Source organism: Ovis canadensis, chromosome 12, assembly GCF_042477335.2.
Source record: "Ovis canadensis isolate MfBH-ARS-UI-01 breed Bighorn chromosome 12, ARS-UI_OviCan_v2, whole genome shotgun sequence".
Taxonomy (NCBI): Eukaryota; Metazoa; Chordata; class Mammalia; order Artiodactyla; family Bovidae; genus Ovis; species Ovis canadensis.
Window position 1 is genome coordinate 28,465,772 of NC_091256.1, and position 144,179 is coordinate 28,609,950.

Here is a 144,179-nt window from a genome sequence, read left to right on the forward strand (position 1 = left end):
TATCAAATCATTTTGGACCAATTGGGAGGGCTGCCCTGCTGTATCTATAGATCTTCATTATGTAAGTAATCAACTTTTTTTTTCTATTTTCTTGGTGCATGTGTATTTGTTGCAGGGAGTGGGTGGGATTAGAGAAGGGGCCATTAGCTTTGACAGCTGAACCAAATTTTGAGTGGAGGCCCATGTTCTATCTTAACAGCAGCCACAGTGGCTGGCATTGTGAGCAGGATTATCCAGACAACAGCAGTCAAGTCACCACCAGTGGTCTTTCTTTCTTTCCTTGTTGGCTCTGCTGTCTGCTGATGGCCAAGCACTGTGAGTTTGCTGCTTTGCACTGCATTTGCTGAGTTCCAGCAAGCCTCTGTTATCAAATTTAACTGGCTGAAGTTGGGATTTTTAATAATTCACATTTAGGGAAAGGAGTATAGGGTTGGGTTCTCCTTATTGTGGCTCTGGATCATGTATCTATCCCCAGACATATCTGTGTGTCTTAGGTTGAACCATGTATCTTGATTTCAACGTAAGTGGAGACTGACACTAGACTCAAAGGAAAGACCCTTCCTATGTGTTTTACCAGGCCTTGGCCACTGTTTCAGAGTGCTCTGTCCAATAAACAGACCCACTCTATAGTTGTTCCTCTGGAAGGAGAGAGCACTGTTTGAGGAGCAATCATGTGAAGATTTGAATTACCAAAGCCTGTGTTGCTAAAGGCTGATGTCTCATTAAGATTCTACAAACAGCCTTTGCTGCTACTGATGCTGATACCTCTAATTTCAGAAAACATCCTTGTCCTCAGTGTTTCAGGGAGAGACATCTATGGCAACTCTGGGGCACAACCAAAGGGTTAAATATTTCCATGGAGGAAACACTTAAACCTGATGATATTGATTTGAGACTCTCTGGAAGAAGGGATTTATAAATAATAGCAGGAGAAAAGGAATCTCCTCAAAGTTCATCCAGAAACCACCAAAGTAAAATAAAAAATGAGAGAAGGGGAGAGAAAAGAAATATAAACAGAAACCAGCATAAACAAAGGAAGAAATTTTAAAAACAAAACAAATGAAAAACTTGAAACAGAGATCCACAAATGGATTGAATCAGAAATCCAAAATTTGCTAACATAATTTCTACAACAAAAAATGAAAGGGCAATGACTGAATTGTGCACATCAACAAAATAGTTTCTGAATTAAGAGGTTAAATCTGCTGAAATACACCCACTAGATAAACTTCATGGCTTAATCACTACTGGGGCACAAATTACAGTTATACTGAGATTGCATTACATTTAAACTAGGTGCTACCTATAATCTTGCTGCTGCTGCTGCTGCTAAGTCACTTCAGTTGTGTCCAACTCTGTGCAACCCCATAGACAGCAGCCCACCAGGCTCCTCTGTCCCTGGGATTCTCCAGGCAAGAATACTGGAGTGCATTGCCATTTCCTTCTCCAATGCATGAAAGTGAAAAGTGAAAGTGAAGTCGCTCAGTCATGTCCAACTCTAAGCGACCCCATGGACTGCAGCCTACCAGGTTCCTCTGCCCATGGGATTTTCCAGGCAAGAGTACTGGAGTGGGTTGCCATTGTCTTCTCCATATAATCTTGAGGAGTTCCTAAATACAAAATAAAGGACAAATAATTATGCCTCACCATAACCACTGTAACCATGGTCTTGCCTAAATTCCATGATCATCACATCCATAGCCCTAAAATACTGCCTAGTAGATGTGGACACTGTGGTGAAATGAGTAATAAGTTTAAATCAAATTCAGTGTTTGGCAATTTATAAACTGACTAGACAAATCAGACTCCATGGACCTACTTACCCGATCGGTTTCCATTAAAAATAGTTAATACAATTCAAAATAAAGTAAAATAGTATTTGAAACCCATTATACAAGACCTTTTAAGGAAAGGGGTGATTATACTTACTAATTCTCCATTTAACGTACAAGTTTAGAAATTTAACTTGGAAAGAATAGTGACTCACAGTAGACAACTACAGCTGTAATGCTATGGCCCAACCTATTAAGGTCCCCATATGGTCAGAAGAAGCCACCACTCCTTAGCCCCTTGTATACCTGGATAGTCCCTTGGGATAAACTGGATGAGCAGAGATAAGAGTCCCGATACTCTAGGGATGATATCACCACCATGCTCACTGGAGAGCTGTTGCTTTATATATCTCATCCAGGATGACCCTGATAAAGGATAAGCACAAAGGTTAGCACAACTGACCAAATTTTAGGTAATCATCTTAGTACTACCTTCTGGCCAATAGGCAGCTTCAACTGCACATTTTTACTAACTCTTGGTCATTTGTCAATAATCTAGCTGCCTGGTCTGGCCAGTAGCATCAGGACAATCCCTTGCCCAAAGTTGCTCACTCTGAGGTGAAGAATTCTAGGAATTTCTTACCTTAGACATCTTCGAAACAGACATTAAAGCTACATATATGTCTGTACATATTAAGGCATGAAATAAGACCTCATCAAGACACTTTTTACACTATTTGGTGTTCCACATATTATCAATAGTGACTCACTTCACTTTCCAAAATCCACATTGCTGGGCTCTTGAACAGAACTTTCACCTCTCTTACTAGCCTCTGGCCATATGCTTGAAAAGCACAATAATGACCTACTTATACAAATTTCTACTCAATTAAATAAAACATGGTACATACCAATCATCAATCAAACATCAGGAGTGACTAATAATAGTGTGATTCCATTTTTGAAGTTTGAGTGTTGTCATCTTTGAAGCTTTATACCTCTGTCTTTCCCTTTTTCTGAACATCTTAGCAAGCAGATAAGAAATCTTGGCCTCTCCCTCTTTTAGTGACTGTGTTAATTTAAATTTATAAAAGTCCACGCCCGTGCAGGAACCCTCACTGAATCCTCACTCTCCAAACACCATCAAAACTCCAAGCCAATATTTTTTTTTTCCTGTTCTGTCAAGCCATGTTCAGACTAGTTTTAGAGGCTAGCCTTGTTCTTCTATGAAATCCTAGCCATATAAGTGATAAATCTTTCAATATCCTTTTGGTACACGTGTGGCATCATTAGTCTTGCCAACGAGATCAAATTTGGGGTCCAAGCATAGTCCATCCTTCTTCTGAGAGAACACAACAATCTTTTTATCTTATTTTTAGAGAGATAAGTTTGATACAATGAAATAACATTGACTTTGAAGTAAAAAAAAAAAAACACAAGGATTTTATTTCTGAGTCTGCTATATCTTAGCTAAGAAACCTTTGAGCAAGTTGTTTAATACATCTCAGGTTCAGCTTATAAGATATAAACAACTATTTCCAGGATCAAAGAGTTCAGAGCTGATGTGAAATGTACACTCATGTAAATAAGGAAGGATTCAAATAAGATTCTCCCATCTATGTGTTTTTCACATTCATCTGATGTTTATGTCCTATGTTAAATCCTTACATCTGTAAGCAAAGATGGTCAAATTCCCAATGCCAGGTTAAGAAAGAGATTCCACAGAGTTAATACTATTAATGTTACATGATCCCCAACCATGTGAAAAAGTTTTCTTTTTTCTTTTTTCTAGACTTCTTATTCAGTCGTTTCTGACTCTGTGACCTCATGGACTGCAGCACACCAGGCTTCCCTGTCCATCACTAACTCCTGGAGCTTGCTCAAACTCAAGACTTCTTATTACTTATCCGATTCTCTTTCCTTGTTGTTCAGTTCCATTCAGTTGCTCAGTCGTGTCCGACTCTTTGTGACCCCATGAATCGCAGCACGCATCCTTGTTGTTAGGGTTAGTTAATTTCTATGCTTTCTTTTTATTCCTCAAACTCAATAGACACCTTTGTTAACTTTTGTAACACTGTGGTTTTAAAAGAGTGTTTAACTCAGTGACCTATGAGGGTTCACTACAAGACAACTTATTGAGGATATCTATGATTTATGTAAGTTAATCTAGAGTAATACAAGTCTAGCAGTGATAAAAGAAACCTCTCCTGATGTATGAAGAATCAAGCCATGGGCACATCCTTTGGTACTATTCAAGAAGGAAGAACTTTTTGATTAAGAGATAAGACAGTATTTTAATCCTTGTATCTCTCCTTATTAGCTAAGATAGGGCAATTTACTTAACTCTTTTAAACCTACGTTTACTTTAAAATAAGATAAGGAATATGATAACACTTAGTTAAGGCTGATCTGAGAAGTTAAATAAAGCACCTAAAGTGTTCAGAATAATGACTGGCAGATAATAAGAAACTAAATATGTATCATTACTGCACAGTGCCAGAATAAAAGCTCCCCCTGAAGAGGTGTGTGTTTTCCTAGATATCCTGCTATGATACTGTACTTGAATAATGTGGTGGTTGGTTCTTTTATACACAAACATCTAATTTCATAAGAAATACAAAATTAAAGTTACTTTCCTTCTCTAGTTTGAATGATATGTAATTTTCCAGGTACAGGCTGAAGGTAAGATGTGATGTACTAGGGAAACAAGATGCCTCGGAATGGTCCACCTAGTAGCCTTTATAGATGATCACTGTGAGTATAACATACAGAATAGGTATGGTGGTTTTAAAGAGGCACCGTGCTGTGTGCTGCACTTACTTGCTCAGTTGTGTCTGACTCTTTGTGACCCCATGGACTGTAGCCTGCCAGGCTCCTCTGTCCATAGGTATTCTCCAGGAAAGGATACTGGAGTGGGTTGCCATGCCCTCCTTCAGGGAATCTTCCCAATCCAATGATTGAACCCAGGTCTCTTGCATTGCAGGCAGATTCTTTACTGTCAGAGCCACCTGGGAAGCCCAAGAATACTGGAGTGGGTAGCTGATCCCTTCTCCAGGGGAACTCCCCAACCCAGGAATCAAACTGGGGTCACCTGCATTGCAGGCAAATTCTGGATTCCCTACAGATGAGTTACCTGGGAAGCCCAAAGAGGTGCTGACAAACACAATAATATGCTTTGCTTCAAGAGATGAAAAATAAATTCCCTCCTCTTGAGTGAGGTCTGAATTAAGTGACGCATTTTAATGAATAGAATATAGTTGAAGTAACTATACGTCACTTCTGAGATTGACTTATGCAAACATTGCAGCGTCAAGTCGGAGTTCACTCTCTTTTTATTGGATCACTTATTCTAGGGAAGCCAGCAGTCATGACATGACAGGCAGTCTTTGGAGAGGTCTGTCAAAATTCTCCAAGTCAGGCTTCAACAGTACATGAACCGTGAAATTCCAGATGTTCAAGCTGGATTTAGAAAAAGCAGAGGAACCAGAGATCAAATTACCAACATCCGTTGAAACATCAAAAACGCAAGAGAATTCCAGAAAAACATCTACCTCTGCTTTATTGACTATGTCAAAGCATTTGACTCTGTGGATCACAACAAACTGTGGAAAATTCTGAAAGAGATTGGAATACCAGACCACCTGACCTGACTCTTGAGAAGTCTGTATGCAGATCAGGAAGCAACAGTTAAAACGACATGGGACAACAGACTGGCTCCAAATCGAGAAAGGAGTACATCAAGGCTGTGTATTGTCACCCTGCTTATTTAACTTATATGCAGAGTACATCACGAGAAATACTGGGCTGGATGAAGCACAAGCTGGAATCAAGATTGCTGGGAGAAATATCAATAACCTCAGATATGCAGATGACAGCACCCTTATGGCAAAGAGTGAAGAAGAACTAAAGAGCCTCTTGATGAAAGTGAAAGAGGAAAGTGAAAAAGTTGGCTTAAAACTCAACATTCAGAAAACTAAGATCATGGCATCTAGTCCCATCACTTCATGGCAAATAGATGGGGAAACAATGGAAACAGTGACAGACTTTATTTTGGGGGGCTCCAAAATCACTGCAGATGGTGACTGCATCCAGAAAATTAAAAGACACTTGCTCCTTGGAAGAAAAGTTATGACCAACTTAGACAGCATACTAAAAAGCAGAGACATCACTTTGCCAATAAAGGTCGATCTAGTCAAAGCTATAGTTTTATCAGTAGTCATGTACTGATGTGAGATTTGGAATGTAAAGAAAGCTGAGCATGGAAGAACTGATGATTTTGTACTGTGGTGTTGGAGAAGACTCTTGAAAATCCCTTGGTCTACAAGGTGATCCAACACTAGTCTGTCCTAAAGACAATCAGTTGAATATTCATTGGAAGGACTGATGCTGAAGCTGAAACTCCAATATTTTGGCCACCTGATGTGAAGAACTGACTCACTGGAAAAGACCTTGATGTTGGGAAAGATTGAAGGCAGGAGAAGGGGACCACAGAAGATGAGATTGTCAGATGGCATTACTGACTCTACGGACATGAGTTTGAGTAAGCTATGGGAGTGGGTGATGGACAAGGAGGCCTGGCATGCAGCAGTCCATGGGGTCGCAAAGAGTCAGACACACCTGAGCAATTGAACTGCACTGAACTGAACTCGTGTGAGAGGAACCAAAGTCACTCAAAAATAATCAAGAAAATACTGAGATCAAGAGAAGCACAATATGAGTGATGTTGAAAGGGAACCCTCCACCAGTTAAACCTTCCAATGGGATGACAGCCCGGGTTGTCATCTTTACTACAATCTCAGGAGACACCATGTGCCAAAGGCACTCAGTTTTGCAGCTCCCTGGTTCCCAACCCATGAAATAATACAATTTTATTGTTGTAATTTGCTAATATTTACAGATGATTTATTACATAGAATTAGATAGTTAATACAGCTGGAGTAAGATTGCTTAGTTATGAAAAAACTAGATATTTGCCCAAATAAAGGCAGTTAGAATGGATAGAAAATACTTCTTATGAAAGATTAGAAATAATCAGCATAAATTACATAATTATATAATGCATATTATATTCATTGCTAGAAAATATTATTCATAAACAAATTAAGTTTGGTGTCCAATAAGATCAGGTAGAGATATGGGTGCTAAAGTTTTGAACCAAGAAGAAATCACAATTATACAAATTGCTGACACAACGTGAATTTAACAAATCACAGCAGTTCACAATTTCACATTGTGCCAAATCAGTAGCTCCAATGATATGGGCAAGAACCTCAAAAAGTTGTGCTAAGAATAATATAGAGCAAATTAGAATCATGAATTTGTAAAAAAATATACCTCATATAATTATGACGTGTTTTGTTCACTCACAGGGGACATTTTCAAGGACTCACTAATTTGTATCTGCCTTTTTTAATGAAATGATAAGTCGTTGGTATTTAGCAAAGGTATTTCCATGTATGAAAGTTATAGAAAATTTGCAGGATAATGGCCATCGTGCAAATTCAGGTCCTATCTGAACATATATGGTAACTTGACACCATAAAACTATAAATTGAACCATAAAACTTTAAAAGGAGTAACTTCTAATGAGGAAAGAAATGATCAGTTCATAAATTTTATGGTTCTGCAATTAGGTTGTGGTTGATAGAGCAGGGTAAAGTTTAAAACTATGGGCTCATAACACTTGAAAATATGAGAAAGAACAACTAGTATTGTTAGATAATCCCCTAAAAATGCACAAACATGAAATGTCCACATTCAAATATGGGGTTCAGCATATTTTCATGTACTGTATTGTCCATAACCTAGAAAACTTGTTTCTAGACAGATGTTATTATAAAAGTCTGCTATATTCTTATAGTTTAATTTCTAACTAGAAATTTTAAGAACTCACATTCCTGGGGACTGGCAGCTTTTAGGAACAAAATTCTATGCACACATTGTTACAGATTTTGCCAAAGTAATCTTATGGTCCTAGACATAAATTAAATATATTGAAAAAATGAATTATTTATTGACACATAGTGGCACATCTTATTTCAACTCATTCTATAAAGCTATTTTCTTCATTATACAATTTTCAATGTGAATTTCATTTTATGAAATTTAATCTTTGTCAATAGTGCTTCCAGCTAGTATGTAATAAGATGGTTGTTATTTTTCAGCAAAGGTTGCTAATTTTTTCAAAGACTTTTAGGATTCCCATCGGAATCCCAAATGGGACTTGTTCATGATACAAATATGGAGACTTTTTATTGGGTTGGCAAAGAAGTTGGCACAGAAAAACCCAAACAAATTTTTGGCCAACCCAATATAACATTATAAGAAAAACTACCTATGGTTCCAGAAAACTTAAAATCACAATATGTATGTTCTCTTTAAAAAAAAAATCCAACCTTTTGTTTCTCAAGAAAAAATATAACAAAAATCTGTACCATGAAAAATACTTTTTACTTGTCTTCTTTGCCTTCTGGTACAACACTGAATCATAGATTCAGGGGGAAAAATGCCAAATGATATAAGGAATGGTGGCAGCTGCTAAACAAGAATAAAACAGGCACAATATGTAGCAAGAAAAAATAAAGGATCTATGGAAGGTTGAAGAATTTAGCTTTCTCTTTTTCAGGTCAGGATTTGAATTCTGGTTTCTCAGCTAAACCTTCATATAATATTGACTCTGATTTTAAGACATTATGAACTGCAATTTCTTCATCGGTAAAATGGGGCTATTAAGAGTACTCACCATGAAGAACTGTTGGAAATACTGTGAGAGACAGTATATTTCAAGGGCTTCCCAGGTGACTTAGTGGTAAAAAATGTGCCTGCCAAGTAGTAGACAGTCTCAATCTCTGGGTCAGGAAGACCCCCTGGAGAAGGAAACGGCAACCTACTCCAATGTTCTTGCCTGGGAAATCCCATGGAGAGAGGAGCCTCGTGGGCTATACAGTCAATGTGGTCATAAAAGAATCAGACACAACTTAGCAACTAAACAACAACAACAGTATATTTGAAATACTTAGCATAGAATCTAGCCATCAGCATACTGCCAGTCATAATTTATATATATACATTTTATATATTATAAAATAATATATTACCATATATATAATGTATTTACTATTTTATTACTCTCACCATTATTAATGACATAATTAATATGTTCATAGTCATCAATACTACAAGCAGATGTTATTATTTATTTTGAATTTATAAGGAAGCAAAAGGGGAGAGAATTTAAGTAATTTGCTTATATTTCCACAGTTAGGTAGTTTCGGAGCTACAATCCGACTTTAAGTTTTTGTGACACAAAACTCATGCTCTTTTAATGCACCATAACACTTCCATTTCTCCTTTTAGACCAGAATAGAATCGATCAATTCCTCAGTATAGTATAGCCTAGCTAGGTTGATGGTGAGGTGGTCAGAAAAGATACAAATTACTCAGATAGTTATCTTTTTAAGTAGATAGACTTTGAACCACCTTGAACAGTGACCATGAAATCAAGGTAGGATTGTGTACAGTATCTCTCTATATATTTTAAAGTCAGGTGAATGACAAGCATGATATGCCAATTGTGGCACTAACAAAATAGACAGTATTATGGCAGCTTAAAAAATCCAGAATATATATTTAAAATAGTCTTTTCACCATCTGTCTCACAAGTGTCAGACTTGCTTAAGTGACTGACATGCACATCTGGGGAGAGGCTCCTGCGATCCATCTGCATATATGCCACTTGCCAGTTGCTTGACTGGTGCTAATTTGAGAAGCCTATGCTCTAAAAATATTCATTTAATGGCTAGTAAGTATTCATTCACTGACATGTGCATGTGTGTTTTCAAAATGTCTCACATAAAACTATGCCATTAGGAGGATGAGAACAACTGGAATTTGAGTTTCATTCTTAGTCTTCGTAGCATATGGTTCTAACCAGTGTAAGCACTTCTTTTTTTCACTTGTAAAATAGTACTAATAAACTTCCCTGTGTGTTGGTGCATTCAGCAAAGTAAAACAAGTAATTCACTAAGTAGTATGCTTTGTACATAGTAAATACACACTAACTACGCTGCTTTTATTACTGTTCTAGTACTATTACTGCTACAGTTAGTACACAAAGCAAGAAAATGAATTACCTGTGATAGAAAAAGTACAGTCACTTGGAGACAAATTAAAGAGTTTAAGATACACAAAGTGGAACTAGAAGAAAACAAGGACCTTGTAGTCTAAATTGGGTGGCATTTTGAGTATTAAATAATAGGAAGAAATTACAAAAAAAAAGTCAGTAGAAATGTAGATATAAAAGAAAATTTCTGCCCAGGAAGAACTACTAAAATCTAGCCTACAAATGACAAATGTTTGAGAGGGTATGAAGAAATGGGAATCCTCCTACTCCTACACTATTGGTAAGACTATAAATTGGTACAACCACTATGGAGAACAGTATGAATTTTCCTTATAAAATGAAAAATAGAACTACCGTATAACCCAGCAATCCCACTGCTAGGCACATATCTGGAGAAAACCCTATTTCAAAAAGATAGATGCACTCCAGTGTTCATTGCAACACTATTTACAATAGCCAAGACAGGAAGCAACATAATGTGCATTGAGAGAGGAATGGATAAAGATGTGGTATATATATAGGACGGAGTATTCCTCAGCTATAAAAAGAACGAAATAATGCCATTTGCAGCAGCATGGAGGGACCTAGAGACCGTCATACTGAGTAAAGTAAGTTATACTGAGAAAGACACATATGCTATATGAAATCTGAAAAAAAAATGATACAAATGAACTTATTTGAAAACAGAAACAGACTCAAGAGATTTCAAAAACAAACTTATCATTACCAAAGGGGAAAGGTTGAGATGGGTAATGGATTAGGATCTTGGGATTAACATACACACACTTCTATATATGGAATAGATAATCAGCAAGGACCTACTGTATACCATAGGGAACTCTACTCAATATTCTGCAATGACCTATGTGGGTTAAAAAATCTGGAAAAGAATGAACACATGTATGTGTATATGTATATGTATATGTATATGTATATGTATATGTATAAATGAATCACTTAGCTCTACACTTGGAATTAATACAGCATTGTAAATCAACTATAAGGCAATAAATTTTTTTAATTACTAAAAGCTAAATAAAAGATATAAGACCTAGAAACCTACTTTATAAAAATAATTTGCAATGTTGAAAGAAATGATTAATACTTCTAATATGCAAAGATCTTTTCAACCAACAATGAAAACACTGAAACTTCCTTTTAAAAATAGCAACTCTACCTAAACAACATACCTAAATAGTAAAAATAATTGTTAAAAATAGGAAAAATGTTTATCCTCATTAATTGGAAAGGTAGTCAAATTAGTGCAATGATAAGAATTTATTTTCACTTAACACTCAGAAGCTATTGTCAAGTGTTGTTAATATTTTTTTAGAGTAAAATAGATCAGGTTGTTAATATCTACAGAGTGTAAGAAAAATATCTGATAATTTGTATCAAGAAATTTCTAAAATATTAACCTAGTAATTTAACGTGGTAATCTATCCTGATTTACTAGCATTCAGACAAATGCCTATGTTCAAAATATTGATTTTAGTATTCTTTTATTTCAAAAATTGAAAACAAGTTGAAAATCAAAAATGGAAAACAAATCCTTGAATAAGACACTTAATAAATATTTTCATGTAAATTTACATTATTATATCATATTATTATTATATTACTACATTACCAAATAAAATTGTTAACAGTCCTGAAAAATTATGTGACAAATTACCCTAATAGAAAATTGCTAGAAAGAATTTTAAGCTAACAGTAGAGTCAACTCTTTGTGTTTCTGCTTCTGGCAGGACCAACTTCCCTCATTCAGCTCATACTTAACCCTTCTGATTCAGTAGCCCTCTGTAGCAGGGCTGATGGTGGTAGTAAGGATTGAGGTCCTGGCCCTGGGGAGAAATACTCAGAGGTGTACTGTAGGACATGTGGAGGGCAGAGTTCAGGAGTCTGAGAACCCAGTTACCAAAACCTCCCTTTCCAGTGCCTGTCAACCCAGCCTCCATAAACTCCCCCTGCCTTCACTGGGTCTTGACCCTCCCTGCCTAGATCAGCTCCTGGGTCCACCATGTGGGCACTCTTGCCCACTGCTGCTCTCATTAATAGTGAATGAAAAATTACAGAGAGTGTTTACTTTTTTACTTTTCATTTATATATTTTAGACCTTTATATGGGTTACAAATCTGTTTTTATAATTAGATTATAATTAGAACAATACTACTTGAAATCCATGGAGGCTATGCAAACTTGGAGTGTTGTATAAACTCTGTACATTAAAAGTATTTTTAAAAAATAAAAAATAAAAAATAATTAAAAAAAAAAAAACAAAACTTGGTGTTGATGATTTCTTATTGTCCACGTTGTGTTCCCTCAATGAGTAACTCTCCAGCTCCAGTGGAATGAGCAGTCAGAAGGCAATCAAACAAGGACAGGTATACATGTCCTCACTTGTGTCCAGCGAGAGTCAAATCATCTCCAGCTTCACTGAAGAGCAATCATTGATTTCCTTACAAAGGTGGAAATGGAAGGAAACCTTTGACTATTTTTGTTTCTTTCCGAAAACCAACGTAATGAATCGTTTGAGTCTGCTATGCTGCAAGGCAATTATACAGTGACAAACTGTCTCTTGAGATAGGATCCAGGTGCTGTACTTGATGTGTAACACAGAAACTCAGAGAAAATGAACAGCTTTCATTGTTCATTATGGTTCTGTGAACCAATGATTAGAACATTTTAAATCTTTCTCTCTCTCTTGCTCTTCCTTCTCTCTCCTTCTCTTCAATTAAGGTAGTTTAGTCATGACATTTTCCTTTTTCCAAGAAGAAATGTGTATTGAACAACAACAAATGAAAACAATTTCAAAGATGCTGGTTTAAAACATGACATATTCTGTTTCAAAAAGAAAATAATTACTTTAGTTGGAGGAAAGTGGAAAGTTCTAAAAGTTTGTAGTAATTGAAAGCAAATCAGGCAAGCTGTGATCAAAAGGAACTAACTATATCAGCAACAGTCAGTGCCCACTTTGAAAAATATGATCAAATAAATAGGTAGGTACAGATATAGATATAGATAGATATATACACATTCACGCACAAATATATATATATATTGTATATAAAGTTATTTGTTGTTTAGTCTTTCAGCCATGTCCAAGTCTTTGCAACCTCTTGAACTGCAGCACACCAGGCTTCCCTGTCCTTTACTATCTCCTGGAGTTGGCTCAGACTCATGTCTATTGAGTTGATGATGCCATCCAAGCATCTCATCCTCTGTTGTCCCTTCTCCTCCAGCCCTAAATCTTTCCCAGCATCAGGATCTTTTCCAATAACATATTTCCCTGATATGGATATAAACATATAGATTATATTACATTATATCATATATGATATAATGTATCTTCCTTCATCAGTGTTAATAGTAAACATTTGGAAAACCATCTTAAACTCATCATTTTATAATCCCTAGAAAGGATAATTGTATAAAAGATATCTCAGTATATGTGCTTAGGGAGTTAAAAACATAATTATTTCTCTCATTTCACTGTGGCATTCACCTTTACCAAGTTGACAGTATGATAGTAAATATTGTTTGCAAACTAAGGGGACACTCTTGTTAGTAAAGATTAAGGAGTAAGCAACACTAAACTACTACTTTCATAATGAAACTTTCAATATGTTTCATAAAACATATATAAAACTTATTTATGTGTAGTGCAGTCAAAAGAGGAGGAGGGAAGAGAGAGGAAAGGGGTAGAAAGGAAATTTTCTTGTGTCTCTATTACCCTTTATACAGTCACTTTTATATTCTACAAATATTCATGGAGCTCCTAGTACAAACTGGGCACTCTTCCAAGCACTCTGGGACATGCCTGGGGAAATAAAGCACCCAGAAGCAACTGTTCCTATACTCTACTTCCTCTTCACAGATGGACAGAACTCATACAAAATTAAGACATGTTGATACTGAATTTTGTTGCCTTTGAAAATTCTTTTCATATTTAATTTATTCTAAAACAGGAAATGTGTTTTTTAAAATCTTTGTTCTACTCCATACTACTTAGCCACTTTAGTGTCAAAATACTCTATATGGATAATATCTGGCACAATGAAATTTTTTTTTGGTGGAAAAGGATTGATGATCCTTCATAAACACCTGAAATACTTTCCCTGGATATAAAATTTCAGCAATAAAACATTCAAGGAAATCTAAGTATTTTCCTCATGTTTCTTGATTTTTCTCTTCTTTCCTTATTAAAAATAAATCAAGTTGGTAGATAAAGGAAATGACCGACATGATTTAAAAAAATAAAACTTAAAATCCTTGAAGAAATAATTACTGTGAAATTCTAAGTACCCCAGTCATTTATATCTAGAATAGAAAGAACTCCACTAACAAACTTATATTGCTGTTGAAAAAGTTGTTCTTTTATTAAAAAGTAACAATATTTCAGTAAAACATTAGAAACAGGGCTCAAGATAAATGGGTCCCTTTTGTTCATTTTTACATTAATGTACAGGGCTTCCCAGGTGGTGCTACTGGTAAAGAACCTGTTTGCTAATGCAGGAGATGGAGATTTGATCTCTGGGTTGGGAAGATCATCTGGAGGAGGGCAAGACAATCCACTCCAGTACTCTTGCCTGGAGAATCTCTTGGACAGAGGAGCCTGGTGGGCTATAGTCTATGGGGTTGCAGAGCTGTACACGACTGAGCAACTGACACACATGCACACACATTTCCTTTAAGATTTACTGGTTTGATCTCCTTGCAGTTCAAGGGACTCTCAAGAGTCTTCTCCAAGACCACAGTTCAAAAGCATCAATTTTTTGGTGCTCAGCTTTTTTTATAGTCCAACTTTCACATCCATACATGACCACTGGAAAAACCACAGCTTTGACTAGATGGACCTTTGTTGACAAAGTTATGCCTCTGCTTTTTAATATGCTGTCTAGGTTTATCATAGCTTTTCCTCCAAAGAGCAAGTGTCTTTTGATATCATGGCTGTGGTCACCATCTGCAGTGATTTTGGAGCCCTCCCCAAAAATAAAGTCTGTCACTTTTTCCAGTGTTTCCCCTCTATTTGCCATAAAGCAATGGGACTGGATGTCATGATCTTAGTTTTATGAATATTGAGTTTTAAGCCAACTCTTTCACTCTCTTCTTTCACTTTCATCAAGAGGCTTTTTAGTTCCTCTTCACTTTCTGCCATAAGGGTGGTGCCATCTGCATATCTGAGGTTATTGATCTTTCTCCCAGCAATCTTGATTCCAGCTTGTGCTTCATCCAGCCTGGCATTTCACATGATGTACTCTACATAGAAGTTAAATAAGCTGGGTGACAATATACAGCCTTGACATACTCCTTTCCCGATTTGGAACCAGTCTGTTGTTCCATGCCCAGTTCTAACTGTTGCTTCTTGACCTGCATTCAGATTTCTCAGGAGGCAGGTAAGGTGGTCTGGTATTCCCATCTCTTTCAGAATTTTCCACAGTTTGTTGTGATCCACACAGTCAAAGGCTTTGGCATAGTCAATAAAGCAGAAGTAGATGTTTTTTCCAGAACTCTATTGCTTTTTCAATGATCCAGCGGATGTTGGCAATTTGATCTCTGGTTCCTCTGACTTTTCTGAATCCAGCTTGAACATCTGGATGGTCACAGTTCATGTACAGTTGAAGCCTGGCTTGGGGAATTTTGAGCATTACTTTGCTAACATGTGAGATGAGGGCAACTGTGCAATAGTTTGAACATTGTTTGCCATTGCCTTTCTTTGTGATTGGAATGAAAACGGACTTTTTCCAGTCCTGTGGTCAATGCTGAGTTTTCCAAATTTGCTGGTATGTTGAGTGCAGCACTTTCACAGCATCATCTTTTAGGATTTGAAATAGATCAACTGGAATTCCATCACATCCACCAGCTTTCTTTGTGGTGATGCTTCCTCAGACCCACTTGACTTCACATTCCAGAATCTCAGTCTCTGGTGAGTGATCACACCATTGTGGTTATCTGGGACATGAAGGTCTTTTTTGTATTGTTCCTCTGTGTATACTTGCCACTTCTTAATATCTTCTGCTTCTGTTAGATCCATATCATTTCTTTCCTTTACTGTGCCCATCTTTGTATGAAATATTCCCTTGGTATCTCTAATTTTCTCAAGATATGTCTAGTTTTTCCCATTCTGTTATTTTCCTCTATTTCTTTGCATTGATCACTGAAGAAGGCTTTCTTATCTCTTCTTGCTATTCTTTGGAACTCTGCATTCAGATGCTTATGTTTTTCCTTTTCTCCTTTGCCTTTCACTTCTTTTCTTTTCTCAGCTATTCTACTTGGGAAGAGACAAGCAATAAACAGTCTAATGCATAGCATTTTAAGTAGCAGTAAGTGTTGAAACAAGAATTTGCAAACAGGGGTTTGCTATTTATACAAGGGAATCAGAGAGATGGCCCCTCTAAGGGGATATTTGAGCAGAGTCCTAAAAGAAGTGAGAGACCATGTTGTGGTATTCTCTGAAAGAGTCCATGATGGGAGGAAGAACAAGGGCAAAGCCAGGAGTCAGGAAAGTTTTGATGTGTGTCAGATATAGCAGGGAGCCAGTGGGTGAAGTAGGAAAACAAGGATGAAATTATGGCTGATGAGATCAGAGAGATAAATATTTAGGACTGATGAAAGTGAAAGAAGAGAGTGAAAAAGTTGGCTTAAAGCTCAACATTCTGAAAACTAAGATCATGGCATCTGGTCTCATCACTTCATGTGTCAGACTTTATTTTTGGGGCTTCAAAATCACTGTAGATGGTGATTGCAGCCATGAAATTAAAAGATGCTTACTCCTTGGAAGGAGGGTTAAGACCAACCTAGATAGCATATTAAAAAAACAGAGACATTACTTTGCCAACAAAGGTCTGTCTAGTCAAGGCTATGGTTTTTCCAGTAGTCATGTATGGATGTGAGAGTTTAACTGTGAAGAAAGCTGAGCACCAAAGAATTGATGGTTTTGAACTGTGGTGTTGGAGAAGACTCCTGAAAGTCCCTTGGACTGCAAGGAGATCCACCCAGTCCATTCTAAAGGAGATCAACTCTGGGTGTTCTTTGGAAGGAATGATGCTAAAGCTGAAACTCCAGTACTTTGGCCACCTCATGCAAAGAGTTGACTCATTGGAAAAGACTCTGATGCTGGGAGGGATTGGGGGCAGGAGGAGAGGATGACAGAGGATGAGATGCTGGATGGCATCACTGACTCAATGGACGTGAATTTGAGTGAACTCCAGGAGGTGGTGATGGACAGGGAGGCCTGCCGTGCTGCAATTCATGTGGTTGCAAAGAGTCAGAAATGACTTGAGCGACTGAACTGAACTGAACAAATCATATAGAGTTTTTGACTTTGACCTTTTTAAAATTTATTTTTAACTGGAGGATAATTGCTTTACAATATTGTGTTTGTTTCTGTTGTATATCAACATAGGGCTTTGACTTTTACATTGAGTGAAATGGGGACTAACGAGTGTTTTGAACAACAAAGTGATATGATCAACCTGCTATATTGATGACTGTAACTTTGTAGTATGGTCTGAATTTGAAGTCTTCTGTGGTTTCATATGAATGTTAGTAAAAGTGTAAAATGTCATGGGTATTCCTGGGTTGTGTAGATCCCCTGGAGAAGAGATAAGCTACCCACTCTAGTATTCTTGGGCTTCCTTGGTGGCTCAGATAGTAAAGAATTCACCTGCAATGCAGGAGACCTGGGTTCAGTCCCTGGGTTGCAAAGATCCCCTGGAGGAGGACATGGCAACCCACTCCAATATTCTTTCCTGGAGAATACCCATGGACAGAGTAGCCTGGCGGGCTATAGTCAATGCAGTTGCAAAGAGTCAGGCTTAACTGAGCGAATAAGCACAGCAGATTCTGATAGCGATTGTATTGAATTTCTAGGTTACTTTGGGTAGTATGGCCATATTAACAACATCAATTTTTCCAATCCAAGAACATAAATTATCTTTCCATTTCTTTGTATCATTTTCAAATCACTTCATGAACATTTTATAGTTTTCAGGAATAGGTCCTTTACCTTCTTGGATAAACTTTTTCCTAAGTATTTTATCCTACTTGATATGACTGTTAACTGGATTATTTCCTTAATTTCTCTTTCTGAGAATTCATTCTCAGGATATAGGAAAGGAATGGACTTTTTTTGTGTTAATCTTGTATGTTACAACTTTATTGAATTTATTTATTAGTGCAAATATGTTTTTGTGGCAATTATAGGGTTTCTTATGCAAAAGAGTGAAAGTGTTAGTTGCTCAGTCATGTCCAGCTCTCTGCAACCTCATGGACTATAGCCCCAAGAATACTGGAGTGAGTAGCCACTTCCTTCTCCAGGGGATCGTCCCCACTCCAGGATCAAGCCCAGGTCTCCTGCATTGCAGTCAGATTCTTCAATGTCTGAGTCATGAATAATGCCATGTCATCTTCAAATAGTGACAGTTTTACTCTTTCCTTTCCAGTGTGGATGCCTTTTATTTATTTTTCTAGACTGATTGCTGGAAGCACATCTAATCTTTTTGTGTTGATTTTTGATTATGAAACATTCCTGAAATTTTAATTTTAATATTTTTAGAGTTTTCTACATATAAGTTGATGTCATCTATGCCCATCACCTAAACTTCCCAGGTGCCAACAGTAGTAGTAAAAAATCTGCCTGCCAATGCAAGAGATGCAAAAGAAGGGTTCAATCCTTGGGTCCAGAAGATCCCTTGGAGCAGGAAATGGCAACCCATGCCTGTATTCTTGCCTGGAATATATCATGGACAAAGTAGCCTGGAGGTATATAGTCCATGGGGCTGCAAAGAGTCAGACATGGTTAATCACACATACACACACATGCCCACCACATCCATGGCAAGACACCAAGCTGTTCTATTTCTGGAAAAAACTAAGAATGAAATTGAAGTGTGAGTTACTGCCCATCATAGGCCTTCAGTTCACTTCAGTCACTTAGTCATGTCCAACTCTTTGCGACCCCATGAACCGCAGCATGCCAGGTCTCCTTGCCCATCACCAATTCCTGGAGTCCACCCAAACCCATATAGAGCATTGATGACCAATATGCTCAAAGTGGCATTTTCAAGCATATTTGTATAAGTAAGCTATCAAAGGAGACAGAGATGTCTCCCATCCCAAAGGTTCTTTTTCTCTCCTGCCCCTAGTAGATTTTCTTCCGTTTCAGGATGATAAGAAGACCACCTCCCTCAAACCTTGCATATGTGCTTATTCAAAATACTACAGAGTGATAAAGATATTGTCTTTCTTTGGACAAAACAGTGAACAGATTTGCCAACAGCCTCCTTTATAAAATTGGGCCTTATTAGTATCCATGGATCAGAGGTAAAGAATCCACCACCCAATGCAGGAGCTGCAAGTTCAATCCCTGGGTCAGGAAGATCTCCTGGAGGAGAAAATGGCAACTCACCCCAATATTTTTGTTGGGATAATCCCACGGAGAGAGGAGCCTGGGGGGCTACAGTCCATGGGATCACCAAGAGTAGGACATGACTAAGCACTCAAAGATTAATTAAGTATCAGGATTCCTCCCCTGCCATACTGTCTGCTGTGCACATAGGCAGCAACAAGATCCCATCATTTCAGTCTTGGGGGATTAGGGGATGGGTTACCTGACACAACAGTGTTACTCTGGTTACTGCTGTTGCTGTGAGTAATAAAGTGTCTTTTGTCTCCTTACCCTGGACACTCACCTCTTCTGCCAAAATATATACTGGCAAGGGAATACCAAGGAGAGATAATAAAGTCTTCTTATATAAGCAACACAATGAAATAGAGGAAAATAATAGAATGGGAAAGACTAGAGATGTCCTCAAGAAAATTGCAGGATATCAAGGGAACATTTCATGCAAGGTTGCAAGATGATAAAGGATAGAAACAGTAAGAACCTAAGAGAAGCAGAAGATATTAAGAAGAGGTGGCAAAAGTACACAGAAGAACTATACAAACAAGTTCTATACAAACTACAAAAAGTGGAGGGGACACATGTATACCTGTGGCCGATTCATGTTGATTTTGGCAAAAATCATCACAATATTGTAAAGTAATTATCCTCCATTTAAAATAAAATAGTTAAATTTGAGAAAAGAGGTGGCAAGAATACACAGTAAAACTGTACAGAAAAGAACTTAATAACCCAGATAATCACAATGGCATGGTCACTCACCTTGAGCCACATATCCTGAAGTGTGAAGTCAAGTGGAGCTAAAGAAGAATTACTCTTAACAAAGATAGTGGAGTTGACAGAATTTCAGGTGAACTATTTAAAATCTTAAAAGATGATGCTGTGAAAGTACTGCACACAACATGCCAGAAAATTTGGAAAACTCCACAGGACCACAAAATTGGAAAATGTCAGTTTTCATTCCAATCCCAAAGAAAGGCAATGACAAATAATGTTCAAACTACTGCACAATTGCTAGCAAAGTAATGCTCAAAATTCCCCAAGCCAGGCTCCAACCATATGTGAAATGTGCACTTCCAAATGTTCAAGCTGGATTTAAAAAGCCAGAGGAACCAGAGATCAAATTTTCAACTTCCACTGAATCATTGAAAAAGCAAGAGAGTTCCAAAAAAAAATAAACCAAAACATCTATTTCTGCTTTATAGACTATGCCAAAGCCTTTGACATTTGTGGATCACAACAAACTGTGGAGAATTCTGAAAGAGATAGGAATACCAAACCACCTTACCTGCCTCCTGAGAAATCTGAATGCAGGTCAAGAAGCAACAGTTAGAACTGGACATGGAACAATAGACTGGTTACAAATTGGGAAAGGAGTACGTCAAAGCTGTATATTGTCACCCTGCTTATTTAACTTATATGCAGAGTACATCATGCAAAATGCCAGGCTGGATGAATCACAAGCTAGAATCAAGATTGCTGGGAGAAAGATCAATAACCTCAGATATGCAGATGGCACCACCCTTATGGCAGAAAATGAAGAGGAACTAAAGAGCCTCTTGATGAAAGTGAAAGAAGAGAGTGAAAAAGTTGAATTAAAATCAACATTCACAAAACTAAGATTGTGGTTCCAGTCCCATCACTTCATGGAAAATAGATGGGAAAGCAATGAAAACAGTGACAGACTTTATTTTTTTTTTGGGGGGGGGGGGTTCCAAAATCACTGCAGATGGTGACCACAGCCATGAAATTAAAAGGCACTTACTCCTTGGAGGACAAGCTTGATAAACCTAGACAGCATATTAAAAAGCAGAGACATTACTTTTCCAACAAAGTTCCATCTAGTCAAAGCTGTGGTTTTTCCAGTAGTCATGTATGAATGTGAAAGTTGGACTATAAAGAGAGCTGAGTACTGAAGAATTGATGCTTTTGAACTTTGGTGTTGGAGAAGACTCTTGAGAGTCTCTTGGACAGCAAGGAGATCAAAGCAGTGAATTCTAAAGGAAATCAGTCCTGGATACTCATTCGAAGGACTGATGCTGAAGCTGAAACTCCAATACTTTGGTCACCTGATGCGAAGAACTGACTCAATGGAAAAGAGCCAGATGCTGGGAAAGATTGAAGGCAGAGGAGAAGGGGAGGACAGAGGATGAGATGTTTGGATGGCATCACGAACTCTATGGACATGCATTTCAGCAAGCTCCAAGAGCTGGTAATGGACAGGGAGGCCTGGTGTGCTGCATTCCATGGTGTCGCAAAGACTTGGACATGACTGAGTGACTGAACTGAACTGATCTGAATAATTAAATTGCAAACAATAAAACACTCAGATCCTTTGCATGTTCTTGAAATATAAAGCAACATATGTTTTTACATTCACTTTAAGTTTCTTTGTATTGGTTACTTTAAAACGAAGATAATTTGAAATAGAGACTGAGAAAGAATAGCCAATAAAATAAGAGTTTTATTTACTGAAAGAGAGTTGGACTCTAGGGAGTCAAGTTAAATGAATTTTACTCCATGAAATGTTCCTGGCAATGGAGTGAAATACAGATGGCGCCCTGATCAGATTTAGTATGATAGAGTTTATTCGTGACTTGGGCATGAGTTTTCTCAACGGAATGATAGAAATGAAAGATTGGTAAGTATGGGTTCAAGAAGGAAGGGAGGAAGACAACGGACATAACAACTAGAGATATTCCAATAGAGCTGGGGGAATTGAGGGTCAGGACATTTAGAAAACGTTTACCCCTGACCAAAACTTTACTATTAAATAATGATATCAAGAGAATCTGATTCTGTCAGATTCTCTTTCAGGTACAGCATGCAGCCTACATGCAGAATGTTAGAGCTGTCAGGGTCTTAAATTTCTTGACAGATGAGAATTTAGAACTCATTTGTGAATTAACAGCACAATTCTGAATTATGATTGAGATGGTCCCTGTATTGGCTAGCTATAGTTTTAGATTAATGAAGATATATTAGATTTTAAAATGATTGCTAGGTGATTTACATTTCAATTGACTCTGGGAATTTAGGGTTTATTGCCTGGGGAAAACCCTAATCCTCATAAAGTATGATTGACTACTACTCCATTGTTAGGGGGTTATAATTTGATTTTAGCCAGGACTTACTATGCAATTTAGTTTTTTTTTTTCTCCTCCTTAAATTCTTTACTTTCTTATATATATACATTTTTATATATGCACATTATATGTACACATTTTTTAATATAGAGTAGCATCATTTTTGGTCCTTGCTTTTATTATGTGACAAAATGGCCATCTCAAACTTCACAGCTGCTCGCCAATTCCAGAGAGTTTTGGTTAATGCAGCATCTGCCTTATCTGTCTTGTGCTTGTCCATGTATTAATACCCAGCTTCTTGCAGCTCAAAGACTCTCTCAAGCATACAATAAATAAGTTTCAATGAATTAGAACCTTCTGCTTTAGCCGATATTAGAAGTTTTAGTTGTTCTTGTTGCTTTGATTTTCCTTTGGCTAGTTTAAATTTTCTCTCGTTTTATCAGAATGGCTCAAATAGTCAAGGATTAAAACATATTTTTAAAAGGTTAGAGTTTTTGTTGTTGTTGTTGTTGTTTTTATCCTAGGATACTTCAGCATTCCCTTTCAAGGAAAACCAACTCGTTTATAAATAATTTTAGAAGCTAGATATTATGAGATTTTTTTGTCACATAACTAAAAATGATTTCCATTTCATAGTGATATAGAATATACTATATTGAAGACATTCTAAAACTCAGGATTATAATTTTTGAATTTTATTATATTTTTATATGTATATATTTTACTACATACTTTAAGATAATTACAAAACAAAAGTATTTAATATGTGATTTTCCCCCTTAAAGAAGTTTCTTTTTTTTTTTTTTTTGAGAAAGTTGATTGCTTTTTATTTTTTTTTTTATTTTTTTTTATTTTTTTTAATTTTAGTTTTTTATTTTTTTAATTTTAAAATCTTTAATTCTTACATGCATTCCCAAACATGAACCCCCCTCCCACCTCCCTCCCCATAACAACTTTCTGGGTCATCCCCATGCACCAGCCCCAAGCATGCTGCATCCTGCGTCAGACATAGACTGGTGATTCAATTCACATGATAGTATACATGTTAGAATGTCATTCTCCCAAATCATCCCACCCTCTCCCTCTCCCTCGGAGTCCAAAAGTCCGTTATACACATCTGTGTCTCTTTCCCTGTCTTGCAAACAGGGTCGTCATTGCCATCTTCCTAAATTCCATATATATGTGTTAGTATACTGTATTGGTGTTTTTCTTTCTGGCTTACTTCACTCTGTATAATCGGCTCCAGTTTCATCCATCTCATCAGAACTGATTCAAATGAATTCTTTTTAACGGCTGAGTAATACTCCATTGTGTATATGTACCACAGCTTTCTTATCCATTCATCTGCTGATGGACATCTAGGTTGTTTCCATGTCCTGGCTATTATAAACAGTGCTGCGATGAACATTGGGGTACATGTGTTTCTTTCAATTCTGGTTTCCTCGGTGTGTATGCCCAGCAGTGGGATTGCTGGGTCATAAGGTAGTTTCTACCCAAAGAGAAACAAAGTAGAGAACAAGAAATATAATACTAACTTTCACCTTCTGTAAGATGTATTGCATGTGAGCATTACATTTTAAAAATCTATAGGAAAAATAAATAAAATATTACACCAGGATAATGAATGGATATACTACTTTCAACTTTCCTTATATCCTTTTTCCTTTTCCAAGAGTTCAGTTAAATACATGAAACTCCTCTGTAGAAAAGCTTTTTGCTAAATGCCAAAAGTCAGTTACTAACAATCTTTTCAAGGTGGCTTATTTATTCTGTATGCCTGATTAATTCTGTATGCATATGATATAGATGCTATTCTGTAGACTGTGTAGGTAATAATAATAAAATAATAATAACTATATTTATACTTTAGATGTCCAAGAATTTTAGATACCGTAATTCTTTTTATCCTCACAACCTGTTTACAAGATGTTTCCAACTTTCTGACAGTTCAGAGTGACACAGCTAGTATTGGAAAGCAGTTCTGAATGTACTTAGAGTCAATGTGCTAACCTTGACTGCTTGTACTGTCTCTCCTAATTCTATACTTCCCCTTTTGATTCGATTAAAGGTGCAAAATTAACAAAATCTGGGTATATTTTCTTTTTTCCTCACAATATTGATTTCCAATACACATTGTTCTTAACTGCATGAAGAAGTAAATGTAAAATGAAATGCCGTCTCTAGTTACATATATAAATTAATTTGATTTTAAATTATTTATAACATTTGTATTTATATTTAGCAAGGAAGGCAGTTTTTTTGATCATACTATATTTTATTAAAAATTTCCTTGACTTGAGGTTTTCATTCCCCAAAAGTTACTTTGTTACAATGTAGACTGTTGGTTTTTGGAGAATTCATTAGGATGGATTATGACAGCTTTCTCTCTAAAGCTGGAACCTACAATAAAGAAAAACATACAATTATGAATGCATTGAATTGTAATGTCACAACATAAAACTTCTTTAATATTTGATATTCTAACATGAAATTCAGGTTAAAATTAGAAGTTTGGCATTTCTGATTATAACAAATGCTAGAAATACATCTTAATTCTTAGTGGAGAAGTGTAGTTGAAGGAGAAAAGAAGAAAATATTGTTTTAAATAGGAAGGTTCCAAAGCAAGATAATGGTTATAAAAATAAAGTTCATGCCTTTGTGAGTATTGTCATCACTGGCAGAGTGAATGTGTTTTAATAATATTGGGTTGGCCAAAAAAGCTCATAAGATTTATGGGAAACCCAAAGGAACATTTTGGCCAATCCAGTATAAATCAGAACTACGAACTGATAGGTATAAATATACTTAGAGGTGATACAACATTTGAAATTAAGATTCTCTTATTTAAAATATTTAGTTGTTACAAATTTTGTTGCATTTGATTATCTGCCAAGATTTAATGAAAATATTACTTATATTCAGATCTTTTGAGATGGAGAAGGGAGCATTGAAATCTCTCAAACTACTTACTGTTTTAAGAGGTAAAATGTGTTTTAATTAATTTTGGGGGGTATATTTGTTTTATAATACTGTGTTAGTTTCTGCTGTCCAGTAAAGTGAATCAGCTATACATATACATATATCCCCTCTTTTTTGGATTTCCTTCCCATTTCAGTCTCCAGCGAGCATTGAGCAGAGCTCCCTGTGCTATTCACTAGGTTCTCATTAGTTATCTATTTCATAAGATCATGGCATCCAGTCCCATCACTTCATGGGAAATAGATGGGGAAACAGTGGAAACAGTGTCAGACTTTATTTTGGGGGGCTCCAAAATCACTGCAGATGGTGATTGCAGCCGTGAAATTAAAAGACGCTTACTCCTTGGAAGAAAAATTATGACCAACCTAGATAGCATATTCAAAAGCAGAGACATTACTTTGCCAACAAAGGTCCATCTAGTCAAGGCTATGGTTTTTCCAGTGGTCATGTATGGATGTGAGAGTTGGACTGTGAAGAAGGCTAAGCACCGAAGAATTGATGCTTTTGAACTGTCGTGTTGGAGAAGACTCTTGAGAGTCCCTTGGCCTGCAAGGAGATCCAACCAGTCTATTCTGAAGGAGATCAGCCCTGGGTGTTCTTTAGAAGGAATGATGCTAAAGCTGAAACTCCAGTACTTTGGCCACCTCACGTGAAGGGTTGACTCATTGGAAAAAACTCTGATGCTGGGAGGGATTGGAGGCAGGAGGAGAAGGGGATGACAGAGGATAAGATGGCTGGATGGCATCACTGACTCGATGGACATGAGTCTGAGTAAACTCTGGGAGTTGGTGATGGACAGGGAGGCCTGGCGTGCTGCGATTCATAGGGTCGCAAAGAGTCGGACATGACTGAGTGACTGAACTGAACTGAACTGGTTTATACAGCAATTCCAGTCTCCCAATTCATCCACCCCTTTTCCTGCCCTTGAAATCCATACATTTGTTCTCTACATTTGTGTCTCTATTTCTGCTTTGCAAATAAGTTCTTCTGTACTGTATCTCTCATTCCATATATAAGTAATATTATACTATATGTTTTTTCTCTTTCTGACTTATTTCACTCTATATGACAGCCTATAGATCCATCCACATCTTTGCAAATGGCACAATTTCTTTCCTTTTTATGACTAAATAACATCCCATTGTATATATATACCACTTCTTTATCCATTACTCTGTTTCCGGACATATAGGTTGCTTCCATGTCCTGCTATTGTAAGTAGTGTTGCAATGAACATTGGGGTGCATGTTTCTTTTTCAGTTTTGATTTTCACCTAGTTTGTGCCCAGGAGTGGGATTGCTGGGTCATGTGGTAGTTCTATTTTTAGATTTACAAGGAATCTCCACACTGTTCTCCATAGCCACTGTACCAATTTACATTCCCAGCAACAGTGTAGGAGGGTTCCCTTTTCTCCACATCCTCTCCAGCATTTACCTGTAGACTTTTTGATGATGGTCATTCTGACCAGTGCGGATGATACCATCATTGTACTTTTGATTTGCATTTATCTTATAATTAATGACGTTGAGCATCTTTTCATGTGCTTTTTGACCATCTGTATGTCTTCTTTGGAGAAATGATAGCTCATGCAGCTCGATTTTAAAAAAAATCAAAAAATGGGCAGAGGACCTAAAACACATTTTTTAACTTATGTTTTCTTCAGTCTTGGTAGTATCAGTTATATGTGATCATGAAAAACATGAATTCTAAACATACTTTTTTTGTTTTCAACAATTTTCCAGCTTGTGCTACTGCCTATTCAAATGAGGATCTCTCTGTCAATCTTGTAATGTATTTTCCTTTGCTGTGCCTCCCATAAAGGTCTGCTGTCACAGAATTATCCTTCTGTTAGAAATCAAAATAAAACAAGCAAGATACATTTATAGAAAGGAGATTCCACTTACATCCCCACTGAATGAAAAATATTATGCTAAAGTGTACTCTGAATATTTATAAAGTAAATAAGTAATTTATAAGTAAACAAAATCTTTCCAAGCTCTTTCCTGAGTGTCCACAAAGAAACTTAAATCATTCCATGAAGATGAATTTGTAGTTTTCATTCACATACTATTCCTAAAAATGGTCATAATTTTGTAAATTTTTTCCTCAGTTCCACTCTATGTAATTTAGGTATACGATGAAGATCTGTTAAATATTTCTGTGATTTAATCGAAAACATATGATTTGGGATCAAGTTAAGGTAACATCTGTAGTCCTATCTTTTTTTTTTTAACTGTTTCAAGCTCTATATTATGTTAGAATGTCAATTAGCCTTGAAGGAAGTTCCTCAATCCATTTCATTTATGAAAGTTACTCAGTATTGTACTGACTAGAACTGATCTCAGAAATAATATTTTAAAGGATATTTTCCAACATCCATATTAATAAATAATTGTAATTTATTTTTTAATTTAATTTAATTTTTTGGTTATGCCACACAGCCTGTGGGATCGTAGCTCCCCAACCAGAGACTTGGATCCAAGTCCCCTGCATTGCAAGCATGGAGTCTTAAGCACTGGACCACAAGGGAAGTCCCAGAAGTAATATTTTCATGTACTTTAGAAAGTGGTAATTCCATGAATAACAGGGTTCTACTTGTTCATTTCTGCCAGGCTCATGACTTAGGGATCAGATATTCTTCAATAAAGAGTAGCAGGGTTGGGTACATCAGCACCATTTAAATATTATGCAGGTTCCTCCAGCAGTATAGTGCATCGGTTTTTTCACCAACCAGGACTCTCAACAGTAGAGTTGTCCAGAGTTAGTGAAGGATGTTAGGAATAGTGGAAAGAGACTTATAGGTACCAAAAGATATGTGCAGAGCTAAATGAAGATAAAGGCTCAATAGACTTATTGCTTCATGCATTCATTGAATATATATTGATTGAATGTCTTTCAGTCTCAATGATAAACTCTGTAGCAGTGAGTGGGATAAAAAAAATGAATGAACCATAATCCCAGTCTCAAGATTCTTAGATACCATTAAGTAACTTGTACAATATTGGGAAAGGGGTACGTCAAGGCTGTTTATTGTCACCCTGCTTATTTAATTTCTATGCAGAGTACATCATGAGAAATGCCAGGTTAGATGAAACACAAGATAGAATCAAGATTGCCAGGAGAAATATCAACAACTTCAGATATGCAGATGTTACCACTCTAATGGCAAAAATAAAGAAGAACTAAAAAGTCTCTTGAGGAGAGTGAATGAGGAAAGTGAAAAAAAAAAAAACTGGCTTAGAGCTCATCATTCAAAAAATTAAGATCACGGCATCCAGTCCCATCACTTCATGGCAAATATATGGGAGAAACAATGGAAACAGTGACAGACTTTATTTTCTTGAGCTCCAAAATCACTGCAGATGGTAACTGCAGCCATGAAATTAAAAGACGCTTGCCCCTTGGGAACAAAAACATGACAAACCTAGACAGCACATTAAAAAGCAGAGACATTACTTCGCAGACAAAGGTCCATATAGTCAAAGCTATGGTTTTTTTCCAGTAATCATGTACGGATGTGAGAGTTGGACCATAAAGAAGGCTAAGCACTGAGGAACTGATGCTTTTGAATTATGATTTCGGACAAGACTTTTGAGAGCCCCCTGGACAGCAAGGAGATCAAACCAGTCAATCCTAAAGGAAATCAACCCTAAGTATTCATTGGAAGAACTGATGTTGAAGTTGAAGCTCCAGTAATTTGGCCACTTGATGCAAAGAGCTGACTCATTAGGTAAACCCCTGATGCTGGGAAAGACTGAAGGCAGATGGGGAAGGGGATGACAGTGAATGAAATGGCTGCATGGCATCACCAACCCAATGGATATGAGGCTGAGCAAGCTCACCTCATGGAAGGACATGGAAGCCTGGCATGCTACAGAACAACAACAACAACAACTGTATGTGTGTGTGTGTGTGTGTGTGGGTGTGTGTAACTGATTCATTTTGCTGTACAGAAGAAATTAACACAACATTGTCAATCAGCTATAATTTAAAAACTACAGAAGTCATCAATAAATTTTGGAAAAAATCTGAAACAGATTATAAAAAGAATTCCAGTGGATCAGATAGTAGTTCTTAGAAATTGCAGCAAGATATATGAAGGAGATTTAAACAAAAGCAGTTATTATTAAATAAATTCAGCAGAAATCAACAATGTACCCAGAACTATGGCAACTGGAAAACAAGGGTCAGGTGGTATTCAGAACTCCAAATAAGCAAGGAGATGTCTTTCATTAGAAAACATAGTCTTCTGTAAATAAAAAATTTGGTATCAGAGGAAGACTCAAACCCTTAGGCAATCAGATTGACTCAAACAAGACAAGGCTGAAGTCCTAAATATGATAAGACCCATGGTGGATTCTTGTAGATGTATGGCAAAACCAATACAATATTGTAAAGTAATTAGCCTCCAATTAAAATAAATAAATTTAAATTAAAAAAGAAATTATATACAATTTTCATCAGATATATTAAGATACAAGGGAATGAAAAATAAAATAGGGGAAGGAATTGGTAGTAAAAGAGATGCATCCCAATCACTTTAACTGTAGTTTCTAAATGGTTAGAAAAATTACACAAATGAAGATATTTAATGTTAAGCAAACTTGGTATAAAATGGAGCTAACTTGCTTCTCCTCTGGTATATGGTTAAGGATGGTATGGATCCCAGATCCTAGGATAAAGGTGAACTTCACCAAAAGAGTTGAACTCTTCAGCTGTAGGCAGTTGAAGAATGTGGAAGCCATGAAACAAGATGGTCCCAAAGAGAGAACTGCTCAAACAAAAGAAAACATGGATATTCATCGCCAGCACTTACTATCTAGTCCCCACCTCCATCGTTTCTCATTCCAACAGAATCCTGGATTTGATGCAAAGTCTACTCCCTCAGCTGTGTGAAAATGAAAGTCTTTGCAACCCCATGGAATATACAGCCCATGGAATTCTCCAGGCCAGAATATTGGAGTGGGTAGCCTTTCCCTTCTCCAGGGGATCTTTCCAACCTGGGGATCAAACTCAGGTCTCCCACACAGTGTGTGGATTCTTTACTGGCTGAGCCACAAGGGAAGCCCAATAATACTGGAGTGGGTAGCCTATCTCTTCTCCAGGAGATCTTCCTGACCCAGGAATTGAACTGGGAGTCTCCTGCATTGCAGGTGAATTCTTTACCAACTGAGCTATGAGGGAAGTCTGTGACTAGGGGAAGATGAACTCATTCTAGTTTCTAGGAAGATATCTGAATTAGTTGAAGGCAATCAATTGATGGTAATCTCCTGAAGGTTGCTATTAGTCCAATAGTGAGCAAATGACCTAAATCAACCCAGTCAATATATCCTTGAAGCATGTACTCTATGCCTAGAGGATTGATTTTTTCTTTTGTTCTGTGATCAACAAAGCATGCCATTATCACTGGCAGTTATCTGGCAGGGAGAACAAGCCTTGGGATTAATCAAATATGCAAAATAGGAAAATGCTAAGATGGAAAAAAAAAAAAAGATTGTTGCTTGTTAACATCATTAAATCATCATGCAGAAAGTCACCCAACCTCTAGACTACTAGACATAGGAGACAATAAATATCTTTATTGCTTAATCCAGTATGCTTTTAGTTTATACCCTTACTGTTCAATGTACTTCATGTTGGGCTTTTCTACTCTTGCAGTTAAAAGCAAGAGTAAAAGCTTCACTGGCTATTATGGTGCTCAATTGTAAATAGTAATATTTAAAATATTGATCTTCTTTTCCTGAATCTAAGATTCTGCTCCTCCCTGTAACATTATTATTACTCTCACTCTGGTCAGCTGGCCAGTTTTGAAAATTATTCTCTCCAGATTTTAGAGCAAATTTTTCTTCCTTTATTTAGGGATTCAAAACCGCAAATATTTTTGAGGGCTAAAAAGGTAATGAAAATGTCAACATTTGCCAAGGATAAGAGAGTAGGTCATATTTTTCAGACTTCAGTTTGATTTCAGTGGGCCACAGCCAGCCCTTTTAAATGAAAGAATACAATTGAGTAGGATAGGACAGGGTAGATAGACTAGACTAGACTAAAACCATCAGAATATATTCCACAGATGAAATGAGGATAAGTACCATTCTGTATTTGTCTGTGTACATGTTGGTACATGTGTGTGGAGGGGAGGGGAGGGAGTCTGTGCAACAATATAAAATATGTTTCTTATATTGCGCATAGCAGTCAAATTAATTTTTTTTTTTGGCAGCACCACATGACGTATGGGGTCTTAGTTCCCTGACCAGGGACCAGACCCCTGTTCCCTGCATTGGAAGCACAGAGTCGAAACACTGGACTGCCAGGGAAGCCTGAGTAGCTTTCAAATTTTGAAATGCATTGAAGTAGGTAACATACGCTTTATTTAAAAACATTCACACTTAAAAATAAATAAAACAATGCTCTAGCCAAAGAAAATACATATGCAGGTAGAAATCAGCCTAGGCACTATCAGCTGGTAACACCGTGTTGAATTCTTCATGTATAATACTAATTTATTTTCCCATTAAATATGATCAAGAATTAATATTTTGGAATCAAATTACTTACACTGAATTTATCAGTTCTCATTAAATTTCCAGTGCATCCTGATTAGATTCAGGTGAGTATAGCTCTGTTACCTGGTCATCTTCATCTAACCCACTCCAGTACTCTTGCCTGGAAAACCCCATAGACAGAGGAGCCTCGTAGGCTGCAGTCCATGGGGTCACTAGGCGTCGGACACAACTGAGCGACTTCACTTTCACTTTTCACATTCACGCATTGGAGAAGGAAATGGCAACCCACTCCAGTGTTTTTGCCTGGAGAATCCCAGGGACAGGGGAGGCTGGTGGGCTGCCGTCTGTGGGGTCACACAGAGTCGGACACGACTGAAGCGACCTAGCAGCAGCAGCATCTTCATCTGCTTGGCTTTGTTTCTCATTTCTCCTTTAGTTTTCAAAATCTTGTCACCAGGTAACAAATTGATAATGCCCTGTCAAAATGCTACCATGTGAGAATGAAACATCAGAATCTTTTAACTACTTTGAAAGCAAACTAATTATGAAAATGAGTGTTAAGATACGGTCAATGCAACTTTAATATCCAAACTTTCCAACCTCCAGAATTTTTTTCTCTTCAGTGATTACCTTGTTTTTCTTTTCCACTGGTAAACCTAAAAACAGATAACTTTCTTTTTCCTTAAATGAAAACAATATGCATTCAAAATATATATCTGAGATATTTTTCACAGCCCAAATTCTCAAACTAATCTTTTATAAGCATTGTAATTGGGAATTTTTATTAGAGATAGCCTTTTCAAGCAAATACTCAGGATATCTGATAACACAGAAAGCAACGCATAGTAGGAACTTTTTAAAAATGCAGTTTCTAAATCTGCTAGTTTCTAAAGGACAAGGTACTTGAAATATATAAAGGAAATATCCTACATCAGCTTCTATCTTACTATTAACTGTTAAAGCTTAGAAGAAATAAACTTGAGGAGCAAAACTGTAAACACAACGTATCAAACTATTTTTTCCTTCTCATGACAATGTAAATTTTTTGCCTCCTCCTTCACAGTCAATACTCTCAATTTAGTAATTTTCAAAATATATTACACACATACACACAGGCTTCCCTAGTGGCTCAGATGATAATCTGTCTGTAATACAGGACACCCGGGTTTGATCCCTGGTTCAGCAAGATCCCCTGGAAGAAGAAATGATAACTCACTCCAATATTCTTGCCTGGAGTATTCCATGGACATAGGAACCTGTCAGGGTACAATCCATGGAGTTGCAAAGAGTTGGACACGACTGAGCAACTAACACTTTCACTTCACTTTCATATATGTATATAGTCTTTTAACACTTTTAAACATAAATATCAAGTTCAGGAGACTAGAACAGGTAGACAAATTTAGAAGGTAAAAACACAGAGGAAAAGATCAGTTGCCACATTTTACGAATGATTGTCTGAACTCCTTTTCTGGTCGTTCATCTTGATAGACAGTATTCCAATACCCCTTCCCACTTGGGCCACAAGGTCTGAACCATTAAAACCACCGTATTGTCCAGAAGACGGATCCTGCCACCAGAACTCTGGCCTTCATGTGGGACCCATCCACAGCAGTCTGGGTCATCTTTGGATATTTGAAGGCAGTATTATTGGTGGAACTTTGCTTGGAGAGGAAGCTCTTTTTTCAACTCTTCTGTGTTTCTCACACTCATTCTTTCATGCTGGGGTAAATCTTTTAGTTATGGAGCTGTTTTGCAAATCTCTTGATACTAATTCTTCTGTTCCATCTGAGAGAGGCAAAGCTTATGCAAGTTGATAGGCAGCCCAAGGCCCTTAAAGGAGAAGGAGGCAAACATTATTTTATCCATTCTTTTGCCTTAGGACATGTTTCTTTTACACCCTGTGCTGATACTGCAACGTGTCTTGCTTGAAACCTCGCCTTTATTTAGGTTTGGAGCTAACCATTACACAGCACAATAATATATCTTACTCATGAGTAGGCTTTTCTTAGGCTTTATGTTAATAATTATAATTATAACAAATTTTGCCTGAGAACCTGTTTTCTCAGCAACAATATATCTTGCCCAGAGACACATTGACTAGAACTGGCTCCTTCTGGCTAACCTTGTACTAAAGTTATCTCAAGATGTATGCCTTGGGAAAGGGTCTGTTGGAACTTTTACAACCTTGAGCAGCCAGTTGCTTTTTATCTATTTTCAGCAGCCAGCTGAAAAGTACATAATGCCCTGCTCAAACTAGTTAGGGTGGATACTCTTTCTACCCCCTGCTGATGTCAGAAGCCTTCCCTATCCTTTCAGTTTAATAAAATCTCTCCTACACAAAGCTTTGAGTGACTGAGACTGTGTCTTTGGTCCAGAGTGAAATCTTCTCCTTTGGAGGCCATGAACCCACGATGACGACCATAAGCCATTACATCTTGCTGAGACGTATTTTTATGGTTTTTCCATTTCTCATCGTGTATAAAAACTGTGGGATGATTTGTTTCCTTAACTAGTTCTTCTGACTCTTAACTTATGTCATAGCCTATTTCTTCCATCCACCAGTACATGATCTGAGTCAATTTATTTTAATATTGAGTAGACAGATAAAGAATCATTGGCTAATGTCTAACTTTATAGTGAGAATACATTGTTTTATTACTTTGATCAGATTTAAACCCACACCAAAAGCAAAGTATAATTGTTTGAAATTGAAATCTCACTCTTAACTAGTATAAATTAATGTTTTATAAGTTTAATAGATGATATCTCAGTGGCTAGTAAGGAACTGTTAACTCTTTTGGTTGATATGGCTTTTTCTTAATTAATTATCTTATAATTAGTACTAATTTATAGTAATGAAATGTCTTACTAATGAAAAAATACTGAATAATGTATCAGCTAATAGCATATGTCAAATTAATGATTTAGTACAATTTGAGAGTAATAATTAAATTCAAGTTATTTTGACTCTGACATTTAAATATATCATGAACAAAAAAATCTGGTGTACATGGTATTTTTACAGGAAAATAATGGATTTATATTGCAAAAGCAGAGATAGGAATACTCCAAGTATACTGTGGAAAAAAATCTACTATTTTCTGATTTACTATGTGTTTGGGACACATGAATCTAACTAGGTAAATATTTCAACCATTCAACCCAGTTAATGTCATTAAGTGTTATACAACTTAAAAATATATTCTGTATTTGAAAAGTTAACATTAATGATCATCATCGTCACCATCCTGATCGCTAATCACAACTGAGGACATGGATGTAAGGCTGATCAGAAAATTTAACCCTAGATTTATTTTAGTGTTGGTGACAGAAATAGGTTTCCTTTACCAGATCCTATCATTTCAATCTAGGGATTTAAGAACTTGGCACTTTCATACATACAATACATATTAAGGCTGCTGCTGCTGCTAAGTTGCTTCAGTCATGCCCGACTCTATGTGACCCCATATACGGCAGCTCTCCAGGCTCCGCTGTCCCTGGGATTCTCCAGGCAAGGACACTGGAGTGGGTTGCCATTTCCTTCTCCAGAGCAGGAAAGTGAAAAGTGAAAATGAAGTTGCTCAGTTGTGTCCGACCCTCAGCAACCCCATGGACTGCACCCTACCAGGATCCTCCATCCATGGGATTTTCCAGGCAAGAGTACTGGAGTGGGTTGCCATTGCCTTCCCGACATATTAAGGCTAGTGGGCAATTAAAAATATAACAATTTAAAATAATTAGAGAAGTATCTGTATCAAATGAGAGAATATTTACAGTACATGTGTAATCATGATCTAGTTGTAATCAGTAAGGCATTTATTTAGGAGGGAGGATCACCAGAGACGGACTTGTGAAGTTGGCTCAGATGAGTGCAGGCTTAGAGGGGTGTGTGTGTGTGTGTACAACCGAACTTGGCTGTACACTTGAAACTAACACAGCATTCTAAATCAACCATAAGTTAATTTTAAAAAAGAATAAGAAAGTTAGCCTTGTCACTCTCTAGTTTACTAAACAGCAAATCCTGTTGATTTCAAATATCTATCAGTAAAACAAGTGCAGCCCACTTGTCTACTGCCTATTTCTTGGAATGAGGCAAAATCTTCATTGATTCTCAGTCTGCTATCCTTAAACCCATTCTCCAAACTTCTGACTACAGGATGGAAAATGAAACACCGATGATCTTGATTGTCTCAACATAATTCAGGTGTTGCCACAGCTTGAAAAGTAAGGTCCAGGCTCTATAGTTCTTCATGTCCTCTTTACTGCCTTGTTCTTTAACTGTATTACCCCACCACCACCACTTTCAGAATTAAACTTCACACTCTACAGATACAGGATTCCATGCAGCTCTCCACAAACATCAAACTATGTGGTCTGCACTGACACAATTTATTTTTCCTTTCTTTTCTACATCACTGATCTCATCCATCAAGAGCCCAACATATGTATGACATTATTTCTTTTAACAGGTTGTAAACTGACAACCATCAAAGAATACATCAGATGGGGTTGGGTACTCTCACTGCAATCTAAATATACCTCTCTCACAGTTTTAAACAGGCATATTAAATTATCACATGTATGTGTCTAACACCAAGCTGTGGTATACCTCAGAGATTTTGTGGGCGCAGTTCCAGGCCACTGCAAGGAATCAAATATCCCAACAAAATGAGTCACACAAAATTTTTCGTTTCTCAGTATATATAAAAGTTATGTTTATACTGTGTGCTGTGCTTAGTCAGTCAGTCATGTCTGACTCTTTGCAACCCCATGGACCATAGCCTTCCAGGCTCCTCGGTCCATGGAAATTCTCCAGGCAAGAATACTGGAGTGAGTTGCCATGCCCTCCTCCAGGGGATCTTCCCAACCCAGGGATCGAAACCTAGTCTCCCACAATGCAGGCAGATTCTTTACCATCTGAGCCACCAGGGAAGCCTATTTATACTATACTATGGTCTATGAGGGAGCTTGGTGGGCTGCCATCTATGGGGTCACACAGAGTCGGACACGACTGAAGCGACTTAGCAGCAGCAGCAGCAGCAATTTGTTTAAAATGATGTACATACTTTAATTAAAAAATAATTTATTTGTCAAAAAATGCTAACCATCTTCTTGGGGAGAAGCGGCGGAAGGATAAATTGGGAGATTGGGATTGACATATACACATCAGGTAGCTCAGTGGTAAAGAATCTGCCTGCCAGTGCAGGAGACAGAAGAGACACAGATTCGATCCCTGGGTTGGGAAGATTCTCTGGAGTAGGAAATGTCAACCCACTTCAATATTCTTGCCCAGGAAGTCCTATGGATAGAGAAGCCTGGCAGGCTACAGTCCACAGAATCACAAAGAGTTAGATATGATGGAGTGCGCATGCTTGATCACACTTGATATATACAATAGATAACTAATAAGAACCTACCTTATAGCACAGGGAGCTATCCTCAATACTCTGTAACGATCTATATGGGAAAAGAATCTAAAAAGAGGTGGCACGTGTATATGCATAACTGATCCTTTTTGCTGTACACTTGAAAATAACACAACATTGTAAATCAACTATCCTCTAATACATTTTTTAAAAATCCTATCATTTGAAAACACAGGGTTGCTACAAACTTTGAATTTGTAAAAAATTACAATATTTTGTATCTCAGTAAAGTGAAAGTGAAATCACTCAGTCATGTCCAACTCTTTGCGATCCCATGGACTGTAGTTTACCAGGCTTCTCTGTCCATAGGATTTTCCAGGCAAGAGTACTGGAGTGGGTTGCCATTTCCTTCTCCAGTAAAGCAAAGTATAATAAGATGACATCTGCCAATATGTAGCTGGACAAAAAGAGTCAGTCATGCCCAATTTCTCTTTCTAGCTTTGATATCTAGCACTTTGCTTCTAAATGTAAGACCAGAAACTATAAAACTCCTAGAGGAAAATATAGGGAAAACATTCTCTGACATAAATCACAGCAGGATCCTCTATAACCCATCACCCAAACTAATGGAAATAAAAGCAAAAATAAACAAATTGGATTGAATTAAACTTAAAAGCTTTTGCAGAATGAGGAAACTATAAGCAAGGTGAAAAGATAGCCTTCAGAATGGGAGAAAATAATAGCAAATGAAGCAACTGACAAAGAATTAATCTCAAAAATATACAAGCAGCTCATGCAGCTCAATACCAGAAAAATAAATGACCCAATCAAAACATGGGCCAAGGAACTAAAAAAACATTTCTCCAAAGAAGACACACAGATGGCTAACAAACACATGAAAAAATGCTCAGCATCACTCATTATCAGAGAAATGCAAATCAAAACCACAATGAGGTACTGTCTCATGCCAGTCAGAATGGCTGCAACCCAAAAATCTACAAGCAATAAATGCTGGAGAGGGTGTGGAGAAAAGGGAACCCTCTTACACTGTTGGTGGGAATCCAAACCAGTACAGCCACTATGGAGAACAGTGTGGAGATTCCTTAAAAAACTGGAAATCGAACTGTCATACAACCCAGCAATCCCACTGCTGGGCATACACACCGAAGAAACCAGAACTGAAAAAGACATGTGTACCCCAATGTTCATCGCAGCACTGTTTATAATAGCCAGGACATGAAAGCAACCTAGATGTCCATCAGCAGATGAATGGATCAGAAAGCTGTGGTACATATACACAGTGGAGTATTACTCAGCCATTAAAAAGAATACATTAGAATCAGTTCTAAGGAAGTGGATGAAACTGGAGCCTATTATACAGAGTGAAGTAAGCCAGAAAGAAAAACACCAATACATTATATTAATGCATACATGTGTAATTTAGAAAGATAGTAACAATGAACCTATATACGAGACAGATTCTACAATTCAATGCTTTGTCCATATGATGCAGAGAAGAGGTGGATATGTGAGGTGGAGGAAAACAGTGAGAGGAAGAAGACAAAACCCACAAAGCCCACATCCTGATTCATCCTACTTGCACCTATTAAAACACATGCATGTGATTTTGACAAAAGCAGTTGCATGAATGTTAAAGTTTCAAAATGCATGAGTATTTATACTACATTACATAAATATGTAGCTTTAAGGGAATGTGAATATGTTTTTTTGAATATGTTCTATTCTTTTAAAATCCAATAGGTATTACATGATAAGACAATCCTCATAAGGCTAAGAATGGAGATAATAATAGTCAATGAAACAGCTAACAAATAATTAATTTCCAAAATATACAAGCACCTCATGCAGCTCAAAAACAGAAAAATGAAAACCCAATCAAAAAATGGGCAAAAGACCTAAACGGACATTTTCGAAAGAAGATACAGATGGCTCATAAACACATGAAAAGATACTCAACCTCATTCGTTCTTAGAGAAACGCAAATCAAAACCACAGTGAGGTATTGTCTCACACCAGTCAGAATGGCCATCATCAGGGTGTGGAGAAAAGGGACCCCTCCTACAGTGTTGGTGGGAATGCAAACTGGTACAGTCACTATGGAGAACAGCGTGGAGATTCCTTAAAAAACTGAGAATAGAATTGTCATATGACCCAGCAATCCAACTGCTGGTCATACAACCTGAGGAAACCAGAAATTAAAGAGATACATGTACCCCAAGGTTCACTGTAGCCTATTTACAGTAGTTAGGACATGGAAGCAAGCTAGATGTCCATCAGCAGATGAATGGATTTGGACGTTGTGCTACATGTATACAATGGAGTATTAATCAGCTATAAAAAGGAACACATTTGAGTCAATTCTAATGAGGTGGATGAACCTGGAGCCTATCATACAGAGTGAAGTAAGTCATAAAGAGAAAGACAAATACTGCATATTAACACATGTATAGGGAATTTAGAAAGACTATACTGATTATCCTCATGCAGAGCAGCAAAGGAGACACAGAGGTAGGGAACAGACTTTGGGACTTAGTAGGAGAAGGCGAGGGTGGGATGATTTGAGAGAATAGCACTGAAACGTGCATTACCGCATGTGAAACAGATGACCAGAGCAAGTTTGATGCATGAAGCAGGGCACCCAAAGCTGGTGCTCTGGGACAACCCAGAGGGATAGGGTGGGGAGGAAGGTGGGAAGGGGATTCAGGATGGGGGAACACACGTACCCCTGTGGCCAATTCATGTTAATATATGGCAAAGCCCATCACAATATTGCAAAGTATTAAAATAAAATAACCGGAAAAAACCACTGTCCATAAAAGTTAATGATTTTATTTTCATTTTTCTTTTCCCCAGATAAAACAACTGCATTAAGATAATGTTTGAACCTGGTAGGTGTTTGGTTCCTAATGCAGCTGTGTTCAGGGCATCAATGGGATAAAGCAGAGATGTCAGTGCACCTTTATGTGGTCAGTCATGTTACAAAGAAGTTTTCCAGTCTTCATTTTTCCTATGGGAAGTTTTGAGTGCCATTAAAAAATATATGGGCTTGCTATGGCTTTCCATGGTACTTAGTGCATTATGGTGTACTTTGCTGATGTGCAGTAAATGACTGTTTACTAGCTGAATCGTTAGCATACTAGTGAAAATGTGCTATGTAGAACATATTGGTATAGTTTGAAGAGCATCATCAAATGACCAAGAATATATGGAAAAGCAGCTTTTATGACTGAGAGCATAGTGGTCTCTGCCATGTAGGGACACTGTAGAGGAACCCATTTTTCTTCTCCATAAGGAGCGTATGTCTGTTGAAAAGATGCAGACAGTAGAGTATGGATCAAATAAAAACAGAAATAACACCTGTCTGTCCATCTCACCTCCAAAATAACTTCCCAGATACAACCTCTGATGACAGCTTGGTCTATAAAGGTCTGCATATTTTCTATGCCACTGTAATTGAATGGCATAGAAAAACGCAAGCAGAACTTTTCCTGCTGTTCTGGAAGAGTTGGTGGCCAGAGATGAGGGCAAATGAGTGCAAGCCAACAATTGGCATGGTTAACTGATTCTATTTCCTAACGTTGAGAATTGGAACAAAAATAAATATCCTTCCTGACTCAGAGTATTTTCCTTTTAATTGATGAAACATAAGTAGACATGGTCTATATTTATAAGTCATTACACAAACAGGATATTATTCTGATTCCTTAAAAAAAAAAAAATTGAAACTATCATGCCCCAAAAGAAAGCAAGAAGTCCTGAAGCTAAGAAAACATACCAGATTTAGATACGTTAATTAAATTGGATGTAAATTTTGTGATTAAATCAGTGCCTGCTCAATAAAATGCCTGATCAACTAAAGAGTAGTCACTAAATAAAAATCGATTTTAACATTTCATAAACTGTTCATGAAACCAAGTGATGGATCAGACATCTACTAAAATTGATTATATTTTTTCTTCTTGTTTCAAAAAATGTACTTGAACTTCAGAACAAAATAATATTCTGTGCATTACTATTGCAGCATGAAGGGCACACAGGAGTACAGTAAGCAGTGTGCCTAAAATGAAAAGCATCACAATCAGCTTGTACAGCTGTGACTTTTCAAAACTTTACATATTTTATTATATCTTTTTATGTTTTTAAAATACAGGGGAATGTAAGAGATAGAGAAAAATCAAAGATCCAGAAGGTATTTTGTAGTAGGAGATAAACTGTGAGAGTTGAACCATAAAGAAGGCTGAGCACTGAAGAACTGATGCTTTTGAACTGTGGTGCCGGAGAAGACTCTTTAGAGTCTCCTGGACTGTAAGGGGATCAAACAAGTCAATCCTATAGGAAATCAACGCTGAATATTCATTGGAAGGACTGATGCTGAAGCTCCAATACTTTGGCCACCTGATAAGAAGAGTTGACTCATTAGAAAAGACTGATGCTGGGAAAGATTGAGAGCAGAAGGAGCAGGGGGTGACAAAGGATGAGATGGTTAGATAGCATCACCAACTCAATAGACATGAATATGAGTAAACTCCAAGAGACAGTGAAAGACCAGGGAGCTTGGCATACTGTGGTCCCTGGGATTGCAGAGTCAGACACGACTTAACAACTGAATAACAACAAACAAAACTAGGAGATAAAATCCCTACACATACTAATATAAGAATTTTATCTTCATGTTCCTTTAATTTTCCAGGCAAGAGTACTGGAGTGGGTTGCCATTTCCTTTTCCAGGGGATCTTCCCAACCCGGGGACTGAACCCAGGTCTCCTGCATTGCAGGTAGACACTTTACCATCTGAGCCACCAGCTGCTGCTGCTGCTGAGTCACTTCAGTTGTGTCCAACTCTGTGCAACCCCATAAACGGCAGCCCACCAGGATGCCCCGTCCCTGGGATTCTCCAGGCAAGAACCCTGGAGTGGGTTGCCATTTCCTTCTCCAGTGCATGAAAGTGAAAATTGAAAGTGAAATCGCTCAGTCGTGTCCGACCCTCAGCGACCCCATGGACTGCAGCCTACCAGGCTCCTCCATCCATGGGATTTTCCAGGCAAGAGTACTGGAGTGGGGTGCCATTGCCTTCTCCGTGAGCCACCAGGGAAGCCCTTATAACTGATTGTGTTCTCCTAAATTCATATGCTGAACTCCAATCCCAAAGAAAGTAAATACTAAAGAATGCTCAAAATACCGCACAATTACACTCATCTCACACGCTAGTAAAGTAATGCTCAAAATTCTCAAAGCCAGGCTTCAGCAATACGTGAACAGTGAACTTCCAGATGTTCAAGCTGGTTTTAGAAAAGACAGAGGAACCAGACATCAAATTGCCAACATCTGATGGATCATCAAAAAAGTGAAAGAGTTCCAGAAAAACATCTATTTCTGCTTTATTGACTATGCCAAAGCCTTTGAATGTGTGGATCACAATCAACTGTGGAAAATTCTGAAGGAGATGGGAATACCAGACCACCTGACCTGCCTCTTGAGAAACTTATATGCAGGTCAGGAAGCAACAGTTAAAAGTGAACATGGAACAACAGACCGGTTCCAAATAGGAAAAGGAGTATGCCAAGGCTGTATATTGTCACCCTGCTTATTTAACTTCTTCATGAGAAACGCTGGGCTGGATGAAGCACAAGCTAGAATCAAGATTGCCAGGAGAAATATCAGTAACCTCAGATATGCAGATGGTACCACCCTTATGGTAGAAAGTGAGGAAGAACTAAAGAGCCTCTTGATGAAAGTGAAAGAGGAGAATGAAAAAGTTGGCTTAAAACTCAACAATCAGAAAACTAAGATCACAGCATCCAGTCCCATCACTTCATGACAAATAGATGGGAAACAGTGGAAATAGTGGCTGATTTTATTTTTAGGGGCTCTAAAATCACTGCAGATGGTGATTGCAGCCATGAATTTAAAAGGTGCTTACTCCTTGGAAGGAAAGTTATGACCAACCTAGACAAGCATATTAAAAAGTAGAGACATTACTTTGTCCACAAAGGTCTGTCTAGTCAAGGCTATGGTTTTCCAGTAGTCATGTATGGATGTGACAGTTGGACTATAAAGAAAGCTGAGCACTGAAGAATTGATTCTTTTGAACTGTGGTGTTGGAAAAGACTCTTGAGAGTCCCTTGGACTGTGAGGAGATCCAACCAGTCCAGCCTAAAGAAGATCAGTCCTGGGATTTTTTTGGAAGGACTGATGTTGAAGCTGAAACTCCAATACTTTGGCCACCTGATGTGAAGAGCTGACCCATTTGAAAAGACCCTGATGCTGGGAAAGATTGAGGGCAGGAGGAGAAGGGGATGACAGAGGATGAGATGGTTGGATGGCATCATTGACTCACTGGACATGAGTTTGAGTAGGCTCCAGGAGTTGGTGATGGACAGGGAGGCCTGGCGGGCTGCAGTTCATGGGGTCTCAAAGAGTTGGACACAACTGAGCAACTGAACTGAACTCCTACTGGGATGGTATTAGGAGGCGGGCCTTTGGGAGGTAACTAGATATCATAGGGTGGAGCACTCATGGGTGGGATTCTTGCTCTTCCAAGCATCAGTAGAAAGTTTGCTTCAGTGGTTCTGTTGTCTGCCTTGTGAAGAGGTAAAATGTCAGGGGTCTGCAACCTGGAAAATGGCCCAGACCAGCACCTGAATGTTCTGGACCTTGATCTTAGACTTCTAGCCTCCAGAACTGTGGGAGATAAATTGATGCTGTTTATTATCTTGCAGTGTATGGTATTTTGTTATAGCAGCTGCAACAGAGACAGTCCTATAGTAATACATCCCAGACATATATACATCTTTACATATATATTAATGCATAGTTGCTGCATAGTTACACATTTAGTAACACATCTCTAAATACATAATGGGAATGAATGGAGGAAAGTGATTCTTTCCCTAATGGCTTCAGACTTCACTAATTATTTATTTTTAAACATCATTTCTTCAAGTCTGGAAGCTCACAGGGGCTTGAGGGATTCTGAATTCCTGCTCAGACGCTCCTCATTTTGGGGTGCCGAGCAAGACATGGCCTCTCCAGATTTATAAGAATCATCACTGAGAAATTGTTCGGTTATAACCAGGGCCAGAGTGGCTGTTTCTCATCCCATTTTGCTTTGAGCCAGGGCACACAGAGGAGGAGACCCAGGCCTGCCCTCATGGAAAGACCCCTCTGGCAGAGGAGTCGGAGGACTCGGGTATCAGCAATCTGCATTCAGTGTAAGCAGAAGTGAGATGCAAAGGACCACACAAGGTGCCAAGGTCTCCAGGAAAGGGCAGAGGGTGACTTCCCATAAAGAATACTGTCTTCAAGACATGGAGGTTCACTAGACTCCATTCTTCATGCTGCAAAACTACACCATCTATAAGGAATCGGGCTCGGGTGTTGAGGCGGGCATAGCACAGTGAAGATTGAAGCTGAAGGGCCCAGAGAAGGCTGGAGAAGCAGGTTTCCAAAGAGATCTGGAAACTCCTGGTAACCTACTTGTGGGAAATATGGAAATAACAAATGGTTGGAACAGGGCATCACCAAGCAGCCAAAGAGAACTGTGTAAGGCCAGAGCAGAGGGGAAGGTCACAGCCACAGCTGAACCTGATGCCAGGGCTGAGGAGCCCAGTCACTTCCTCTGCGTCTAGGGAAACTGAGGCCCAGAAAGAAGGGACTAGTCTTTTGAAGATGAAAGCAGGGTTGGGGTTGGGTGGTGTGCAGGGCAAGCAATGGAAAGCCTGTTCTTACTCTCTGAGGACAAGCAAGTGGTCATATCAGTGCTGCTGGGTCTGGGGCCAGCCAAGGACTAGCTTTGAGGATGGAGGGATAAAAACCAGTGGCACTGTTTATTTTGATCAGTCCCTGCCACCTCCTCTCCTTCTCCCGGCTGCCCCTGCCTCCCCTGGAGCCCTCCTAACACCTGCTGCGTCAGGCAGACCTTACATCTCCTCTGGTCTTACGCAGTGGGGTCACCCTCCAGGCACAGGAAGGATGGTGGGGGTGACGCACAGCCTGTGGCTAGCGGAGGCAGACTTCTGCCCTTGCACTTGTGTTTCTGCAGCAGCCTGGAGCCCATCTCCAGGGACATTTCCGCACTGCCCCATCTCAGCCTGGGCCCAGGCAGAGCCAGTCTGTGGGTGCAAGTTCAGAAGGGGACAAAGCACCATTTGCAGCAGGGTGCACGAACTTGGAGGGTGTTATGCTAAGTGAAATAAGTCGGACGGAGAAAGACAAATACTGCATCACATCACTTATTGTGGAATTAAAATACAACAAATCAGTAAATATAACAACAACAAAAAAGTATTCTCACAGATACAGAGGACAAGCTAGTGGTGATCAGTGTAGGGGGAGGGGATTAAGAGGTGCAAACTATTAAGTATAAAATAAACTACAATGACAAATTGTACAACATGGGGAATACAGCCAATATTTGATAATAACCATAAAAGGAATATGACTTTTAAAATTGTGAACCACATGTTATATACTTGTAGCTTACATGATATTATACAGCAACTGTTCTTCAGTTTAAAAAGGGGGACTGGTTTAAGAAGCAGAAGCCATGGTCTGCAAGTCCCCCGCATGGGGGTCTAGGCGGTCAGGGGCCTGTGGCTCCCCCTGCTGGTCACAGATATTCCTGCTATGCTCCCATCTGACCACTCCTACACTGTCAACCAGCTATTTGTATTGTACTTTTACTGAACTAAATGTTCAAAAATGCCCAAAACCATCTTCAGTACTACACTGTTTTCGTAGATTTTAGTTTTATAAATATGAACATCCATTTAAATTTCCCAAACTGCCATTTTATATTCTTAAGCTATGTGAAAAACTGAAATTTGTATTACTTATTGAGAGCCAAAATTGAGAGTGATGATGCATAAATTAGCGGCAAAATACTTTTTTAACATGTTTTAAAAGCATTTCTTTTCCCAGATAGTATTACTCTGTGAAACTGACCTACAACTATGATCTCCATAATCTGTCTAGTTTTTAAGGACATTAATGCTTAGTCATTAGACTGGGGGACAAAAAGAAAAAAAAAAGCATCATGAATGATAATTTCAGAATCAGCCTGTGACCCATTACACCTCAGTGGATTTGGCGGCTGATCTTTTCTCATTGTGGTGTAACCCCAGCATCCCTGGTTCATTTAATTCTTTAAACTTTAATTAAATACAGCAGGAAAAGCCAAGAAGATAAAGCAGATGAAAATCCCTTTATAGCCTGGAGTTCAATGAACAGCAGTTTGAAGAGATGAGGAAAATTTTACTCAAGTATGAATATGATTTATGAAAATTTATTTCTTGTGGACTATCATTTCACAGAGGAAAACTATATCAATCTTCTGTCTTGTTGCACCAGACATATCAGAATCAGGCTATTTGAAAAGTCTGTGTATCAGACATACAATGTTCTTTTACCTAGATTGTAAAAGAGCTTTTTTTTTTTTTTTCCTTCTGTTGTATTATTTAGGCTTGTTGTTAAATTTCCTCTACTGTGGTATCAGATTCATAATCTTGCAATGTGGTCTGAACTGAATGATGTGACCATTTCTGTAATACAGCAAAGAAGAGGATTTAGCTATAGGGTTGTTGAAGGGTGAATTAACCTTCCTGAATTATCCTATGCTATGGAAGTGGTCTGGGTGCAACATAATTGTAACTAGAATTGGGACCCAGAGTTAATATAAACGAGGCTATCACCTAGCTGGGTACCCTGTACATAAGATGTATTCCATAAGTGTTTTCTCCATAAATAAATGACTACATGAATGAAGTATTGGGGGAGGCAGGAAAGACTAGTCCAAGACTAATGATGTGGTATAATAAATGACACTTTAACTGGAATCTCCTGAATGTATTCATATTCAAGAAGATATTCATATGATCCTAAAACCCAAAAGTGCACTGAGCATTATTTAAATACAAAATAAACATAATATTAATTTCCAAACATATATACATAATCTGATGAGGAATAAAATAACTTATATAAGTTATAAAATTCAGAGTAACCTGGACCATTATTTACTTCTCTCATCAATGCACAGTAATAGTACTGGTACACATTCTCCATATTTTAAGGGTTTTCCCAATGGCTCAGCAGGAAAAGATCTGCCTGCAACGCAGGAGACACAGGAGATGCAGTTTTGATCCCTGGGTTGGAAAGATCCCCTGGAGAAGGAAATGCAACCCACTCCAGTATTCTTGCCTGAAAAACCACATGGACAGAGGAGCCTGGCATTCTCCAGTCCAAAGGGTTTTTTGCAAAGAGTTGGACACAACTGAGCAACTATGTACAAGTAGGCCATGAAATATTTTCAAAGTATGACCAAGACTGTCCTTTTACCCCTGGTCAGGTACTGCTCTGTGTTTTGTGTGTATTTTCTTGCTTTGATCACATAATGACTCTATTAGAAGGTTCGAGCCGTATCTCTGTTTTGGAAATGTGAAAGTGGGGTACAAGGAGGTTACAGAGCAAGGAAGCATTTTTTAGGAAGTGAGTTAATATGTTGCTAAGCATCTGAATGATGCTGGCACTGTATTACCTGGCAACAAAACACAGCCATTGCCCTGAAACCACATACACTTGAGCTGGGGAGACAGTTAAAAAGAATGTGATGAGGGAGCAGAGGTGCCAGGGGACAACTTAGGCAGCACAGTGCGTGGTGTGGAGTGGTCAGCAGGGATGATTTTTGGGGAAAAGGACAGTGAAGCCAAGACCTGTGGTTTAAGTCAAACTTTTCTGTGTTAGGGGAGCTTGAAGGAGAGTGGTCATTCCAGACAAAGAAAACACGAACTCAAATACAGAGTAAGGCCTGATTGGAGGACCTGGAAATGAGGAAGGGTTGATATTATGTAATATGGGAATGGCAGGGATGTGTCTGAATGGTTGGCTATTTAGGAGACATTTTTTTAGAGGTTGGTAATAAAAATGGAGGTATATATAAAATGGAGGGCTACCTTTCTAACAAGACTCCCCCATCTTCTAGGAAAGGGGTGACCCTTTCTACAGGGTCACCCTTTGTACAGGATGCTTTTCGCATGTGAGGACTCTGTCCTGTAGCCAGTTGAGAGTTCCAAGGGCAGCATGCATGCTAAGTCACTTTACTCGTATCGACTATTTGTGACTCCATGGACTGTAGCCCACCAGGTTCCTCTGTCCATGGGATTTTTCAGGCAAGCAACTAGAGTGGGTCACCATGCCCTCCTCTAGAGGATCTTCCCGACTCAGGGATCAAATCTGCACCTCTTCCATCTCCTACGTTAGCAGATGGGTTCTTCACCACTCACTCCACCTGGAGCAGCACCTCACCCAAACGGACACACTGATGTCTTTTGTGGGATTTCTCAAGCCAGTGTGTATAACTCATTTCCTCCTGGTGGTTCTAAATCCATGACACATAACAGCTTTATGTTCCTTCTCAAAGAAAAGAAGAAAATCTGGAGTAAGAGAGAAGTAAGGGCTTCCCAGATGATGCAGTGGTAAAGAATCTGCCTGCCAATGCAGGAGATATAAGAGACATGGGTTCAAGCCCTGGGTCAGAAAGATCCCCTGGAGTAGCAAATGGCAACCCACTCCAGCATTCTTGCCTGGGGAATCCCACGGACAGAGGAGCCTGATGGGCTACAGTCCATAGGGTTGCAAAGAGTCAGACACAACGAAACAGACAGATACACACACACACAAGAGAGAGAAGCTGGGGTGAGGAGTAAAGTGAATCCTGAGATGTCTCTCCCTAGAAGCACATACCCAAGAGTGACAGTGTGTATGTATGATACTCTAGTCTTAGCCTTTGAATTTTCCAATTTACCTAAGTATTTATGGTAGTGGGGTTTCTACCATTTGAAACAAAAGACAAATTAATCGACAAATTAATTAATTTGTCAATCGACAAATTAATTCACTGAATAGTACGTGCTGTAGATGTATTAGACTAGGCTGTGCCAAGATTCCAAAGTGGCAAGGAGCTGAGATAATGTGAAAGTATGCCTTCTGTTTGGCCAAAAGATATAATGAAGACAGAAAAGAGACAGCAAGGTTTAGAACAGCTCATTCTTATACGAATGAAGAGATAGCATGGGATCTGGACTCACAGAGTTGCAGAATCCATTGTTAATAGCCATATATTCTTTGGTGGCAAACCCATCCAACAGTGGCTGAAGGAGTCATCTACGAATCAGGCACAGTCTTGTCTCCTGCAAATTGGGGTCAGAGAGCAGCATGGTTTGATACACATGTAACATATACCACCAGTCACCAGATCTTTTTCTTACTCTCCACTCACCTTCCCCATCTCTGCTCTATTTTCATCTAAGTCATAATTTGAATGAAATTTACTTAGATGGAGCTTTCACTCTCTTTGCTTGAGTTCAAAGACTGAGTGTCCTCAGTTTGGGGAGTGGTTAGAGAAGGAGGCAGATGCTGCTACTTGGAATTGGAACTGACAGAGCCACAAATGGGTGGGTGTGGCTTTTCTAGAGTCCAGCTGAACATGTTAAGATACTTCTACCTAAATTCCTAAATTTGCTCACCCAATAAAGTAAGGGAGGGAGTGATGGGGATGAAGACTGACTGCTCAATGAAGCCTGAACTTAGAGGTCAAAGAGGAAGCACTGATGCTAAAGTGGTGAGACTGAGGTGGAATGAAAGAGACAAACAGCCATGATGTTTGAGGTGCCTGTGGAACACATGCTGATTGCTATGACCAGTAGACAATTAGCGATATGGTGTCTAGATTTTCACCACTGGTATAGCTGGAGGTATATAATCAAACTTCAACAGCATGTGGATGGGCATTAAAACAATAGGACCACACGAAATTGCATGGGACAGTATCAGTTCAGTTCAGTTGTTCAGTCGTCTCTGACCCTTTGCAACCCCATGGACTGCAGCACACCAGGCATCCCTGCCCATTACCAACTTTCGGAGCTTGCTCAAACTCATGTCCATCGTGTCGGTGATGCCATCCAACCATCTCATCCTCTGCCGTCCCCTTCTTCTCCCACCTTCAATCTTTCTCAGCATCAGGGTCTTTTCCATTGAGTCACTTCTTGGCATCTGGTGGCCAAAGTAATGGAGTTTCAGCTTCAGCACCAGTCCTTCCAATGGGAGAGCATACAGAGCATAAAGTTGTAGGGTCACAAGGCCAGGCCTTGCTGGTTCCTTCTCTCAACATGAACATAAAACATTATTTTTTAGAGCTGGTAGATTAATAATAGCAAGTATGCCCCCTTTGAAAGTTTTTACTAAAAATCCATGATGCTTCAGTAATGGCATGATTTCCATATCTCTCCTTTTTGTCTGGAAGCCAGATGAAACCACTCATCACGGAGGAAATAAAGAATCAAGTAATACTATCTTCACCATTTTCATCAGTTATTTATAATATCTTCCATTTACTGGTATTCTCCGTGTGCTCCCTTTCCGCCTAGAGTGAATCTGAGAAAGTAACAAGCTTAGGAAGGCATTAATACTTACCTTCGATCAGATAGATTTATCAATACAGCTAAACTGATACTGCAAAGAAAGCTGCAGGGCCCCCAGGCATAAGGCCAGCTGGGCTTTCATTCTTCCTAGATTATTTAATTTAAAGACGTCCTCGTTTTGAATCAGCTTCTGTCTATCCAGATTTCTTTAGGTTTAGGGCACACATTGAAGAAACTTTTCCCTCAATGCAGTAAGCTAAATAATGACTCTCAAGGCTATTAGGTCCTCATACATGGAACCTGTGAACATTACCTTACATTCAAAAGTATCATTTCAGGGACTTCCCCGGTGGCCCAGTGGGCAAGAATACAAGCTCCCAGTGCAGGGGTCCTGGGTTTGATTCCTAGTCAGGAAACTAGATCTCACATACTGCAGCCAAGAGTCAGTGCAGCCCAATCGATCAATAATTTATGAAAAGCATCAGATGTGATTAAGTTTTGAATCTTGAGATGGCAAGATTATCTTGGGTGATCTGGGTGGACTCTAAGTGCCACAACAAGTGTGCTTAAAAGAGCAAGGTAGAGGGAGATTTGACACAGAATGCAGATGAGAAGGTGAGGTAAAGACAGGGCATACAAAGATCTGAAGGTGCTGGACTTGAAGGCTGAGTGATAGGTCCACAAACCAAGAAATGCTGGCTGGCAGCTGGTAAAGAATTCACTTGCAATGCAGGAGACCCTGGTTCAATTCCTGGGCCGGGGAGATCCACTGGAGAAGGGATAGGCTACCCACTCCAGTATTCTCAGGCTTCCCTTGTGGCTCAGCGGGTAGAGAATCTGCCTACAATGTGGGAGACCTGGGTTGGATCCCTAGGTTGGGAAGATACCCTACGGAAGGGAAAGGCTACCCACTCCAGTATTCTGGCCTGGAGAATTCCATTAACTTTATAGTCCATGGGGTCGCAAAGAGTGACACAGTTGAGCGACTTTCACATGAGGACACAGATGAGCGACTTTCACTTTCACTTCCCTTTTTCACAAGGGGCTGGAATAGGCAGGGCAGGACTCCCTCTTAGTGCTTGTAAAGGAAACATCCAGTCTCTAGAACTGTGGGAGAATAAGTTTCTGTTGTTTTAAGCTACCAGGAATGTGGTATTGTGTTACAGTATTCACAAAAGAAAAAAAAAAGAAAACTAATTCACAGGAGTCAAAATTTGCCTTTCTTGTACTTTTCTTTTACCTTTGCATGTTGTTTGTATATAATTGGCTTTTTGACCTTCTGCACATATTTATTATGTGTAAATTTTAGTTTAATTTCTGTCTATTTCAAATCTGAAAGGCTCTGTTAAATCCACATCATGGAAAAAGAAAGAAAGGGGAAAAAAAAGAAACAATGTAAAAGTGTTAGTTAGTCATGTCCGACTTTTGAGACCTCATGGACTGTAGAGCACCAGGCTCCTCTGTCCATGTAGTTCTCCAAAAGAAAGGAAGGAGGCAAGAAAAATGAAGAGCATATTTTATCAGGAAGTTGCAACTCACATTTAAAATGAAAACAACAACTTGATATGTCATATCTATAAATAAAATGATTTTTTCCTATTTTATTAAATTTTCAGATTATTTATGTGAATGGAGAAAAATCATTTGTTCTCAACTTTTCAGTTTCTATTTGATAATGTATGACTTCTGCCTGGGGGACTTGCATTTGTGTTCATATATTGTGATAGCCAGGGTGTCAAATGATGGCAGGGTCAGTGATGTTTGCCAAATATCTTATCCTCCCCAAACTCACGCACACATTTCCTGGCACCCTTTCAGTTAAGCACGACCATGTCACTAGTTCTGGTCAATGAAATACGGACAAAAGTGACCCATACCAATTCTTGCCACAGGAGGTAAAATTTCCAAGCTTTAATTCCTATGAGGCCTCCTCTCCTACAGCGGTGAGAAATGAGACTATAGCACATGGTTCAGGTGCCATGTACATTCTGGATAAGCCTGCCTGTAGATCCTGCTGACCCAGGCAAGACTTGTACGGTGAGAGAGAATAAATGTGTCTTCCATAAAGTCACTGACATTTCATGATGTTCATTGAAGCTTTTCCTAGCCTGTTTAGGGCAAATGCACAGTGTTTCTTTCTTACTCTTAAGTTTCTAAGAACAGTGTTCAAATCAAGAACTGGTAAAGAATTTGAACTTAATGATGATATTTTAGCAACTTCCCCTGGAAAAAACTTCAGATTTAGAAGAAAATACTCTGTTAGCCCAACTTGAAATTTAGGAAACTTTGAGGTAAGAAATAATCATTTTTTCAAGAATATGTCTGTGTGCTCAGTCGTGTCTGATTTTTTCCTACCCCATGGACTGTACCCTGCCAGGCTCTGTTGTCCATTGAGTTTACAGACAAGATACTGGAGTGGATGCATAATTTATGTGCAGTAGTGCATGACTCTTTATAAACACATTTTAGGTATACTGCAAAACACATATTTGTCGTTGTCTTTTTGTTCCTTTCCACAGATTTAGACTGCTAATCTCATCAAAAGCAATAGCTAGAAAACATTACTTTTATGGAACTGCATTACAAAAGTTTTTCATTTTAATTAACTACTTTGATAAAATTTAGTAAATATTAAGAATTTTATTTTCTCTAAATAAAGAAAAGTGATATAAGTTTGATAAAATATGTTAAAGATATTTGAATTATGAAATAATGAACATGTAGTCAATATGAACTTGACTAAAGGGATATCTGCTAGAATAGAAAAATTTCATGCTTTAAGTAAAGGCATACATGATCATGTTAGTACTGTATATTTTGAAACAATGTTTATTTCATGATATTTTAGAGACAGAAATAGCTAATGTAATGGAAATACTTGATCAATTAACATAGATAAAGCAATAATTCGTTTGGAAATATTTACTGAATTGAGAAGTTGATTGTTTATCTGAAAAAAAGCAAACAAACAAACAAAAAATGTGGGCATTCACTAGCTTATCATGTCTTCTGAAAAACAGATAATCTGTAATTTCTTGTTCCAGGGATTCTTCATTAGACATGTTCTCATTGGAGTTTTCAACCAGATGTGAAAGCTCAAAGAATTCTCCAGAGAGTTTTATTGCAATCAAACTTGAACAGCCACTTGGAAAACATGTCATTTTTCAAATCTTTAATAGTAAATGTAAAATGCACATGGTTGAAATGGAAAATAACAAGCAGAAATCCCTCAGGAACTTCACTACAGGGATGTCTGCTGGAAAAGAAAATTCTAATGATCCATGGAAATAGAACAATAATCAAATTTGTAGATGTAGGAAGTGATAATTGTAGCAGAGGTACTTAGAGGACCATGACACTGTCTAGGAAGGTCAACTGTGCAGAACAGCAAGTAAAATCATTATTCTGGAACCGACAAGCATTCTTACTTTTTCTCCTCTGTAAACCATATCTATCTAAAATTTATTTCTATGAATATCTGACTGGAACCCTGCTCTATGAGTTCTTCTGAGACTGATTTGCACCGATTTCCCATCAAGTGTATTATAACAAATATATTTAATAGTATCTCAAAGTCGACATTTATTTATTTAAAATGGTGCTTAATTTATTCAAAGGCCAGAATGAAAAATCAAAATGGCTACTGAAAGATAAAATAGCTTATGCAAATGGATCAAATTGAGGTGAGAACAAGGTATCCCCTTGATTCTCTTCGTCTTGTACTTAAAATTAACAAATCTAAAGTCATTTAGTAAAACACATTTCCAGCTTAACAAAATTCACACATAATTTTCATTTCCATATGAAGCATCTTATATGGAGTCAGTTTAATTATCTACAACCCTTGAATGACATTTTTTAATCCTTTGTGGTTCACTGGAAAGCTCCATAAAATATAACTAAGTGGTGTGTTCATTAAAATGTCAGAAATATTTTCGAGACCAAATAGCACAGCATATTTTTCCTAAGTGTAGTAATAATACAATAACTGTGCCAGGAGGGTATAATTAACAACCGTTTAAGAGAACAATTGTCTTAAATTATTCAGGAGCTTCATGCATAGCATCTTAATTAAGAAACAAACTTATTTTTAGGTTCATCCCAGGCCAAAAAAAAAAAGAAAAAGAAAAACTGAAAACAAATGTAATGAAAAATACGTTTTCATAGTTTATTTAATGTATTTTACACATAACATTGCTACAACTGTTTTGACAGGGCACTTCAAGTTCCATTAACACTAACAGAATATTGTAGCTTATACAGAATTTCAAAAAGTATAGCAGTGATTGTATTCTACTTGAATCTTGACACCAACTCTGGGGAACTGGGAAGCTGAAAGCCCCATTGTGGAGCCATATTCTGTTTAATGTGTTTTAACTTGTAACAGAGCTATAACCAAGTCCTGGGCTACCTACCTTTTTTTCACTAAGATATCATCTTTTTATCACTAAGATAATCACGTACCTCTCAATCACTAAGCCTTGCTCAAGTTTTGTTGTAGGAGCCTTCAGAATCATTCTCCACAGTTGTGCAGGAGACATTTAGACAACTAGCCCTGCTCAGCAGCAGCTGGTGTGGGCTTCTACAGGGGGAGATATTATTTGTCAACTCATGCATATCTTGCAAGAAGGCTATCCCTCTGCCTGCAAAAGAGAAGCTGGCCTACCTGCCTCTCTATTGGCCCTGCAATAGCTGCTCACCTGTCTTCAGGGGACATTTTTCTTCCTAAGTAAATACATATCTCTAGTCTACCTTAGATAGTTGGATTTTGAATTGATCACAGGAAATTTAGAGACAAGAAAGTTTTCCATAAATGGACTAAACACTGCAATGAGAAGAGAGATTATCAAAGCGGATATTTAAAAAAGGAAAATTCAGTGATACATCGTCCATAATAAATACTTTAAAGATACTACCTAGCTCAAATAAAGGGTTTCAAAAGATGAAGTAATCATAGAGATACATCAGCAGTTGTGTGGCAAGTTACAATTCTACTTTTAGAATTATATCTAAATTCTATATAGATTTAATTTTAAATAAAAATATTTTATTTAAAAATGAGATAAAGGATATAAACACCAAGAACAAGAAAATGATTTGACTATAATTAAGATAGGCTTCAAAGTAAAGAAAGAAAGAAGGACATTTTGCAATGACAAAAGCATCAGTTTATCAAGGTGAACTTCAAAATGCTTATTTCTTTGCAGAACAGAGCTTTAAATGCATTAAATAAAATCTGGAAGAATTCACGAATAGAAAAAGCAATAAGTGAGGCTGAAGATTTTAATACTCCTCTCAGTGACTGATGGAACAAGTCAAGGAAAAAAACAACAACAAATATATAGGATATTTGAAAACCACAGTTAATTAACTTGAAATGATTGATATTTATAAAAAACTAAATCCAACCATCAAAAAATATACATTTTTCCTACTGCACAGAGATGTTCCCTAAGACAGATTATATGCCAGTCTGTAACACATGTCTCAATATACTTCAGAGGACTGAAATCATATGGAACATGCTCACTGACAAAATGATAGTAGAAATAATGACATTAAGCTATCTAGCAGAAAAAAAAAATAAGTAAAGACACCTCAGAAGAACCTATTAGTCTAAGAAAAATCAAAAGGCAAAATATAAATATGCAAAAAGAATTATAATTAAAATGTATAATTTTAAACTCCCAAATAAAAGGATTTGAAAGTTGCAGGTAAACTTTAAAGATTAGGAAGGAAGAAATATATATAAAATCAATAATCTAAGCTTTTAGTTTAAGTTGGAAAAAGAAGAACATATCAAATGATAGTGCCAGGACTATAGACTACTTCTTTTGTGGACCATTTTTAAAGTCTTTATTGAATTTGCTACAATATCATTTCTGTTTTATGTTCTGGTTTTTTGGCTGAGACATGTGGGATCAGAGCTCTGAACCAGGGATCAAAGCCACACCTCCTGCACTAGAAGGCAAAGTCTTAACTAATGGACCACCAGGGAAGTCCCAGGACTATAGGATATTTTTACGAAGAAAAAGGGCAACTGTAATCCCTACCAGACCAGACAACTGTCTGTCAAAAGAGTAATAAGACTGTCATGTGGCATATAATAAAAACAAGAACTAAAATTCATAACAATAAAACACAAAGGGTAGGAATAGTTAAACAGCTAAAATAGTTAAAGTTTTCTCGGGGAAAGGAGTACAATAAGGCTGTATACTGTCACCCTGCTTATTTAACTTGTATGCAGAGCACATCATGCAAAATGCCAGGCTGGATGAATCACAAGCTAAAACCAAAACTGCAGGGAGAAATATCAACAACCTCAGATATGCAGATGATACCACCTAATGGCAGAAAGTGAAGAGGAACTAAAAACTCTTTTGATGAGTATGAAAGTTGAGAATGAAAAAGCTAGCTTAAAACTCAGCCTTCAAAAAACTAAGATCCTGGCATCTGATCTCATCACTTCATGGCAAGTATCAGGGGGAAAAGTGGAAGCAATGAAAGATTTTATTTTCCTGGGTTCTAAAAGCACAGCAGGTGGTGATTGCAGCCATGAAATTGAAAGCTTGTTCCTTGGAAGTAAAGGTATGGCAAACTTAGACAGTCCGTCTTAAAAGTAAGGGTATGACAAGCTTAGGGTATTAAAAGCAGAGATATCACTTTGCTGATAAAGGTCTATATAAAACTCTGATTTCCCCAGTAGTCATGTATAGATATGAGAGTTGGACCATAAAGAAGGCTGAGCGCCAAAGAATTTATTTATTTATTTATTTTTTGAATTGCGGCATTGGAGAAGACTCTTGAGAGTCAACCTGCCTGACTTCAGGCTCTACTACAAAGCCACAGTCATCAAGACAGTATGGTACTGGCCCAAAGACAGGAACATAGATCAATGGAACAAAATAGAAAGCCCAGAGATAAATCCACACACCTATGGACACCTTATCTCTGACAAAGGAGGCAAGAATATACAATGGATTAAAGACAATCTCTTTAACAAGTGGTACTGGGAAAACTGGTCAACCATTTGTAAAAGAATGAAACCAGAACACTTTCTAACACCATACACAAACATATACTCAAAATGGATTAAAGATCTAAATGTAAGAGCAGAAACTATAAAACTCCTAGAGGAGAACACAGGCAAAACACTCTCCGACATACATCACATCACAGCAGGATCCTCTATGACCCACCTCCCAGAATACTGGAAATAAAAGCTAAAATAAACAAATGGGACCTAACTAAAATTAAGAGCTCCTGCACAACAAAGGAAACTATAAGCAAGGTGAAAGGACAGCCTTCCGAATGGGAAAAAATAATAGCAAATGAAGCAACTGACAAATAACTAATCTCAAAAATATACAAGCAACACCTGCAGCTCAATTCCAGAAAAATAAATGACCTAATCAAAAATGGGCCAAAGAACTAAATAGACATTTCTCCAAAGAAGGCATATAGATGGCTAACAAACACATGAAAAGATGCTCAACATCACTCATTATCAGAGAAATGCAAATCAAAACCACAATGAGGTACCATTTCACGCCAGTCAGAAGGGCTGCAATCGAAAAGTCTACAAACAATAAATGCTGGAGAATGTGTGGAGAAAAGAGAACCCTCTTACACTGTTGGTGAGAATGCAAACTAGTACAGCCACTATGGAGAACAGTGTGGAGATTCCTTAAAAAAATGGAAATAGAATTGCCTTATGACCCAGCAGTCCCACTGCTGGGCATACACACTGAGGAAACCAGAACTGAAAGAGACATGTGTACCCCAATGTTCATCACAGCACTGTTTATAATAGCCAGGACAGGGAAGCAACCTAGATGTCCATCAGCAGATGAATGGATCAGAAAGCTGTGGTACATATACACAATGGAGTATTACTCAATCATTAATAAGAATACATTTGAATCAGCTCTAATGAGGTGGATGAAACTGGAGCCTATTATACAGAGTGAAGTAAGCCAGAAAGAAAAACACCAATACATTATACTAATGCATATATAGGGAATTTAGAAAAATGGTAATGATAACCCTGTATGTGAGACAGCAAAAGAGGCACAGATGTATAGTGCAGTATTTTGGACTCTGGGAGAGGGAGAAGGTGGGATGATTTGGGAGAACGGCATTGAAACATGTATAATATCATATATGAAATGAATTCGCCAGTCCAGGTTTGATGCATGATACTGGATGCTTGGGACTGGTGCACTGGGATGACCCAGAGGGATGCTACAGGGAGGGAGGAGGGAGGGGGGTTCAGGATGGGGACATGTGTATACCTGTGGTGGATTCATGTTGATGTATGGCAAAACTAATACAATATTGTAAAGTAATTAACCTTCAATTAAAATAAATAAATTTATATTAAAAATCAAAAAAATAGAAAAAAAAAAGAAAAGAGTCATTGGACTGCAAGATCAAACCAGTCAATCTTGAAGGAAATCAGCCCTGAATATTCACTGGTGCTGAAGCTGAAGCTCCAAAGCTCCAACACTTTGGCCACCTGCTATGAAGAGCTGACTTACTGGAAAAGACCCTGGGAAAACTTGAAGGCAAAAAAAGAAGATGGTGACAGAGGATGAGATGGTTAGATAGCATCACTGACTCAATGGACATGAAATTTGAGCAAACTCTGGGAAATAGTGGAGGACAGAGGAGCCTGGCATGCTGCAGGATCACAGAGTCAGACATGACTTACTGAGTGAACAACAACAACAGGTCCTAACACAGTTAAGAATTTTGTAAAAGTCATGATTTATACTAGACTAGAATAAGTCTGTCAGGCAGGAAGTAATATTTAGGATAAACTAATATGTTCAACAGTGGACAACAGTATTTGTAAGTATAAAAAGCATATTAATAAAGAGAAAAATAGAATGTTAGACATGTTACATATCCCAAAATTATGTAAGAAAGAAGAGACAAAAGAACTTAAAACATGAGGGTCTAAGAGAAAGCAAATTGTACAGTAGTTATGGAACCAATTTATTGATAATCACATTAGATATAATTAGACTAATTTTTAAGTTAAAATATAGAATTGTGATGAAAAGTATTTTAATAATCTCATCATACATATTATTTGGAAGAATCCCCTAAAACATTAGGAAATGGAGAGTTTAAAAGTGAAAGGCTAAACTTATACTATGTAAATCCCAACTTCTGTAGTTATAGTAATATGAAGCAGAGCCAATTTAAGTTGAGTTGTTACTAGGGATTAATGTGGACATTTCAGAGTGATAAAGGTATCAATTCTCAAGTAAGACATAAAAATATTAAATCCAAAGATACCACATAACCTCAAAAACATAAGACAATATAGTGATATTTGTTTCAAGATGATCCATGTTAAAGCACCTAGCAATGTATGAGAAAGTAAGTATGCTGTGTCACTCACACCAACTCAGGAAATAGAGTTCAGAAGAACTGGGATATACTTCCTGGGCTGCAAAGAGCCAGCTATGTGGACTTCCGTCTCTCCATTTCCTCTAGCAAATTTTGAGGACTGGATCTCATACAGCACTACATTGTGCTATCACAAAGAAGGGAAAGTAGTGACAACGTCACAAAGTAGTTTAGACAGAGAAACTTTCGACATCTAAAGAAGGATTACCTTACAAACCCAACCTCACAGTTCAGTTAAGTCGCTCAGTCGTGTCCGACTCTTTGCGACCCCATGAATCGAAGCACACCAGGCCTCCCTGTCCATCACCAACTCCCAGAGTTCACTCAGACTCACATCCATCGAGTCAGTGATGCCATCCAGCCATCTCATCCTCTGTCATCCCCTTCTCCTCCTGCCCCCAATCCCTCCCAGCATCAGAGTCTTTTTCAATGAGTCAACTCTTTGCATGAGGTGGCCAAAGTACTGGAGTTTCAGCTTCAGCATCATTCCCTCCAAAGAAATCCCAGGGCTGATCTCCTTCAGAATGGACTGGTTGGATCTCCTTGCAGTCCAAGGGACTCTCAAGAGTCTTCTCCAACACCACAGTTCAAAAGCATCAATTCTTCAGCACTCAGCTTTCTTCACAATCCAACTCTCACATCCAAACTTGGTGTTAATCTTTCTATACACCCACCAGCTTCCAGGGGTAGAAATGGTGAGAAACTATAATTTGTAGACCCAAGTCACACTGGCTCTTTTATATATCATAGCCTATTTATGTATTATCCCAGTTCTTCAGCCAAAAACTCTGGAACTCACAGAAACTGCCTTCTTTCCCCCAAGCTAGTAGATGCCAGGGCTTCTGAATTCTCCATGCCTTAAGAAAAATTTCTCAAAGTTTAATTCACACTTCTGAAAAACTTAATGAATCAATTAAGTGGCTACAATGATTCTTAATTTTGTTTCACAGAGAAAGAAGATTTCAGAGTCTGAAACTCCATCACATAAGGTGTCTACCCAATCTCGGTTTATAGATGTTGACATTGATTGACTGGCTTAGCACGGTTGCTAATAAATATTTGCTGACTGCATTAATGCAGTAAAATTGAATAACACTGCACAGAGAGTTCAAATTTCATCACCAATTAGCTGTGTGATTTCTGACTTCAATTTCTCTAATTATAATTAGTTCAAATTTACTAGTTTCAAATACAGGTTCGAATGCCTGGGATGTTATAAATATAAGTGACTTGCCCGAGGTCATGTATCTATCTAGAAATAGAGTAGGCACTGGAATCTCCTATTGAAATGAGTTTTCTTATAAAACAATTACTTTTTAGACCAAGTGCATTTTTAAATTGCAGGCTCTATGCTTAAGGGATTCATTTTGTACTGTTGCTGCTGCTGCTGCTGCTGCTGCTGCTAAGTCGCTTTAGTCGTGTCTGACTTTGTGCGACCCCATAGATGGCAGCCCACTAGGCTCCCTTGTCCCTCGGATTCTCAAGGCAAGAACACTGGAGTGGGTTGCCATTTTCTTCTCCAATGTGTGAAAGTGAAAAGTGAAAGTGAAGTCTCCCAGTTGTGTCCGACTCTTAGCGACCCCATGGACTGCAGCCTACCAGGCTCCTCCGTCCATGGAATTTTCCTGTTGGGTACTATTAATTAATCAAATCAGTTTCAATAATGAGAGCCTGCAGTACCACCTTTAAATACTGCATAGCACTCCAACTGGCACATAGTGTGTAAGAAAAGCCTACATTTACTCTACACTTACTACTACCAGGCAATATTGTAAGGACTTCACATTGAGTCACTGAATCCACATCAGTGAGGTAGGTCCTATAGTATCTCCATTAAAGAATGAAAAACAGATAAGTGTAAAAGTGCACACATACACAAACACACACACACACACAGTAACATGCCCAAGTTATCTAATTTACAGAGCAGCCCTCCTACCTTATCCACAGACTTCTGAGACCCTTAATGGATGCTTGAAACCATAGAGTACCAAACCCTAAATATACTTTTTTTCCCTATATACGCATACCTATGATAGAGTTTAATTTATCAAAGATGAACAGTAAGAGATTAACAGTAACTAAGAATAAACAATATACTGTAATGAAAGTTATGTGCATATGGTCTATCTCCTTCTTTCTTTCAAGATACCATATTGTACAGCACTCTTCTTTATTCCTGTGATTATGTGAGATGATAAAATGCCTAGTGGATGAGATGGAATCAGGTGAATGACTGCATATTGTGATGTAAGGTTAGGCTACTGCTGACCTTCTGACAAGACATGAGAAGAAGGATTATTTGCTTCAGAAGATCTTGGGTCATTGAGCCATGACCATACAGATGATCATGGCACCAGGGACCAGGGATCAGGGATCAGGGATCATGGGATCAGGAACCGACTGCGCCCAAGACTGGGCATCTCGGATAGGTCAGGGTGTGAGGGTGTGAGATTTCATTACCTTATCACTCAGGAAAACGTAAAGATTATGAACTGTTTATTTCTAAAAATTTCCTTTGAATATATTCAAACCATGGTTGAACACAGGTAACTGAAATAGTGGAATGCAAACCCGCAGATCAGGCAACACTAGTGTGTAGTTTGTAGATGGCAAGGCGAGAATTCCTCTTCTCATTTTGTGTTTAGTGGTTTGGTGTATTATTAATTTATTTGTTAATTGGAGTATAATTGAGTGGTTTGTTTTAGATCAGGATAAAAGTACTGCTGCTTTCCTCAGCGTGAAAGAAAACACAGTTCATATTAGGGGAGTTTTAACAGTATAGGATTTTACATACATGAAACAGCTAAAAGATTGCCATCCTACATATGTCAGATTGAAGGGAGTCCTACATGAGGGCTTCGGATCAGTAAAACAGCAACTGCGAGTTTAAAATGGTTTTGCCGTACTTGTAATTGCAAGTAGTTGCAGGGAAGAAGCAAGTATAGATTGACACCAAACTATTTTTTTTTCCTTTTTCCCAACCCCAAAATAGAGAAAACATGCTTTGAGAATGAGAAGAAATGAAGCTTTTAGTTTTGATGAAATCAAATATATTCAGAAATCAAATGGAATGCATTGTTTTAACCAGCCACTAAACTAGTGATTCTTTCCTCTACTGCACCTGACATTCTTTTTAAATATCACCAAATGCTGACATACCATCATTTGACAGAGATTGCTTGTCATAAATGAAATATATTCTTAGAGTGTCTTTCACTAATAACAGTCCTCACAGCTGTGAGAACAAGGAACAACACCCCCTCCCCCCGACAGTCCTCCTTTATTATCTGTCCTTTTCTGAAATGTCAACTTGCAGAAATCTTTAATATGTAGAGAATGGCCCCATCTTACCATAAATACCCCGAATTCATAAAATCGCTTTGCACACAGAAAGAGCAATAAGTTAAGAATGAGATGTGGAGTTCATGGTGCTGGTGCAAGTTTGTTTATATTTTCAAAAGCCCATCAGCTATCATGTTTTCAGTTTGTAATATTTTCATTTGCAGAAAACTTTATACCATCCACTTGGATATAAGCCATTAAATCATATAGGGATTATTGCATAAATAATGAATGAACAAGTGAAAAATAGGGTCATTTAATTTTCTTTAAAACAAAATGGACTCTGGATTAATCTCAGAATGTTCTTTGGGAAACAAAATTCATTATTTGGCATATAATGTTCAGAGTCTTTCTATTTATGATTTTACAAAGCACCTATAGTACAATTTTATAAGCTGCATGCATCTAAGTATGGATTTAAGTACTTAAAACATAATTAAATTTAACATAATCAACAACATATACTTTAAGAACCCAGGGCTCTTAAAGACAAAATTTTACCGAACTAATGTATTAGGAGATTATCACCTTATATTTCATTTAACAATAAAATGTTAATTTCTGAAATACTTTATTTTTTGAATGCTGCATAGTGGGATATCACTGCAAAATCAGTTAGAAAATTATCTTTAAATGTGACAAACACCCACATGTCCACATACATCAGAGTTCAAATCAAAATTATTTATAATTCTGAAATAGGAAATAAGCCAAGTTTAATTGAATAATAGTTTCCATATAGTAAAAGGAAACAGCTATCAAAATGATAGTACAGATCTATACTGATTTATTAATAAATTCTTATTACATATCACAGAATTTCTAGATAAAATATTATGCATTTACTTGGTATATAGATGTATAGCTATGTGGTATAGATACAGATCTCCAGTTAGAGACTATAGTCACAGTTTTAACACTTTTTACCTCCTGTACCAGTTATTACTATATATATGTGTATATACACATATAAATACATATTTGTTTTTATATAAAGTGAATGTGCACATATGTGTATCAGATCAGTTCAGTTCAGTTCAGTTGTGCCCGACTCCTTGTGACCCCATGAATTGCAGCACGCCAGGCCTCCCTGTCCATCACCAACTCCCGGAGTTCACACAGACTCGCGTCCATCAAGTCAGTAATGCCATCCAGCTATCTCATTCTCTGTCATTCCCTTCTCCTCCTGCCCCCAATCCCTCCCAGCATCAGAGTCTCTTCCAATGAGTCAACTCTTCGCATGAGGTAGCCAAAGTACTGGAGTTTCAGCTCTAGCATCATTACCTCCAAGGAAATCCCATGGTTGATCTCCTTCAAAATGGACTGGTTGGATCTCCTTGCAGTCCAGGGGAGTCTTCTCCAACACCACAGTACAAAAACATCAATTCTTCAGAGCTCAGCTTTCTTCACAGTACAACTCTCACATCCTTACAACACCACTGGAAAAACCATAGCCTTGACTAGATGGACCTTTGTTGGTAGAGTAATGCCTCTGCTTTTCAATATACTATCTAGTTTGGTCATAACTTTTCTTCCAATGAGTAAGCGTCTTTTAGTTTTATGGCTGCAATCACCATCTGAAGTGATTTTGGAGCCCCCCAAAATAAAGTCTGACACTGTTTCCACTGTTTCCCCATCTATTTCCCATGAAGTGATGGGATCAGATGCCATGATCTTCGTTTTCTGAATGTTGAGCTTTAAGCCAACTTTTTCACTCTCCACTTTCACTTTCATCAAGAGGCTTTTTAGTTCCTCTTCACTTTCTGCCATAAGGGTAGTGCCATCTGCATATCTGAGGTTATTGATATTTCTCCTGGCAATCTTGATTCCAGCTTGTGTTTCTTCCAGTCCAGCATTTCTCATGATGTACTCTGCATATAAGTTAAATAAGCAGGGTGACAATATATAGCCTTGACGTACTCCTTTTCCTATTTGGAACCAGTCCGTTGTTCCATGTGCAGTTCTAACTGTTGCTTCCTGACCTGCATACAGATTTCTCAAGAGGCAGGTCAGGTGGTCTGGTATTCCCACATCTTTCAGAATTTTCCACTGTTTATTGTGATCCACACAGTCAAAGGCTTTGGCATAGTCAATAAAGCAGAAACAGATGTTTTTCTGGAACTCTCTTGCTTTTTCCATGATCCAACGGATGTTGCCAATTTGATCTCTGGTTCCTCTGCTTTTTCTAAAACCAGGTTGAACATCTGGAAGTTCATGGTTCACGTATTGCTGAAGCCTGGCTTGGAGAATTTTGAGCATTACTTTACTAGTGTGTTAGATGAGTGCAATTGTGTGGTAGTTTGAGCATTCTTTGGCATTGCCTTTCTTTGGGATTGGAATGAAAACTAACCTTCTCCAGTCCTGTGGCCACTGCTGAGTTTTCCAAATTTGCTGGCATATTGAGTGCAGCACTTTCACAGCATCATCTTTCAGGATTTGAAATAGCTCCACTGGAATTCCATCACCTCCACTAGCTTTGTTCCTAGTGATGTTTTCTAAGGCCCACTTGACTTCACATTCTAGGATTTCTGGCTCTTAGGTGAGTGATCACACCATTGTGATTGTCTTGGTCATGAAGATTTTTTTGGAAAGTTCTTCTGTGTATTCTTGCCACCTTTACTTAATATCTTCTGCTTCTGTTAGGTCCATACCATTTCTGTCCTTTATCAAGCCCATCTTTGCATGAAATATTCCCTTAGTATCTCTAATTTTCTTGAAGAGGTCTCTAGCCAAAGATGGAGAAGCTCTATACAGTCAACAAAAACAAGACCAGGAGCTGACTGTGGCTCAGATCATGAACTCCTTATTGCCAAATTCAAACTTAAATTGAAGAAAGTAGGGAAAACTGCTAGACCATTCAGGTATGACCTAAATCAAATCCCTTATGATTATACAGTGGAAGTGAGAAATAGATTTAAGGGACTAGATCTGATAGATAGAGTGCCTAATGACCTATGGACAGAGGTTGGTGACCTTGTATAGGAGACAGGGATCAAGACCATCCCTATGGAAAAGAAATGCAAAAAAGCAAAATGGCTGTCTGAAAAGGCTTTACAAATAGCTGTGAAAAGAAGAGAAGTGAAAAGCAAAGGAGAAAAAGAAAGATATAAGCATCTGAACGCAGAGTTCCAAAGAATAGTAAGAAGAGATAAGAAAGCCTTCCTCAGAGATCAATGCAAAGAAATAGAGGAAAACAACAGAATGGGAAAGACTAGAGATCTCTTCAAGAAAATTAGAGATACCACGGGAACATTTCATATATGTGTATATATACATGTAAATATATATTTGTTTTTATATAAAGTGAATGTGCATATCTGTGTGTATATTGAGAGAAATTTCAAAGACATGTCTTCCATGACTGGGGACTGGCTAAGCAAATCTGAAATCTGCAGTGCAAGATAGGTAGAAAGGAAGATGACAAGCAGGCTGGAATTCAGTGGCATGACCAAAGCAGCTGTTTAGCAACAGAGCTTTTTCTGCATCTATATGGAAAATTCAGCCCTACTTTTAAAGCTTTCCAAGTGATAAAGTCAGGCCTACGCAGATTATCCAGGAAAACTTCCCTTACTTAAAGTCAACTGATTAGGGACTCTGATAATATCTAAAGTGCCTTCACAGGATCACCTAGAATAATGATCAGTTAGATAACTGAGGACTATAACTGAGTCTAACTGACACAACAAAAAGGCCATCACATCTCTCAAGCAACAATCATCTCTTGCTTGGGTCATTATAACCTCCCAACTGGCTGCTTGTTCCTGCCTTTAGCCTTGTTTAGTCTCATGGTAATACAGAAACTATAGTAATCCTGTTATTATCAGGACAGATTATGACACTTCTCTGTGCAAAATTCTTGAATGGCTCCCCATTTTGCCAGAGTGAAAGTTAGAGACTTCACTATTACATACAATGCCTTCATTGTTTTGACTTCCTGCTACCTCTCTGGCCATATTCCTCAGTTCTAACTGTCCCGTTTCTACATGTGCCCATTCACTGGCTGCCCACTATTATGCGAAATACCAGGCATGTTCCCATCTAAGTTCATTTGCAATTGCTTCTAACACTGTACAGAATGCTCTTTCCCCAGGTGAACAAGTATTGAATCATTTCTTTATAGGCTCAATAGCTTATAGATATTTAGGTCTTCAACTTATGAATTTTGAAGGGAGACAATTCAGTCCAAAGCACCTGACTTGCTACATTTTTTATTCCTCTGCTTGAAAAGTCATAATAGTCTTGCCCTGATAACTTTAAATTTCAATATCAGTTATTTAAAATTGATTGAAATTTTTTATCTGCATTACTTCTAAAAATTAAAAGTATACTTTCAGCTGGAAAACAATTTATGGCAGCCAATATACACAGTAGTACACTGAAATTTTAGATGTATATGAAATATTTCAGTATTCTGACTTCCACATGCTACTTAGGAAAAAGAAGGTATTCTTATTCAGAAAGACTATCTTTTCTGATTAGTACAAAAGTAAAAGAAAACTTGAATTAATTTCTTATTTTCTTCTTTTATAGTGATCTCACTTAATTGTTAGCATTAATATCTAAAGTTAGATACTTTGCAATTAATAAGCTAAAACAAATCTCCTTATATCTAAATTTCTTTTAAAAAAAGAAATTGACAATTCAGTTCAGTCACTCAGTCATGTCCGACTCTTTGCGACCCCATGAATCGCAGCACGCCAGGCCTCCCTGTCCATCACCATCTCACGGAGTTCACTCAAATTCACATCCATCGAGTCAGTGATGCCATCCAGCCATCTCATCCTCTGTCATCCCCTTCTGCTCCTGCCTCCAATCCCTCCCAGCATCAGAGTCTTTCAAATGAGTCAACTCTTCACATGAGGTAGCCAAAGTACTGGAGTTTCAGCTTTAGTATCATTCCTTCCAAAGAAATCCCAGGGCTGATCTCCTTCAGAATGGACTGGTTGGATCTCCTTGCAGTCCAAGGGACTCTCAAGAGTCTTCTCCAACACCACAGTTCAAAAGCATCAATTCTTCGGCACTCAGCTTTCTTCACAGTCCAACTCTCACATCCGTACATGACCACTGGAAAAACCATAGCCTTTACTAGACGGACCTTTGTTGGCAAAGTAATGTCTCTGCTTTTGAATATGCTATCTAGGTTGGTCATAACTTTTCTTCCAAGGAGTAAGTGTCTTTTAACTTCATGGCTGCAGTCAACATCTGCAGTGATTTTGGAGCCCCCCAAAATAAAGTCTGACACTGTTTCCGCTGTTTCCCCATATATTTGCCATGAAGTGATGGGACCAGATGCCATGATCTTCGTTTTCTGAATGTTGAGCTTTAAGCCAACTTTTTCACTCTCCACTTTCACTTTCATCAAGAGGCTTTTTAGTTCCTCTTCACTTTCTCCCATAAGCATGGTGTCATCTGCATATCTGAGGTTATTGATATTTCTCCTGGCAATCTTGATTCCAGCTTGTGTTTCTTCCAGTCCAGTGTTTCTCATTTTGTACTCTGCATAGAAGTTAAATAAGCAGGATGACAATATACAGCCTTGATGTACTCCTTTTCCTATTTGGAACCAGTCTGTTGTTCCATGTCCAGTTCTAACTGTTGCTTCCTGGCCTGCATACAGATTTCTCAAGAGGCAGGTCAGGTGGTCTGGTATTCCCATCTCTCTCAGAATTTTCCACTGTTTATTGTGATCCACACAGTCAAAGGCTTTGCCATAGTCAATAAAGCAGAAATAGGTGTTTTTCTGGAACTCCCTTGCTTTTTCCATGATCCAGCGGATGTTGAGAATTTGATCTCTGGTTCCTCTGCCTTTTCTAAAAGCAGCCTGAACATCAGGAAGTTCATGGTTCACGTATTGCTGAAGCCTGGCTTCAAGAATTTTGAGCATTACTTTACTAGCATGTGAGATGAGTGCATTTGTGCGGTAGTTTGAGCATTCTTTTGCATTGCCTTTCTTTGGGATTCGAATTAACAATTAGGTGACAAATAAAAATAAGATACTAGATTTTATTTTTTTTAATTTATGCATAATTTTCTTTCTTTTAGCTCCATCCTTCATAAGGTCATCTATGATGGTCAAGTTTATGTGTCCACTTGAGTGGTCCATTGGGTGCCAGATGTTTGGTAATCCATTCATCTGGATATTTCCATGAGAATGCTTTCAGATTAAGTAAACTATGTAAAGCAGATGGCACTGCATTAAGTAACTGGACCTCATCCAATTGGTTCAGGCCTAAATAGAACAAAAGCTGACTCTTCACTACCTGAAAAATCTCCCCTGTGCCTGGTGGCCTTTAAGTGAGATATGGGCTTTTCTAAGTTCTACAGCAGCTTCCAGCCTTTGGGTGCAATGTGAGGCACTGGCTCTGCAGATTTTGGACTTACAAGCCTCCACAATACGGTGAGTTAATTTCTTATTACAGATCAATCAATCAATCAGTCAGTCACCTTGGTTCTGTTTTTCTGGAGAAAGTGCCTACTACATCATCCAACATCCTCTTCTTTTTTTTTCCTTGAGGACTACAGTTCCTATATTTTCATGTAATGCATATTAGAGTACCACCTGGTTTTCCCATTTTCAGGTTAAAATTTATCATATAAGCATAATTAAAATTGATTAGAAACATTAAAATACTGGCATTAGAATAATAATTATACTGCCTCCTGTAGAAGTCAAGGGTTGGTTTAGGAAGTAAAATGAATAATTTAAGCAAAAATTCATGTCACACTGAGTAATACTGGAGTCAATCAACATTTGTTCTCATAGTCTCAATTTCTATTTTTATCCCTGTAATCTTGCAAATTGCTTTTTCTCTTGTGCTATTTTAATGAACGCTGGCATAAAGATTTCCATTTTAATACAAGTTTAATAAAGAATCCATTTTACTTAACAGAGAGTAAGATAGCATCATTCTATAGCTAAAAAAGTTTATACTTCCAAACTATGATGGCTCTCAGTGATGTAAATTGGTTAATAAAATATTAACATGAGCCCACTACTAACTTATGTCACTCACATTACTACATGGGTCTCATTAACTTGTCTCGTGTCTTCAGCCTTGCTCCATTACACCTAGTTTGTCACAACATTGACCATGTTGTAATATGAGAATATGAATATGAGTAAAGTGAACTTTGGAAACACTAGTGTGATTACATCCGGAGAAGGCAATTGCACCCCACTCCAGTACTCTTGCCTGGGAAATCCCATGGACAGAGGAGCCTGGTAGGCTACAGTGCATGGGGTCACAAAGAGTCAGACACTGACTGAGCGACTTCACTTTCACTTTTCACTTTCATGCATTGGAGAAGGAAATGGCAACCCACTCCAGTGTTCTTGCCTGGAGAATCCCAGGGACGGGGGAGCCTGGTGAGCTGCCGTCTATGGGGTCGCACAGAGTCGGACACGACTGAAGTGCTTTAGCAGAAGCAGCAGTTTGATTACATCAGTCCCTTGTCACTGACTTCTTACTATGTTCCAGGATACGTCAGGCACTCTTCACACAGCCTCAGCAGGCTTATTTCCTCACCTTCATTTTCCTGCTCTCTCATGCTAGCCAAAGTTCCATGTATTTTCTCACTAGAATGTTTCCTAAGTTCCTCAGTTTTCCACATTTCTATCCCTCCCACTTCCTTTCTTCAAAATGATTCAACTTTCAGTTGTTGTTTACTTGCTAATTTGTATCCAATTCTTTTGTGACCCCATGGACTGTAGCCCACCAGGGTCCTCTATCTATGAGATTTTATAAGCAAGAATACTGGAGTGGCTTGCCATTTCCTTCTCCAGGGAATCTTCCCGACCCAGGGATCAAGCCCACGTCTCCTCCATTGGCAGGTAGATTCTTTACCACTGCACCACCTGGGAGAAACTTTAGAACTTCTTTCAATTTCCTAACAGGCAGCTTTTCAATCCTCCAGGTTGTATCCCAGTAGTATGATACTCCTACTAAGACACATTGATGTTATTTATTTTTAGATATTATTTATTTCATGTCAATTTTATTTGATCCCCTCTCTCTTTTTCTCACTGTATTGTAAACTCTTTGAGGGCATCAACAGGCTTTGACAGTCATTTTTTAGCTTGTTTTGCTGTGGACTTCTCAGTGACCACAAAATATTTGGCACATACTAAATGTTCATGGCATCACTGACTCAACGGACGTGAGTTTGATCAAACTCTGGGAGACGGCAAACGACAGGGAAGCCTGGCATGTTGCCAATCCATGGGGTTGCAAAGAGTTGGACACGACCTAGTGATGCAACAAGAAAAACAAATGCTAAGAAACGAATGTTGAAGTAGTAAATAAATAAATCACGGTGTTGTATGATCCATTGAAATACCCTAATTTGGCTTAGAAATATAACAAAGGTATTATGTGAAAAAAAAAAAAATAAAAACAAAAACACAGCAGCATTCTTTTTAAGCACCCAACTTAAAATCTTTCTTTTAACTTATTTATAAAATGAAGTGGCATTTAAATTTTAAGTGAAAATGAAAGTCGCTCAGTCATATCTGACTCTTTGCAAGCCCATGGATTATACAGTCCATGGAATTCTCCAGGCCAGAATACTGGAGTGGATAGCCTTTCCCTTCTCCAGGGGATCTTCCCAACCCAGGGATTGAACTCAGGTCACCCGCATTGTGGGCAGATTCTTTACCAGCTGAACCACAAGGGAAATCCCTTATTTAAATTATAAGTAGGTCCTGCGCATTACTGTGTTACTTGAGCAACTTTTGTGCTAAGTCAACTTTCTCTTATTAAACTCACTCTCATAATTTTGCCTAGCTCCTGTCTTTTCCTTTCCTCCTTTTATCCACTCATGAATACAATCAAACAAGATAAAGATAAATGCTGAATTAAAGGGGGAAAATGCACTGAATAGACACTATAGAGAAAGACCTAAATTTAAAAGGAATCAAAGATATCCACAGGATATAAACATTAACAAAACTATGGATATGTAAAAGATAGTTATGGAGGCAATATTTTTCAAAGTTACTATGTTACAATTTTGGGGTAACTATTTGTTGCTGAGAATATGTTAAATGATTGAAGTTTTTATTTTTCAATATGTGTAATTTACTTGAATTTTAAAATATAGGGCATATGAGCACGGTTAACTGGACAAATACTTTTATGCATTCCTTTCCTCTACTCTGTTCTATTCACTGTCAATTAAAAATTGCATCACTTTGCCAACCAAGGTTCATATCATTTCAGTTCAGTCATTCAGTCACATCTGACTCTTTGTGGCCCCATGGACTGCAGCATACCAGGCTTCCCTGTCCATCACTAACTCTCAGAGCTTGCTCAAACTCTTGTCCATTGAGTCGGTGATGTCATCCAGCCATCTCATCCTCTGTTGTCCATGTCTCCTCCCATCTTTAATCTTTCCCAGTGTCAGGGTCTTTTCAAATGAGTCAGCTCTTCGCATCAGGTGGCCAAAGTATTGGAGTTTCAGCTTCAGCATCAGTCCTTCCAATGAATATTCAGGACTGATTTCCTTTAGAAGGTCCATCTAGTCAAAGTTTTGGTTTTTCTTGTAGTCATGCATGGATGTGAGAGTTGGACCATCAAGAAGGCAGAGTGCTGAAGAATTCATGCTGTTGAACTGTGGTACTGGAGAAGACTCTAGAGTCCCTTAGGCAGCAAGGAGCTCCAACCAGTCCATCCTAAAGGAAATTAACCCTTAATATTCACCGGAAGGATTGATGTTGAAGCTCTAATACTTTGACCACCTGTTGTGAAGAGCTGACTCACTGGAAAAAATCCCAATGCTGGGAAAGACTGAGGGCAGAAGGGGAAGAGGGCAACGGAAGATGAGATGGTTGGATGGCATCACAGATTCAATGGATATGAGTTTCAGCAAATTCCAGGAGATAGTGAAGGACAGGGAAACCTGTTGTGCTACAGCCCATGGAGCTGCAAAGAGTCAAACACAACTTAGTGACTGAACAACAACAAAAAAAAATAAATATTGCATTGGCTAATAACTCATGCACATTTGCCAGTAACTCATGTACAACAGAGGACTTTGGAGTGTAAACATAAGAGAGAAAACCATACTGTAGAAGTCAGAAAGTGGAGAAACCAAACTGGGATTTTCCACTGGAGAATTCTGAAAATCAATGGACCCCAAACTTCAAGGGAAACATCAGATACCCACTGTCTGCCTGTTGCTGGGCCGTGATGTTAGTGTCTTTATGCATGTGAGCCTGCTTCATCAGTTGGCTTCCATTCAATTCTGAATTGGATCTGTCTCATGAGAAAATTCAGAATAGCTTTCAATATGTTCCAAGCGGCACAGGCTTCTTCTGTATCACAGAAATGTCCTGCACCTCCGTCTTCAGGTTAAGACGCTATTTGTTCACAGCTTTGATTTTCTTCTTTTCGGTTTTGATTTATGGTTTTATTTTGATTCAGCCATGGTAAGTGTTGGCCTTTCCTCAGCTGCCAAACTACGGAAGAACTGTGACGACAGAGCTTGAGAAGAATTCAGGTACATCGATATTTACCAACCCTGTTCACATACATACACACTGGTTCTTAGAATTGGCTGCACGTCATTTTAACTTGGGCTTCCCAGGTGGCTCAGTGGTAAACAATCTGCCTGCCAATGAAGGAGATGCAGCAGATGTGAGTTCCATCCTTCGGTCAGGAAGATCTCCCTAGAGAAGGAAATGGCAACACTCCAGTATTCTCACCTGGGAAATTCCATGGACAAAGAAGCCTGGCGGGCTACAGTCCCCGGAGTCACAGAGAGTCAGATAAAACTGAGCATGCATGCACACTTTAACTTTCTGGAGATTAAAAAATTCTAATATCTTTGTCGTATCACTAAAGATTCCTATTTATTTGGACTAGTGTATGACCTGGAGATCAGGATCTAAAACTCTCTCCAGGTGATGCTAACATGGATGTTTCTGAGTTAGAAATAAAGATTGATATTTGATATTTAGTTATTGAAGCTAACATTGTAATTAATGTACTTCTAAACATGTATAACTTTTGAAATGGGATACTGGAGTCTGTGACATTAATCATCTTTAAGAAATATTATAGGGAGTGGGAAATGTTTCTAATGCTATTATATAGAACTGAAAGTTTACTGCAAGGGGGAATAGCAATAAAACAATGTCTTAATTTATAGATGGCAAACAATCTGGAGAATTCATTCAGTAAGTACTGGTGCTAACACACAAACAACTGTAAATATTTTATGGGAAAATGGGCAGATTATTTCACCCAGCAAAAGCTACTTTTCATGTTAATTACCTATGAAGATGGTTGATATACCTTTATTTGTCTGATTTATGTATATGCATTTTTGTTAATTTCTTTTACACAGGAGAAGACAAAGCTATTAGAATTTCATAGTTCCTTTCAAAAGGAAATGTTAAATTTGCACTTATAAAGGACCAAAGGGTTTAATCAGTTCAAGAATGAATGTTGTAAAATATGCTAAAAAGTTTATGTAATTGAAGGATGGAGATACTTCTTAGAAATAGAATGCTCTTAACTATTAATTCCCACACAGAAACTCTATCAGCATTAAGCATAACATTAGTGAGATTGACTTGGATGGGTCTTTCAGCTTACAGAAATAGACATAGTGGGAAAAAAATTAATCTATACATAAGAAAAAATACAAAATGTTTAATTAAGATATAAATAACCTATGAATGGGCTTCCCTGGTGGCTCAGTGATAAAGAACCCACCTGCCAATGCAGTAGATACAGGTTTGATTCCTGGGCCAGGAAGATCCCCTGGAAAAAGAAATGGCAACCCACTCTAGTTTTCTTGCCTGGAAAATCCTATGGACAGGGAAGCCTGGTTGGCTACAGTCCATGGATTTGCAAGAGTCAGACACGACTTAGGGACTACACAACAACAATTTATGAATAAATTTTAATTGCTAATTATTATATTCACTAATGATTGGAAACATAGCTATTTATAACTTTCAGGGCAGTCTTAAACTGTGACAAAAGCAAGAGAAGATATGGAAGCTGCGCTGGTTCGCATTTTAGTAGATTCAGTAATGCTGTAAATACTCTAGTTGCATCTGTCTCTTCATGGCAACTCCATTTATCTTTATGTATTACTTGTCCCTTAAATTTTTCCCAGACCTTCTAAACAGATTAGTTTTTCTATTTTGTCCTTGGTTAAATAATTGAAAATCGTTGTAGACATTTGATTTGTTATCTAACAACATTTCATTCCCTATTTATCAGAAGCTTCATTGAGTGTCTCTTCAACTTTTTTATGAAAAAATATTAAGCTTTAATGGAAAGAAGAGTTATTAGCAGTAGCTAAAAGTGTACTGAAACCTGGAAATGATATTGCATAACTGTCCCAGTCAAAACTCTAAGCCTCTCTGATGTTAATTCTCTCATCTGTAAACAAGGGGTAAGTCTACTCACAGTTTCATTTTCAGAGGCTTTTCAGTGCAGTTCTGGTCTCTCTGGACTCCTAGCTGGATTTCTGTTGATGTCTCTGGCCAGATGAATGCACTTTCACAGGGCCCAGGGCCTGGAGTAGTTATGTGGTCAGCCCCACAGACGGCTCAGCAGTTCTTTGCCTCTTGTGTGATGGCAAACCTCCTTTGGTTTCCCTGTGTGATGGAGGCCCTTCCCTGAGCCACCAAGTGCATCTGGGTGGGCTGTGCAAGTTACTGGGATCACAGAATAGTATTTCCCAGTCTGATCTCAGCTGCACAGTTTCATCAGCCCTCCATCCAAAGGAGGGATTTGCCTATCGGGACAGCCTAGAGGAGAGCTAAGCTGAAGCCTGAGCTGCCTGAATGCAGAGCTAGGGGCAGGGATGGAGCCCCTACTGGGCCTGTACCTGGGCCACCCCTAGAGGCTAAGCAGCCCTTGCAGGAGCTGGTTAGGGTGTGGGAATGAGTTCCTCAGCTCCGCCTTCCCTCCTCTCTGGGCTGCTAGTGATACCGTTCTCACCTGCAACCACTTGGTGAGGCATGTGTGCTAGCTGCTCAGTCGCGGCCGTCTCTGCGACCCAAGGGACTGTAGCCCTCCAGGCTCCTCTGTCCATGGATTCCCCAGGCAAGAATCCTAGAGTGCATTGCCATTTCCTTTTCCAGAGGATCTCCCCTACCCAGGGATCGAACCTGGGTCTCCTGCATCACAGGCAGATTCTTTACTGCTGAGCCACCAGGGAAGCTGATAAAACACTCATATATATATATGTATATACATGAACAAAAGAAAAAAAATGTATATATATATATATACACATTTTTTTCTTTTATTCATGTTTTGTTGTGCTTAATATTTTTGTGAGCTTTAATGTCATCTTCCAAATTTCCCATTGGATTTTTAAAATTCTATTTTTTAATTAATTGATTTGTGATTTCTTTTTTAAAATTAATTTTTATTGAAGTAGTAGCACAGTGGTAAAGAATTTGCCCACCAATGCATGAGACATGACACATAAGTTCGGTCCCTGGGTCGCAAAGGTCTCCTCCAGGATCTTTAGTCTCAGTCGTGTCCAATTCTTTGGAACCCCATAGACCGTAGCCCATCAGTTGCCATTTCCTTTTCCAGGAGATCTTTGTGACCCAGGGATCAAACCCACATCTCCTGTCTCCTGAATTGGCAGGCAGTTCTTTATCACTGAACCACCAACGAGGAAATGGAACCCACTTCCAGTATTCTTGCCTGGAAAATTCCATGAACATAGGAGCCTGGCAGGCTGTCGTCTATGGGGTCACAAAGAATTAGACACAACTGAATGACTGAGCATACAAACACACACATACACACATACATACACACAGAGTTGTTTTTACAATGTTGTATTAGTTTCTGCTCTAGAGCAAAGTGGATCAGCTATACATATATATATATATATATATATATATATATATATATATATGATCTACGTTTTTTTTTTTCAGGAAAAATATATCTTGTTCTTCAAATCTCCTTTGAAGCAAGCATTATTATTTTTTTGTGAGTGTGGCAGTCAAATCTTTCATCTTTAAGATGTTAAGGTTTATTTCAAAGTTTCTTCTTTCCTCTTAGCACAGAGACTTCTGATTTGCATTTTTTTGCTTGCTTATTATTATTATTTTTCTATTTCAGGCTTTCCTCAAATCTCTGAGGACCTTAGTAGAAATGGCAATAAGAAATACTGTGCACTCTGTGGCATATTGCTCAGGGGTTTACCTGGAAGGAATTTGTTTTTCTTTTTTCTTTTTTTGTCTTATACAATCTCATGAAGGATGACCATTACAATCCTAATGGTTCTAGTTAGTATGATTCTCAGTATTTCTGAGCAAACCTTGATTTCACTGTACAGAAAAAACTACAGTTGGGGGAAAGTCAGATGTTAATGGGGGGAAGTAGCTTTGTTCAGATTATACAGTACCTTACAACCATATTATGTAACACTTGTTTTGCAGAGTTAAGAGGTATATTCATTCAGAGGAGATGGTCTCTTTGCACAGGCTGCAATGACGGAGTTCAGAGAGAGCTGAATGCACTTCTTGGAGTTCTGAGATGAACCTCACTCACTCAGGCACTTTTATTGGAATCTATGCACCATTTCGTGAGGTATTCAGAAAAGGACTGTGGCTCTCTGCCATGCCTCCTGAAGGACTGACTTTCTTTTGTATTGTCTCATCAATAAAGCTGGTGATTTACCATGAAACCTAGGTTTGTTCTCGCCATTACTCTTTAACTTTCTATTGTTGTTTATTAATATACTAGTTACATAAACTATATTTGCAGAACTACTCAATTCCTCTGCAGAGGAATTTTTTTCAGGTTTCTTCCAAGAACTCATAAGCCCATCCACCATTGTTCTGGGAGCCAAGGGTGAGGGGCGAGAGAATATTCACATTTCAGTGTGCAAACCTCAGTTTCCTCATTCTGTTTTTTTTTTTTTAATTATTACATCTTTCCCAGAATCAGTAAGTCCTGGTTTCCACTCATTCAGATCATTTTTCATTCATGTTGCTATGGATTGATCTCTTATTTTCTGCTGAGTCGGCAGAGGATTAATTATATAATCTGCTAACCAAGAGATCCTGGAAGAGGGCCGGGCTCCCTACTCCAGTATTCTTGCCTGGAGAATCCCCACAGACAGATGGGCCTGGTAGGCTGCAGTCCATGGTTTTGCAAAAAATTGGACATGACAGAGCAACTAAGCACAGCACAGCACAACCAAGAGGTATCTTAGCACAGTAGCATTCCTTATACAGACTTCCAACCAGTCCCGCTGTTAACCACCCTTGATGGATTCTTGTGTCTCCAGATCCTAAAACTTATTTAGGTTCTGTGACATGAATCGCTTTGGCTTTAAAAATATTTTCTCTAATCTGATGAATCTGCTACCATCATATAATGGACTTTCCAGCTACCAAATTCTGTTGGCATGTTGTGGTTCTTATACTATTTTCATTAACTTGGGGACATTATACTTTCTCAATTAGCTTACTGCCATTTTATGAGAATTTCAAGAGGTAACAGAGGTAAATCTACATGTTCAGTCTGTTATTTTTAAAAAGAAGTGCATATTCTTTTTCTGTATGAATTTGGACATCAATTCTGTAAATATGATCTGGTACTATTTACTTTTTAAAATTTCTTATTGTATTAACATTACATTTATTGCACAAAAATAGATGAATATGTTCCAAAGAAGTCTCATAGAAATGGCAAAATTAACACAGGATAAGGAGAATGGAGTAAGAATGCTACTGAAATTGTGAAACATTTTATAGAATTATTCCAAGAAATTTCCCTCAAAATAATCAACATGAAGAGCCCACAATATGATGTAACCTTAATAACTAGATCCCTTTGGTCCTTGCTACACACAACAGCATATGCAGATCACTTTTCATCTGTTGTCAGTCAAAGAGAAAAGTCTTTAATCCAACAGCGACAAAGATAGCAGAAAGAGCTTATTCTATACAATTAGAGTGAAATCAGTTCTAGTTTAAGGTGTTAACTGACTGACAAATTTTTTTAAAATAATTTTTAAATTATTTTAAAATGTTATTTTTAAAAATTTATGATTTTTGTTTCCCTTAAGATTTGTTCATTCCCACTGCCAATCCAGCTCTGCTATTAAGTATTAAGAAAGCATATATTAATAAATTGAGATTGTCAGATCTTGTCAATTTTAATTCAGCTACTGTTAACCATATGTGATGGTAATGAATAACTTACGGTCTTATTTTTATGGACATATTGTGAACGCTAACAGAAATAGTCATAGAATTCAGAAAAGAATTAATGCTGCAGCTACCTCTACTCCTAATACTGATAGTATCTGAGTTGTCATTTTCTGTTTTAGGCAGAATAATCATCAAAAAGTATGCCTGCTGCTGCTACTGCTGCTAAGTCCTGGGTTAAATTAGATCATCAGTAAAAAAAAAAAAATCCATCAATACCATATTAGTAATCAAAGTGGAAAGATTGAGTAAAAGAGGAGACGGGGGTGACAGAGGATGATATAGTTGTGAGCATCACCAATTCAATGGACGTGAGTTTGAGTAAACTCCAGGAGATAGTGAAGGACAGGGAAGGCTGACATGCTGCGTTTCATGCAGTGGCAAAGAGTGAGACAAGACTCAGCAACTGAACAATAACAAAAGGTAGAATAAAATCATATGACACTATTAATATTTTACTGTTCTTAAACATGAGAAAGAGGTAACTTTATTTCCAAATGTACTCCTTATTTTGCAAAGTTTTTCAAACTTAATTTATAATTTTGACATTGAAACTTTACCAAAAGAAAAAAAAAAAGCATTATTCAGTACTCTTTGATCCTGTTCAGTTCTGTTCAGTTCTGTTCAGTTGCTAAGTCATTTCCGACTCCTTGAGTCATGTATGATTCTTTGGCTGCAAATGAGATAATTACAAGTCGATCAACTGATGTAATAAAGCAGCCAAATGTATGTATGCAGCCAAATTTTAAGAAGCTCATAGATGACTGAAAATAGATTTGAAAGTTACAAAACTCATTCTCTCTCTGTGCTTCCTTCTGTAGGCCTTCTTTATTCCCTCCAAGAAATAGACCAGTTTTGTCTAAGTGAAGGAGGGTACAGTCTAAGTAAGTCACTTACAAAATGCTATCCTCCTAGCCTTGGAATAATGAGGCTTAAAGCCCTGAACTCCAGCTTGAGCTCAAAAGTCCTGAAAATGAACTTTCACTGGATTTAGAAGTCATGAGTACTGTCACATCTGAATGGTATCCTTCTCCCAATTCTTAAAACCTTTCTCCCAAAGTTCTAATTCTTAATTCCATAGAAAGGGAGGGCCTTGGTAGATAGGACCTTTACAGAAGTGAGTAAGTTAAAATGAGGCCATTAGGTTGGGCCCTTCTGTTATATGACTGGTATCCTTAGAAAGGTCCATATAGTCAAAGCTATGGTTTTTCCAGTAGTCATTTACAGATGTGAGAGTTGGACCATAAGGAAAGCTGAGTGCTGAAGAATTGATGCTTTTGAACTGTGGTGTTAGAGAAGACTCTTGAGAGTCTCTTGGACTGCTAGGAGATCAAACCAGTCCATCCTAAAGGAAATCAACCCTGAATATTAATTGGAAGGACTGATGCTGAAGCTGAAGCTCCAATACTTTGGCCACCTGATGCAAAATGCTGACTCATTAGAAAAGACCCTAATGCTGGGAAAGACTGAAGGCAGGAGAAGGGGACAAGAGAGGATGAGATGGTTGGATGACATCACTGCCTCAATGGATATGAGTTTAAGCAAACCCCAGGAGATGGTGGAGGACAGTGAAGCCTGGCATGCTGCAATCCATGGGGTCTCAAAAACCAAATTTTGGACATCTTGATCTCGGACTGTCAGCCTCCAGATCAATGTGAAAATAAATTTATTTTGTTTAAGTCACACAGTTTGTGGCATTTCTTATGGAAATCCTAGCAAAGCTGTGTGTGTGTGTGTGTGTGTGTGTGTGTGTGTGTGTGTGTGCGTGCATGTGGCACTAAATCAGGTCTGACTGGCTTCCTTTGTGGTTCAGCTGGAGAGACCTGGGTTTGATCCCTGGGTTTGGGAAAATCCCCTGGAAAAGTGAAAGGCTACCCACTCCAGTATTCTGCCCTGGAGAATTCCATGGATTGTATAGTCCACAGGGTCCCAAAAATGTTGGACATGACTGAGCGACTTTCACTTTCACTTTTGTGACCCATGAACTGTAGCCCGCCAGTATCCTTTGTCCATGAGATTTCCCAAGCAAAAATACTGGAGCGGGTTAACATTTCTTGCTCCAGGGGATCTTCCCAGGGATTGAACCCACATCTCCTCCTTTGTGGGAGCAAACTCATACAAGTTCCACAATTGTCTTTGGTCCCTGACTCTCCCTATAGAAATGGGAACAAAATGCTGTAACTACTAGTTCCCACCAGAGAGGCAAGCTGTAGTGGTGATAAGAATAAATAATTAAAAAAAAAGAATAACCAGTTCTACAAATAAATAGAAGTTGGGGGGAGCATATTTCCAGAAAGAGAAAGAAATCTTCAGCAGACAAAAGAACAACTCCATCAAATCAAATCAGCTGTATATGGGTAATGATTAAATTTTCATATTTGAATAATATGTAAAAGAATGAAAAATAAAGTGGAAGGTAATATTAAAATGGACACCAATGTCCTAACTACCAAGCTAAAGAAATCAAATGTTACTGATATTTTTGAAATTTATCACGCGACTTTTGTTTCCACTCTTTTTTGCCTAATCCTTACCTCAAGAAGTAGTCACCATTTCAAATATTTTCCTTTTTATTCTCTTTCCTTTCATTATATTTTAGGAAGTAGGTAGCCCCAGAAATATATCTATTTTTTGAGTTTGGCATCTTTTCAGATTTTACATAGAGTCAAATTCAAGTATTCTTATGTGCTGTTCTTATTTTTTCAACATTGTGTGCCAGTTGCTTAGTTATTGCACTTAACAGTACTTTGTCCTTTTTTTGTTTGTTTGTTTTTTTACTGTTATGAAAGCTCAACATTCAGAAAATGAAGATCATGGTGTCTGGTCCCTTCACTTCATGGGAAATAGTTAGGGAAACAGTGGAAACAGTGTCAGACTTTATCTTTTTGGGCTCCAAAATCACTGCAGATGGTGACTGCAGCCATGAAATTAAAAGACGCTTACTCCTTGGAAGAAAAGTTATGACCAACTTAGATAGCATATTCAAAAGCAAAGACATTACTTTGCCAACAAATATCCGTCCAGTCAAGGCTATGGTTTTTCCAGTGGTCATGTATGGATATGAGAGTTGGACTGTGAAGAAAGCTGAGCCCCGAAGAATTGATGCTTTTGAACTGTGGTGTTGGAGAAGACTCTTGAGAGTCCCCTGGACTGCAAGGAGATCCAACCAGTCCATTCTAAAGGAGATCAGCCCTGGGTGTTCTTTGAAAGGAATGATGCTAAAGCTGAAACTCCAGTACTTTGGCCATCTCATGTGAAGAGTTGACTCATTGGAAAAGACTCTGATGCTGGGAGGGATTGGGGGCAGGAGGAAAAGGGGACGACAGAGGATGAGATGGCTGGATAGCATCACCAACTCGATGGACATGAGTCTGAGTGGACTCCGGGAGTTGGTGATGGACAGGGAGGCCTGGCGTGCTGCGATTCATAGGGTCACAAAGAGTCAGACATGACTGAGCAACTGAACTGAACTGAACTGAATATCAAAATTATATAATATTTCATTGTGCTAATGTATCATGTTATACTCACATGTTTTCTAGAATTATAACTATTTTTCTGTTTTATAACAATGCTACTCTGATTTATATGCATGCTTCCTAACACAAATGTATGTGTTTTTTGCCATAAATATCTAGGAGTAGAATTGCTGAAAGTAGAATAGCAGGTCTCAACCAGGGGTGAATTTTCCCTCCAGGAAACATTTGGTAAATTTGGAGACATTTTGGATGTTGCAACCACAAGGAAGAAGGAAAGCTACTGGTATTTAGTGGACAGAAGCCAGGGATGCTACTAAACATCTTTCAATACATGTCCAGCCCCCACAACAAAGAATGGCCCACTTCAAAAATGTCAATATTGCCACAGCTGAGAAAGCCTCGTGTAAAGGATACCTTCAAATTTATGGTCCTACTGTTTTACCACTAGCCTGTAGCTTAGAAGAATTTCTTTCATGACAAATCTTATCAGTGCTTTATATTGATATACTGATAGATTTTTAATGTCTTTTTGAAGTCATTGGGAATCTAATTTTGCTGTTTTCCTAGTAATCTCTACTCTGTGAATTTCTTCATTGTTTTTGTAACTTTTTAGATCTGAGCTTATGAATGGCATTGTCTTAGAACACAATCTTTCTTTCATCTTTCTTCAACTTTATCTTTCTTATCAGGAAGAGAACCGTAAAAACTCAAACCCCAGGTTCTAGGAAGGTCAAAAAGAACCAGTTACTGACTTCAGCATTTGTTATCTGCTCTGATTAAGACTTCTTTCTTTTTCATTTTGTTTCTCCTTCTTCCCCTCCTCCTTCATTATTTGCTTTTTTTCTTTCTTTTCCCTCCACCCCTCCCCCTTGGTAATTTATTCCCTTATCTGTGAATTTACGTGTATTTTAAAATATATTTTTATCTAGTAATTTTGGTGTTACATTATTTATTTATACTATTATTATTTATTTAGTATTCTATACAGAACAGGTTTATAAGATATTCAGTCTATAATAATTATAAATGAAGTTTGAGGTCATATTTTAGGCTTATTTGTGCATTTTATAAGATGCAAGATGATATATATTTATTGAATTTTATAATAATTTATTTTTCCCCTAAAGCCCATGGTACTTTACTAAAGGCAAAGGTTCTAGTCTCTAACTACATGATTAGAAGACACAACAGAAACTGTATAAACATCTTATTTGCCAAATGGTTTGAAAATTTCCCTAAGCTGACACTGAAACTTAGAATATACGTGATATGCATCTTAAACCTGATTGTGTCTCTTCGTTCTTTCTATAAATCCTTACTCCTTTGTTATCGCTCTCTTCAAGAGCCTGCTTGATCATGTTCCCAGCTAGGGGCCACTTTCACATTGTTGCCAGATTTAGCTTCCTCTAGGTATGTCAGTTACCTGTATCATAGACCTTTGTGGAGTTGGTTACACAAATACAAATGCCGTTGCTGCACCATCCAGCCATCACCCACACCTCTTGCATTGGCAGGTGGATACTTTACTGCTGAGCCACATGTAAAACTTCTAAAAATTGTATGTATCATAACAAAAAAAAAATACTTTATTGCTAAAAACATAAACTTCATCTGATCCTTTAGTAAATCATGATCTATTTGCTACTAGGGGGTTCTTGACTACATCTTGATAGCTGCTGATTGATCATAGTGGTGGGGTGGTTGCAGCAAATTCTTGAAACAGGAAAACAATGCAGTTTGCCATAATGATTGACTGACTCTTCTTTTATAGAACACTTTATCTGTAGCATGTAATGCTGTTGGATAGCATTTCTTATCCATAGCAAAACTTCTTTCAATATTGGAGTCAATCCTCTCAAACACTGCAACAGCTTTACCAACTAAGTTTATGTCATATTCTAAATCCTTTGTTGTCATTTCAACAATCTTCACAGCATCACCTTCTTTTTTCTTTTTTTTTTTTTTCTACACTGTGTGGTTTGCAGGATCTTAGCTGCCCAACTAGGAACTGAACTCGTGCCTCAACAGTAAAAGTGCTGCTGAGTGCTAACCTCTAACCCACCAGGGAATTCCCAATCTTCACAGCATCTTCACCAGAAATAGATTCCATCTCAAGAAACCACTTTCTCTGGTAATACGTAATAAGCAACTGCCCATCTGTTTAAGTTTTATTATGAGATTTCAGCAATTCAGTCTCATCTTCAGGTTCCATTTCTAATGCTTACTATTTCTACGACATTTGCAGTTACTTCCTCCAATGAAATCTTAAACTCCTCTGCATTAGCCATTAGGGCTGGAATTAGCTTCTTCCAAATCTGTGTTAATGTTAACATATTGACCTCTTCCTACAAGTCACAAATGTTCTTACTGGCATCTAGAATGGTGATTTTTTTCCAAAATTATTACAATTTACTTTTCCCAGATCCATCAGATTACAAAATGTATTTCTTGAGTAATAAAACTTGAAAGTCAAAATTAGTCCTTGATCCATGGGCTTGAGCACAAATATTTTCAAGGAAACCTTTTTTTTTTTTCTTTTTTTTTCTGAGTAGTAGGTCTCAATGGTGGACTTAAAATATTCAGTAACCATGTTGTAAACAGATGTGTTACCATTCAAGCTTTGCTGTTCTATTTATACAGAATAGGCAGAGTAGTTTCAATAAAATTCTCCAGGGCTCCAGGATTTCCAAAATGAGCACTGGCTTCAAGTTACAGTCATTAGTGGCATTAGCCCCTAAATAAGAGTCAAACTCTCCTTTGAATCCAGGCTTTGGCTTCTCTTCTCCAGCTATGAAAATCCTCCATGGTATTTTCTTCCACAGACTGCTTCATCTGCACTGAAAATCTGTTTTCACATTTATTAATGATCTTAGTTGGATCTTTCTGGATAACTTGCTGCAGCTTTTCCATCAGCATTTGGCACTTCACTTTGCGCTTTTATGTTAACAAGACTACTTCTTCTTAAGCAACGTGACCCAACTTCTGCTAGCTTCAAACTTCTCATCGGCAGTTTCCTCACCTCTTTCAGCCTCCGCAGAACTGAAGAGAGTGAGAACCTTGCTCTAGGTTAATCTCTGGCTTAACAGAATGTTGTGGCTGGTTTGATGTTCTATCCAGACTAGTAAACCTTGCTCCATAATCCACAAGATTGTTTCACTTTCTGGTTATTTGTCTGTTCTGCAGAGTAGCAATTTTAATTTCCTTCAAGAACTTTTCCTCTACATTCACAACCTAGCTGAATGTTTGGCATAAGAGGCCTAGCTTTCAGCCTGTCTTATCTTTCTCTGGCCTTCCTCACTAAGCTTAATCATTCCGAGGTTTTGATTTAAAGCATACTTCTTACTTGAATAAATAGAGGCCACTGTATGATTATTAACTGGCCCAATTTTAAAACAGCATTTGTGTCTCAGGGAATAGGGAGGCTCAAGGAAAGGGAGAGAGACAGGGAACCTGCTGGTTGATGGAGCCATCAGAACACACAGATTTAACTATTAAGTTTGCCGTCTTGTATGGGCATGGTTCAGGGTGCCCCAAAGCAATTACAATAGTAATATCAAAGATTATTGACTTCAGGTGACCATAACAATAATAATAATAATGGACAAGTTTGAAATATTGCAAGAATTACCAAAACGTGACCCACTCACAAAGTAAGAAAAGGCTGTTGAAAAAGTGGTGCTAATAGACTTGCTGGATGCTGGCTTGACTCAAGCCTTTAATTTGAAAAAAACACGCAACATCCCTGAAGTGCCAGGTGCAATAGCATGATCTATGCCTGAATTGATGTTTCATTTGCATAAAATCTCCACTTTTCCAGCTTTTCTGGAAAATCCCTACACTGATATCTAAACTTAGCTAAAATCTACCTACTCTACAAAGTTCACTTCTAAACTCAGCAGAATCAGTGACTCCTTTTAGTGGGTCCCATAACATTTTGACATTTTGTTTCATCACTCTGAAACATCATTTATCCTTTGGTGCTAGGTTGATATTTGACAAGACTAATAAATCCTTGTTCTCCTACTTTCAAAGTCTGACATGTACTGAGTGAAGACAGAGGAAACAGCCATATGGAAATCAAAATGTCAGCTTCATTACCGATAGAGCTGTTGGAGAAAGTGGTCCCCTGGTTTTGCACTCTAGCATGATACAGGCTCACACATCCAGGAAGGGTGGAAAAGCCCAGCACCGAGGCTGAGAACAGACCAGGGGACATGATCACACCGAGGCGGCCAGGCCTCAGAGGAAGAAGCGTGGCTCAGCCAAGCACCCCTCTTCTCAAGGCTCACCCACCTAAGATTGGGAGAAGGAAATGAAGAGGCAGAAGGAAAGACTGTGTGTGAGGCTACTGAACACAAAACAGGAGAAACACACTTCCTTCATTTTCTTCTTCCTAGCACCATGCTTATTGCCGAGACTGCATTTTCTAAAGGAAAAGCCATATTCATATACTCGTGTAACTTCCATACCAACTATTTACACAGTATTTTGGTGAGTATTGTAGAATTTGGAGCCAAACTAGCAAAACTTCAAGTTCTATTTTCTTTATGTGTAATCCGAGGATAATACGAGCTTCCCAGGTCACTCAGTGGTAAAGAATCTGCCTGCCAATGCAGCTCCTGCAGGAGCTGCAGGTTCAATCTCTGGATCAGGAAGATCCCCTGGAGAAGGAAATGACAACCCATTCTTGTCTTCTTGCCTGGGAAATCTCATGGAGGGAGGGGCCTGGTGGGCTACAGTCCACGGGGTCACAAAAGAGCCGACATGACTTAATGACTAAGGCTTCCCTGGTAGCTCAGTTGTCAAAGAATCCGCCTGCAATGCAGGAGACCCTGGTTCTCTTCTTGGGTTGGGAAGATATTCTGGAGAAGGGATAAGCTACCCATTCCAGCATTCTTGGGCTTCCCTTGTGGCTCAGCTGGTAACAAATTCACCTGTAATGCGGAAGATCTGGGTTCGATCCCTGGGTTGGGAACATCCCCTGGAGAAGGGAAAAGCTATGCACTCCGGTATTCTGGCCTGGAGAATTCCAAGGACTGTATAGTCCATGGGGTCACAAAGAGTCGGACGCAACTGAGTGACTTTCGCTTTAGTGACTTAATGACAACAAAATGAGGATAATGTTATACAAGATTTTTATAAAGTTTAAATTAATATAAATAATGCCCTTACTGAATGGCACATCATTAAGCATCAGCTACTTTTATATATACGTAATGGTTTTTCCATGATTGACATATAACATTTTCCTTTCTCCATACTCCTTCAATCTGTTCAAATTTTTTGATTAAACAGTCTCAGCTATTTTGTTTTGAGGGGTTGTTATTAATCAAATGATTAGAAATACAGAGGAAAAGGGCAAAATAAGCTGAGAAAAGTGAAGAAAATAGTTCAATATGAACATAGAAAGGAACAGAAAATCTCCCTTGCTTTTCTGACTTTAGGAAATGAGGTGTGCTTCTTAAGTAAATTTCCAAGATAACTGAAGCTTAACTGATGGTCTCAACGGCTATTGAGGAGCTTTGCAAGCCTCTAGGACCCTGTCCTCTGCCACTCTCAGAAAACACTGATCTCTGAAATTCTCAATTCAATTGACCCAGAGCTACAAAGCAATCACTGGCAGTTAATTGGAATTCAAATCTCTTAATAGTTCTTTCTTCCGTTAGCCATTTATGCTATTATTTTAAAATACCACTCATATCAAAATGAGACCTCAAGGTAGGCAGTCATTTACTACATGTACAATTTTATGAATCGGGAAAAGCAAAAGAGATGACATAGGAAAGCCTAAAAGGTGTGTTTGTATTTTGTGTTGCCTGCACCCCAATTCCATGTATGAAGGCTCCAGTTTGTTGGGGAGGGGCAGGGGTGGAGAACAGAGGGCAGCTTCACTAGTTTCCTATGTTTCCTACTCAGCAGGCTACACTCTCAGCATATGATGGAACAGCGCAAGCTTAGCACCAAACAGTAGGTAAGGAAGGTAATTCATATGCTGGGACCCACAGAATAGAGGCTATCTCTGTGGGCTTCCCTGATAGCTCAGTTGATACAGAATCTGCCTGCAATGCAGGAGACCCTGGTTCGATTCCTGGGTCTGGAAGATCTGCTGGAGAAGGGATATGTTATCCATTCCAGTATTCTTCCCTTGTGGCTCAGCTGGTAAAGAATCCACTTGTAATGTGGGAGACCTGATCCCTTGGAGAAGGGAAACGCTACCCACTCCGGTATTCTGGCCTGGAGAATTCCATGCACTGTATACTCCATGGGTTCGCAAAGAGTCAGACACGACTGAGCAACTTTCACTTTCCATGGCTCAGCCTATGTCACAAATCTAAATGTAAGTCAGCCTACCCTTATGGAAGCCACCTTGCAGTCCAGGAAACAGCATACACCAATCACAATCTGCCAACTCAGCTTCAGCAGCTTATCTTACCCTAGAAAATATAACTTGTTTGACTTATAAGTAAATCCCTGACCTCCGAGCCAATCATGCCCTGTATCTCTGTTGCATCTTCCAAATTTCTATAATATTCACTCAGAAGAGAGCTCCACTACATGCGAGGTACTGTCCTCCCCCAGTCCCTGGGCTGATTTCCTCACTAACTCATCTTAGTTTCATCATTTGACAGGAGAGAGAACAAAACAGGTATACAAGGAAAGAGACGAAAGGCTACGACAGTGCATTAGAAAAGGGGTTGCAGTTACTCTCTCCTCACTGAGTCCTTGAGAAAGTTGATAGGGTCTACATGGGGGCTCACTGTAAAGGTGGCTCATTATGTTGACCTTGTAAACAAAAAATAAGATCACATTGACCCTCAGGACAAACCAAGTTGCCCAAACAACATTGTTTTCTCACTGGCGCCTACCTTCTCAAAGCTACAAGACCACCAGATTGCAGACCTCTGGCTACGTGACCACAGGACTCAACTACAGGCTAAAAGCTAACCATCCCCTCAGAGAATTTTTCATTGGTGGGATATAAGAAAGACCCCATCAGAAAGGGAGGATGCTGGTTCTCCTTAAGGGCCTGTCACCCTCTCATTGCCCTCTAATAAATTTCCCTTTTCTTGCCTGACTGCCTGGCTCACTCTCTTTTTCTCTGCACTCGCCTTCCAAATAGCAAACCTTTTCTTTATTTCCCCACTTGTTCCATTTGGCAAGTACCAAGAATATTCTCTTTACATGAAAATAAAAACAGTTTCTGTCTGAGAGTGGCAAAAAAATTAAGGAGGGCATACCACACAATCAGGCTCGGAAACAGATTACAGGTTTTCTTTGCCAAATAGACTGTGAGAGTGAAGAGGAAAAGTTAAAATTTTACCTAACCTCCTGCCCATTCCGGCTCTGTAACTCAGCTTGCTCCTTGCAAAGTTTGGATCATGTAGGTCCCATAGTCTCAGAAAGTGAGGACTTAGAATACTAGGAACTGGAGCTTATCTCACTCACCCTTGTCCTGCTCTTTGCAATTGCCCAACACCTGCAAACCTGCTTAATCATGCCTGTCCATGTAAAGGTCGGGCATCCCCCTCCCCATCTTGACTGCTGTTCCTGTGCGCTCGAAATCCCTCCGTTTAAACCAGCCTGTTAACAGCTAGTGTTTCCCACTATAGTCTGTCTGTAAAAACTCTGTAACCCCTCTGTTCGGGGCTCAGAGCTTGGTGTGTTAACTCCTCTGGGCCCGCTGGCATAATAACTCTGTGTATGGTGCTTGGTTTCTCAAGTACTGGTTTCTGCAACAAGAGTGTATGTGCATACCTGACAAGGGAAGAGGGGGATTTAAAGTACGTAGTGAATTGTGTAAGTTGTGAAGTGTCACGTCAGACTAAATTGTAATTTTAACCATAGCATGTATGTCCATAAGAAACAATTTTAGGATAAAAAATCCTGACTGTTTAAGAGTCAAGGTGTAATCAATTTGTCAAGAGACATTGCTCAGATTGAGCAGGGACCTGGGACAAATTCACACTCCTGTAAGGGCTTAGTAATTTGAGCGTAGCTGAAAAGTATTTTATCAGAATGTGGGTTGTAGGAAAGAGTTATGAGGAAAAGAACCCAGGTGCCCTCTGAAGCCAGTTCAAAAACCTGGAGCTTAGGTATACAACTGTCTCACTGTTCAAAGAGCCTTATTCAGTGACTGCTGCTGTTGCTGCTGCTGCTGCTGCTGCTGCTGCTAAGTTGATTCAGTCGTGTCCGACTCTGTGTGACCCCATAGATGGGAGCCCACCAGGCTCCCCCATCCCTGGGATTCTCCAGGCAAGAACACTGGAGTGGGTTGCCATTTCCTTCTCCAATGCATGAAAGTGAAAAGTGAAAGTGAAGTCACTCAGTTGTGTCTGACTCTTAGCGACCCCATGGACTGCGGCCCACCAGGCTCCTCCATCCATGGGATTTTCCAAGCAAGAGTACTGGAGTGGGGTGCCATTGCCTTCTGCGATTCAGTGACTATTGTCAACTAAAAAATACAGTCACAACCTTCGTGGTTGCCAAAACTGTCAACTAAAAAATGCAGTCACAACCTGAAAGTAGAGAGCTATTTTATTTGGTGGGAATGTTAAGGACTCAGCCTAGGAGACAGCATCTCAGTAGCTCTGAGAAAACTGCTCCAAGGAGGCAGGAGGGGTGTTTAGGGTATCTACAAGTGTGCAAAAGAGGAGCAGGGAGTCTGAGCATCAAAGATTATTGTGAGGTAAGAAAAATCAGGTATCAAGTTGAGGAATTTAGCATCCTATGCATGGGAAAATGCAAGCCTCTGGGCTCACTGAATCCATTCCTTTTGTACACACCTCAGCTCTCTGGGGTCAAATTCTGTTTCCTTGTTTGCCTCAAGGAGTGGTAGACGTGGCTGATGGCTGCTTCTGTCATCACCCCCACCTCCTGCTCCTCAGCAGTCACCGTGGGGGAGGGCAGTATCTGCGGGATCACAGTTTTGGGAGCCTTCATTCACGTTTGCAAGCCAGAAATCACCAATGGCTGTGACATTTCTTGTTTATTGATAGGTTTATTAATATGGGAGGAGACATTTTCATTTCACACTGCCGTCCACCCAAACCTCCCTGAAGAACCGAGTGACCCCCAAGTTTCTTCTCAGTGTTAAAAGTTGGGAGGAGAGGACCTCCTTGGCAGTCCAGTGGTTAAGACTCCACACTTCTATTGCAAGGACTATGGGTTCAATCCCTGGTCAGGGAACTAAGATCCCACATGACTTTGGATGTGGTCAGAAAAGCAAAACAACAACAACAACAACAACAACAACAAAAGGTCAGTGAAATTAACCAAGGTTAACCACAAGCTGGTCACTTATGTATCAATAAGGGAACACTTAGTATAAATTTTAGGACATTGTAGGAAGGCTACATTTTCTTAAGCAAATGCTTAAATTAATACTGAGTACATTGTGAAAGACTTGGGTTCGATCCCTGGGTTCGGAAGATCCCTTGAAGAAGGGAAAGGCTACCCACTCCAGTATTCTGGCCTGGAGAATTCCATGGATATAGTTTATGGGGTCGCAAAGAGTTGGACTCGACTGAGTGACTTTCACTTTCACATATTCTTCATATTTAAATATTAATATACTACAGATAATTCCAAAGCCTATGCTAAAACATAATAAAACCCCAAGGGGTTTGTCTTCAATCAAAAAGTTGTCATAAATTATTTTAAGTTTGATGCCTTTTTCAAGCATATTTCAAAAAGGGAGCCCATTTCCCTCTACATTTCTATAGTAGTGAATTTTAAATGGTGCAGAGTATGCAAAATATCCAAATGGAAATTTGGTAATTTTAAATAAAAATTAAATCTTATTGTGTAAAAAAATAAAATCAATTCAAAAAGCAACACTTTACAGCTTTCCTTTCAGTATTTAATTCAAGTGGAATAACCAGAAAGGGCTCATTGTCTTTGAGGGGAGATGACCTGAAGGGTTGGGCAAAAGGGCAATCTGACTTAGGGAAAAAGAGAAAAGTGATTACATTAATTTTAATGGCACAATAGCAGTTTTCAATAAGCTTTATGACACCAAAAAAATATTTTTTTTTGCACTTTGAGCTAAAATGTGCAGTGTCCTAAACTGCATTTTGCCAGAAATCTAATACCTATAATTTATTGTATCTCATATTCTCAGTGTTCAAAGAAGAAAGTCTGAAGGCTTAAAATATAATGGACTGTAGAATCACTGTGAAAACTCTATTGGAGTCCTGAAGATTTAATTTTAAAATGCACTTAGCAAAAATTAAAATGTACAAGAATAGCTGTAAAATAATGTCAGAACACTGTGTTTTCCTCATTCTTTCCATAAGAAATAACATGAATTTCTAGAATCTGAATGTGGAAGCAGAGGGTCTGTAGCTTAAATAGATGACACGCTGTTTTGAAGAAAGATCTCCTGGTGTATAAGAAATATTTGCTAGACTAAGAGGTCAAGAACCACATTTGTCTTAAGCAGATCTACTTCTCACTCTAGTTGTCAACATCACCCTATTGGTTTGTGATCTTTTTTCCTATCCTAAGGTCAGAATGATACTGTCAGGAGAGTTTGTAATTTTCTCGGTGTTGTCTCATTGCAACAAAAATTTGAAGCGACAGACCAGTGTTACAGCTCAGTTTTATTTAGAAAACAAAGGAAATTACATCCTTGAGGCATGAGGGTGGGTCGACCCAAAAGGCACAGAGAGAAGAGAAACCCCTGGCCTGATTTTGGCTCCTCTTTTTAGGTTTTCTCTCCTCCCCTGAGCCTGCCTTGTGTAAACTGGGCTGGCCAGGAGGGCTGTTTGTTTTACCTGAGGTCCTCACTTGGCCCTTGGACCTTTCTTTGTTCTATTTTTGCGGACTTTCCCTTTCTTTGTCTCTTAGCCACTGCCATTCTGGACTCCTTTTTCCTAGTCTAACTACCTAACAATACTGTCCAGGTCTCTCTGTTATTTGCCAATGCCTTGGACACTACAAAATGTAGCTTCTTACATCCCAAATATAGGATTTATTTTTCTGCACACCAGCATGAAGTCTTGATAATCACAGAAGGGACTTCAATGAAGACTTTAAGAAAATAGGGTGAAATCAATGGATATTATTCCGATGGTGTTCAAATGAAGATGGCCTAAAGATTTTAGTCTTCCTCAATCTCAGCATAAGCCATTAATGTAAAGCAACTGTTGGAAGGTATTGAAATAAAAGAGTCAATAGAAATTATTGTTCAGATGAGAAGAAATGTTTTATTTAATATGAACAAGACAATGAAAAATCAGATCTTCAGAGAAGAACTAAAAGGATGAAAAGTCAGAAGCTGTGTTATATAAGGACTCCTTTAGAAGCCCAGAAGTGCCTTCTCTTAAGAAGAAAGGATTTGAGAAGAAGGGGAGAAGGAAAATGATGAATGGCTTTGATATTAATACACAATCAACTTTAATTCAGGGAATGGATTAGAATTCTCAGTAGCTTCTGATGGCAGAGCCAAGATGAAAAGGTGGAAGCTATGGGGAGTTAGATAGTTGCCCATTATTGAGAAAGACTATAGGACAATCAGGGCTTTCCAGGTGGCACTAGTGGCAAAGAACCCGCCTGCCAACGCAGGAGACAGATGCAAGTTTGATCCCTGGGCCAAGAAGATCCCCTGGAGAGTCCCATAGACAGAGGAGCGTGGTAGGGTATGGTCCACAGGGTCGCAAAGAGTTGGACCAACTAAAGTGACTTAGCACAGGACAATCAAAGTTGTTAATAGAAGGAATTGTTTCAAAAAATAATGATTTATCATACTCGGTGAAGTAAGTCAGAGAGTGTATTGCTTTTTATGTGGAATTTTGCCTCTATGTGGAATTTTGCCTGTATGTGGAATCTAAAAAAAAAAAAAAAAAAAAGATACAGATGAACTTATCATCAACAAAATAAAATTACAGATATAGAAAACAAACATGGTGACCAGTGGGTAAGAGAGGAAAAAGGGATAAACCGGTTGACTGGGATTGACATAAACACACTACTACATATAAAATAGGTAACTAATAAGGACCTACTGTATAACACAGGGAACTCTGCTCAGAAGTCTGTAATGACCTGTATGGGAAAATAATCTAAACAAGAGTGGACATATGTATATGAATAACAGATTCACTTTGCTGTACGCCTGAAACTAACACAACACTTGCAAATATTTAACTGCTAATTTCCGAATGCTAAAAAATAAAATATGGGTATTCTAGAAAACATATTTTTAATTATTAAATAAATTTAACAATTATTTCAGGACTAGTTTTAAAAACTGAGATTCATTTAAGGGGAAAAGTGAATGAGACCTAACTGCACATACTTAATAGTAAGGAGATGAGTAAGCAGCTGAAGAACCTGAGGGTAACATTTCATGCACAAAAAAATCACCACTTCTAAATTATACCTTGGTGTCCTGGAAGAGTTAATTTAGCTAACATGGATGAGCAGTTTCCTCACAAGAAGTAGTTTCTCTTTTCAGACCCAAGATATTATTTAAATAAGGGGCTAAAAAAAAGGACAGAAGTAATCTGTCTTTTGTATACTGATTATAATATTAATCTCAGTGATTACTACTGATGAAGACAGATTTATTCCTGCTAAAATGGTGGAATCCTTGCTTTCAGAGTTAACTTCTTATTGTCTTTTTACATATTTATTAGTCTTTCACAGAGTACCTGATTAATCTTCAGCATCAAATTAGCAAGTCCATCAAACATTTGTCTCATCAAATGCAGGCACTGGCAATTCTAGAATAAAGTGATGCTTAACCAAATTTGTTCTTGAATCAGAATCATGGTTTATTTCAATTTGGTTTAATAAAGCAAGTTCTATAGTTGATTAATAGACATCATTTATACTTTACCCACTTTGAAAACAATAATTTACTTGTTCACAGTACATAACATATCCACTATTGGAACATTCCCTTTAATCTCGCAACAAAATGATAGTTGAAGAAAGTATCTCAGGTAGCACTGAAGGGCTAGAGGAATAATAGTCCAACCTCCTGAGACAGGACAGCATAAACCTTTCAATGAAAGCATAAGAACAGGTAAAAGTCTACAATACTACAGGAAAGTATTGATAAGTTATGGTAAGATATGGATGAATTATAAAAGATCAAGAGTTAATTTATTTCATGAGCTGATCACTTGGTAGTTAAACATAAAAATCATAATTGTCTCCCAAGTTTTAAATGATTTTTCTCATATGAAATAGATATTACATATCTGGCCTGCTGATTTTCACTGCTCTGTATAAATACAGAACACTAAGATCCAAGGCTAGGTTCAAAGGCCACCTCTATTCTTAGGTAGTGATTTTCTTTGCTAAGTCCTGTTTTTCCTTCTGCCAACTTCAGTCATCATTCTGGAAACCTTAGTTCTCTTAAGTCTTCCTTAATTTTCATTTCTGGCCATAATGTGGTGCTATGTGTTAAGTTACACCCCTATTCCTATGATGAACTCCTAACCCCAGTATCTCAGAAGGTAATGCTAGGGATGCCCTGAAAAGTCCAGTGGTTAAGAGTATATGCTTCCTATGACCCAGCAATCCCACTGCTGGGCATATACACAGAGGAAACCAGAATTGAAAGAGACACATGTACCCCAATGTTCATCGCAGCACTGTTTATAACAGCCAGGACACGGAAGCAACCTAGATGTCCATCAGCAGATGAATGGATAAGAAAGCTGTGGTACATATACACAATGGAGTATTACTCAGCCATTAAAAAGAATACATTTGAATCAGTTCTAATGAGGTGGATGAAACTGGAGCCTATTATACAGAGTGAAGTAAGCCAGAAAGAAAAACACCAATACATTATACTAATGCATATATATGGAATTTAGAAAGATGGTAACGATAACCCTGTATGCAAGACAGCAAAAGAGACACAGATGTATAGAACAGTCTTTTGGACTCTGTGGGAGAGGGAGAGGGTGGGATGATTTGGGAGAATGGCATTGAAACATGTATAATATCATATAGGAAACAAATCGCCAGTCCAGGTTTGATGCAGGATACAGGATGCTTGGGGCTGGTGCACTGGGATGACCCAGAGGGATGGTACGGGCAGGGAGGTGGGAGGGGGGTTCAGGATGGGGAATACGTGTATACCCGTGGCAGATTCATGTTGAAGTATGGCAAAACCAATACAATATTGTAGTTTGAGCATTTTTTGGCATTGCTCAATTAAAATAAATATTTTTTTTTTTTTTTAAAAAGGGTATATGCTTCCACCTCAAGGGGCTCATGTTTGACCCCAGATCAGGGAACTAAGATCCCATCTGCCCACAATGTGGCATGGCCAAGAGAAGAGGATGTGTTTCTATTTGCAGGGACAGCTTTAAAAGAGGTAATTCAGGTAAAGTGACGCTACTAGCTTTGACTAGACGGACCTTTGTTGGTACAGTAATGTCTCTGCTTTTTAATATGCTTTCTAGGTTGATCATAGCTTTTCTTCCAAGGGGCAAGCATCTTTTAATTTCATGGCTGCTGTCACCATCTGCAGAGATTTTGGAGCCCCCCAAAACAAAGTATATCACTGTTTCCATTGTTTCCCCATCTATTTGCCATGAAGTGATGGGACCAGATGCCATGATCTTAGTTTTCTGAATGTTGAGTTTTAAGCCAACTTTTTCACTCTCCTCTTTCACTTTCATCAAGAGGTTCTTTTGTTCTTTGCTTTCTGCCATTGGGTGTTGTCATCTGCATATCTGAGGTTATTGATATTTCTCCTGGCAATCTTGATTCCAGCTTGTGTTTCATCCAGCCCAACATTTTTCATGATGTACTCTGCATATAAGTTAAATAAGCAGGGTGACAATATACAGCTTTGACTTACTCCTTTCCCAATTTGTAACCAGTCTATTGTTCCATGTCCAGTTCTAACTGTTGCTTCTTCACCTGCATACAGATGTCTCAGGAGGCAGGTCAGTCTGGTATTCCTATCTCTTTAAGAATTTTCCACAGTTTGTTGTGACCCATACAGTCAAAGACTTTGGTGTAGTCAATAAACCAGAAGTAGATGTTTTTCTGGAACTCTCTTGGTTTTTCGATGATCCAGTGGATTTTGGCAATTTTATTTCTGGTTCCTCTGCCTTTTCTAAACCAGCTTGAACATCTGGAAGTTCACAGTTCATGTTTTGTTGAAGCCTGGCTTGAAGAATTTTGAGCATTACTTTGCTAGCATGTGAGATGAGGGCAATTGTGTGGTAGTTTGAGCATTTTTTGTCATTGCCTTTCTTTGGGATTGGAATGAAAACTGACCTTTTCCAGTCCTGTGGCCACTGCTGAGTTTTCCAGATTTGCTGGCATATTGAGTGCAGCCCAGCATCATCTTTTAGGATTTGAAATAGGTCAACTGGAATTCCATCACCTCCTCTAGTTTTGTTCATAGTTATGCTTCCTATGAAGGCTGAAGAACCAACTCATTGGAAAAGACCCTGATGCTGGGAAAGATTGAAGGTGGGAGGGGAAGGGGACGACAGAGGATGAGATGGTTGGATGGCATCACTGACATGATGGACATGAGTTTGTGTAGGCTCTGGAAGTTGGTGATGGACAGGGAAACCTGGCATGCTGCAGTCCATGGGGTCACAAAGAGTTGGACGTGACTGAGCGACTGAACTGAACTGAGGTCACTAGGATGGGCCCTATCCAAGGATCAGTGTCCTTATGAGAAGAGATCAGGACACAGACAGACACAGAGGAAAGACCCTGTGAAGATACCGAAGGAGACCGCCACCTACAAGCCAAAGGGAGAGGCCCTTGGAAGAAAGCAAACCCTTTATCTTGGACTTCCATTCTCCAGAACTGTGTTTCTATTGTTCAAGCCTCCCAGCCTCTGCTGCTGTGTTATGGCAAAAAAACTAAAACTAGAAAATTAATCCACAGAGAATTGTGGGAAACTCTGGAAAAAGCTATAATTTAGTTGAAAGAACTCATAATCCTAAGAGTTATTGATACTTAGAAAAATACCACACTATAGGGGAAATGATGTGCTACAGACAGATTTCTCTAAGTTTGGAGTTTTATGCTTTAATCGTCTAAGACAGGCATGAAATTCAATGATATTCAGTATCTTTGGCCCTCTGGTTGTATATGGTTCACTGTATCAACTATTTTTGACACAGAATGTTACATTTTGAACTGAATCCTATTTTTTCAAGAGATACAGATAAAGGATGTTCATGTCTGAGCTGAGAGTTGATTATTATAAAGTAATTAAACTTTTTACTTTCATATGATTCCTAACTCAAAGAAACATTAATTTTATTACAATAAGATACCACAAAAGTAAAGAACAGTTAAATTTTTAGTTAAATGATCCCCAATAGTGACATCATCCAATTATCCAGTTTCCTTTATTTATAACTATCTATCTATCTGTCTATATTTAATGAAATATTTTAACGTAAATCCCAAGAGTTATTTCACTTCACCTTTAGGTATTTCACATTATCTCTAAAAATATGTTTTTTAAAAATGTAATGATAATGTTGTTATTGTATCTTACTAAAGTAAAATAATTTTGCTATTATCAGATCAGTCCATAGTCAAATTTTCATGGTCTTTTTACAATTTATTGTAGGCTCAAGTAAGGATCTGAAATAAGGCTCAGACATTGCATTTGATGGTTATGATTCTTAAGTCCTTTGAGCTAAAGTGAACATTGCAGCCCTCTCCCTGCCCTTAATTTATTTTTTTCTCTTTGTTGTAGAAAATGAGTCAGTTGTCCTATGGAAAGCTTCACCTTCTGATTTTTCTATTTTTTTCACTTAACTTGGTCTGTAAAATCATTATCCCCATTTCCTACAACTCTAGATTAGATCTAGATGCAGGTTCCACGTTTGGGCAAAGAATACTTTCTAAGTATTACTCTGAGTGTTAGATCATGAGTAGTACTATGGGTATCACATCAGGAGGCAGGTAATGTCTGTGGTCCCACATTTAGCTGGTGATTTGTGGGTTTAGGTTTCAGTAAATATCTGATCCTTCTATTACAAGTTTCTCATCAACTTTTCACCAAATGCTTTCACCGACTGGTGATTACCACTTTAATCAAGTATTTAATTAGGTACAGTAAATTAGTTATTTTCTAATTTTACCATTCCTATAACAATTTATCCTAAGTTTATCTGTAAAGAAAATAAATTCTGTTCTCGACTAAAATTATTTGGGTACCCAGAAATACAGTTTGAATGAATGAGGACAGAGTAAGTTGTAGGTGCCTTAGATGATTCCAATAATTTTGATTATTTATTTGCTGTGTATAATTTTGTTTTTCTCTTGTGTCTTTGATAAGCATCATGAACTTAGGGAGGTTTATATATTCAGTATCATTTAGTTATCTGTATTTATTATTATTTTTATGTTTAAATGATCACATAATTGTCAAGTGCTAACCCTTTGCTCCCTTCAACAAAATGTATCATTTTTTGCTTTTAGGCATATGCTTTCCTAGGCTCATCTTCAAATTTCTTACCCCAGGTCTGGAATCAACCATGTGTCTAAGAAGCTGTTATTCCCTTTGGTGGCTGTGAGGGTAGAAGCCAGTACTTAGAAGCCACAATGAATTATGAATCAGAAATGAATAATGGATTTGCCCACCATTTCTGCTCTGAGGCACACTGATATTCTGTGGACTATTCCAATGCACTCATTAAGAGTGCTACAGAAGTAAGAACTATTTGTGCCTTTTATTTTATTATTCTTAATTCAGAACTCTTTCATAATCTAGTGATATTTTTGAGTATTTTTCATTCTCAAAACTTGCATCAACAGTAGAGGTACACTGTTTAAGTCCAGAATATAAGGTATAAGTGCATTATTAAAGTCACACCACCTAAGAGTAAAAACTCAGCTAATATATTCATTCATTGGTCTGGAGATTTACAATAGTATCACCCATATGAAGGGCTTCACTGATAGCTCAGTTGGTAAAGAATCCGCTTGCAATGCAGGAGACCCCAGTTCAATTCCTGGGTCAGGAAGATCCACTGGAGAAAAGTTAGGCTACCCACTCCAGTCTTCTTGGGCTTCCCTTGTGGCTCAGCTAGTAAAGAATCTGCCTGTAATGCAGGAGACCTGGGTTCAAACCCTGGGTTGGGAAGATCTCCTGGAGTAGGGAAAGGTTTCCCAACACAAGTCTTCTGGCCTAGAGAATTCCATAGACTGTATAGTCCATGGGGTCGCAAAAAGCTGGACACGACTGAGTGACTTTCACTTTCACACTCATATGAAAAGGCATGAAAAGAGTGAGGTCGGAAAGGCAAAAAAGTGTGAAGTGGTACACTGTCTGTATACTGGAACATAGCAGAAGTAACCTCCTGTTCTTGCCCTTTCCCTGGGCAGCAGAGGTTATTGTGGGATGAACACACGTGAATCTGGTCCAGAATCTGCTTTCTTTACAAAGAGAAACAAATAGTTTCTGTAATTAATTGACATGAAGGACAACTTAGAAAGCACTCCATTTGCTATTCCAACTGGACCAAGTAAAAACGTTACCAAAAGAGATCTCAGAGATGCTTACTCCTTGGAAAAAAAGTTATGACCAACCTAAATAGCATATTCAAAAGCAGAGACATTACTTTGCCGACTAAGGTCCGTCTAGTCAAGGCTATGCTTTTTCCTGTGGTCATGTATGGATGTGAAAGTTGGACTGTGAAGAAGGCTGAGCGCCAAAGAATTGATGCTTTTGAACGGTGGTGTTGGAGAAGACTCTTGAGAGTCCCTTGGACTGCAAGGAGATCCAACCAGTCCATTCTGAAGGAGATCAACCCTGGGATTTCTTTGGAAGGAATGATGCTAAAGCTGAAGCTCCAGTACTTTGGCCACCTCATGCGAAGAGTTGACTCATTGGAAAAGACTTTGATGCTGGGAGGGATTGGGGGCAGGAGGAGAAGGGGACGACCGAGGATGAGATGGCTGGATGGCATCACTGACTCAATGGACGTGAGTCTGAGTGAACTCCGGAAGTTGGTGATGGACAGGGAGGCCTGGCATGCTGTGATTCATGGGGTCGCAAAGAGTTGGACACGACTGAGCGACTGAACTGAACTGAACTGAACTAAGAAATATCTAGGGAATTTTTTTATGTAAGAGCCACTAATGGCCAAATGATGTGTCATAATCGCCTAGTGCAGAGAACCAGCCAAGCAGAGAATTTGGCTCCTGGCTTTCAGCTACTGTGTGTTCCTCTCTATTAAGGAAATAATCATTATGTTCTTTCAGTTCTTTATATTTCCCATAAGAGAAATAGTAATAAAATAAAAATCTTTATATTACCGTAAAAGAAATGACGTGGATTTAACCCCTGGGTTAGGAAGATTCCCTGGAGAAGGGAATGGCAATCCACTCCAGAGGAGAATCACACGGACAGAGGAAGATGTGGGCTACAGTCCATGGGGTGGCAAAGCATTGGACATGACTGAGAGACTAACACACGACACTACACACAAACACTCCTACACACATATATAGTAAAAAAAAAAAAAAAATTAAATGATTAGATATAAATCCTAAAACAGTCTTATCTCACTTTGTTTACATGTAATTTACTCTGTATATAAATATGTCATTATTTGACCAAGATGCTTTTCTCCCCTTAAGGCATCTTTCAGAATTCTGTAAATTATCACTGCTCTGCAAGAGATATGAGTAATCACATTTTCTATTGTCTTATTAAACAATTTGGAAAACTGACCCAAATTCAATCACCGACATACAAAAAGAAAATTACTTTCAAACATCAGTCTGACTTTCATCCTTCAAAGAACACTCTGACATTAGATGTTGATAGTTTAGCAGAAATCTGTGGCCGAAGGCTGTTTTACAGCAGCTGCTTTATTGATCTAGACTATATTCAGTTATTTGTCATGGTCTTTTCTAAAAATCTAACGTGCTTGTATTCAGAGGTGGAAGGAAAGATCAGCAAATGCTTGCTATTGCCTTCCAGCAAAATAAACTGAAAACTCTGCCATTGTCCAGTAACTTGAGACTTTCCTCATCTTCAATTCAAACATTTCAGGAAAATACAGATTTTCAAAATTGCCAAGCATATAAGCATTATAGAAAGTATGTTGCAGTGGTTAATGATATAGGCTCTAGATTCATATAGACAGAAGACTTTATTACTATGTGATCTTGGGCACACACCTTGGGATCAGTTCAGTTAAGTTGCTCAGTCATTTCCAACTCTTTGTGACCCCGTGAACCACAACACACCAGGGTTCCCTGTCCATCACCAACTCTTGGAGTCCACCCAAACCCATGTCCATTGAGTCGGTGATGCCATCCAACCATCTCATCTTTTGTCATCACCTTCTCCTCCTGCCCTCAGTCTTTCCCAGCATGAGGGTCTTTTCCAATGAGTCAGCTCTTCTCATCAGGTGGTCAAAGTATTGGAGTTTCAGCTTCAATGTCAGTCCTTCCAATGAACACCCAGCACTGCTCTCCTTTAGGATGGATTGGTTGGATCTCCTTGCAGTACAAGGGACTCTCAAGAGTCTTCTCCAACACCACCGTTCAAAAGCATCTATTCTTCAGCACTCAGCTTTCTTTATAGACCAACTCTCACAGCCATACATGGCTACTGGAAAAGGCATAGTTTGACAAGGTGGACTTTGTTGGAAAAGTAATGTCCCAGCTTTTTAATATGCTATCTAGGTTGGTCATAACTTTCCTTCAAAAGAGTGTCTAATTTCATGGCTGCAACCACCATCTGCAGTGATTTTGGAGTGCAGAAAAATAAAGTCAGCCACTGTTTCCCCATCTATTTCCCATGAAGTGATGGGACCAGATGCCATGATCTTCATTTTCTGAATGTTGAGCTTTAAGCCAACTTTTTCACTCTCCTCTTTCACTTTCATCAGGAGGCTCTTTAATTCTTTTTCACTTTCTGCCATAAGAGTAGTGTCATCTGCATATTTGAGGTTATTGATATTTCTCCCAGCAATCTTGATTCCAGCTTGTGTTTTACCCAGCCCAGTGATTCTCATGATATACTCTGCATATAAGTTAAATAAGTAGGGTGACAATATACAGCTTTGACGTACTTTTTCACATTTGTAACCAGTCTATTGTTCCATGTCCAGTTCTAACTGTTGCTTCCTGACCTGCATATAGATTTCCCAAGAGGCAGGTCAGGTGTTCTGATATTCCCATCTCTTTCAGAATTTTCCACAGTTTATTGTGATCCACACAGTCAAAGGCTTTGGCATAGTCAATAAAAAAGAAGTACTTGTTTTTCTGGAATTCTCTTGCTTTTTCGAAGATCCAGCAGATGCTGGCCATTTGATCTCTGGTTCCTCTGCCTTTTCTAAAACCAGCTGAACATCTGGAAGTTCACGGTTCACGTACTGCTGAAGCCTGGCTTGGAGAATTTTGAGCATTACTTTACTAGCCTGTGAGATGCGTGCAATTCTGCAGTAGTTTGAGCAATCTTTGGCATTGCCTTTCTTTGGGATTAGAATGAAAACTGACCTTTTCCAGTCCTGTGGCCACTGCTGAGTTTTCCAAATGTGCTAGCATATTGAGTGCAGCACTTTCACAGCATCATCTTTCAGGATTTGAAATAGCTCCATTGGAATTCCATCACCTCCACTAGCTTCGTTTGTAGTGATGCTTCCTAAAGCCCATTTGACTATATATTTTAGGATGTCTGGCTCTAGGTGAGTGATCACACTATCGTGATTATTTGGGTAGTGAAGATCTTTCTTCATACAGTATTTCTGTGTATTCTTGCCACCTCTCCTTAACATCCCTGCTTCTGTTAGGTCCCTACCATTTCTGTCCTTTATTGAGCCCATCTTTGCATAATATGTTCCCTTGTTATCTCTAATTTTCTTGAGAAGATCTCTAGTCTTTCCCATTCTATTGTTTTCCTCTATTTCTTTGCATTGATCGCTGAGGGAGGCTTTCTTATCTCTTTTTGGTATTCTTCAGAACTCTGCATTCAAATGGGTATATCTTTCCTTTACTCCTTTGCTTTTTACTTCCGTTCTTTTACCAGCTATTTGCAAGGCCTCCTCAGACAGCCATTTTGCTCTTTTGTAATTCTTTTTCTTGGGGATGGTCTTGATCCCTGTCTCCTGTACAATGTCATGAACCTTTGTCCATAGTTCATCAGGCACTCTGTCTATCAGATCTAGTCTTTTAAGTTTATTTCTTACTTCCACTGTATAATCATAAGAGAATTGATTTAGGTCATACCTGAATGCTCTCGTGGTTTTCCCTACTTTCTTCAATTTAAGTCTGAATTTGGCAATAAGGAGTTTATGATCTGAGCCACAGTCAGCTCCCAGTCCTGTTTTTGCTGACTGTATAGAGCTTCTCCAATTTTGGCTGCAAAGAATATAATCAATCTGATTTCAGTGTTGACCACATGGTAATGTCCATGTGTAGAGTCTTCTCTTGTGTTGTTGGAAGAGGGTGTTTGCTATGACCAGTACGTTCTCTTGGCAGAACTCTACTAGCCTTTTCCCTGCTTTATTCCGTATTCCAAGGCCAAAATTGGCTGTTACTCCAGGTGTTTCTTGACTTCCTACTTTTGCATTCCTGTCCCCTATAATGAAAAGGACATCTTTTTTGGGTGTTAGTTCTAAAAGGTCTTGTAGGTCTTCATAGAACCGTTCAGCTTCAGTTTCTTCAGCATTACTGGTCAGGGCATAGACTTGGATTACGGTGATATTCAATGGTTTACCTTTGAAACAAACAGAGATCATTCTGGCATTTTTGAGATTGCATCCAAGTATTACATTTCAGACTCTTTTGTTGACTATGATGGCTACTCCATTTCTTCTAAGGGATTCCTTCCTGCAGGAATAGATATAATGGTCATCTGAGTTAAATTCACCCATTCTGGTCCATCTTTGTTCGCTGATTCCTAGAATGTCGATGTTCACTCTTGCCATCTCCTGTTTGATCACATCCAATTTGTTTTGATTCATGGACCTAACATTCCAGGTTCCTATGCAATATTGCTCTTTACAGCATCGAATCATGCTTCTATCACCAGGCCCAACCACAACTGGGTGTTGTTTTTGCTTTGGTTCCATCCCTTCATTCTTTCTGAAGTTATTTCTCCATTGATCTCCAGTAGCATATTGGGCACCTACCAACCTGAAGAGTTCATCTTTCAGTGTCCTATCTTTTTGCCTTTTTATACTGTTCATGGGGTTCTCAAGCTAAGAATACTGAAGTGGTTTGCCATTCCCTTCTCCAGTGGACCACATTCTGTCAGACCTCTCCTCCATGACCCTTTTGTCTTGGGTAGCCCCACACAGCATGGCTTGATTTCACTGAGTTAGACAAGGCTGTGGTCCATGTGATCAGATTGGCTAGTTGTCTGTGATTGTGGTTCATAATATTTAATTTCTTCACTGGAAAATCAGGATCATAATTGCATGTCAAGAAGCAACAGTTAGAACCAGACCTGGAACAACAGACTGGTTCCAAATTGGGAAAGGAGTACGTCAAGGCTATATATTGTCACCCTATTTATTTAAGTTATATGCAGAGTACATCATGTGAAATTCCGGGCTGGATGAAGCACAAGCTGGAATCAAGCCAGGAGAAATGTCAATAACCTCAGATATGCAGATGATACCACCATTATGGCAGAAAGTGAAAAAGAACTAAAGAGCTTCTTGATGAAAGTGAAAAAAGAAAGTGAAAAAGTTGGCTTAAAACTCAACATTCAGAAAACTAAGATCATGGCATCTGATCCCATCACTTCTTATCAAATTCGATGGGGAAACAATGGAAATAGTGACAGACTTTATTTTGTTGGGCTCCAAAATCACTGCAGATGGTAACTGCAGCCATGAAATTAAAGGACACTTATTCCTTGGAAGAAAAGTTATGACCAACCTAGACAGCATATTAAAAAGCAAAGATATTTCTTTGCCAACAAAGATCTGTCTAGTCAAAGCTATGGTTTTTCCAGTAGTCATGAATCGATGTGAGAATTGGACTATAAAGAAAGCTGAGTGCCAAAGAATTAATGCTTTCGAACTGTGGTGCTGGAGAAGACTCTTCAGAGTCCCTTGGAATGGAAGAAGATCCAACCAGTCTATCCTACAGGAAATCAGTCCTGAATATTCATTGGAAGGACTGATGCTGAAGCTCCAATAATTTGACCACCTGATGCAAAGAACTGACTCATTGGAAAAGACCCTGATGCTAGGAAAGATTGAAGGCAGGAGGAGAAGTTGAAGACAAAGATTGAGATGGTTGGATGGCATCACTGACTTGATGGACATGAGCTAGAGCAAGCTCTGGGAGTTGGTGATGGACAGGGAAGCCTGGCATGCTGCAATCCATGGGGTCAAAAAGAATCTGACAGGACTGAGCAATTGAACTGAACTAACGTAATTGGAGGTTTGCAATAATATTATTTTGTGATGATGCCTGTGGGACTGCCCCAGTGGCTCAGATGGTAAATAATCCACCTAAAAAGTTTCCATTTTATGTCATCTATTATTATCCCCATTAGTAATATAGATCATTGGGCTTCCCAGGTTGCTCACTTGTAAAAAATCTGCCTGCCAATGCAGGAGATGCAGATTCAATCCTTGGGTTGGGAAGATCCCCTGGAGAAGGAAATGGGAACTTACTCCTGTATTCTTGCCTGAAAAGTCCCGTGGACAGAGCAGCCTGGCATGCTACAGTCTATGGGGTCACAAAGAGTGGAACATGACTTAGTGATTAAATACCACCACCAATATAGATATTTATTTTAGTGTGAATAATATTACTCATTCCCACATAGACTTAATTCACTGGCTTATACTACATTTAGATGAATAAGTTTTAAAAGTTTTACTTTCATTAGTTGGTGATGAAAACTGAAACTGAAAAAAGAAAGAAAACGAAAGTGTGCTTGAAATAACAAATGGTGTCTTAAGAAATTTTCCTGTTATTATGTAACTTAACTGTCCCCCTAACTGTGTGAGGCAACTATGAATTGTTCAAGTTCATATATCAGGTCCAATTTCATGGTCAGGTTCATAGTATTTTTAAGAAAAGGAATAATGTTCTCAGAAGAGATTATCTATATTCTCTGACTTGGGGACTACCTTACCATGCAACTCTCATAAGTGGAAATAAAAGTCCTACAAATTTCTTAAATGAGATTTGCTCTTAAATCTAAATTTGTTTCCTTCTACATATTGAAGAGAGCAAGCCAATCAACAGGAATTTATTTTACCTATAACAAAAACCTGTATCATTATTGTAACTCCACTGTTCAACTATAAGTTAATATGTAAATTACACACACACACACACACACACACGTGTATGTGTTTTAAATATAAATACTTCTGTAATAAAAGTTGCTACTAAGTGCCTGCAAGAGCCACAGGCATGGGATCTTAGAAGAGGGTGGCAGAGAGAAGATGACCAGCAAAATCAGAGACATCTCAGAGCTAAGATTCTCCAATAGGTATGGCATAAACCTGAATTGATTTAATTTAAATAATATACCAAACTAAGGTCTTTAATCATGTGTAAATGTTTTAGGGATTGGGACTCAATATCTAGTTGAAAGATGGCATGCTTTGAAGAATCTAGAAAACCTAGAAAATCCAGACAGGCAAGCAAAGGCAAACTTTAAACCTATTTTGTGAAGCTTTCCTCTATTCCTGCCAGGTATGAGTTAAAGATTTCCTCTGTGGTTATACAGGTTTTCTACAGACAGACTCGGGTTATACTTAAGTTAATCTTCTGAAAATGTGCACATTCACACACATACAACTTCTATTTCCCAGGAGATATATATATATCTATATATATCTATATGTCTATATATATCTATATATCTATATAGATATATCTATATATAGATATATAGATATGTCTATAGATATATAGATATATATAGATAGATATAGATATAGAAATATATAGATATAGATATATACACTTAATTTGTAGGTTACAAGTCATGAAGTTTGGAGGGCTTTATCAGAAAACACTAAGTAGTGGTTTAAACAAGATTGAAAGTTTATTTGGCTTTTGGTTAAAGTTGCTAGGCTTCCCTGGTGGCTCAGACAGCAAAGAGTCTGTCTGCAATGTACAGGACCCAGGTTCAATCCTTGAGTTGGGAAGATCCCCTCAAGTAGGAAATGGCAAGCTGCTCTAGCATTCTTACCTGGAGAATCCCATGGACAGAGTAGCCTGGTGGGCTATAGTCCTTGGGGTCACAAAAAGTCAGATATGGCTAAACAACTAACACAAAGTAGGTAGGTCAGGGGACATGAAAATTGTACTCCATGAGGCTATCAAGGAAGTTTAATTTCAAATTTTTTTTTTTTCATTCCCCCATACTCAGTATGGTCTTTCTCTTCACAATTAGGGTGAATTCACTTTCACTGTGTCCACATTTCATCCACTTAGGAGAGGGAAAGAGGAGGTGGCACATAACTTACTTCCTTTTTAGCTTTGGGAACAGACTGCAAAAACTCCTCCACACCCAATCCTGATGGCTTCATTCCATGGGCACATCTATCTTCAGGTAACATGGTAACCCAATCCAGTATTCTTGTCTGGAGAATTCACATGGACAGAGGAGCCTGGCAGGCTGCAGTCCATGGGGTCATCAAGAATTGGACACGACTGAGTGACTAAGTACACAGGGGAAAATGCAGTCTCTAACTAAGCAGCCATGTGTCGTGGCAAATGTAGAGGTGTTGTGATTGATTTAAGGAGGGAATATGGACATGAAAAATTCAATAAGCAGTCTATGCCACGTCATACTAAGGGAAAACAATGTAATCTTCAAAAAATCAAAAATGGTACAATCCTCAAAGAATTATCTGTTTGAAATCATGACGGCTTTTTAATGCTATGATGCCAGACAGTTTTGGGGTTCCAACAATGAATCCACTATGTGTTCCCACTTCTCCAAATCCATTTACCTGCTCTGAGACTGCCTTAGCTACACAAAGAAGGGTGTGCCAAGGGACACATCAGAAAAGAACAGACACAAGCTCCTGCCCTCATGGAGTAGGAGATATGCTGATATTAGCTGGGCATCTCAAGCAAGAGAATTTCCCAAGAATTTAGGCTCCAAATACGAGACCAATATGTGAGGGGAAAAAAATGGGAAAAAAAGGAGGTTATATGAGAATAGTTCTTATGAGGTGAAATTGAGGATCATATCTATCATTTCACTGTTATGGCTCTCATTTTCTTTAAAAGGAATGTGGTTGGACTCATTGATTTTGAAAATTTCTTCCAGCTCTCCTATTCTATTAAACAATACTTCAATGTCTTTAAGGAATTAGTATACTGTTACAGAGGGCAATTGTTTAAATCTAATAATTTATATTTTCTTTAATTTCACTATTTTGCTAAAGCTTTTAAATATCTACACTTTAGTTCAAATTCTACAAGTTGAAACTAGTGCTCAAGTGGAAATAATTAAATTTAGTGATATTAAGATGGTATAGATGAACACACTCCCATTTTCTAACTGAATCCTACATGAGTTTGAATTCTTTTTTTGTTGTTTCCTATAAAGTAAAAGGTGGTAAGAATAATTATATTGCCCACATATAATACCTTAGTAATTTGCTCTCAACTTAGAGACTATTAGAATACCTGACCTCAAAGATGCTGTTAATGCAGTTTTGAGATTTAATTTTGATGCATTGATTTTTTTTTCCTAGGGGATAAGAACAATTCCAAATGGAAAATATGATTTGAACTTTATTCTTTACAAGTAAGAAAAGCCTGAGGAAATTTTAATAAGATTTAGTTATAAAATAAAATGAAAATCAGAATTAACTTTTGTTTATAATCATGCCAGTTGTTAATATCAGCCAGTTACATGGTCATTTGGGGCAGTTAGTTAATGCTGAGGAGGGGAAATTATGATGTGATTTAATTTGAGATTTCTTTTTAAGTAAAATAAGTATAAAACTCTGTAGAATTAATCACTTCATCCACCAAATAGTTCCTTAGCCAAGTCCACTGCACTGTTAGAGAAGGAAAGGGTATTTGTAATTAATCAATCTGTTGCAAACCAACAAAAGTGGTATGTTATTTTTTATAAATTATTTCAGTTTAAATGAGCAAGATTAGGAAGAAAATCCCCAAAGACTCAGAGATCAAAGTAATCTCTCCTTTGTCTTAACCCCCAGTATTTCAGGACATCTTATCATTACAGTATAGTCTTTTGTTTTTCCTCTCTTTGCCGTCAGTTACAGCGCATGAAATGTGTTAGGCACTCAACACATGTGCATGAGCTTGTGTGGGACTAACTTTAATTGGTTGGGAAAAGGAAAGATTGAATAAAAGTTTGAATTCCATATTATATTTACTAAAACAATGTGACATTTTACCTATCTTATTTATGTATATATCTTGTATATACACCTGGCTTGTACATTTCTACAGTTTTATTATTATCTAACACTCATTTCTCTTATAGGCAAGGGCAAATTGCTTTGTTGAATCTTTCAGCAAATTTGGGCTTTTATTTTATTATTCACACTGACTTATTTTTTCCTTTTAAAATAGTTTTCTATTGAAACTTCTGCTTTATTCTACAGAGTGATCCTCTCCTGCTGTTTTCTGGTTTCTCAGTATCAGGCCAGCATCCTTGTTTTTTCACTAATGCTTGGAGTCTCTTATTGAATGAGTACAATCCCCTTGTTCCCATCCAGAGGTCAATGATAGGGTCTACCTTGTAGGCCCAGTACCTTGCAATGCCTGATGTCTAATAGGCACTTAATAATGGTTCTTAAAATCACAACAGTTCTAAGTTACAAAATTACTTTGTTCATATAATAGTTTAGGCAATATGTATCATTGAATTGCAAGACAATATAATCCAGAAGGATGAATATATATCCTTTTGAGATGGATCACAGAATTGAACCTGAAACTCACCTTGGTGATGTGCTCACTGGGGATTTAAATCTAGAAGTACACACAGTGCTTTTTCTGTTTTTCTCCATCTGTATCAGTCCCAGGAGCAGAGCACATCTTCAGTAAAGACAACAAACAATTCTATGACTTCTCTAAAGCCTTACCCAGCACTCAGGACATTCTTGAACCCTTCTGGGATTCAGAAAGAGCTGTGCTCAGCACTCTTTCCTTAAGGTACTGGCCCTAAAATGAAGAAACTCTGAGTTTCTGACTTTTATGCCCACAGATTGAACTTATTCACGTTCATTATTTATAAAATGTAAATATGACATTTTTGTAAAAAGGTCAGAAACAATCATCTATACGTATTCTATGCAAATTGACCTTAAAATGTAATTTTTTGGAAGGCAGAAGAAACTGGCTGAATTTTGATTCACTATAAAGGTGCTTTCATTTACTTATTTAAAACATAAGATCTATTTTTTCTCTCATGAAAGACTGAACTAAGTTAAATCACCCTGTTAAGAGGTGAGCAGGCCTCAGTACTCTTGCCTGGAAAATCCCATGGACAGAGGAGCCTGGTGGGCTGCAGTCCATGGGGTTGCGAAGAGTCGGACACGACTGAGCGACTTCACTTTCACTTTTCACTTTCATACATTGGAGAAGAAAATGGCAACCCACTCCAGTGTTCTTACCTGGAGAATCCCAGGGACGGGGGAGCCTGGTGGGCTGCTGTTTATGGGGTCACACAGAGTCAGACATGACTGGAGCGACTTAGCAGCAGCAGCATTTTTATATAAAGCATTGCTTTCAAATTAAGCTCAGATTTTTCTCTTATCAATACGTGTACACCCCATCACTGTAATCTTTCTTAATGATTCCATTGATTCAATATACAGGTTAGAACCCATCCCAATTTCTGAGTTTTGCATCTGAAGACACTTCATTACAGTAGTAATTTTTTTCACACAAAATCAACCAAGGGAAGAATTCTTTGTTACTCTGGCAACTGGTCCCCTTGTAAAACTGGTAGTTAATGTTTATTTATAACTTTGTTCCCAATTGTTTCTCCCTCTTATAAGAAATTCCTTTTATCTCTTCTCTCAAGTAGTTCCACAAACATATTGTAGATACAAACTCTGACTTAAGAAACCACTAGTCCTTTAAAAAATAATCAGAATGTGCAAATTGTATTTCAAAATAGTTTCCTTGAATTCAAGTGTGTTAATTGCAATGTAAAAGTGTAGTGTAGTGTAAAAGTGTAGTGTAGTATAGTGTAAAAGTGTTATTTATCCATACAGGGCAAAATAATGTTGCGGCTGTAAGTCTGAGAGGAATGAGATGATTAAAGGAAGACCTTAATCGCAATGTACACCTTAATTTCAAAAGTTCGTTTTAGAAGAGTAATGATCTATTGAGCAGCTTTCTTGGTTAAGACTCAGAACCTGACCCCATGTTTTCTCTGCTGGATTTCCCCACCAAGGTCTGCCTTCCAATTGGTATTTATTATTTCTCTCATACTATAGATATTCTAGAAAGCATGCTTGGCAAGCATATGTCACACATTAAAGTTCCTAAAATCAAACAGTAAACTATCAACAAGTAAGGTGGACCAAAAGGAATAAAAGCAATCCAGCCAACACCCATCTCCCAGTTTAGGAGATGATGGGGAGAGGAAAATCAAAGTGAAAGTCGCTCAGTCATGTCCGACTCTTTGCAGCCCCATGGACTATTTATATAGAGTCCATGGAATTCTTCAGGCCAGAATACTGGAGTAGGTAGCCTTTCCCTTCTCCAGGGGAATCTTCCAAACCCAGGGATCAAATCCAGGTCTCCCACATTGCAGGCAGATTCTTTACCAGCTGAGCCACAAGGGAAGCCCAAGAAGACTGGAGTGGGTAGCCTATCCTTTCTCCAGAGGATCTTTCTGACCCAGGAATCAAACCAGGGTCTCCTGCATTGAAGGCAGATTCTTTACCATTTGAGCTCTCAGGTTGGAGCCTATAAAACCTGAGTTCTTCTGACACATCCCAGGAGAACACCTGCTACTTGGCTTTACACAGGATCATTTATGTCTACATAAGCTCTCGGTACCAGAGCAAAATAGAAATGTAGCTTCTTACTCAGCATCTAATAGCAACCAGCATCCTTTTAGGCACTAGGGATATACTAGCTAACAAGTGTTAGCCATATGTCAGGCCCTGGGCTACATACTAGGATACAGAATTGAGGAGAAATAACCTTTGCCATCACAGCCTCATGGGCCATGTCCACTGCCGCAATGGTCTTAAGAGACACTGCCTCCCCTTTAATGTTTTAGTCTATATAATATATAGAGTACATGAATCCTGAAGTATTTACTAAAGGCTCAAGGATTGGTACAGTGGTAAAGAACCTCCTGCCAATGCAGGAGACACGAGAAAATCCTTGGATTGGAAAGATCCCCTGGAGTAGGAAATGGCAACCCACTCCTGTATTCGGGCCCAGAGAATCCCCATGGACAGAGAAGCCTGGTGGGCTATAGTCCATAGGGTCACAAAGAATCAGACATGACGTAAACAACTTAGCACTAGCATATTCAAAAAGCAGAAAAAAAGGCATTTTTTTTTCCTATGATTTCTCTCATGACTGGTATATTTTGGTGTTTTCAATGACTGTTTAGTTTTGTATTCCTTGAGACAAAGGGACATTTGCAGAGTTTGAGCTGGACCTCAGTTGCCCCGGGCCCTGCACAGCAACTTGCTGTCTGGTATGTGTCTGAACCTGACCCTCTCTGTGCCTCGGGCCCTGATCATGGAAGAGAAAGTTGGTGGGTAAGGCCAGGAAGGTGGGCAGCTGAGAGCTCATCCTGAGGGTGGCAATGGGAAGGGAGATAGCACATAAAGTGAGACTCCAAGTCCATAGCTGCATGCTCATGGGTCCCATCTGACTTTGCTTAATAAACACAAATTCACAGGTATTAAGAATTTCAAAGCTGCTTCAAACCCAAGTGTTAGACATTTCTGAGCACCGGTCCTGTTCTTATGTCCATGAGCAGACTCCAGCTGTAGGTGACAGTTGTGGGAGGATCTGAGATGAAGAGCTGGGAGTTGGGAGAGGAGAAAGGGTGATAAAAAATTGCCCTTGAAATTCCATCTTTTCTAGATTTGAGCTGGGTCTTGAGACTAAAATGATGTCACCATTCTATCCTATCCCCTAAAAATAAGAATAGGGGCTTCCCAGGTGGCTCAGTGGTAAAGAATTCACCTGCCAAGCAGAAGATGCAGGTTCGATCCTTGGGTTAAGAAGATTCCCTGGAGAAGGAAATGGGTACCCACTCCAGTATTCTTGCCTGGGAAATTGCATGGACAGAGGCTACAGTCTACAGGGTTGCAAAAGTCGGACATGACTTCGCAACTAACCAATGACAAAAATAGCGATAAGACCTGATCTTCTCAGTCACAGACAGACCAGACATTATGGGATGGGAACACAAGGCAGGCCTGGGGGGATAGTTAGGAAAAAAAGACTAGTTGCTTCAGAATGACCACAGTAGCCCCTGGGAGCTGTGGAGCTCCTGGCAGTCAGTGGGTACCAATAATTATCATTTCCTCACCACTAACTTTGTCAGGGGGCCTGTTCCTGGCTCCAGGGCTGCTTAAGTCTCCATGGGATCAGGTTTGGCTCCCTTGTATATTTTAAATAAAGTACGTGTAAATACTGAACATAGTGGGTAAGTTGTCTCAGGAAAAAGTTAATAGAGGTGCCTCTTTCCAATGACATTTTTTTTTTTAAGACAGTGATGCTGTTGCTGCTGCTGCTAAGTCGCTTCAGTCATGTCCGACTCTGTGTGACCCCATAGATGGCAGCCCAACAGGCTCCCCCATCCCTGGGATTCTCCAGGTAAGAACATTGGAGTGGGTTGCCATTTCCTTCTCCAATAAGACAGTGATGATCTTTTCCTATTTCAAACCTTTGGTTGTTTCCCGTTGTCCTTAGAATCCACTTGCACTTTTTATATGCTTTCCCCCTAGTTTTGCCCTTTTCCTCCTATATGATACCTTAGTTAGGAATCTTTTTTCTGAATGACAATAACTGTGTCAATAACATCTGACAATAACAGAGACCTTAGTTATGGCAGGTAGAATTTTTAAAGTGAAAGCTCAGTTGTGTCCGACTCTTTGCAACCCCATGGACTGTAGTCTGTCAGGGTCCTCTGTTCATGGGATTCTCCAGGCAAGAATACTGGAGTGGTTGCTACTTCCTTCTCCAGGGGATCTTCCTGACCCAGGGATTGAACCCAAGTCACCTGCATTGCAGGCAGACTCTTTACTGACTTAGAGGCAAGGGAAGCCCTAGATTTTTTACTGATACATTATTTTCCCCATAATGTTCTCCTGTTTCTTATTGAATTCCTAGGGTCTCACAGAGCCTGCCGCCTCAGAAGCTCAATAAATAGTTAAGTGAATAAATGTTGATCTTAGAACTTCATCTATGGAGAATCAGATGCAACAAGCTGATGAGAATTTGGAGAAAGAAAACACCCAAGGATATTCATTGCAGAATAAAGGCTTTCTAACCCCAAGAGTAGCAGCTGGCCCGGCTCCTTCTCCCTCATCACAGCTGGCCTGACAGCAGAGAGAGGAGGAGGATTGGATTTTCATCAGTCCAGCTTCATGGTCTTTTGGAACCACACTGACTCCTCCACCGGCTCCATCTCTGGAAGGTCTGCGGCAGCCACAGCTGCTGCCCTGTCTACTCAGAGAGCTGCTCTCCACGTGTTGGGCCGTGTCCTGTTGCAGGCACTTTACAGTCTGGGAGCAGCTGCCGAAACATCTGCCACAAGCTGACAGTGGATCTTTCCCAAGAATGTTCATCAATTTGAAAGCACTTTCAAAGCAAAAGGCAGGACAAAATGCAGAATCTGATAACAGAGACAGCTGAGTCTATAAATGCAAGGTCTTCAAAATTGGTGCCTTGTCTGTCATTTGTATGCCCATTAGTAGACAGTGCTTTCAGAGAAGAATGTCAGTGATCATACTTTCAGCTATCATGGACCTGCTTTTGACTCTACTAGTTCAAATCTATAGGGGAATATTATAAAACGTATTACATTGCATAAAGACCACTCTTGTCCTTGAAACCAATATTTCTAAAATTTTAGTTTTCCATGTCCTGACTTCTCCATTCTACTGTATGCTTACATTCTGTGCCACAATTCTTTAAAAGATCAATAAATTAAATTGTGCTTTTATTTAATAAAAGGAAATTTTTCTAACACTAAAACAAAAATGGAAACAAGGGTAAAATCTCTTAAATACAAACTGTCCAAATAAATAAAATGGAAACAAAAGTATTCAACTAAAAAGCAAGCATGAATCATAAAATTTTAAATAAGAAAATAAAAATTAAAATAATCTGCCTTGATGTTTCTTCATTTAAGGCCAGTAAGAAGTACTCTGGGCTTGCTTGGTGGCTCAGATGGTTAAGAATCAATGTGGTAGACCCAGGTTCAATCCTCCGGAGAAGGAAATGGCAATCCGCTCAAGTACTCTTGCCTAGGAAATCCTATGGACAGAGGAGCCTGGTGGGCCCCAGCTCATGGCGTCCCAAAGAGTCAGGTACAACTGAGCAACTAATGCATATGGTATGGTAAGAAGTACCTTATCAACAATAAAACTCTTTGCAGGTGTGTTAGACAGATCTGAGAATTGGATCTCACTTGTACATTCCTTTGGAAAGGACAAAGTATTTAGCTATCTCCTTGGATACAATGGACTTCCCTGGTGGCTCAGATGGGAAAGATTCTGCCTTCAATCCAGGAGACCGAGGTTTGATCCCTCTGTCGGGAAGATCCCCTGGAGGAGCGAATGGCAACCCAATCCAGTATTCTTGCCTGGAGAATCCCACGGACAGAGGAGCCAGGCGTGCTGTAGTCCATGGGGCCACAAAATGTCGCACATGACTGAACGACACACTGTCCCACTTTGTCTGGTTTACACGAAGGAAGGTTTTCCATAAACACACTCTGGCGTCTCTCTAGCTTGCCTCTTCCTGCACCATGAGGAAGGGGATGAACATTTCTCAGCTGATAGTTTCTCACAAAGAATTGGGCATGTGCAATGCAACTTCTCCCTCTTTCCTCTTGGGGGCAGGTATGGCCTCAGGGACCTCTGTCCTGCTAGGAATGATTCTGCTCTTCTTCAGAAGGGCCAGCAGCACCAGAGGAATAAGGATGATATTTTGCTACTCAAGGGGGCTGGTTTTCACTCTCATGGAGAAGCCTTCTCTCCTTTAGTGTTGCTGGATTTATCTCAGGAGGAAGTACATTGTCTATCTAAATTGAAGGTCCAACATAAGCTCGATCATTTAACTAAAGTTGTCTCAAATCAAGTCCTCCAATTTGGAGTAATAAAAATAATGCACTGGTTTCTCATCTGTTGCTCTTTTTTTTTTCTCTCACATTGTTCAGAAACAGGAGAAGGAAGAGAACAATTTTTTTGAGAGGTGGTCTTCTGTGACTCGCAACTTTTTGGACAGCAAGAATGAATCCCTTACCAGAATTAGTGATTTTATGGAGTTTCTTGATTCTCAGAAGCCAGTTGAAATGATTTCTTGAATTTGTTCTTCTTCTGAATGTGTTAACTTATTTGGTCCTAACGGAAAAGTGATGGAAGAGAGATTTCTTTTCTACTCCAAACTAACTCAGGAAAATATATAAGAAGAACTCATCAAAGCTTTACAGGTTTTCTTTATGATGTTAAAATATTGTCAAGGAATTTTCAAATAAGTTAATAATCAAGTGATTAAAAAAGTAAGCGTGTTTCAAACAATTTCAGTTGATTGTCCATATAAATGCAGCTGGAGGATTTGCTCCTAGGACCCTGGGTATACAATGTGTGGAACAGAAATGATGATTACAGCACAGTTTGGGTATTAGTCGTAGTCTAAGCCTTAGAGTATATCTTTCATTTTGACAAGCCACGAGATAGGTACTCATTTATTTCTTTTCAGCAGTTTGAAACAAAGCATAAAAAAATTGAGTTGCATTAATCATACAAACTATAAGTGAAAGAATCAGTTCAAGCCTGGTTCAGGCCTATCTAACTGTAGGCCAAGCACTGATGGCTACATTTTCTTTCTCACTGGAACTGAACTGGAAGCAGAGACAACAGTTTGAGTTTAAGAGCATGTGGTATTCTAAGAAGAAAAAGAGAGAAGTTTTAGCTAGAAACTGTCATCAGTGATAAGGCGTATCAGAAAAATATAAGTGGATGGAGCTGGAGAGAGGGCTTCCCAAGTGGTAAAGGAAGAGTGAGCAAAGGCTTAAGAAAGAATATGGCATTAGTGTCATATTAGTGCACAGGCAAAAAGTTATTTTGATTCCACTAAATAAAGTGATAAGTGAATAGGTTAATGGAGATGAAGTATCTGAAAATCCATACAGAAAGGCTTGGCCTGTATGGTAGACAATGGGACAATGTGAAGGAGGGATAAGAATTGACTTTAAGTGAATTTCTCTCAGGAGCCAGGTAGAGAGGAAGACACACTAAAAATGGTCATTCTTTTAATTATCATAATATCCAATCAGGAAGAAATTTTAATTCTATTTTATAATAGAACAATAGAGTTTAGTAAATTACTATCAATCACACAAGCAGTCATTGACAGATCTCAGATTTGAACTATACCTTCAGTTCAGTTCAGTTCAGTCAGTCAGTTGTGTCCAAATCTTTGCAATCCCATGAATCGCAGCATGCCAGGCCTCCCTGTCCATCACCAACTCCCAGAGTTCACTCAGACTCACGCCCATTGAGTCCGTGATGCCATCCAGCCATCTCATCCTCTGTTGTCCCCTTCTCCTCCTGCCCCCAATCCCTCCCAGCATCAGAGTCTTTTCCAATGAGTCAACTCTGTACATGAGGTGGCCAAAGTACTGGAGTTACAGCTTTAGCATCATTCCTTCCAAAGAAATCCCAGGGTTGATCTCCTTCAGAATGGACTGGTTGGATCTCCTTGCAGTCCAAGGGACTCTCAAGAGTCTTCTCCAACACCATAGTTTTACAGTGACTTAGCAAGGGGAATGGGTAGGGGAAGAATGAGTTCAGTTGAGGTGAGTCTTACTTTGGGTGGAAACATAGCATCATGTGGAAAAAAGTCTAATTTGTTGTTAGTTTATAAGACTGTTGAAGGTTTAAGAAAGATACTGGGAGTTACAGAGTACTTTCAGTTCAGTTCAGTTCAGTCACTCAGTCGTGTCCAACTCTTTGTGACCCAATGGACTGCAGCACACCAGGCCTCCCTGTCCATCCCCAACTCCTGGAGTCTACCCAAACTCATGTCCATTGAGTTGGTGATGCCATCCAACCATCTCATCCTCTGTCATCCCCTTCTCCTCCTGCCCTCAATTCTTCCTGGCATCAGCGTCTTTTCAAATAAGTCAGCTCTTCCCATCAGCTGGCCAAAGTATTGGCGTTTCAGCTTCAACATCAGTCCTTATCTCTCAATTGTGTAGCAAATAAGAGGTTTGGAGGAATTAACTCAAAGTAGAGTGTCTTCTACTTTGTCATGGAAACTCTGTCTTCATTATCACAGTATCTGGACAGAGAAACCAAAGTACATGGTGTATTCTAGCCACAAGCTTTGATTCAAGGGTGGTCTAGTGAGGGTAAAGCTCAAGATTTTTATTTGATAGTTGTGAAAAAGCCCTCTCTATTTCTCTCCCTGAATCTGAACACATAGCCCTGTTGCCATTAGAACACTATTTCTCATGGGATGTCAGCCAAAGAATGCAACCAACACATAGAAGTGGGCAGATTGAAAAGACTGAAGCTGCCTAGCTTTGGAAATTTAGTTGATTGAATCTTTAAGTTCCCCAATCAATCTATTGTTTAATCCAATTTAGATTGAGTTTTCTTAATTACCATAAGGAATTCTGAGACAGAAATTGATGCAATAAATATATTCTTATCAGAAGCATATCCTAAAATGTGGGTTGGGTAGTAGAAGCAATAAATACCAACTTACCCAGGAACCAAAAGGGCCCTAACATTCTATTCTGCTCTAGACAGGCTTCTTCCTGACTCTAAAGCTCCAAAAATGTTTACTTTAGAAAACTTGTAATTATAAGTTCTTTCTCTGCCCTTCTGAGATGTAAATCTTTTTGAAAGCCTCTTTCTGGTTTTACAACCCAGGAATGTTTTTCTTAAGAACCTAGGAGTCATCTCTTTCAAATGTAGCCATTGAAGGAGTTAGAGAACCCACTCTCCCATAATCTGTTTTAGAGTTGAAGTCTAATTTTGATGGGCCCCTTGCTCCAAGTTAGAGCATTACCTCTTATGAAGATACAAGAAAGCCTATTTTCCTTTTTGCTGTCATTTAGTCGTTAAGTCGCATGTGATTCTTTGCTAACCCATGGACTGTAGCCCACCAGGCTCCTCTGTCCATGGCATTTTCCAGGCAAGAGTACTGGAGTGGGTGGCCATTTCCTTCTCCAGGGGATCTTCCTGACCCAGGGGTAGAGCTTTTGTCTCCTGCATTGGCAGGCTAGTTCTTTACCACTGAACCACCAGTGAAGCCCTAGTTTTTCCTCTGAGTAAAGCCAATTAGCAAATACAGATGGGCTCATGATACTCTCCCTGATTCAATTCAGTTCAGTCACTCAGTTGTGTCCAACTCTTTGTGACCCCATGAACCACAGCATGCCAGGCCTCCCTGTCCATCACCAACTCCCGGAATTCACGCAAACTCATGTCCACTGAGTCGGCGATGCCATCTAACCATCTCATTCTCTGTCATCCCCTTCTCCTCCAGCCTTCAATCTTTCCCAACATTAGGGTCTTTTTCAAATGAGTCAGCTCATCGCATCAGGGGGCCAAAATATTGGAGTTTCAGCTTCAACATCAGTCCTTCCAATGAACACCCAGGACTGATTTCCTTTTAGATGGACTGGTTGAATCTCATTGCAGTCTAAGGGACTCTCAAGAGGTCAGGGACAGTGGCCGAGAGGAGCTACCCCACATCCAAGGTAAGGAGCAGCAGCTGTACTTTGCTGAGGTGGTTGTGAATAGATACCCCATGTCCAAGGTAAGAGAAACCCAAGTAAGATGGTAGGTGCTGAGAGAGGGCATCAGAGGCCAGACAGACTGAAACCACAATCACATGGACCAAAGACTTGTCTAATTCAATGAAATTAAGCCATGATGTGTGGGGCCACCCAAGATGGATGTCATGGTGGAGAGGTCTGACAGAACATGATCCACTGGAGAAGGGAATGGCAAACCACTTCAGTATTATTGCCTTGAGAACCCCATGAACAATATGAAAAGGCAAAAAGATAGGATACTGAAAGAGGGACTCCCCAGGTCAGTAGGTGCCCAATATGTTACTGGAGATCAATAGAGAAATAACTCCAGAAAGAATGAAGGGATGGAGCCAAAGCAAAAGGAACACCCAGTTGTGGATGGGACTGGTGCTAGAAGCAAGGTTCTATGATATAAAGAGCAATACTGCATAGGAACCTGGAATGTTAGGTCCATAAATCAAGACAAATTGGAAGTGGTCAAACAGAAAATGACAAGAGTGAATGTCAACATTCTGAGAATCAGCGCACTAAGATGGACTGGAATGGGTGAATTTAACTCAGATGATCATTATATATACTACTGTGGACAGGAATCCCTTAGAAGAAGTGGAGTAGCCATCATAGTCAGCAAAGGAGTCTGAAATGCAGTACTTGGATGCAGTCTCAAAAAGGACAAAAAGATCTCGGTTCATTTCCAAGGCAAAACATTCAATATCATCATAATCCAAGTCTATGCCCCAACCAGTAAGGCTGAAGAAGCTGAAGTTGAATGGTTCTATGAAGACCTACAACCTTTTAGAACTAACACCAAAAAACGATGTCCTTTATCATTATAGGGGACTGGAATGCAAAAGTAAGAAGTCAAGAAACACCTGGATTAACAGGCAAATTTGGCCTTGGAGTACAGAATGAAGCAGGGCAAAGGCTAACAGAGTTCTTCCAAGAGAACACACTGGTCATAGCAAACACCCTCTTCCAACAACACAAGAAAAGACTCTACACATGGACATCACCATACGGTCAACATCGAAATCAGATTGATTATATTCTTTGCAGTCAAAGATGGAGAAGCTCTATACAGTCAGCAAAAACAGGACTGGGACCTGACTGTGGCTATCATGAACTCCTTATTGTCAAGCTCGGAATGAAATTGAAGAAAGTGGGGAAAACTACTAGCCCATTCAGGTATGACATAAATCAGATCCCTTATGACTATACAGTGGAAGTGAGAAATAGATTTAAAGGTGTAGATCTGATAGACAGCGTGCCTGATGTACTATGGACGAAGGTTCGTGACATTGTACAGGAGACAGGGATCAAGACCATCCCCCCCAAAAAAAATTGCAAAAAAGCAGAATGGCTGTCTGAGGAGGCCTTGCAAACAGCTGGGAAAAGAAGGCAAGTGAAAAGCAAAGGAGTAAAGGAAAGATATACCCATTTGAATGCAGAGTTCTGAAGAATAGCAAGGAGAGAGAAGAAAGACTTCCTCAGTGATCAATGCAAAGAAATAGAGGAAAACAATAGAATGGGAAAGACTAGAGAACTCTTCAAGAAAATTAGAGATACCAAGGGAACATTTCATGCAAAGATGGGCTCAATAAAGGACAGAAATGGTATGAATCAAAGTAGATTATATTAAGAAGAGGTGGCAAGAACACACAGAAGAACTGTACAAAAACGATCTTCATGGCCCAGATAATCATGATGGTGTGATCATCACCTAGAGACAGACATCCTGGAATGTGAAGTCAAGTGGGTCTTAGGAAGTATCACTACAAGCAAAGCTAGTGGAGGTGATGGAATTCCAGTTGAGCTATTTCAAATCCTGAAAGATGATGCTGTGAAAGTGCTGCACTCAATATGTCAGCAAATTTGGAAAAGTCAGCAGTGGTCACAGGACTGGAAAAGGTCAGTTTTCATTCTAATCCCAAAGAAAGGCAATGTCAAAGAATGCTTAAACTATCGCAGAATTGCACTCATCTCACAGGCTAGTAAAGTAATGCTCAAAATTTTCCAAGCCAGGCTTCAGCAGTATGTGAACCGTGAATTTCCAGATGTTCATGCTGGTTTTAGAAAAGGCAGAGGAACCAGAGATCAAATGGTCAACATCTTCTGGATCATTGAAAAAGCAAGAGAGTTTCAGGAAAACATCTACTTCTCCTTTATTGACGATGCCAAAGCCTTTGACTGTGTGGATCACAATAAGCTGTGGACAATTCTCAAAGAGATGGGAATACCAGATCACCTGACCTGCCTCTTGAGAAACCTGTATGCAGGTCAGGAAGTAAGAGTCAGATCTGGACATGGAACAACAGACTTGTTCCAAATAGGAAAAGGAGTAAGTCAAGGCTGTATATTGTCACCCTGTTTGTTTAACTTCTATGCAGAGTATATCATGAGAAACGCTGGGCTGGATAAAGCACAAGCTGGAATCAAGATTTCTGGGAGAAATAGCAATAACCTCAGATATGTGGATGACACCACCCTTATGGCAGAAAGTGAAGAAGAAATAAAGAGCCTCTTGATGAAAGTGAAAGAGGAGAGTGAAAAAGTAGTGTTAAAACTCAACATTCAGAAAACGAAGATCATGGCATCTGGTCCCATCTCTTCATGACAAATAGATGGGGAAATAGTGGAAACAGTGGCTGATTTTATTTTGGGGGGCTCCAAAATCACTGCAGGTGGTGATTGCAGCCATGAAATTAAAGGAATGCTTACTCCTTGGAAGGAAGTTATGGAAGTTATTGGAAGTTATGACCAACCTAGACAGCATATTAAAAAGCAGAGACTTTACTTTGTCAACAAAGGTCCTTCTAGTCATTCTATGGTTTTTCCAGTTGTCATGTATGGTTGTAAGAGCACAGAAGAATTGATGCTTTTGAACTGTGGTGTTGGAGAAGACTCTCCCTGATTACCAGGTTTTAAAAAACTCTCTCACACCCCTCCCCTTTATTTTTGGCTGCAGTGGGGGTGGGGTAGTGAGGCATGTTGAGCTCAGACTTACTTCTGGTCTCTCCACTACTGCAAGAACACTGAATAATATTTTTTTATCTGCTTAACACTGGTGCAGTTTTGGCTTTGGCACCAATCACTGGAGTCAGCAAAGGCTTGTTAAATGCTCACATACATTTTAATGAAACTGTAGCCTATTATCCTTTGAGATTCAGTGAGCAACACTGGGAGATTTGATAGCAATGTTTTTAGGATTATTGAATGTGTTAGCTTTTTTGTGCATATTTTAATAAGGTTCTACTAGAAAGCAATATACTTACTTTGAAACTAAAAACAGATTAATAAGGAAATATGGATTTGCTAAGAGAGATCTTTTCTGCCTGAAGGCTGCATTTCAGAGTTATCTATGGTCCATTAATTTGGAGACCCAGAGATAGAAAAGTGAACTTCTCCAAACGAAACTGCGATTTGTGTGAGATAAGTTAGTGGGAGATTTAGCAGGAGATACAATTGCATCCGAGGAGAAAACTGACCCTTTCAGCCTTTTCCAAGCTTTTAAAGCATTATTTGGCTGACAAGAGAAATAATCACTCCAGTCCCAGTGGAAGCCTAAGGGCAAAGGACTAGACACCTGTGTCTTCCCAACCTAAAGCCTTATTTCTAATGCAGGAATGATCCATTTGTTAGAAACTAGAAATATAAAATGCTGTTCCACAGAAATTAAATGTCCAATCATTTGAACTTCAAATGTCTTCGATGCTTCATCACGATATCAAAGTATTATTTAATCTAGATATTCAAAGTACTATTTCTAATTTTAACTCACATAATTGCAACTAAATTGTGCTATATTAATTATGTGCTATAAAACCCAGTCCATCCCCATTCCTCAATGAAGGATCAAAGGATTAAAATATTAAGTGTTCTGCATATTTAATTATAAAATACTCAAGTCATTTATTCAGCTATAATCCATTATGGGTAGAAAGTATATAATCTGCTTGATGATTTGCTTGATAAATGTATTTGTCTTTTTAATGAGCTTCTTTGTTTAGGTGGTTAGAATGATTAATTTGCCAGAGCACATCATCAGTAACCTTGAAAACCAGAAGTCAATATTTGGGAAAAATCCTTACACTGTGAAATACAGTGCTTAAAACTGCAGAAATCTCCATGGGAATGCAGTCAGTTGATTAGCAGACATGTTTGACATGTTGCTATTTAAACAGGATTAAGTGTACTGGGAAAGTGATGGAGAAAACACAGGCAGGGGGAGGGGCCTCAGAAAAGCAGTTATAACATAAAAACCGATCAGCTCCATTATCTCCAAAAGAATCTGATAGTTCAGATTACTAATTAGCCTGTCAGAGGGCCCAGAAACTATAGCAAAAGAGGTGTAATTTACTCAAAGAAAAAAAATGCTTAAAAGCAAATGCACATTTCGTATTATATCCAGAATTGCCTTCTGTTTTAATCAGCCATTTGACCCCAAGGATTGCACTACATTTTGTGTTTTCTATGGATGAAAGCTATTTGTTCTGGGATATAATCATTTCATATAGTAAGAATTTATAGGAAATAAAATTCATAAAATATAAAGGCAATGAAACAGAGTAAGAAATTCATAATAAAAACCAAGATTAAATGCTTCTTGTCAGTTGGTTTGCCAGTTTCTCCTGAGCTTACAGTAATTCAGTGGAGCCAAAAATAACTGACTTGACATCACTCTGATTCATTTTGGCCCATCTTTTATTTCTTTTTCCACCTTTTGTGCTCTCTTAAGTTAGAATATGAATTAGAATAATCAGCTAGAATGACTTATTAATAACAATTAGAATATAAATTCTTCCACAAGAAACATATTTCTATGATGAGAAACAAGGGAAAGATCACTAAGATAGAGTACATTTATATTTTTGTATGACTGATCCTCTTTACAATTTTTATTTAAACCCTAGGCAATAGAATGAGTTGCAATTTCATAAATAAGATATATAATAATAAATGTTTAAAGAAAGTGCTAGATTCTTTTGAACTAAGGTACGCAGGAGCTACAGGATTACCTATTTTGTAGAGATTTTTTTTTTAGTTGAATTTGTCAAACTGTTATTTTTCTTCCTGTTTCCAGTAGTGGCAGCTTGAATAGATGTAGGCTGGCATAGCTTCTGCTCACATCACATCATTTGAGCCTAACAGGCATTTGACAGCATGAACTCTCGGGCCAGACTCCTTGTGTTTGAATTCTGGGTTTACCACTACCTTAAAAGAGGCTTCTTATTTTAATTTGGAAGGAGGTCAAAGGAAGCATGAATCTGTTCTCCAGTCAGAAAATGGTAGCAGTCTGGTGTCTGTAGTCTGTTTTTATCTTTTTTCAGCCATGAGGCTGGAATGTTCATGGAGCATCCTGGCTTGATGCTGATACTGTATGAAAGTGATCATATTAGTTGGTAGCAACTGGGTCAGCCAGTAGCTGAAAGCTGTTAGGGCTGCTTCTGTTTTTCTTTCTTTTTTTTTTTTTTTTTTTTGGTCTTTCCTTTCTCAGTACTTATTTTGGCCAAGGGCTGATAAAGGAAAGTTGCAGGACATTGTTGACTCTACTGATGAGAAAGCTATGCAGACAACATTTCTCTAGTTAACTAGCTAGACTTTTCTGTTGTAGGATAAGTTATCATCCAATTTGATAAAGACTACACAGTAACTTTTATGATCAGGAAAGAATTCATCAGTCAACTTCAATATAGGCAATTACCAGAAAAAAATAAAAAAGACTATTTATTAGTCCTTATAACAGACAGAGGCCAGGAACCTAGATGACCAAACTGTGACTACAAAACACATATTCCACAGTCTTTATCAGAAAAATAAGTGTCTTTTTTTTTTTTTTAACTTGGCCTGATCATGGACTATTCCATATAAAAACACCAAGAAGTGCTGACTTAGCAAACTTCTTTTCTTAGCAAGCCAAAAGAAAATCAAGGGCTCAGGTCCATAAAAGTTCTGGTTAATCATTGTACACTTGTTTGTTAGATTTCCAGAGAAAAACGGATGTCCATAGAAGGAAAAGCACCATGGAACCACAAAATGTATCAGAAATGTAAGAATTATGTATGGCAATGGGAGTGACAATATTTGACACCTGCAGGACAGTGGATTTTCTGGCTGAAGTTAAACATGCTCCACAAAGAAACAGTATGAAATAAAAGGATCATCCTGCAATTTGTTTTACTTTTCTCAAGTAATGTTTTGATGAAAGGAATACACTGATTACTCTAGAAGCATCTTGTGGACATGGGGTCAAAGTCTACTCTTAATGAGATGGAAGTAGGGATTAATAATAAGGTGAAAATGTAAGTAGCTGCATAAGTAAAATGTGAAAGAAGAAAACTAACCTTCTGAAGAATTTTAAGAACAGTGGTTGAATTTTTATCAGCAGGATTAAGGTTGAAAGCAATGACGTTGCTTTTATCAGCAGGATCAAGGTTGAAAGCAATGACATATTCAGCAATGGTTAGATACAGATCAGTAGTTATGGTCCAAAAACAAATCTCACAAGGGAGTCTTTTCCTTCCTTAAGTAACAGGTAACAAACTAGATTTAGAGTGGAGCATGTTGAGTACCATTTAATGGATCACAGACAACATGGGAATGTGATAATAGATAAGATTCAGTTCAGTTCAGTTCATTCGCTCAGTCATGTCTGACTCTTTGCGATCCCATGAATCGTAGCACACCAGGCCTCCCTGTCCATCACCAACTCCCAGAGTTCAAACTCACGTCCATCGAGTCAGTGATGCCATCCAGCCATCTCATCCTCTGTCGTCCCCTTCTCCTCCTGCCCCCAATCCCTCCCAGCATCAGAGTCTTTTCCAATGAGTCAACTCTTCGCATGAGGTGGCCAAAGTACTGGAGTTTCAGCTTTAGCATCATTCCTTCCAAAGAACACCCAGGACTGATCTCCTTTAGGATGGACTGGTTGGATCTTCTTGCAGTCCAAGGGACTCTCAAGAGTCTTCAACACCACAGTTCAAAAGCATCAATTCTTCAGCACTCAGCTTTCTTCATGAGTAGTACTGGAAAAACTATAGAAATATTGAAAAAGTAGTATTGTTTCAGCTTTTTGGTTGAAAATTCTACACTTTGGGTTTTTGTTGGTAGTGATGCTTTTTACTAAAATATATGTATATTTTTTCATTTAAACCAAGAGTCTTTGAGTAAGCTATCTACTGTCAGAGAAAAAAATACACCAGACAAGAGAAGCAAAGAGTCATTGATTTCATCCTGATATTGTTTCCAGTGGGCTTCCCTCGTGGCTCAGCTGTAAAGAATCCACTTGCAATGCAGGAAATGCATTGGATTCCTGGGTCAGGAAGATCTCCTGGAAAAGGGAATGACAACCCACTCCAGTATTCTTTCCTGGGAAATAGCATGGATAGAGGAGCCTGGCAGGCTACAGTCCATGGGATCACAAAGAATCAGACAAGACTTAATGACTACACCATCACCAGCACAATTTCCGGTAATAGGGAAAAGCACAGGCCAAGTTGCATACTCAGACAAAGGCTGGAAAAGTCTTTAAGAGCAGGATTAGAGGGATCTTAGGGCTTGTGTCTTTACTAACTGGCTTTACCCCAAGGAAAAGCAAACTTCCTGTACCTTCATGATAGGAGATAATGTTAAAATTGGAGCAATAGGATCATCCAAGTTAGGCTCCTATCCTAACACAGAGACTGCAAGATAAGGACTATATTTCCTTCAGTGGCTACTTTTGAAAGGGATGGCTCCCAGGGCCTGGAGAAAGATATTTCTTGGTTGTAAAACTTGAAAGAAGCTTTTAAAAAGATTTACATCTCAAAGGGGGCAGAAAGGGCATATAATTACTACAATTTTTCTAAAGCAAATACTCTCAGAAAATTAAGAGGCCTAGAGTAAGGAAGCAGCCCATCTAAAATGTAGTCAAGCTGAGGGCGATGTTAACTGTCTCCCAAGATTATTTACATCTATAGGATTCTGAAGGCTGCTCAGTTCAAGGTTCCTAAATATGATGAAAGTTCAGTCAAAGCTATGGTTTTTCCAGTAGTCATGTACAGAAATGAGAGTTGGACCATAAAGATGGCTGAGCAGCAAAGAATTGATGCTTTCAAATTCTGGTGCTAAAGACTCTCGGGAGTCCCTTGTACGGCAAAGGAGATCAAACTAGTTCATCCTAAAGGAAATCAACCCTGAATATTCACTGCAAGGACTGATGCTGAAGCTCCAACACTTCGGCCACCTTTTGCAAAAAGCCTGCTCACTGGAAAAGACCCTGATGCTGGGAAAGATTGAGGCAAGGAGAAGAGAGTGACAGAGGATGAGGTGATTGGATGGCATCCCTGACTCAGTGGACATGAACCTGAGCAAAGTCCAGGAGAAAATGAAGAACATGGAAGCCTGGAATGCTGCAGTCCATGGGGTCACAAAGAGGCGGACACAACTTAGGGATTGAACAACAGCAACCAACGAACGATAGATGAGAACTGCATCTTTTCAATCAGAAAACAGAAATCCAAAGATCAAGGGTTGATCTTTCTTGGTGAAAATAGTTAATGATATGATAAACTCCTTTCCATAGAGGTTAAAGACTGGAGATCTCTCTCTCTCAGATATTCCAGGAGCCATTTATGTGATGATCTTGAAAAGGCTGTTTCTTCTGACTTAATGATAAGACTTTGTTGGTATAAGAATTGTTTGTATTCTTGTTGGTTTTCTATAGGATATTGTCTCTAATCAAATATAAAATTCCAGTGGGGCATGGGTAGTCTTTTTCTAAACTTATAAGGGGAAATCATCAAGGTTTACACAGAAAATCATGGAAGTTCTAGAGCAGTGCTCTCCAATAGGACTTTTTGTAAAAATGAATATGAGCTTTACAATTAATATGGTAGCTATTAGACATCCATAGCTATTGAGCACTTGAAATGTGGCTAGAGCAATTGGAGAACTGGATTTTTATTTTACAGCAGTTTCATGTATTCAAATTTAAATATCCACATGTGATTAGTGGCTATCGTATTGAAGAATCCCATTCTAGAATTCTTAGTGCCTTGCCAATTTTGGTTTTAGAATTCCATCTGCATTTCTACTTTTTCCTGAAGATATAGTATAATAGTACTTTTATCAGTACGCTTGCCTGGAAAATCCCATGGATAGAGGAGCCTGGTAAGCTACAGTCCATGGGGTCACTAAGAGTCGGACACGACTAAGGGACTTCACTTTCGCTTCTCACCTTCATGCATTGGAGAAGGAAATGGCAACCCACTCCAGTGTTTTTGCCTGGAGAATCCCAGGGACAGGGGAGTCTGGTGGGCTGCCGTCTATGGGGTCACACAGAGTCGGACATGACTGAAGCGACTTAGCAGTAGCAGCAGCAGTAAAATGCCATACAACATTTTAAAATAAATTTCCTAGTAAAATCTAGTTAACCAGCAAAGAAAATCCACTATCCAAACTGAAAATAAGCAAGAAGTTACCAAAGCATTCTAGAGCATATGTAAAGCTTGTATAAATAATTGGTCATTTTGTTTTGCTACCTGGCAGTCCAATCAAAGTCAATTAATTCAGCCATCTGAATGGATTTAGCTTCTGGGAGCTAATAATCCAAAAATGAATTGGAATCTGTGATAATATTGCCTGCTGGACAATGTCCAGTTTTAGCTTTTTGAAATGACTTATTAACTAAGAGAATTAAATCAGGATTGTCTCATGGAGTCTCTTAAACTGCTATATAAGGTACACATACATTTTTAAGAGATTAAAAAATGGAGGAATTTTCTTTCCTCAGGCAGGGGAAGGAGATTTCTAGTTTCAAGTTGCTATAGTGCCAGACAGTGATATATGAAGGGGAAAGGAATCATGAGGGTATTAACACATCTCCAGAGCCTTGTGCTCATCCCATAAAGCATATTATGATAATCTCTAATTGACAACAGTGTTTAAACCAGGATATCTGGAAACAAATGCCTTGTAGCAACATGGTGCTAGTGGTAAAGAATCTGCCTGCCTTTGCAGGAGCCACTGGTTCGATCCCTGGGTCAGGAAGATCCTCTGGAGAAGGAAATACAACCCACTCCAATATTCTTGCCTGGGAATTCCCATGGACTGAGGAGCCTGGCAGGACCAGAGTCAGACATGATTGAGCGTATGCCTTCGCCCTTCTCTGTTGTAGCAGTATGAGTGTATGTTAGTTATTCAGTCGTGTCTGACTCTTTTCAACCCCATGGACTGTAGTCCGCCAGGCTACTGGACTGTACCAGTAGCTATTATTAAACATTGAGAAAGATTCTTTCAAGTTGAAAAGCATATAAATTAACCTACAGATACTGTGGAAAAAGAATTTTCTCAATAGTTTCTAAACCATTAAAACTTCAGTTCAGTTCAGTTCAGTCACTCTGTTGGTGTTGGACAAAGCTTGTGCTTCATCCAACCCAGCATTGCACATGATGTATTCTGTACAGAAGTTAAATAAGCAGGGTGACAATATACAGCCTTGACAAACTCCTTTCCCATATTGGAATCAGTCTGTTGTTCCATATCCAGTTCTAACTGTTGCTTCTTGACCTGCATACAGATTTCTCAGGAGGCAGATCAGGTGGTCTGGTATTCCAATCTTTTTAAGAATTTTCCAAGGTTTGTTGTGATCTACACAATTTTAGGAAAAGACAGATTCAGAATTTGCCTAAGGAGACATGATGTAAACACAAGGCATTAGTAAATTACTACAGTCAATAGTTTGAAATCTTACTGCATTAAAAAATAATGATGAATAGAAAAATTTTCTCATCTTATGAATCAAGAAGTTAATAGAATACTTATAAAGAGAAACTTCGGTTATATGATCATAGGATCAATCAATCAATCAATTCAGTCACTCAGTTGTGTCCAAGTCTTTGCAACCCCATTAACCGCAGCATGCCAGGCCTCCCTGTCCATCACCAACTCCCGGAGTTCACCCAAACCCATGTCTATTGAGCCCGTGATGCCATCCAATCATCTCATGCTCTGTCGTCCCCTTCTTCTCCTGCCTTCAATCTTTCCCAGCATGAGGGTCTTTTCAAATAAGTCATCTCTTCACATCAGGTGGCCAGAGTGTTGAAGTTTCAGTTTCAACGTCAGTCTTTCCAATGAACACCCCGGACGGATCTCTTTTAGGATGGACTGGTTGGATCTCCTTGCAGTCCAAGGGACTCTCAAGAGTCTTCTCCAACACCACAGTTCAATAGCATCAATTCCTTGGCACTCAGCTTTCTTTACAGTTTAAATCTCACATCCATACATGACCACTGGAAAAACCATAGCCTTGACTAAACGGACCTTTGTTGAAAAAGTTAATGTCTCTGCTTTTTAACATGCTATCTAGGTTGGTCATAACTTTCCTTCCAAGGAGTAAGCGTCCCTTAATTTCATGGCTGCAATCACCATCTGCAGTGATTTTGGAGCCCCAAAAAAATAAAGTCAGCCACTGTTTCTACTTTTTCCCCATCTATTTGACATGAAGTGATAGGACCGGATGCCACGATCTTAGTTTTCTGAATGTTGGGCTTTAGCCCAACTTTTTCACTTTCATTTTTCACTTTTGTCAAGAGGCCGTTTAGGTCTTCTTCACTTTCTGCCATAAAGGTGGTGTCATCTACATATCTGAAGTTATTGATATTTCTCCCTGCAGTCTTGATTCCAGCTTGTGCTTCTTCCAGCCCAGTGTTTCTCATGATGTACTCTGCATATAAGTTAAATAAGCAGGGTGACAATATACAGCTTGATGTACTCCTTTTCCTATTTGGAACCAGTCTGTTGTTCCATGTTCAGTTTTAACTGTTGCTTCCTGACCTGCATATATGTTTCTCAAGAGGCAGGTCAGGTAGTCTGGTATTCACATCTCTTTCAGAGTTTTCCACAGTTTACTGTGATCCACACAGTTAAAGGCTTTGAATAGTCAATAAAGCAGAAATAGATGTTATTCTGGAACTCTCTTGCTTTTTCCATGATCCAGTGGATGTTGGCAATTTGATCTCTGGTTCCTCTGCCTTTTCTAAAACCAGCTTGAACATCAGGAAGTTCACCGTTCATGTATTGCTGAAGCCTGGCTTGGAGAATTTTAAGCGTCACTTTACTAGTGTGTGAGATGAGTGCAATTATAATTTAGCCTTTTAACAAAATATATATTTTGCTTTTGTAGGGGACATAATTAATGCAGTGATTTTCATAAAGTTGAATTATTAGTATCCTGTCATATACATGTACATAAATAAACTAGATATAATAATTAAAAATCTTTTTGTTCTACCATGCCTGAGATACTGTCCTTCATTGTTCCACATGGAAAAAGCTATCTTACCCCTACTCCCACCATGTTCTAGATCATGGGAATGGGAAAGAGAAAATGAGGACAAGTAGCTTCCTTTACAAGGATGAAACCTACAAGTTGAACATGTCATTTCATTTATATCCACTGGCCAGAACTTAGTTATTTAGCCAGTTTTACATATAAGGAAAGTTGAGAAGTATACTCCCTGGCCAGGTTTCATGTGCCTCTCTAAAACCAGCAGAGGGAATTGGAATGGGGGATGATGGCGGGCTTCTCCTGGGAGACAGTATGTTGTATGCTGCTATGAAACATTGCTAACACATGCACACCAATGTTCACTGCAGCAATATTTATAATATCCAGGACATGGAAGAAACCTAAATGTCCACAGACAGATGAATGGATAGAGAAGATGTGGAACATATATATAATGGAAGGCTACTCAAGCATAAAGAGGGACAAAATTGTGCCATTTTAAGAGATGTGGAGAGACCTAGAGACTGTCATACAGAGTGAAGTAAGTCAGAAGAAGAAAAATAAGTATCATATATTAACACGTAAATACGAAGTCTAGAAAAACAGTACAGATTAACTTATTTGCAAAGCAGAAAAATAAAGACACAGGGAATAAACACATCTGCACCAAGCAGGGAAGGAGAGCTAGGATGAATCAGGAGACTGGGATTGACATACACACACTATTGATACTCCGTAAAAAATAAATAACTAATGAGAACCTACTGCATAAAACAGTGAACTCTACTCATTGCTCTGTGGTGACCTAAATGGAAAGGACATCCAAAACAGAGGATATATGTGTATATGTATCATCAGTTCACTTTGCTGTACAGCACAAAATATCATAACACAACATTGTAAAGTGACTATATATATATATTTTATAGGTAGATGTACACACATCCATTTTTACCTTTAAATGTGTGTAGGCTTTTTTTTGTGTGTGTAATTGAATTTACTTCTTTTTCTCATGTACACATTTTCACCTAGTTTCTTTGCTCATAACAAGATGACTAAAACACAGGTTCTGCCACAGAATGATCCACACATCATGGGTTCTTCATATACATTAAATGCTCAGCCATATGCACAACTGAGGTAATTAAGGGAGGAGTGGCAAATATCCTGCCTTGGTGGGCAGCAGCTTGGCTCTCAGCGGCATCCTAACGTCTCCTGCCGGGCTAAATAGACTCTGAGAAAACACATGTGTTGGTGGGCAATGTGAGAATTTGGAGCCAGCCTGTCTATTTACTGCTCCCAAACCCAACTGACAGTCTGTTTAAGTATGTCTTTGGGAAAAGCAGAACTCCACCTTAGGAGAAAAGTTACGTATTTTGCAAGTGAACTTCCAAAAAATGACAACTGTGGAAACATTGCATTAAAATCGATGTTACTTTTCACTGCTACTGACAGAGATTTTCCTCCTGGAGGAAATAATTTTGCAAGGAAATTTGATGTCTGACTTGAGAGAACAAATCTCTCTTAACCATTTTTTTTGTTTGTTTGTTTCTGAGGTTCTTAACAATCTTGTCACACAAACCATTTCCATATGCTTATTCTAAACTTTGCCTCTTTGAAGGCTGCCAGGAAGGTCATTGCTTCTTTTTTTTTTTTTTCTTTATGAAATGTATTACCAGAGATCCATCTAATGACCAAGTTCCATATGCATATAAAATTATGTGGATAATAGGCAAAATATTATACTTTAAATTATAAGCTTCATTAGATACTGACTTTTTTTCTATCTTGCTCATTGTTTATCACAGAACCTAGAATACTGCCTGGCCTATAGTATCATTCAAATATTGATGAATACCAGAGGTTTTTTTTTTTTTTTTTTTTTTTTTTTTAATTTTTAGTTTTTTATTTTTTAAATTTTAAAATCTTTAATTCTTACATGCATTCCCAAACATGAACCCCCCTCCCACCTCCCTCCCCAGAACATCTTTCTGGGTCATCCCCATGCACCAGCCCCAAGCATGCTGCATCCTGCGTCAGACATAGACTGGCGATTCAATTCACATGATAGTATACATGTTAGAATGTCATTCTCCCAAATCATCCCACCCTCTCCCTCTCCCTCTGAGTCCAAAAGTCCGTTATACACATCTGTGTCTCTTTCCCTGTCTAGAGGTTTTTAATATAAAATTCAACTCATGAGTAGATGAATTCATTCTTTCATAGGCTTAACAATTTCTTATGGAATAGACTTTTTAAGATGAAGGTCATGGGAAGTGAGGTTCAAGAGTGAGGTTCAGGGGTGGGATGGTGATATAGTGTGGGTAGAAAAGGATGGTGTGGGTACATTTAAGACAAGTGAATATACCCAGGAACAGTGCCTGCTCTACAGTGAACTATTACAACCTCTCCTGTATGATGTTGGCTTTATGTTTACATCTAATTCTGTAAGATGAATAAACTCCTAACTAGGTCCTTTAAGGAGCTGTGAAAGTCTGAATCTCTTCCATTTTCTGAATAACTATACTGCTATTATTCAAAAGGTAAAAAGATACTATCAACAGGGTTTAAAATGTTATATATTTATAATGCGTACATGTAACAAAATAACACATTTGGCAAACATACACATACAAACTTACACACAGGTATCTAATATATTTGCCTTGTTTGAAGATAAAGACACATTTACATCTAGTGTCTGTTTAAAATATGAGGCACAGGCTAAATGGTCCCTCACTGTCCACTCAGACTCTGCCCCAGACAAGCTCTTAACTCCGGTCTTACCTTTCTTCTGAAACTTTCCCTGATGCTTTGGGAGGACTGGGGTAATACTTTTCAATCTGGATAATTGTTTTTTAAACTTGGTCTGCAGAGCACCCAAAGAATCTTCATGGTTAGTTTCTGTAACTGTTTCCTAATTCCAAAATCTTTGAGCACTCATAGAAACTGAACATCTCTGTACATCCCAGAAGTCACATATTCCCCACTGTGATGATATTTGAAGGTGGGGGCATTTGAGAGGTGATTAGGTAATGAGGGTAGAGCCCTCAAGAATGGGATTAGTGCCCTTATAAATGAGATCCCTTGGTAGCATGGGAGATGAGCACAGTTGTACAGTAGTATGGACATTTTTTGCTACTACTCTTCTTTGGGATTGGAATACAAACTGACATTTTCTAGTCTTGTGACCACTGTTGAGTTTTCCACATTTGCTGGCATATTGAGTGCAGCATTTTAACAGCATAATCTGTTCAGATTTTAAATAGCTTAGCTGGAATTCTTCATCTCCACCAGCTCTGTTCACAGTAATACTTCCTAAGGCCCACTTGACTTCACACTCCAGGATGTCTGTTCTAGGTGAGTGACCACACCATCGTGGTTATCCAGATTATTAAGACCTTTTTTGTATAGTTCTGTGTATTCTTGTCACCTCTACTTAATATCCTTTGCCTTCTGCTTCTGTTAGGTCCATACCATTTCTGTCCTTTATTGTGCTGATTTTGCATGAAATGTTCCCTTGGTATCTACAGCGCCTTGTTTTTGTTTTTTCTTATATAAGAAACATGCAGTTATGAATGTTTTTGTAAGGCCTCCTCAGAGAAAACCAGAAAAACATGCTTCTGCTTCAATGACTACACTACAGCCTATGATTGTATAGATCAAAACAAATTGTGGAAAATTCTTCAAGAGATAGGAATATAAGCCCACCTTACCTGACTCCTGAGAAATCTGTATGCAGGCTAAGAAGCAACAGTTAGAACCCAACATGGAAAAATGAACTGGTTCCAAATCAGAAAAGGAGTACATCAAGGCTGTATATTGTCACTCTGCTCATTTAACTTCTGTGCAGAGTACATCATGAGAAATGCTGGGCTGGAAGAAGCACAAGCTGGAATCAAGATTGCCAGGAGAAATATCAACAACCTTAGACAAGCAGATGACACCATCCTAATAGCCGAAAGCAAAGAGCAACTAAAAAGTCTCTTGATGAAAGTGAAAGAGAAAAGTGAAACAGCTGGCTAAAAACTCAGCATTCAAAAAACTAAGATCATGGCATTTGGCCCCATCACTTCATGACAAATAGATGGGGAAACAATGGAAACAGTGACAGACTTTATTTTCTTGGGTTCCAAAATCACTGCAGATGGTGACTGCAGCCATGAAATTAAAAGATGCTTGCTCCTTGGAAGAAAAGCTATGACCAATCTAGACAGCATATTAAAAAGTAGAGACACCATATTGCTGATAAAAGTCTCTATAGTTAAAGCTCTGATGTTTCCTGTAGTCATGTACAGATATGACATCTGTACCATAAAGGAGGCTGAATGCTTAAGAACTGATGCTATTGAACTATGGTATTGGAGAAAACTTTGAGAATTCCTTGGATATTGAGGAGATCAAGCCAGTCAATCCTAAAGGAAATCAATCCTGAATACTCATTAGAAGTACTCATTGGAAAGGACTGTGATGCTGGGAAAGACTGAGGGAAGGATGAGAAAGGGGCAAAAGAGGAAGAGATAGTTGGATGGTATCACTGACTCAATGGACATGAATTTGAGCAAGCTCCAGGAGTTGGTGATGCCACAAGGAAGCCTGGTGTGCTGCAGTCCATTGGGTTGCAAAGAATCAGATATAACTTAGCAACTGAACCAAACAAAAAGAAGTCCTGAGAACTCACTTGCCCCTTCTGCCACTTGACACACAGTCTGCAGATGGCAGTTCCCACCTGGAAGAGAGTCCTCACCATGTTGATACCCTGTTTCCAGACTTCTAACCTCTAGAACCTGGGAAATAAGTTTCTGCTGTTTATAAGTTGCCAAGCTTTTTTTTTTTTTAATGGCTTCCCAAACAAAGACAATTTGCCTGCCGATGCAGGAGATACAGGTTTGATCTCTTGGTTGGGAAGATCCTCTGGAGGAGGAAATGGTAACCCACTAGAGTATTCTTGCCTGGAAAGTCCCACGGACAGAGGAGCCTGGTGGGCCACAGTCCATGGGCTCGCAAAAGTTGGAAATGACTGAGTGAGCATGCGTGAACAAAGACAAACATGGAAACAATGAGCATTATAAAATATTACTCCCTCTCAAAAAAAAGAAAAATCCAATGAATAAATCTTGGTCCTCTGTCCTCTCTTTTCTCTTACTTTTTTCAATTCCATTTAAATTCCCCAAGAAAGATGCTGCTTATAGCTTGGTGTTTCAGAATGGACTTTTCTACCTAAAACTTTGCTTTTATCTCATAAATACTACATACTCATTGATATGACCAGAATCACTCTAGTTTCATCACCCAAGTAGAAGTTTTGAGAAAATATTTGTCACGTTTACTTTATTAGTCAGAATAGCCCTTTAGCAAAATTAAATGATCCAAGAAATAATTTCTTCAATATAGAGGAACATATCAAGGTTTGAAGAATGGAAATTTCCAACTGAAATGAACTTTTTAAGAGTAGTATTTACTTATGTGTGAAAACACTTTATATATACATATAAAAATTCAAGTGGTATCTTATTGTCTTCACAGGAGCTCCACAAAAATGATATGGAGACTCTGCTCCACTGTGGGAATTCCATGGACTAGGGGCTCTTTTAAACTACTGGATGTAACACCTGGTGTTACATCTTGCATTTCCCTTTTATTTCCAGATAACAGGGACCACCCAACTCCACACTCTTTGAATCAAAATTCATTTACATTCTGGGGAATGCGTTTACTTTGACTCATTCTGGCTATTTGTATATTCCCATATCTAGAAATTCATAATGAAAACACTGATTTTTGTTCTCATTAATCTAACCCTAGTTTAACTACACTTTGATTCCTTAGGATATCTGTATGTCCCCATCTTATCTCTAGTGTCTGAATTTTGTTATACACTTTTTTTTTTAATAGCTCTCATTTATGGTAAAACTGAGTCTTGCACAGCAGAAAAGAAAATTTATATGAGTCTCATGAGAAACCCATTTTTTCCAATATACTAAAAAGGCAGTGTGCACTAAGCTGGTGTATCTACTTTTTGCTTTTTTTATTGAAACTGAGAATGTTTTTTTTTTTCCTTGCCTGTGAAAGGAACAGAAATCTGAAAAGCCTCAAGTTAAATTTAAAACCCAGATCTGAGAAGTCTGAATAAGTATTAAAGGGAACAAAACAGCTTTTCCCCATCTCTCTTGAATTTGTTTTTATTTTTATCCTAGTAAAAAGGTATGATCGATCTCTGCTATGTACCACAATAGTCAAATATTGCCTCAGTCAGCAGGTGAAAAAAGGAACAGTTTTTACAAAATGGCTTTATGAGACCAGTTCTATAAATACCTATAGTTTATCTTCCATGAAACTCTGCAATGTCAGACTGCCTGGCAAATGCCAACTCAGGCCAAATTCTGGAATATGCACGTATACCCACATTAACTGTTTGCGGAGGGTCATTAGCCTGATGTTCAGGAAGGAACCTGAGTTACACATATTCTTTTCACTATCCACTGGACTATATGAGCAAATAAGTAGTAACTGGAATATGAAAAATATGAGGCAAATATGACTTTAGAATTCATTGTAACTTCTAGAATGTAAACTTTTAAAGTTATGATTAAACTAATAGAGCCTTTTGTTTGCATCTTTACTGTACATACTAATCAATCAGGGGTATAGGGAGGAAGGGAAGAATTTTAAATTATATTATCTAGCAGGATAAAGATAATGCTATTTGCACCAACATAGATGGATCTAGAGGTTATCACACTAAGTGAAGTATGTCAGACAAAGAGAAACATCATATGATATCACTCATCTGTAGAATTTTAAAAACAAAAATGATACAAATGAACGTATTTACAAAGCAAAAATACACTCACAGACACAGAAAACAAATTTATGATTACAAAAGGGGAAGGTTGAGGGGGTGGGGGATAAATTAAGAGGTTGAGATTAACAAATACACACTGCTACATATAAAACAGTCAACAGGTACTTACTGGATTGCAAATGTAGGAAGTCAAGATATATCTGGAGCAACAGGCAAGTTTGGCCTTGGGAGTACAAAATGAAGCAGGACAAAAGCTAACAGAGTTTTGCCAAGAGAACAGACTGGTCACAGCAAACATCCTCTTTCAACAACACAAGAGATGACTCTACACATGGACATCACCAGATGGTCAATACCAAAATCAGATTGATAATATTCTTTGCAGCTGAAGATGGTCTATACAGTCAGCAGAAACAGGACTGGAGCTGAATGTGACTCAGATCATGAACTCCTTATTGCAAAATTCAGACTTAAATGGCAGAAAATAGGGAAAACCACTAGGCCATTCATGTATGACCTAAATCAAATCCCTTACGATTATACAGTGGAAGTGACAAATGGATTCCAGGGATTAGATCTGATAGACAGAGTGCCTGAAGAACTATGGACAGAGGTTCATAACATTGTATAGGAGGTAGTTATCAAAAAAAGAAATGCATAAAGGGAAATGGTTGTCTGAGGTGACCTAACAAAGAGCTGAGAAAAGAAAAGTGAAAGGCAAAGGAGTAAAGGAAAAGTATCCATCTGAATGCAGAGTTCCAAAGAATAGCAAGCCTTCCTCAGTGATCAGTGCAAAGAAGTAGAGGAAAACAATAGAATGGGAAAGACTAGAAATCTCTTCAAGAAAATTAGAGATACCAAGGGAATATTTCATGCAAAGATGGATACAATAAAGGACAAAAATGGTATGGATCTAACAGAAGCAGAAGCTATTAAGAAGAGGTGGCTAGAATACACAGAAGAACTATACAGAAATTTTCATGACCCAGATAACTATGATGGTGTGATCGTCACCTAGAGCAAGACATCCTGGAGTGTGAAGTAAAAAGGGCCTTAGAAAGCATCACTACAAACAAAGCTAGTAGTGAAGGTGATGGAATTCCAGTTGAGCTATTGCAAATCCTAAAAGATGATGCTATGAAAGTGCTGCACTCAATATGCCAGCAAATTTGGGAAACTTGGCAATGGCCACAGAACTGGAAAAGATCAGTTTTTTATTCCAATCCTAAAGAAAGACAATGCCAAGGAATGTTCAAACTACTGCACAATTGCATCCATCTCACATGCTAGCAAAGTAATGCTCAAAATTCTCCAAGCTAGTCTTCAATAGTACATAAACCAAGAACTCCCAGATATTCAAGCTGGATTTAGAAAGGCAGAGGAACCAGAGATCAAACTGCCAACATCTGTTGGATCAGAAAAAAAGCAAGAGAATTCCAGAAGAACATCTATTTCTGCTTCACTGACTACAATAAAGCCTTTGACTGTGTTGTGGAACAAAGCCTTGCACTTTATTGTGGATCACAACAAACTATGGAAAATTCTTAAAGAGATGGGAATACCAGACCATCTCACCTGCCTCCTGAGAAACCTGTAAGCAGGTCAAGAAGCAACGGTTAGAACTGGACATGGAACAACGGACTGGTTCCAAATTGGGAAAGGAGTACATCAAAGGTGTATATTATCACCCTACTCATTTAACTTCTATGCAGAGTACATCATGTGAAATGCTGGGCTGGGTGAAGCACAAGCTAGAATCAAGATTGCCAGGAGAAATATCAATAACTTCAGATATGCAGATGACACCACCCTTATGGCAGAAAGATGAAGTTGAAAGAGTAGAGTGAAAAAGCTGGTTTAAATACTGAACATTCAAAAAACAAAGATCACAGCAACCAATTCCATCACTTAATGGCAAATAGATGGGGAAACAGTGGAAACAGTGACAGACTTTATTTTCTTGGGCTCCCAAATTACTGCAGATGGTTACTGCAGCCATGAAATTAAAAGATGCTTGCTCCTTGGAAGAAAATCTGTGACAAATCTAGACAGTATATTAAAAAGCAGAGAAATTACTTTGCTAACAAAGGTCCATATAGTCAAAGCTATCATTTTTCCACTAGTCATGTATGATGTTAGAGGTGGACCATAAAGAAGGCTGAGTACTGAAGAACTGATGCTTTTGAAATGTGTTGTTGGTGAAGATTCTTGAGAGTCCCTTGGACTGCAAGGAGATCAAGTCAGTCAATCTTAAAGGCAACCAATCCTGAATATTCATGGGAAGGACTGATGCTGAAGCTGAAGCCCCAATACTTTGGCCACCTGATGCAAAAAGCTGGCTCATTAGAAAAGACCCTGATGCTGGGAAAGATTGAAGGCAGGAGATGAAATGGTTGGATGGCATCACCAAATCAGTGGACATGAGTTCAACAAGCTCTGGGAGATGATGAAGGACAAGGAAGGCTGGCCTGGTGCCATCATGAGGTCGCAAAGAGTTGGACACAACTGAGCGACTGAACAACAAACTAGTGTATAGTACAGGAAACTCTACTCAATATTCTGTAACAACACATGAATAGAATTTGAAAAAGAACAGATATATGTATAACTGTATCGCTTTGCTGTATGCCTAAGACTGGTGCTCAGACAGCAAAAAATCTGCCTGCAATTTGGGAGACTGGGTTTGATCTCTGTTGGTAAGATTCCCCTGGAGAAGGGAACGGCTACCCACTCCAGTATTCTTGCCTGGAGAATCCCATGGACAGAGAAGCCTGGCAGGCTACAGTCTATGGGGTGGCAAAAAGTTGGACACAACTGACTAACACTTTCACTTTCCCTTAGTCCAACAACATTGTAAATCATCTATACTCCAATAATTTAAAAAAATTAATGGGAAAAAGAGAAAGACCACTTAATATTTAACATCTGATTTGGATCATAATTTTGTACTGTGTCATGGGTTCTCCAGAAAACAGTCTTTGTAATGTAGATGAGAGATAGAGGAGCAAGTGTGCTATGAAGGACTCCAGAAATCAGCATGTGGAGGGAAGAATAGACCCAGGCAG

At 38.6% G+C, this 144,179-nt stretch overlaps 1 long non-coding RNA gene across 1 annotated transcript; it reads right to left on the reverse strand.

Annotated features, from left to right (window-relative positions):
- Positions 1-24,637: 24,637 nt before the first annotated feature.
- On the reverse strand, positions 24,638-90,516 carry LOC138415868 (uncharacterized). The gene is made up of 4 exons (XR_011247429.1): positions 90,440-90,516; positions 50,166-50,302; positions 49,339-49,440; positions 24,638-24,783 (listed from the first exon to the last, which is right to left on the reverse strand). It is a non-coding gene; the product is annotated as an uncharacterized lncRNA (long non-coding RNA).
- Positions 90,517-144,179: the final 53,663 nt, after the last annotated feature.